Genomic DNA, 144179 nt, shown 5'->3' on the forward strand with positions numbered 1-144179 from the left:
CAAATTAAGAAGCTAAAATGATCCTTACTATAATCACATACATTCCAAATAAGTAATGATTTACAGTAACCTTTTCTTGCACTTACATAATAAGCGTTGAGATTCGAAGCATACTCATGCTAACTTCTTTTTTAAAACTCTTTAATTACAACTCCGACACTGTAAAAAAAAAAAATCGTAAAAAAACCATTAAATTAAAGTAAAATACTTTACTGAAATAAAGTGCAAAAGCAATTAATTTATGGGAATTCTCCTTAAAGATTTTACAGGAAAACACTGTAATTTTACAGATGTATCTGCTCTTTTTACAGTCAATAACCTTTAATAAAAGTACAGCACTAATACTTCTATGGGCAAAAAACTGTTTGAGTCCAGGGTGGGAGGGGTCGGCCACTATCTACCCGCCTCAGGGTCCTGGAGGCCTGCAGGTCGTGGAGGGATGGCAGATTGCAGCCGATCACCCTCTCTGCAGAGCGGATGACACGCTGCAGCCTGCCCTTATCCTTGGCTGTGGCTGCAGCGTACCAGATGGTGATGGAGGAGGTGAGGATGGACTCGATGATGGAGGTGTAGAAGTTCACCATCATCGTCTTTGGCAGGTTGAATTTCTTCAGCTGCCTCAGGAAGAAGGCGTTCTTCCTAAAGTCCACAACCATCTCCACTGTCTTGAGAGCGTTGAGCTCCAGGTGGTTGTCCCTGCACCAGGTCACCAGATGGTCCATCTCCCACCTGTAGGCAGACTCGTCCCCACCAGAGATGAGTCCGATGAGCGTGGTGTCGTCTGAACTTCAGGAGCTTGACAGACTGGTGACTGGAGGTGCAGCTGTTGGTGTACAGGGAGAAGAGCAGAGGGGAAAGAACGCAGCCTTGAGGGGAACCGGTGCTGATGGTCCGGGGGTCAGAGACGTGTTTCCCCAGCCTCACGTGCTGCTTCCTGTCAGACAGGAAGTCAGTGATCCACCTGCAGGTGGAGTCGGGCACGTGCAGCTGGGAGAGCTTGTCCTGCAGCAGAGCCGGGATGATTGTGTTGAAGGCAGAGCTGAAGTCCACAAACAGGATCCTGACATAGGTTCCTGCTGTGTCCAGGTGCTGGAGGAGGAAGTGAAGTGATAACTACACTGTACAAATATTCACAGTGAATTCACAATAAATACCTGGCAACTTTTTGCATGACTTTCACAGTAAGGTTCACAGCAATTTACTGTGAATGTCTTCACAGCAATGTATTGTAATTTCACATCCATGATATTACAATGCATTGTTGTAAAGGTAAAACTGTATACTGTAACTTCACAGCTTCAATGACTAAGGAATTACTGTGATATTACAGTATGTTACTGGGGAATTACATCATTTTGTTGTACATGCATTAAACAAGGGCCTGTACTTTTACATTTCTATTGTGAAAGCAATGCAGGAGTTGCCAGTAATTTACTGTGAATTTACAATGTGTACTGTGAAATTAATGCAAAAGAGTTGCCAGCAATTTACTGTGAATTTACAATGTGTACTGTGAAAGTAATGCAAAAGAGTTGCCAGAAATGTACTGTCAATTTACAATGTGTACTGTGACAGTAATGCAAAAGAGTTGCCAGCAATTTACTGTCAATTTACAATGTGTACTGTGACAGTAATGCAAAAGAGTTGCCAGCAATTTACTGTCAATTTACAATGATATACGTGCATAACTGTAGTCCCCAGCTCCGGTACTTCCTGGAGGAAGCTCATACAATGGTTTCCTGTCAAATACTATTATACACATACAGCAAGCAAAAATGCACAAAAAGCATCTCACCCGTGAGTCCAGTTGGGTCAAATCAAATAGGCTATCAAATATAAAACATCCAATCACCGAGCTGAGCTAAATTAACATGAACCCAAGCTGTTGCCTGGCAACGCAATCGCACAACGTCACGTCCGTTAATTCCACAACCACACACATGGATTAACATCGATTTAATACATTAATGTAGCCTTTGTTTCTGCTAAAAGAGGTGTCGACCAGCTAGGGCAACAAGAAAATCGGCGAAATCGAGTGTGACTATTAAAAAATAAATAATTATTTTATTAATATTGACAATAACAACCGACCGTCGTGGTAGAGCATTTGCTTGGCATTTCCGGGTATTTCTCCACTGGTTGGGCCATGTTAACAATACTGTGTAACTGTCACGTTTGAAGGGACGAAATTGTGACATCTTCACGTCTCCCAGCATGGTAAATCGTCACATGTTCACGTCTTGTCGTGATACCGGGTTGATCTAAACATGTCATTTGAATGGTAACCTCCTGTTTGCTCTACAAAATCTTGTAAAGTAGGCCATCACCAAATGGCGACAAAATAGGCTGATGTTTCTAGGTAAGGTAAATGTTAATTTTAAGCTAAGTTGGTAAACCAACAAGCCAAGTTAGCAACACTTAGCTAACATTAACATTAACCCTAACATTCAACAAACTTCAGAGTGAATTTAAAGTGTGAAGGTATGAACACTTTTCCTTAGACAAAGGAGAACGCAGGGGAGCTGATGAATGACGTCTAAAGGCCCTGACACACCAAGCAGTCACCAGAGAACTCGTCGACGCCGACGCCGACGCCGACTGTTGCGTTGCCGTGTTCTCCTGCGTCTTGGCCATGTGTCTCACTGGAACACACCGCAAAGACTTCAGCCGAGCACGTACGAACTGCGCATGCGTGAGTGGCAATAACTCTCCTTACCAGCAGGCGGCGGTAGTGTATATTCGTCATTCAAAAGAGGCAACAACCGGAAGACAGAGAAGAAGAACAGACTGCGTGATCTAAACAAACAACAAATAGCGTGTGCGTTCCATTTTCACTCTCATCCATCGAAAACATGTTTCGGGCGGTACTGGAGCTATCAGCCATTGGAGTGTTGCTTGTGGAAGACATTCTCAAGCAACCGTTTCGCTTCTCATGCACTGATTCGCTAGCTGAACAGCCAATCAGAGTGATTTCTTTGTCCGACTGCCTGTGGCCGACGCACGGCCGATTCAACATGTTGAATCGGCCGTGCGTCGGCCATTAAAGGCCAAATAAGGCGTGTCACGGCCGACGGTGCAGGACACACCAAATTGAGTTTGGGCGACAGGGCACGCTTCGTCATCCGACTAACGAAAACGGCCGATTTCGGCCTGGTGTGTCAGGGCCTTTATGCTCTCTTCCAATCCTGTAATCACTGCAAACTAGGGCTGTCAGTCGATTAAAATATTTAATCGCGATTAATCGCATGATTGTCCATAGTTAATCGCGATTAATCGCAAATTAATCGCACATTTTTTATCTGTTCTAAATGTACCTTAGAGGGATATTTTTCAAGTTTTTAATACTCTTATCAACATATGAGTGGACAAATATGCTTTATATGTTTGTTTATTATCATTTGAACAATGACAAATATTCTCATGAATATTAAACCCAACAACCTCTGAACATTACAAATATTCGCCTCAATTCAACCTGGAACCTCTCTCATACAATAATACAAAAAGTGTGTGTGTGTGTGTGTGTGTGTGTGTGTGTGTGTGTGTGTGTGTGTGTGTGTGTGTGTGTGTGTGTGTGTGTGTGTGAATGTGGAGACACTGTGATGGATCGTTGGAGCTATGTGCAGCTCAAGGCATATATGCTCGAACGGGAGCTGCCTGGACGCTGCAATCATGTTGCGCACACTATCCGTGCTGAGTGTGCTGACTTTTCGTCAAGTGCTCGGCGCAGTTGTCGGCGAAATGTCGCTCCTGTAGTGATCACTAATTAACTAGGTTACATAATTCACTCATGGAACTACAGGTTGGGGGTATTGTTTCCGCACGGACACACATGTTGACGGTACCTACTGTGTACCTACTGTGTGCCCTCCTTTCACTTATTGTCTTCTCTTCCTGGGTTGCGACCCGACAACATGTCCGTTTCTGCTGCTCAATAAAGCCAGATTTACACCTTCGATGCACCGCCTCCGACTCCTATCTCTCGACACTACATTGGTGACCCCGACATAAGTCTCGCTAAGTCTCCGAGACTGAACCGAACACGGCAAAAAGCGCAGCTTTTCTCGAAATGCCGGAGATTCTTGGAGACGTCCGTGGCTGCCACGTGCACACGGACTGAGGCTCGGTGCGCCCCACGGAATGGCTGAGGACGTCGCTCGCCATTCCCGCTTCGTCTCGGCACTGGAAGGCAGCAAGCCTTCCTACTACGAGGAGACGATGCACGACCTGCTAGGTATGGAGGAACCCGACTTCTACCTCGTGGAGCTGTTTCTTCGGGACATGCGGCTGCATGTCCAGGCTGCGCTAGCTAACACGGCTAGTGTTGAGCCCCGCGCTTTGGCCGAAGAAGCTAGCCGGTTCTTCCTGGCCGCCCGGCGATTTACCCCTGAGGTGCTTGCCACTTCACGCTGCAGCACCTTCCCTGGTGGGGGCACGCCGCCTAGCAGAGGCCGACGACAGCGACTACCGGCCGTCGAGAACGGCTAGCCACGACTGCTAACGACAGCTAGCCACGGCAGCTAACGGCTAGCAGCTACCAACGGCTAATGACGACAACTAGCAACGGCTGACGACGACAGCTGACGACTAGCAGCTGGCGGCTAACGACATCCATTGGCTATCGACATCCGACTGTTAGCCCCTTTTTTTTTTGTGGTGCCGGAGAGGGGGTTCGATAAAGTCTGGTCGGCCTCGTGTGGATCCTCTCACAATTTCGCCCACCTGTTTTTGATCGTGGACAGGACGACCCTTTTGAGTTTTTTCTGGTGCCTGAGAGGAGGTTCAACCATGTCTGGTCGGCCTCATGTGGACCCTCTCGCTTTTTCACCACCTCGACGGCGGCTTCGGACGTCGCCCATGCCTTCTTCGGCCCGTGGGTGGCGCGCTTCTGGACCCCGTCTCGCCTCGACTCTACGGTTTCGGACATCGCCCATGCCTTCATCGGCCCATGGGTGGCACGCTTCGGGACCCTGTCTGGCCTCTTCCTTCGCCTCGGCAGCGGCTTCGGGCGTCGCCCACGCCTTCATCGGCCCGTGGGTGGCGCACTCCCGGACCCTGCCTGGCCTCTCCTCTAACCGCGGCTCACGGTTCGCCTCGACGGCGGCTTCGGACGGCGCCCCGTCTGGCCTCTCCCCTGTCCACGGCTCCCTCCTCCCGGGGACACGGCTCCTTCCTCTCGAGGACTTCGTACCCGCCGCCGCTGTGCCTTCGCCTGCGGCCGGGCAGCGCTCCTCCCTGCTGTGGACCACCGGGTTTTTCACGCCCGTCCCCGCGTCGCAACACGGCGACCCTGCTTTCTGCGGCCCCCTGACGACGGCCCATTCCGGCCCGCCCCCCACCCCCCGGTGGGGATGCCCTCGCCCTCGTTGGGGCCCCTACCCTCTCCTGCGGCCCCCTTCCGACGGCCCGTTCCATGGCCCGGCCCTCGCCTGCGGCGCCACCCTTCTCGGCCCCTGTGGTGCTTCCTCCCGGACGAGAGGATTGTGTCCATGGTTGAATTCTGGGGGGGCTTGTGTAGTGATCACTAATTAACTAGGTTACATAATTCACTCATGGAACTACAGGTTGGGGGTATTGTTTCCGCATGGACACACATGTTGACGGTACCTACTGTGTACCTACTGTGTGCCCTCCTTTCACTTCTTGTCTTCTCTTCCTGGGCTGCGACCCGACAACATGTCCGTTTGTGCTGCTCAATAAAGCCAGATTTGCACCTTCGATGCACCGCCTCCGACTCCTATCTCTCGGCACTACACTCCTCTGTTTTCATTGAAACAGCTCCTTATATCCGTTAGCGCAGCTAGGTAGCACCAGATGCTAACAACAACAACAACAACACGTAAGGTGTGCCTCGCTCGCCCCACACATACACCCTCCCGGTCCTCCCGATGGCCAGTCCGGGCCTGCCGGTGAGCGTGGAAGTGTGGTCTGCCACAAGCGGGCGGCAGGAGCGGGGCTGTCAGCATCAGCTTGTAGATGGTATTTTAAACTCGATGCGCTCTGAAACTACGGGGCGGGGCGGCCGAGGACAAAAAATACACATGCGTTAATTGCGTTAAAATAATTAGTGGCGTTAATATTTGTTTGCGTTAACGCGTTATTAACGCGTTAACTTGACAGCCCTACTGTAAACACATCCAAACAAGGATCATTTCCATTGTGGGCACCTAGATATCGTCACAGCCAAATAAAGCAAACACAAACTAGAACCATTATTCTTCTCCTGACATTTTTCAATCAATGGGATTTGTTTGTGAGCTTCGAGGGAGTATACACATCTAAGGAAGTATGCACATCTAAGGAAGTAAGGAAGTACTGTAAGTAATTCGTCCTGTTGCAGAAATAGCCCGGGGTGGATGTGCGTGTTAGGGACCAACCCAGGGAACCACAGTTAGTGTGCTTTCTGAACTGAGTGGATAAACAGAGGATTAATGGGGACATGCGTTGCCACAATAATAACCAAGAAAACGGTTCTGTTTTCATTTAAGTCCCAAAAGGAACATCCTTCTCAAACATCAAACTACACTGTTGGCTAGGCTCCCCTGTGAGCTCTTCTCTTTACTTTTGATGCTGTTTTTTGTAAAACCTGGGCAATGACCATAACCCCTTGATTCCACCGGGTCCGTCTGCGCCGCGTCACGGCTGCGCCGCGGTTTTGGTCCGGAGCGTCTTGCGTGCTGGTTCGCAGTTTTTGTTGATTTGGGCATATTTCCTGGACAGGCTACTTTGTACAGACAAAGTTAATAATAATTGTAATATTCCAGTTATAAACGACATGAATCAAAGATGTGTTGCTGTATTTTAGTGGTAAAAAAATGCATTCATTATCATAATTATTCTATATATATAATTTACACAGTGCCTGTAAACCGGAGGAGAACGCTGGCATTTCTCCTCCTACTTGAAAGACTGTCTGCCATCAAGAGAGTCACAAACAGGATGTCCAATTCTCTTCGAGAGCTTAAAAAGGACAACATGATCAGTGGTGTTAGAATTTAAAGAACCTGCTCTGGGCTGTAGATGTATCAGTGACTGTAAGGAAATCAGATGCTGTTCATGTGATAATATCTTGGGCTTTAGTAAGTCTATAATGCACATACTGTTCTACCGAGGCATTGCATGTGTTTGCTGTACATAATTGACTTTGTGCAACTGTCATAACTAATTATACAGAGCTCTTCACAGCTTACAGCACAATTTTCTCTGCAGACGCCCAAAAGATTTAAACAACACCATGCACAGAAAGTTGGAGTTAAGGCCGGGAGCCAAGGTCTGCAGGTGCAATGAATGATACAAACTCAGAACATTAAGAACCCTGCAAGTGCATTGGATTTCAGAACGCCACACTATTTCAACCAGGAAATTAGACGTTTTATATTTTATTGAATTGGCCGTGGCGGAAACCAATGGGTTTTGAGTTTGAGAGGGAATGGATAGTTGGATTACGCTGCAACAAGCTGCCTTAAATAAAGTTGTCATTTATCAAACTGGCTCACATAAGACAGAGTTACTTGATACATTTTTATTTAAAAGGTATTGATAAGAGAGGCTTTAATAGTCATAGTTTTCTAGGTGCCACCTCCTATCCAATTTCAAAATGGACACATTATGGTAATTTTCTGGTTTATATTTGTATTTTGAGTGCTTTACAATTTTTCTCATAATGTATATCTTACAATACCTGTATTCACCCTCTGCCTGAAGCCAACCCTTGAAAAAGCTCAGTTTGGTCTGAATGGCTTGCGAGAAAAAATATGAAGGTAAGGTCTTAAGCCACTTTCCAAATAAGCACAAGCATTTAAAAAAGTGTTTTAATGCTCTGCGCCTTAAAAAAAAGGCAGAATAAGCATAAACTTTGGCTTCACTAGTCATCCATGGTGGTTACCATTTGACAGCCATAAGCAGTGACCCCTCATAGACTTTTTACTAACGTCAGCTCAAAGTAATTTCTGTGTTAACTAAAGTGAGGGACATTGTGTTTTACATAAAGTTAAATCAAATATTGTGTTTGTTATTAAATCAAGTACATTAGAAGATCCTATTGTCATTTAAAACCATTGAACATTGTTTAAATTGAAGCACAACTGTACAGTGATTGCTTCGAGCCAAGTACATGTAAGTCTAAACTTGTTCTTGTGTGTCTATTTTCAACCGGCTCTGGATTTCCCCCTTTTTTCAATGTGACTATGCTTTGAATTGCGGGCAATGCAGTAAATCAAGGTCTGCTGGATTGTAGGAAGAAGCCCTCAAGCACTTACTGGTTTTTACAGTGGGGTAAAACCTGATCAGAGCGCGTCAAAGCCTGCAGTGGGAATGGACCACTGTCTGCATTGACATCAGTTGACCCTGCCTTGTGTGAAGAGGATGAATCTGGGATGGGTTCTGGTAAAAGGCTCAGTGGAGACTCTGGCTTTCGCCCAAGCAATGTCCCGATCGCATTCCTCAGGGGCAAGCTGTCCAATATTATCTCTGCTCGCTCCGACAGAGGCCTCTGGAGCCACAAAGGACTTGCTGTGTCGGCCTCTCCTCACCCTGGCCTCATCACATTTGCTTCAGAGGAGGCGCCGGCTTCAGAGGTGCCTAATTATGCTGACGCCAAAGGATGCACCTGCAGACAACAGGTGTTTAAGTCCTCAGTCTGTGGGAAACTTATTTTATTCTGTAGGAGGCGTCTCAGGCCTTGATATGTACTATGTGGCACGTTTGAATTACGTCTCACGTCGAGCAAGATAATTTCTGCTGGAGTGCATCAGAAGTATTCATTATTTCCATTCTTTGAACACACTTGAAATAACTGAATGCATGCAAGCAGGAACATGCATGCACGCACGCAAGTACAGTACACAGGATAGCTTGCTTCAGCTGAATGAATGATCTCTCTTGGCAGATGTAAATGTAACGGGGAGTGTCATGACTAAACAGCGGGCGTCAGTCTTCAAAGGAAAGTCCAGAGTGCCACGTCAGGGAAATCTGCAGGTGTGTAATCTGAAAATCTTTGGAAAAAAAGTGGAAGGAGTGCCTGTGTGGGGGCTCCAGGGGGACGCGGCATGCTCTGCAGTGTAACATTTCTGTGGTGGGGGGATTAAGGTTGTTTGAGGGGAGATAAGACACCGCGGGATCACAGCCCTGTTAAATGTATCTGCCAGGGCCAGCCGCGGAGCAGCAGCAATGCAGGGACCCTGCCAACATTCCTGGGCATCAACACCAGCTGAAACCCCCCACTCACTCACCCACTCACCCCCCACCTCACCCCCTCACCCCTCTGCTGCCAAATCTTAGAGAACACCTGATAAGCGAGCTGCACTGCAGCCTCTCACACCATTAAACCTTTGAAAGAGCACTTTTTTCTCCGGAGTGCGTTCGGATTTTGTGGAAGATAAAAGCGGCATTTTTGAAGCAGTTTTGAAAACGATTCAATCAAGATATATTAAAGGTGGGGTATGTAATTTTGGAGAAACCAGCTCGAGTGCGCTAGAATTTGAAAATACACAACCGGAAGAAATCTGCCACTTCCTTACAGAGCCCCTCCTCCAACACACACGAACGCGCACATGACCAATGAGGGCACGAGATAAGTTTGTGCACAGATGGAAGGCTGACAGGCAGGTAGGCCATCCAATCAGTGCTTTTTACAGTACTACGGCTTCCACAGATTTTTTTTTTTTATGTATTTATTGTCAAAGCATTTCATATATTCATTGCTATCGGGATGTTAAGAGCATTCCATGGAATATAACAAAAAGTGTTTCTGAAATAAATTACATACCCCACCTTTAAGTGAAATATCTAATTTGTTCCCAAAGATTGAAATTATAATGATATTAAAACATAATATTTAATCTGATTCGTCTAATATCTTGATATCTGGTAAAGACATACTATAGGCTGGTATCTAATAATACAACTTTGATATTTGTAAATCACATGAAAGACACTTTTATCAGTTGTCAAGATTACATTGGCTTGATCTGCTGCTCTGTCTGGGCAATGACTGAGTGGCGTTTGTAAAATTACGAGGACATCTAGTGGTCAATTTTGAGAGTTTTGGCTGCTTTTCTTCCAAAACTTTCAGACTAGTCGAAAGAAATAATTTAAATCACACATTTAAGTATTTATTTGACTAACTTTGTCTGTAGGTTCCTCCTCAATTCACCAAAAGTTAGGAATAGATAACATGTCATTTTCATATTGAAACATAACATTTTCGAGAACTTGTACACAAATATTTGTAATTAACTGGAACAATTTGTATCATTTAGTTCATATTTTTGAACGTTTTCATCTGTATTGTCTTGCAAATGTTTAAAGGTTGTTTTTCCAAAATACGTTTTTTCTTATCATACTCTTAATCAAAAATCTCTTGCAGTTGCACTTACAACAAATCTTTCTGTTTCATTTAGTCTGAAGATTTTTTTTCACAGAGGGGGTTGTTTGTATTTTTGCGGAAGGGAATTAGGGCTTTAGGATTTTACCAAGAGTGAACAAAAAAAAAGGAAATCAATTTTGGTAAGACCCCCCCAAAAATCAGATGTGGCCCTAATCCTCAATCATATCATCAAGAGCCATAAGAGAACATTTAGATTCTTAAGACATGGTGAAAATCTGTTTCTAATGGCCGTTTTCTTTATTATTATTATTATTACAAGAGATATCCAAAATTCCATCTGTAAAAACCCTTGACTCAATATTTCAAAAAAAACGAAACAAAACCTTTTTTTAACCTGGCCTCAGATTTCTGTATGGAAAATGTGCACATTTGCTCATATTTAAAAAGATAATGGCAAATTTGCATATTTGAACACAATGTGTCAAAGAACATGCAATACAAAACATATGACTCCTAATACAAGTACTCAACTGGGGACGTTTTGTCCTGATATCTATAAATGAAGACCTTCACCCTGATCATCTGCAGTGTCAGGTGCACCAATGAAAAGATGGGTGCAGGTGCTGACCAGAGGGCATGATATCAGCTGCAGATGACAAGCTCCTCTCCACACCTGAGCCAACACACAATTCATTGCCCTTTTAAATTAAAATGTATCGACTAGAATTCAGTAGAGAACAAACACTCGTGTCCCCCAGCTATGAGGAATCCTTGTCTAATCCATTATCACAGCATCTCTTTGAGACACGTGGACAGTAAAATGATTGTGCCACGGTGAGTCCTCTAATCTCAGGACATAATAAACCTCCTGTTTCTCACTATTTGTGTGTGTCTTCCTCCAGGCGGGCTTTGGTATACAGAATGTGTTTGATCTTCTGCTGCACAGGAGAGGTAATATTAAAGGTCGAGGAGAGACGGAGATAGCACTGAAGGTCGCAACATGGGGGATTGATCAGGCGGATGAAGAAATTGCAGGAAACATGAAGTCAGTGTCAGACAGTGGCCTTACCTGACACTAAAGTAACAACAGGTGCATGAATTACTCCAACAATGCATATTCAAATGTCTTTTCATGTGTCAGTGAAGGCACTAAGATCAAATTGAAATACAATCTTTATTCAAGGTCATAGACATCTCCCAAAGGTATAATCCAGTAAACAGCAACACAGGCATTTACAATTCAAGGACAAATAATTCACTTGTACGATAACAAATTGAAGGCTTCTCAAAGATACGTTTCACCAGCTGCTGCCGGCAGACAACAAACCAAATACTCAATTCAACAAATATTTCTATATTAGTATCTTAAATAAAATAGGTCGATGACAGCACTAGCGCTCATGAAACTAAATTGTGATAGTATTCTGTTCATTCACAGTCTGATATCCTTTGCCTTTTTCTTTCTCTAAAACTCTCTGCAAAACAAGTCTTTTATGAAATGCATGTTATAGGAAATAAATACAATGGTAATACAACTGACTTCACTGGACATTTGAAGACTTCTGACCAGAATAAATCCCTTAACTCATCTAATACTGACCAAGTTGCCTGTTTAAGGGCGACATAAGGACGTTTACAATAATGTGACTGAACATTGACAATTGTATTTATTGGGAAAAGACACTGCTTTCCTCACAAATAATCTGGAAAAATTGAAAACTGTGCCAGTTAGAAATATCTATATTACCTTTTAAAGTTTATTCAGACCCTATTATAAAGTTTATTATATATTTTAAGCTTTATCTGACAATATCATTGCTGTTTAGACTCAAAGTGAGGTTGAATTTTGTGTAAACATTTTGCCAGAATATCTGGTTTTAAAGGAATTCAGAGAAAATACACACACAATTAAGAATATTTCAGTCAATAGAGCCAATAACTATTTATATACTGAAGTCCTTCTGTGTTTGTGTAGAATAACAATACAGTATGTTGTTAACAAAACAAGATGGCAGGTGATATTAATATACTAACAATCGAAAATAACAATTAGGGCTGGGCAATATATCAATATTATCTCGGTATCGTGATATGAGATTAGATTTCTTCATATAGTTTTAAATATTGTAATATCGCATATGTGTCTTTCAAGGTTTTAAAGGCTACATTATAGCAAGTCATTTTCTGAATTTACCAGAAAACTCCAGCTGTTCTATTAATTGGATGTATCCATATTACTGATGATTATTCATCCAAAAATGTCATTGTGTATATATTTTGTGGAAGCACCAATTGAAAACCCAAAAATACAGTCGCAGTCACATGATTTCATTGATTTTTGAGACAGTATATCGCCCAGCCCTAGTTATGATTGCCAATACAAATTCTGCCTGCGACATCTTTAAAACCCAAAAATATAATAGAAAGGCTAGTGCTGTTCAGATGTAGTGAAAGGATTCCTCGCTCCCGTAAAGTAAGGCAGGCTTCTGGATCACCTGAACAGTCCCTCCCTGTAATGCAGCACACTCTCCAGGCATAGATATGTTTTTTTTTTGCGTGCTTCATCCTCACAACTCCACAGAGTAACGACAAAGCACTACACAAGCAGCTACTGGTAAGTTACATCACTAAGAAAACGCTGTCGGTGTGAAAGTCTGGGTTTTTGTGTTCTTGCTACAAGTGTATTTCAGTGTTTCCTCACATCTGTTAATATATTGTGATTCTGTTGTTGTGTTATTAAAAGTGCCACATTTAAACTGGCAACATTCATTAACAACTCTCAAAGGCCGATTTGTGTATACTACTAACATATTTTATAACAGAAGCTCAACATCATGATACCTGTTTCATTTGTTGGGTGTTTTGAGTAGGGTAAAGCAGTCTGCATTTTTCAAAATGCCAAGAACTGACTTTTCTTGTTATATGTTAACACTTGTGAACTTTAAGCTACATTTGTGACATTAAGGACCAGTTTCCTGGACAGGATTCAAACCTAAATTATGTCCCAAATAGATTCACTTTTAGTAGTTCTACAATTAACTGCATTGATTTCCTCAAGGAAGATTAAAGTTCCTCTAGGAGTAAAAGGCTTAAATTAAACCTTTTAGTTTAAAAGGTCAGACTCATTTTCAATCAGCAGAGACACTTCAAAATTCGGCGCCTATCTACCTTTGCCAGTGAGATTCGGTTCAGTCTGTTGTCAGATGGACTACAGAAAAACGAATTTCATAAAGCTTGGCGGAGGGGCTTAGCAATAATTAACTATTTTGGAGCAGTTTTGAAATCACATGGCAGATACATGCATTATTTTTTCACTAATGGAAACTACTCTTGCTCAGATCCAATCTTTTTTTTTGCTTCCGATTCCTCCTCATTATGGGATTTTTGTAACCAGTTCCAGCTATCATGTGGCAGCACAGGTGATTAATATTTACCTCGTTAGTGAGAGCTGAGTGCCCTTCACCAGAGGACTAACACAGCTGAGTCAAATTAAGCTCGTTAGTCCAGGAATTCTTTTAAAAAAGATTCTTTTGGGCCACCAGTGCCTTCATTATAGAGACAGATTTGAAAGAGGGAGACATGTTGGAATTTGATTATAGTAGTCTTTGCATTCAAGAAGTAAAACTCTTTATTTGACTTATTCATCTGTTATCTAGCCAGTAGGGTGCCATTGAGATTAAAGATGTCCTTCTTCCAGGGAATAACCATTCTAGATTTAGATCTAATACTGGTTTAGCTCCAACCCTGTCCAGGAAACTGGGCCTTTAGACCTATCATTTTAGCTTGCTAGGTCACACCGCTACTTGAGCAAAATCTAGGCTACTCTATATCAAGCTAAATTTGTGCTCGTTTTCGAGTGGTTTAGTAATGTTTCAATTGCATAACTATTTCCTCTTTTCCAAAATATGAGATTCGGATTCAGGTTGTCCATAATGTTTTTCTGCACAAATATTAAGACCCTAACCTTTCAGACACAGACTGGACACATAGCTTTGGAGGACTGGCGAGAGCTGGTGTTGAATTATATCTATCAGGCCAATAAGAGCTACTGTAGGCAGCAAAATATTGCCTTGCCCCTTAGGTATAATTAAGCCACTGCACAGGCTCATTACAGTATGTGTCCACCTTCTCATTACCTCAAGAGATTAATCCCAACACTGAGACTCACATTTTGGTCATTGTGTAAAGCCTGTAATGAGCCTTCATCCATTTGAAATGATCCTTACAAAAGGCTTTACCATGTTTAATGGCTGTTCTTGAAACTTTCTGAACACTACATTAGCTGTAATTAACTACCATCTGGTCACACACTGTTCAACACACTGTGTACTCTTTCAACACAGTCTCACGGCATTTCGTGTTATAGTCACGAAATTAATCTATTGATTCGTGTTCATCAACACGATTTCGCCATTTTTTTCGTGTCATACAGAACGATTTTAAAAGCAATGTAAATAATAATAAATTATAAGGAAAAACTGATAAAAAAAAAATACAGATTTCAGTATTCTGACACAGAACGATTTTAGAAGCAATGTATTTCTATTGGTAGTATGTTTCGTGCCTGCACCAAATAACAACAAATTAGAAGGAAAAAAAGATGACAAAAAATACAGATTTCAGTATTCTGAGGCTCTGAGCCATTTATTTTCCTCGCGGACGGCAACAAAACTCCGACATTATACAATTTAAAATAAAAGGGATAGGGTTAGGCTTAGGGTAAGATATTGAGTAAGAAAATGTTTTTATGAACCACACAGCTTCCGGTCTTCCAAGACCCGACCGGACAAAAAGACGTGGTGCAGGCACGAAACACACTACCAATAGAAATACATTGCTTTTAAAATCGTTCTTTGTGACACGAAAAAAATGTGAAAATCGTGTTGGTGAACACGAATCAATAGATTCAATTAATTTCGTGACTATAACAGGAAATGACGTGAGACTGGGTTGACTCTTTGGGGACGCCACGGTGACTCCCCATAAATATGACACTTTGAATTGTTCTGAATATAGCTACTGCTCCCTGAAGGAGAACATAATACAGATAATTCAAACTTGAAACCTTAAATACAACTATGTAATGATTTTAAAGTAGCTAGCTGTAGACTTTTTTTGGAAGAAAAATGCTGCTTCATTTTCTTGCTAGGAGTTTAAGCTAAACAAACACTGAATTATAAATGAACAAAGATTGGTTTTATGGAGGTTATGTGCAGCATTATACTTGACTTGGTTTTGTCACTGAGTCTGCGGTCTAGCTCCCAAATTGCAACTTTTCAATACCATTCTGGGCGGCTAAGCTAGGTTCTGGCTAAAAGGCTCTCTGTGTCAGTCCTTTTGCTAAACTAAGCTAATCAGAATCTGGCGATCGCTTCAATTAAACTGTACACACATGACTCGAGGGTGGACGACTCCCAAACAAGTTCAGTACTTCATGGTGAACCTGCAACACTTAATTAAGGTTCAGCCTCTTTCATATGGATTTGTAGTACATAAACTGCAAATTAGAAAACAAAGACTCAGATTGAATGAGGGTGTACAAGGCCCAGACACTAGGGTTTTTTAAATCCTCACTAAAAACACACTTTTTCTCTCTGACCTTCTAGTCAGAGCGGAGCATGACACCTGACTATTCCCTGTGTTTTTGTTTTTTTATATTTCTGTTGTAAATTATTGTCTTTTATTGTGATTGTAGTAATGTGTTTTTATTACATGTACAGCACTTTGGCTCGACCAAAAATCGCTTTTAAATGTGCTATATAAATAAAACTTGATTTGATTTGATTTGATAAGTGACTTCCTCATTGGGATACCAATTCTTTTAATGAACCTGATCATTGTTCAAATGACAGATGAATTGGTTTCTGTCAATGTGCTGATTTGTACAACTTAGATTAGCGCAGTGTTGCGATCACACACATCACATAACTTAATCCAGGTACGTTATCTCACTGGTGAAAGACAGCAAGACAAATCTAAGTTAAGATAATTGTTTTTTGGCCTCTTCACATACGACAATTCGTTTTGTCAAGAGCAATCTGAAAAGTGGAATAAACTTGAGTGCCTGAGGGGACAGTTATGCCCCATGCTGCTGGACCTTACAACACCAACTCTCACAAAGGGCAATCCCCCAAAGCTTTCATGTGTCGTCATGATTTCCCTCATGACAGAGATATCTTTATTCATAGCTGTTTCTTAGTAAGCCACAGTTTGATCAGGAAAATTGATGTGGCTTCAAGCTTTCACATCCTAAATAGGCTTTTATGCCATTGATCTTCACAATTTCCATGGAGGATTAAAAGTCTCTATTAAACTCCCCTGCAACTAATGTGCATATCTGAGGTATAGATTTAGACTTTAAATACTATAGGATACATAAGCTACTCCCACAAAATAGTTCTGAAATGTTAAATCTATCATATCAAAGATCCTACGACAAGATAACGATTACCTCAATACAAAAAAATATAGACTAGTAACGTTTAGTATCAACTATCCATTGAATTCTAAGTGAGACAGCATAAGGTTGCACAGTGACAGGATGTTCATCTCCCAGTGAGAAACACAGCGATAGGCTTCACTGATTTCCCTTTTTTTCTCTTTTCATTTTGGTATAATTACTGAACAAACGATAACATTGGAAAAAATGGTAAATATCGTAAACATCGTACCAGTACAAAAGCACATTGTCGCAAGACGTGGTCAGAAAACACCAACACAGGCAGCACTGGCTGACAGCTCTTACTCCTCCTCCATTGACTTCTCAATCTCCTTCAGCCTGCGGACAAACTCCTGAGCCTCCCTGTCTCCGATGCGAGCGTCCAGCATCCTCATGATTGGCTTTTCTGGAGGGGTAGAGCAAACAGATGAGAGTAATTCCGACAGCTGACACAAATATCTCTAGATTGAATGGCTTTTCATTTTGTATTGGAGAAGTAATTGGAAACCCATGGCCTACACCCTCTGGTCTCCCAAGTAGCCAATATAATGTTAGTGTAAAACAAAGAGCTTGATACATCCTGGAGCTATATGTACCGCTGGGTTTACTGCGAGACAGATGGAGAATGGCAGGCTGGACGCTCTTGCCGGCGGCTGAAGCGTTTGGTCTCCCCGGCCAGCAGAAGTCGCTGAGAGGAGCCACGGCTTCTCCGGCGAAATCGTTGGTGGAAAGCCAGTCGTAGTCCATCACGGTGAACGTCAAACAGGCAAACCTGTGTCTGTACTGTTCCGGACTGACGTGACTGGAAGAGAAAACTCAAGTTAGGCTCAGGGCCAGTTAACCAATAGGGAGATAAAGAAAGGGAAACTCACAAGTAAAACAGTTCGTCGAATACTGGGTGCAGGGTCTTCAGTTTCACTTGCGTGCGCTGACTCTTGGCCATAGGGAACAGGTGGTGAGGACAGACCTCCACTATGACAAATGGGTCACTCAGACCTGAGGAAGATGAGAAAAAAGTTAATGAAAACTACATTTTTAAGCAGCAACCTGTATTTTTATCTGTATATTTGACATTTTACCGTTAGCATCTAGTGCAATAATATCCGCAGCGTGCAGCATCTCCACCGTCAGTCTCTGCTCCGGAGCGTCATAGTAACACTTCACACTGATCCGACCAAAACGGGTATGTTTAAGTGTTTTCTGAAAGATTTTTTAACAAAGAGGATTATTAGAATCAGCACGCAAAGCTGAAGTGAAATTAACTTATATTAAAATATGTTGTGAACACATTTTAAGTTGCCAAAAGCAGAAATAAGCAGAAAGAACTATTCAAAGCACATCAGTGTACTTGTTGCACCGCCTGACAGCATCTTGTTTTTCGACAGTCCAGGAGAAGGGAGACTTTCAATCAGAGGTAAAACAACAGAAGACAGAGGGGTTTTCTGTCCAATCAATACGCCCCTGTGCACCTTAGGGCTAAAGTGTCAGTCTGGAAAGTGGAAACACACCTGTAGGGAAATCTTCTCCAGATAGTACTGTTCAATCAGCTCAAAGGAGGAACATTTATTCATCTTAAGCTCCTCATCCAGGGCCTAAAACCGCATGATAAAAACGGTAAAAGGATTAATAAACATTTAAGTTAGGGTATAAATGTTTAAAAAAATAGAGCCTACCTTGTATTCTCCACTCTTCATGTCGTCCAGTGTAAGACCCTCTCCCTTGACATGCATGAACTGCAACAGGGTCTAAATCATTCAATTGAAGAGAAATAAAACGTGTGAGCCAGGACTTATTGCGCATATATCTCTCTGATGTTTGATAGACATAGTTGCTCACACACACACAGCATAACACACAATAAAACTCTAGCCCTGTCGTGTAGCAAGCCATGAATTTTAATGCAAATCTGCCACTGACAGCTGCTTAATTTTGGCATTAGAATATACAATAGCTTCCACGTTGTCATTCATGAGGGAACTCACTTTACTGCTTAACAACAGACTTCATAAATATCTTATTTACATGTATGCTAATATTGGTACGATACAAAGCATAGAGAGCTTATTAAAAGATGGTGGTAACAGTAGTGATGTCTGTTAAAAAAGAGCTTTGTGTATCACTGACCTCCACTGTGTACTGGAAGCGGTTGTAGAACTCCACCTGAATGCCTCTGTTTTCTGCCACCGCGTCCAGGATCATCCTCAGGAGGAGTTCCCACAGGCTTTGGAGAACTCTGAGGGGCATCAGACACAATGACTCTTATACACATGAGCGTTACTCAATACCACTCTAGAACTCTCATATAGCCTTATGTATATGTTCACAATTATTTATCGCAGCGTCTTATTTGCTGAGCTGTCACAGTTTTCACTCTGGTTCTATTAAAAAAAACGCAATCTTATTACAGAAGAGCACGGTTATTCATCTAGACATTAATAAAACATCTGTCTGAAGTTCCAAAAGTGCCAGTGTAGGGCATGCTGGCATTTGTCCTAGTTTGCAAGTCAAATTGATGTTGATGACGCAGTGTTTTATTTATATGCAAAATGCATGTTGAAGTGGTGCACATTTGATGCTGGCTCTTTAAATCATGCTTCAATCATTAAGTAAAAAATGGCTACCTGTGGTGCAATAGTGGCCCTGACAGTTTTTTTGCAGACCTGCTTTATATGTAACTGCTTTTTTTGAGTTTCAAAATGGTGTACTGAATGTTTTCTTGTGATTGTTTTATCAATAGCTGCGCATACACACATGATGCAAATGAGCTGGTAGGCAAAATGTGGCACAATTATAAGTCTAAGTCTCTCGAATGTATCTGCATTGCCCCTGTCAAACTGAAACATAAGTGAAGTCATATTCATAGTGAGGGAGCGAGAATATGAAAATCATTACCTAGTCAGATTCTCCTTTACAAGGTTTTCAGTGAGGATGACCATAGTGTCTTGTAAGTACTTCATAAGAGGGGACACAGCCTGAAAGAATGGCAGATGAACATACATTACATTTGTGATTGGCCTGCAATAATCACTGATACAAGAATGGATGCTGAAAAGAAGCAGTGCTAGCCCTTACGTCGTCATTGTTGATGGAGTCTGGTGATAGGCTGATGTGCTGGATGTACCTCCGCAGCTCAGGCAGCATCTGCACACAAATATCCTCTCATACATGTGCATGCAGATGCATAGAGTATATAAAGATGCAAAAAATATATAAAGCAGGATATTATATATACATGTATATATATAAGTGTGTAAGGAATGGAATATTAAATATTAAATTGAATATAATGAGTCACTGCTGGTAGAAATCTCCCCGTTTTGAGTGGATTTACACGGTTTTCATTTGCGTTGCTGTTTATATTTTAACACTGTATTTGGTGCATGTGTGATACTATGGAGTAGTATTTGAAAGCAGTTGTACAGGTTTTGAGCTGCGCACCTTGTCTGTGAGCAGCGTGATGAGACGCTTGGCCTCCCTCTGCAGGTCCAGGTCCATGTTGAACAGCTGCCCATTGAGAGCCTTGTAGACCTGCTCCTTCCCCTCCACCCCACAGGACTCCTCCATGGCCCGCTCCACCCCCTGCCAGTCCAGGTCCCGGGGCAGGTGAGCCAGGAAGACCCGCACGTGCTCCGTGTTGTTCAGCGCCACGCAGAGCTAGCAGGAAGCGAGGAGGAGCAGAAGAGGAGAAACAAAGGGTGGAGCCAGAGAAACAAAGTAGGAAAAGGAGCAGGGCTACAGAGAAGTGGAGGAATGGGGTGCGAGTGTAAATCATTGATGACGATAAGAAGCAACTGAGTCTGAGTGTAAACACATCGGATCTCTGGATGAGCCTTTTGTGTTGCCAGGGAGAACACTCGCTGACATTTACCTCCCACGTCACTGTGTGCCCTCCCCCCTCTTCTGTCTTATTAGAGGCGTTACCTGCACGGTGAAGCTCTTATAGTCTCGGCCCTGCTGGTTCCTCTCCACCTTGCGTGTCATCATCTCGGAGTAGCACACAGCCTCGCTGCAGAAATTCTTTGACGATAGAATACCAGTCGTGTTAATACAGTGAAATTCACAGTTCCCTGTTTGACTGCTTCATTAATCCTGTGAGTACGTTTGCGAGTCTGCTCAGTCATGTTTCTGTGTGTGCAGGATGAGCGTTGACACTGGAAGCTGTACTCACATCTGTCAAACGCGTGACGAAGATGAAGGCCCCCGCAGAGTCTGGCCAGGCCAGCTGGAGCCAGATCTGTCGTACCTGGCTGAAGCATGTGGTCACCTCCACTGCTGAGGAGCTGTGTTTGGCCTGCAGCAGCGGCTCGAGCTGCTCACACAACACACAAAGCACATCATTCATAGTGTGTGAATAGCACTTTGTGGACCACATCTCAAGATGATTCATGTATGCAACAAATTGTCTCACTAACACATTACTAAAAGCAGCTCTAAAAACTTTTTTATTTCATTATTTTATGAATATATTTGCAAGCAGTTAGTTGTAATCTCATACATTATGATATATCTGTAGTAAGTATTAAACACATTTGAACCAGGGTATGATTTGAACACATGTACAAACTGTTAAAGGGGCCCTATTGTGCTTTTTGGGGTTATCCCTTTCCTGTAATGTGTTATATCGTTTTTTGCACATGTACAGTAAAAGGTCTTCAAAGGGTACAATCCCAAATTCCCTCCAGAGGGAGTTTCTCTTCCACACACAAAATGAGCATAAGAGGGCCCCTTTAATAAATACTTAAAATGCTTTGGTGTTTTGAAGAATTTGTTAGTAGTTTATTCCCCTGTATGAATTGTAAATAAAGGACTAGGATTGGTAGTATCTACTCAATAGCTTGCACAAGGACACTTTGACATGATACTGCAGGGGCTGGGATCGAACCACTCTACTTCTGAACGACAGATGACCATTTAAGCCACAGCCACCTCCATAGATATCCATTACAACACACTTTGGGATTGCTTTAGTCACAACATCAAAAATATTTAGAAACTATGGTAATCTATGCATTTCTTAAAAACAAACAAACCAAAACAATACAAATTACTCATTATATAACCATATTAAGTATGAATAAGGATATATATTTTAGATTCTGTATGCTCTATTAGATATATTTATAAATAATTAAATACAATAACCTTAGAATGTGCCCTCATATCAGCTTACAACTAAATGATAGTGTATTTGGATGGTCTCTCACCTTGTCCATTTCCACTGCTTTACGAATTCTGTCACAAGATCGGTCATGGATGATCTGCAGCCACTTATGAATGGAGGACTTGAACCAGTTATGAAAGCCTGTCAAGGCCAACATTTTAGCATCCCTGTAAGAAAAGAAAGTTATTTGTAATAAATACAAAGCAGAAGGAAGTGGGAGAATTCTCATCTTCTTGCTGACATTTAAATCGAATAACCACCGCTGAGAGCTTTAAGCGCTGCTATATTTATTGTCATGAGAGTCTAACTTACTTGAGAGGCAGAAACTCCCGAAAGCCTTTGAGGATTTTCAAGGACATGAAGAGCTCAAAGATGGTCTCTCCCATTGTCTGCGTCAGTCTGGAGCTCTCCTGCTCCAGAGTACCACAGACACGCTCCATCGCTACGTTCACATCATCGGCAACCTGAAGGATCAAATCATTTGTTCAAGCACCTGTTTAAACCCCAACAACAACAACAACGCTGCATGACTCGCCCAGGTTGTGTAAAACTACTACCACAAGGACTTCTTAATGACAAACCTGTTTCTCCAGCTGCCTGTATGAAATGCTGAAGAAATCTACTTTCACCGCACTGCAAGGACAAAGAATAAATGGAATCAGTACAACAAATACTTAATCAAATGTCTGTTTCTGTGCCAGATAGCATTACATTTCTGCATTATCCTTAAGTGGATAAGGTGTAGACCAGGGGTGAACAAACGACGGCCCGCGGACCATTTTGAATCGGCCCTCGGCAAATTAAAAAAGTATAATGGAATATGGCCCACAAATTAAACTTGTGCTTGTATTATATTGTACTTCTTGAATATAAATGTACAAATATATTACACAGTAGTATTCATGTGTTGATAAGGCCACTTTTCAAATACATTCAGTCAATTAAAGTTGGAAACATTTTCTAACATATCGTAGTTGATAAGAAAAAGCCCAATGACTTATTTACATAACAAGCTTGAAATACACCCTTCCTATTTCTCCTTATCATAATCAATCTGAGGCTTCTGTTTTAAGGGATGATCTGCCAACACTCACAAGCATCATTTACCTACATTTGATTGATTTTGCTAACTTACAGTATGACTGAACTTATGAGGCAATATACCTCGTGAGTAGCCCAGACCTTTGTATATTATTCTGTATGTGGCCCTCGGTGAAAAAAGTCAGACACCCCTGATGTAAAGTGTTGACATTGACCTGGAGAACAGTGTGTTGTAAATGTTCTGGCTCCTCTGCACGTCCGCACACGCGGCATCGACCACCTGCACCAGCTTCTTCAGCTGCTCCTCCAGAGTCTGCGTTTCCAAAACAAAATGAACAACATCATGGATATTCATTCTCAAGACAAGTCACCGTTAGAAGTGATTTCGGTCATCAGGAGTTGTGTTCATCAGAACAAACGTACCCCATCCTCTGGCTTATATCGCGCAATTATGCTCTCGTACCACTCCACGGTCCCTTTCTGTTGGAACAATTGCACAAATTAAAAGAGAATCATTGAGTTAATTAAAAGGTGCCCTGCAGTTGGTAGAAATGTGCATCATAACCATCTATTTGTCTTCATGTGCATACTGCTTTGGTGGAATACAAACATATACAGTGGAGGAAATAAGTATTTGATCCATTTCTGGACATTTCTTTTTGATATTCTTACTCTCACTGTTCAAATAAACCTACCATTAAAATCATAGACTGTTAATTTCTTTGTAAGTGGGCAAACTTACAAAATCTGCAAGGGATCACATACTTATTTCACATGGACCTCTAATTCAAGCCATTCATTTACAGCACAGCCCGAGTGGTCATCACCTCCACCTCTGAGTGAGCCTGCTGTAAATGTGTTGTGTTTTTATTATTATGCCTGTTACCTTGGCAGCGGTGGTGATGTCCAATTGCAGATCATTACGAAGAGGACACACAGTTTTAAACGCCTGCATGTTCTGCATGTAGCCAATCCCCCTGGCATTCACAGACAGAAAAAAGACTATTACAACACAAGACTGATTTCAGGTGCTGGTTTCAAATCATATTATTCATAGGATATAAAATATCAAACAAGGACGAAAGCTTCCACTCTATTTTTATGCGGGATCCTGCGTTGTCTCTGCAGGAGAGGAGAGATTCAGCCATAACTTTTAGATGAGTCACTCTGTGTGTGTGTGTGTGTGTGTGTGTGTGTGTGTGTCTGAGAGGTGTAGAAAAATACGTCCCTTGAGGTGTTGATAACTAGGCAGAGCTGGACTTCTTACTGTCTCCTTAAAATAAGTCTGACATCGCAACATGAACTCAGAATAATTAGCTGACAGTAATGCATGTTGAACAGAGGTCCTAGTTTGGAGAATTTCTCTGCTTCAGTCGGTCTGTCTAAGACTTATAATATTTCTGCTATATCAATCATGCTAATACATTTAGCACAGATACCCATGGTCTTCCATAGATAGTTTATCATGATTTAATGGATATGTGAGCTCTCTGGTTAATATTTCTTGATGGCCAACACATTGGGAGCTTACAATGTGTCTAAAATAGAAGCCAGGGTTTCCATGAAACTCACTGTGGGTATTCATGTTCTCCAAAGCATGGATGGTTATGATTATGTGATTTGATCAAGCATAAAGTTCCACAAGCCCCAACAAAATCTCTCTACATATAAAAACAATCATCTCTTACACGACAGATTCAATTTTTATTTAAATACAAATACAAATATGTACCTTTTGTAACTCAGACTTTGAAACACTAACATATTTTCTTTTCCTGTTATATAATTAAAATATTTTGGGATTCTTTCTAGTATTTGCTAAACTATAATGACATAACATATGCTAATATAAAACTTGGCCTTCAATTGGGAAACAGTAATAATTTCATTATTTTAGCTAAGTTTTTCATTCACAAATGTTGCTTCCTCACAATTTCTCCAGTGTTAAATGGTTTTCCTGATCAAATGAAACTATACAAAATATCAATTACATGTTGCAAAACAAGAAAAGCCTGACAACTTTACAGATTTTTAAGCACGTTAATTCCTGACCACTTTTGTTCTTTTCCTATTTTTTTTGTAACTATGTTGTTCAATAAAGTTATAAATACATATTATATATCAATAAATGATCTTCAATTTGCTGGACATATTCATGCTCTGAAAGGTATTGCTTTCATATTTCATGGCTGTACATGGCTTGTCTTTACCAGTCAAATGCAAGCATCATATTATAAAGAGAATAATACAGTATGTGTCATGTAAAGTAAACATATTGAGGTTGTTGCTTATGACAAGAAGTTGCTACAAAATATTACTATTTTGTATGTTATATACAATAACATTTAGAAATGTGTAATGAGCAATGATTAAGATATTTCTGTTTGAGTAGGAAGCCCAACGCAGAGTGTGAGTGCCAGGTGGAAGTGTGTGTGAAGGCGGGTGTTGGACGCGATGTGATGGCAGTGTGACTTTACCTCAGCATGAGCTCGTAGCGTGTGATGGCAGCGGCGCTGGTGCAGGGGAAAACCTGCCGCATGTTCTTCATCAGGCACAGGCAGTGCTCAGTGTACAGCCTGAAGCTGTCTGACAGCTGCCGCTCCTGGACACAGGAAGGCCCTCAGTTAGAGGCCCTCAGTTAGAGGCCCTCAGTTAGAGGCCCTCAGTTAGAGAGGCCCTCAATTAGCCACTCAATTAGAGCGGCACACCGGCTGTCACACATTTTTGGCTGGACCAAAAACCCTGATGCATGTCAGTGAAGAGCTAATGAGGTGACTGTTTCCAGATGATGATAGGTGATGGGCTGTATGTTCTGTGTGCACAGCTTTATTGGCACTAAGCTTTCTGTATGCTACTCTTTCTTTAGGAAGAGACACTACACATGAAAAGTGTTCATTAAAAGAAATCTCCATGAATTCCTCAGTTGATTACTTACATCAAGAAGACAATCCTTTGTATGTTTAAAATATTCAAATGTGGCATTATCTGAAGCTAACTTTTCAGATGGAATCTAAAGAAATATACATTAGCATTGAAAAAGTCAGAAAAATAAAGAGCCAATTGTGAATATTGGATGTTTTCTCTCCACCAGTCTGAAAGAAGATATGTTATTGAAGCAAAATAGCCCACAGAAAAACTGCACATGAAAAGAAGGATGTTTGGTAAGCCGCTTTAGGTCAAAGAACATACCAAGGTTATTTATTATAACGTTAGTCTTAATTCAAATGTCCAGTAGAGGGTGAGTTCCACATGGGAACATTTTTTGAAAAGTGAAGTTTATCTAGACTTTTATCTCAGGATTCAGTCTGTTTCCAGGTGATGAAAGGCTTAGTTTTCTCCCCTGACTGACTGTGAACACCTACCAGGTCTCCCCTCACAGTGACGGGGTCCCACTCGGCATCGATGGTCCTCAGGAGGCGCAGCAGCAGGGAGTAGCACACCCTCTGCGTCCGATGGTGGCTGCTGTAGCACTGCCAGCGACTGCCACCACAAAAAACATGCACTTTTACCTGATGCTTAAGGGTTTTTATTTAATTTGATCAATATCTATTCCTTTATTACTCACATAATGGCCTGCTGCAGGGGGGAGAGATCAGTTTGCACAGCATGGTGAGTCAGCACGGTCCATGCTGGAGGACAGACATGCCCGTTCCAATTGTACGGCTCTCTCTGGAAATATATGAGGACGATTATCATGACAGTTCAAGACAAATCTGTTTCTACTCAACAAGAAAAAAGAGAAGTATTGTTGTGGAAGCTGGATGCTGAAAGCTGAAGCACAGTTGGAACAGTGGCAATGGGTTTGATTTGGGAGGCGTGTGGTGCAGTGGATAGAGCCTTGGTATGGGGATCAGATGGTCACAGGTTCAAACCCCACTGCAGTCAGCATGTCGTTGTGTCCCTGGGCAAGACACTTCACCCCAAATTGCTCCTGTGGGGATTGCCCACAGTATTGAGTATGTAAGTCGCTTTGGATAAAAGTGTCTAACAAGTGACATGTAATGTAATGTAATTTGATGAATTTGAATACAAATGTGTATATTACCTGTGGAATATTTTATATTTAAAAAAAAGATGCTACATTGAATTGCTGGCTTTAAAAGTTGAATTATACCATTAATGTCTAAAATATGTGGAGCTGTTGTGCACCGACAGAAATGTTAAGGGAGTTTCATTTTCATGTTGGCTTATGGTTGTTTTTGTCACTCACCATTTACCTGTCATTCCAGGTTGCCTGATTGTCTACTTGTTGTGTGTCTCCCGCGCTCATCAGCACCCTGATTGTTTCCACCTGTGTCTTGTTATCCTGTGTTTAAATTCCCCTGTCTCCCATGTGTTCTTCGTCAGTTCGTCTTGTCTCATGCCTAGGTCAGATCTATGCTCTTCTTGTTGTCAAGATATTTTGTTCCTCACTACGTGAGCGATTTTCTTTTGTTCTCTTTTTGTCATCTCATCCAGAGATTTGATCGTGTTTATTTTGTTCATCTATCTGAAAATAAAGTATCTTACAAATACTTTACCTCTGTCTCCTGGGTCGTGCAATTGGGTCCTATACCCTGAGTTCCTAAGTATGTAACAGGAGCATTGTAGGGTTTGAATGGTAATAAGTGTGCAAATATTTTAATACTGAATATTTCACAAATTTGAATGAGGAAATGATCCCTTGAAAATGTTGCATACTTCTGAGAGTTTAAAAAGGTAGACATTCTAAAAGTTGTGAGCAGAATTGATGATAAAACTATGAAAGAAGTCAGAAAAACATGGAGGAATAATAATAAAAACATGTTGCTGAAGAAGAACATAGCTTCCAGATTGAAACAAAACTAATACACTATTAATAAAGTAAGTAAATGTTAAAAGAATGTTAAATTGTTAGTTTTGCCTTTATTATAGAGGTTGCTCTGAATGAATACCTGCATTGAAACCCACCTTAACATGTGCATGCTCATACTCCACGATCTGACTCAGCAGTTTCTTGTGAATGGAGACATTTGAGTCTTTCTTAGACAAAGCTGTGTCCCTCTGAAAGAAAAAACAAATATTAAACGTTGCAATTCTTATCCTTCACATGCAAGTACAGAAGTATACAGTAGTCTGAATGCACCAACCTGACTGGTGAACAGCTTCAGAATCAGGTGACATTCTCCCTGAACTTTAGACGTGCTCGATCGAGGCTCCAGCTTAAACCAGGTGTCATAGCCCACGATTGGGATCTCCTGCAAGAAGGAGACCGGACAAATAAACAACACCGAAATGTGAAAGTACTGGTTCACGTTTAAATTGTAAACACTTCTCTACCATGCTATGTTTAGGCATATATTATGGGTCTCATATATATACAAATATATAAAAAACATGTCTATGATGTGTTTTGCTCAAAATACCAAACAGATCATGCATTTTAGACATCCCTCATATCCCTCTATTTCAGCCCTGTTGCTAAAGTGCTGATTCTGGGTCCTTAGCTTTAAAAAAAAAAAAATAGATTTATTTATTTCCTGCTTTTTTACACATACTCTCTCCAGTACAGGTTAGCTCTGAGTGTTAGCGATGCTTGCTAATGTAAACAAAGACCATATTACGTCCAAAACATGTCGTGCATTGTTTCTGATAGCAACATTTCTGATAGGGCCGTGGGTGTAAAGCCAGACCACATCTGGATCACCTCCGTTGTACCCCCGTTTTTAGAGATTTGGGTACGGAGGAAAAGAGAGAGGGTTTTGTTTTCTGACACTTTGTGAGTTCACACCGGGGACACATATGTATGTATAAACATCAAAAAGTGCATTTTGCATGATAGGAGACCTTTAAGGAATATCCTTTACATACTTCAGATAATTTGTGGGTGTTTTTGTTTTGATTTGTCCTAGTATCCACAAATGTTTAAAGTCTGAACACTTACATTCAGAGGGATGTTGATGCATCCGAGGAAGTCATCGGCGTTGTCCTCGGAGCCTGAAGATGCAGATCCATTGGAGCGCACTGACTTTGCTATCTGCTTAAAATACCTGAGAGAGAAAGTGCAAGGAAAATCTCATTTGTTAAAGGATGAATGCTAACAATTATCATTATGAAGGCATTATGCTAATGCCTTTATCCACTGTGACTCACAATTAGAGCATCGGCAGAGATAGTTTAATTTCAAAATAAAAGTTGTCTTTATTACCATGGTTTTTGTTCTAATTAAAATGGCAAACTTTCTGCCACATGACCCTTTGTCTTTTGGTTTTAATTGACATTCCCAAGTTTCATTAGATTTGTCTGCCATTCATGAGTCTCCCCAAAGCCCCCGCTGAACTCTGGGTGATCTCTGTGTGCACAGCTTTATTGGCACCGAGATTTCTGTATGTCACTCTTTCTTTAAGAGGAGACACCACACATGAAAAGGGCAAAACGTTAATTAAAAGATATCGCCTTGAAACGTACTTATTAGAACTATTCTTTGTATGTTATTTACATGTGGTATTTTCTTAAGCTAAAGGTTAAGATGCAATCTACATACAATATACAGACACAAAAGGACTCAGTCAGAAAAATAAAGACCTAAACATTGGGAGTTTTTCTCTTCAGTCGGAAACAAGACATTTTATGGACGCAAAACAGCACACACTGAGCATGAAAGAGGATGTTTTGGTGTCTCGCCTAAAGGTCAAAGAACAAATACAGAGACATATTAATTTAAACTTCTGTCGGAAAAGTATTAGGGATCTGACCAAAAAGGAATTTGTCACCTGACTTTAAAGGCCACATTTTGAGATTAAGTAAGAGTTCAGAGAACAAAAGAACAACAAAAAAAGGACAACATTTCTCCACATGTAGCTCTCTTTCGTACAATTGGAAAGTACCCTTTGATAGATGAGTCATCTATTCACTACCACAATGCCAACTTGAACTACAACTGTGTAAAAACTCCTAAATTGTGATTCAGTTGCACTTCAGTTTAAGCACTGGGTGGGGACCCCCCCAACGTAATTTACAGTTTTTTACTATGTTCAATCTGAATTTTCTTTAAAATATAAAAACATCTATATTGATTCTGACTTTTCTACATCCAACTCACAGGTTTATCATTACTTTGAGAACAAAGATTATTCATTTAACCCTTTTAGAAGGGAAGATATGGTCATTTGTTCTGGGAATGTCATTTTCGAGCCTGAGACCTGAAAAACAGGCTCAGTGCTTAACAGGTTAAAGAAAAAACACTCTGCTTAAAGAAGATTCATCATTTCTAACAAAAGAAGCATTTAAGACAATTTCATGATAACAGTCCTTTATATTTATGGTAAATGAGTTTCTCCTACCTGCCCATTCCTCGAAGTCCACTGACTTCATTGAGCTTTTTGCAGGCCTCAGCAACAGACACATCATCGTCGTGATCCCTGCAGGAGAGAAGAGGATTCAGAGGTTATTACAGCCTCATCTCCTGGAAGAACATGCGTCATTATCTTTGCACGGCAGTGAACAGAGCTGAGAAGCGAGATCTACAATGCAGTCCTATTACAGAGTCTGAGCCATTACCCAGACGAGAGAATAGTACTCAATACAGCTGAATAATGACTCTTCAATCTTCTTTTATGCAACATGACTCACCGTTCATATCATTTTGTAACACATTTGAAAAGTTTCAATTTGACAGTTTAGAGATGAGGTCAAAAAGCAACTTCATTGTCTAGTATAAGAAAGTATTTTTTATTGTGCATGGAGAAAGGAAAAATGTGATTGGAAAAATAGAAAATGAAAGTGTATGTGGGGTGGCTGTGGCTCAGTGGGTTGTGCGCTGGACTTCGAATCAGGGGATAGCAAGTTTGAGTCCCACTGCAGTCAGCATGTCGTTGTGTCCCTGGGCAAGACACTTCACCCCAAAGTGCTCCTGTGGGGATTGTCCACAGTATTGAATGTATGTAAATCGCTTTGGATAAAAGCGTCTAACAAGTGACATGTAATGTAATGTAATAAAATGAAATCCTTAAAATCATTCTTTGTCCCTCTGGCATGGTGCCATTTAAGGAATTCAAGGTGTTCCCACATAGCAATCTTACCATATGTCAAGATGTAAGAGGTCATTGTGGACATCATCTATTTCACTGTGAGAAATGGAAAAAAAAAGGGGTTATCATCTCTGTGTTACTGATATTAACACGTCAATCAGAGATGAATCAGTGCAGCACTGGTCACTGGTCAACAACTTCAAGTGTGAAACTAATGAAACTGTGAATCCTGCATGCCTCACATATCACCACCAGCGCTCTGCTAAAGGTTAAACGTCTGTACTCACAACAGGAAGTGCTCGTCCCACACCGGGTTCAGAGTCTCCGCTTTGACCTCCGTCACCTGGATGCAGGCGGTCGGTAACACCTCCTTGGTGCTGGAGCGTTTCTCCAGCTTGTCCTTTTTCTTCCTGAAGCTGAACTTCCTCTCCTTCTTCTCCTCCGTCTCCCTCGGGCTCTGGCCCAGCAGGATTCCCAGCATGCAGTAGGGGTCGCTGTACCCTGGCAGGCCGTGGCGTGACACAGAAAAGGTTATCGCACTCACATTAAAACTGTTGATATCACGCTGAGGGTGTTGGTACGGCAGCGTGAGGAGAGAAGCCTCATTTGGGATTACAATCAGAGACTGGTTTTGGTTCAGTGGCTGTCAGTGTTCCACTTGTTGACCTAGAGCTTGTTTGAGATACATTTGACCTCACAAAAGGTAGACGTCAGTGGTGGGGGAGAATAATAAAAACCTGCAGCCATTTTTGTCAAAAGGTACAAAACAAGAAGTCCCCTATTTAACGGAACAGATCGAAAATCTATCCTATATTGATCTAATTACACAGCTTGGTTGAATACTCAATTCTGATTGGTCAATTTGGAAATTTCGAGGTTGTTAATACTCGATAACACACGGCTGCTAAGCTAAATATTGACCGTTGCTAAGGAGGATCAATGTAGAATGCGCTGGCATTATGTAGGACTTGTTAGTGGAAAGGAAAATTAAAGGATGTGAAATTATTATTATTTAAAAAAAAAAAAAAAATTGTTCTGAGACTTTTTTCTCAGAATTCAGACTTTTTTTTCACATCCCCACATTTTTTTCTACCAATATAATCAACACATAACTTATTATATATTATTATAAGTTAATTAACTTTATTCAGCCCTTGTTGAATTGACCTGGCAATATATATAGTAAAAAAATTAATAAAGTTAAAATGAAAAATACATAGATGCATTAATAATCATGGTCCAATTATATATTTACTGAAATCGGCTGAATTAGTACTTTTATTGTATTACTACTCAAAGTACATTTTGGTGCTAATAGATTCATACTAAGGACACATTGTTGAATGCAGGACTTTTAGTTGTTTCTACACTGTGGTATTACAGCTTTTATGATTTTGATATTTATACAGTTCATGCTAATATATATAGCTAAATTAAATATGCATTTCTTCATAGAAATGTCATGTAAATAGCATGTCCAACCTAGCCTTTTTGGCATCTCACATTGAATAAAAACATGTGATGGAAAGTATGCGTCAATGATGTCTGTTATGTTAGACTCATTTAAAATGCAGGGATCAACATTTTCCATGCAGATTTTATTATAACTGTTTCTTTAATGTTATGCTTTACTTTAATGTATTAAGCTTCTGAGATTCTTTTATAAACACGCAACAATAATCGTGTCAGTGCCAGATAAATCAGTCAGGATTCCACCTTATTACATTGTATCAGCACTGCCCGTTCAACCAGCATAGATAAATAACATTTCCCAGAAATATTTCATTTTCAATAGGGAGAGTAAAGGTTCATTTGATGCTTGAGATGTCTCACCATTTGCGTCCTTGGCCATCAGACTCTTTGCCTTCACAACAGACACTCTCAAAGAAAAACTGGCTCGCTGTGGACAAAAGAAATTCACTCTCTGTAAATAAGTAAATGTACACACAAGGCCATGCATTGAGTACATTACAAGGTATTTCTTTAACTTAACTCATACATCTCCATTTGTATACATATCAGCAGGCATTGTAGAGTGAACTGTTTCCTACCATAATATGGTAGATAAACTCAATGTCCCAGAGAATACATAAGTGGGGAAACATGTTTACTTTGCCTTTCACATGGACTCACAGTTTTAGAGATATTTAAAAGGTCCTTGGCAGTCAATAAAAGACACAGAATGTTACAGAATTGGGCTTTTAGGCGTACCAGGTCTTACATCTCTCAACTCTCCGAGGGCAGCAGTGCTCTCCAACTGTTTCTTTTCAGAGCCGTGCTTTCACATTAGAACTACTGCACTGTGCCAACATTGAGCATGAAAACAGGAACGTGTTCAGGACATGCACTAAAACACCACCTGTGGCTGCACAACGGAGCATTTAGTGCTGCCTTTAAATCTGCACTTTGTGACCACTGAGGAGTTTATTCTGTTTTCTGTTTCATTACCTTAACGACCCAAAGGATCTGTACCCGAGGCTTTGTACGTTTTAGCATGCTTCCAACGAGAGACTAACGTTTGCAAACATGTTCTGGTATGCTAGAAATTGTATTGTTGACCCAGGAGCACGGGTAAACACCATTTAGTTTCAATTTACCTTTGTATTAACCAATAAGGCAAAGTATTAGACTCTTTTTCAAGTCAAGCTTAATTTTACACTCATGCTAGCATGCGCCAATGTTTGTCGTGTAATATTTCTTAAATATAGTAGAAATTCATGATGCTTCCACTCGGTTTTACATTTGTGCGAAATCTACTAGATACATAATAGGACATTTTACATTGCAAGAACTTGAACTCGCAAATACATATATACAGTAATATGTTGTATACAGACAACAATGTAATAATAATAATAATAATGATTTGTCAGCACTAATCAAATAAATGTAAAGAGGCGCATATTACATTTCCGCACTATATTTCCATATCCCCCTATATACTGTACTCATCATACTCTCATTTGAAATCCGTAGCTAGACTGAGTTTTATGAACTAAAAGATTACATATCAAACAGATGAAATACAAAAACATTTAATCATTTAAATGTTCTTAATATTTCAAGATGTTTTTGAATGAAGTAAAACCTAGTTTGTTGAATCAATGCGTCTTTGCAAAGAGAATGGGCATTTGTATCTCATAAAAGGACCCGAATTTGAGTTGAAGAAACTCAACTGATTCACAGACAATGGTCATGGTGTTTATTATAATAACAAGCACATTTGGGTAGAAATTCATCTAAAGGAACATTTGAACAGATTTAGATTTGTGTACAACATGTCTCACCTTGGCTTCTTGAACTTTTTGGAGAATAATATCATGTTCTTCTTCGCCCATATCAAACACCTTGGATCAGACAGTGAATAAAAGCTTTTTTTAAATGCAACAAAACACCTGAATGAGCATCCTACAGACAACATTGTTACAGTTCAAAATGCATTCTTACTCACTACAATACAACTGAGTTTCCTTTCTAAAAAAGATGCCCACTCCAAACATAAAAGAGGCTACAATCTATTTTATCTGAATAGATGTTGTGTATCAGAGATGAATAAAAGCACACAGTGTGACTGGAGTGTGTTATTTAATATGGTTGAATGGGGGCATCTGCTTATATGAGCTTGCTTACAACAATACTCTCTGGCATGATCTCAGAAGGAAGGAAGGAAGGAAGGAGGGTACCTTCATCAGGTAAGCAAACAGCTCCTCATCAGTGATCACGTGTTCAGGCGATGGCACTCCCACCCTGTTGACCACCGTGTAAACAGCTTCCTCATAAAGCAGGTCCAGCTACACGAAAACACAATCCACTTAATAAGAACCTTTCAAAAATAACAAATAAAAGATTCTTTGCCTTCATGCTTTCTGCTCCGCTGCACATCAGAGGCAGGGAGCGTACAGTTATTGTGACTTTTAAGATGTAATCCCTGCTGAAAGAGGATGAAAACAGAGCTGACGCACCTCCGTTCTCCTGATTCTGTCGGGGATAAAGGCCTGGTCCACATGCTCCTGCGGGGGGGGCACGGTGCAGGCCCCTTTCTGACCCTGAGGGGTGAGAAGCAGTTCAGCCAAAACAAAACCAGACTCTCAAAAGGCTGTGTCGATCAATAACCAGACAGAGGAAGAGCTAAGGTCACTGTTTGGTATTTCTGACTCTCAATCATCTGTTGGACGTATGGTGGGTTAGTCCTGTTAGACGTATGGTGGGTTAGTCCTGTTGGACGTATGGTGGTTTAGTACTGTTGGACGTATGGTGGGTTAGTCCTGTTGGACGTATGGTGGGTTAGTACCGTTGGACGTATGGTGGGTTAGTCCTGTTGGACGTATGGTGGTTTAGTACTGTTGGACGTATGGTGGGTTAGTCCTGTTGGACGTATGGTGGGTTAGTACTGTTGGACGTATGGTGGGTTAGTCCTGTTGGACATATGGTGGGTTAGTCCTGTTGGACGTATGGTGGTTTAGTACCGTTGGACGTATGGTGGGTTAGTACCGTTGGACGTATGGTGGGTTAGTACCGTTGGACGTATGGTGGGTTAGTCCTGTTGGACGTATGGTGGGTTAGTCCTGTTGGACGTATGGTGGGTTAGTCCTGTTGGACGTATGGTGGGTTAGTCCTGTTGGACGTATGGTGGGTTAGTCCTGTTGGACGTATGGGGGGTTAGTCCTGTTGGACGTATGGGGGGTTAGTCCTGTTGGACGTATGGTGGGTTAGTACTGTTGGACGTATGGTGGGTTAGTCCTGTTGGACGTATGGTGGGTTAGTACTGTTGGACGTATAGTGGGTTAGTCCTGTTGGACGTATGGTGGGTTAGTCCTGTTGGACGTATGGTGTTTTGTTTAAATGGCACAAAACCCCGGATTTTAACTTTTTAGATATCTTTTCGGCTTCATATAATAGCAAACTAAATACCAAAGGGGAGGACCTCACCTTTAACATATGAGAAACTGGGATGGACTATGTTTTGACATTTATGGGTTTATGGTTAATTAAAACTCAGAAAATAATCAGCAGATTTCTTAGATAATGAAAAATAAAGATAAATGGCTGCCAAATACGAAAGAAAACATTTTGTTTACCTACATTTTTTACATTATTTCCTAATCTCTGCTTTTTGTGAAAGGTTTTTCTCAAATTTGTACTGAAATGATTGTAGTTTAAATTAGAATTTGAGTAGACCTATCGGAGATGCAAGGGTCACAAATTGTCCTGCCAAACAGGAACCAACCACTGGTGTCAAGCTTTGGCAATGTATTCGTATGTATGCTTTTAAAAACCTTTTATATGACTTTATATATAATATTAATCCGAAAAGCAGATTGTAACTAAACCTGTCAAATAAAAATATAGTACAGTAAAATAAGAAGTAGATCTTTGCAGCACTACTGCCTTCATAGTCACCTTATTGATTGCACCAACCAACACAGAAGACTAAATAGAGACCAAAATCAAAGTCCTCTTAGGATTGTTTTATGTTTTTCAAAATATGACATGAAGTCTGGATATTCCTTATGTTTTTAATGATGACTTTTCCTGATTCGCCTGTTTTTTTTTTACTCTTCTGTCTTACAGCAATTTGCAAATGAAGACATCAATAGCTCTCATAAAGATGTTAGCACAGCATCATGGCCATTGGCAGCTGAACATGGCGGCGGACAGCAGCTCGTCACAGCTGAGCTGCACTCTTCTGAGCACTAACCCAACCCCGGCCCTTCTGTCTGCACACGTCACAGGGCCTCCGCGCTACACAAACCTGTTTCAAGGGTGTAACAGATGGAAAGGTGGAAGTTAGGCGGAGGTTACCTCAGCCTGGGCGGCCCGCAGCATGTTCTCCTGCTTCTGAAGGATGGCATTCACACGCTCAAAGAATTCCACGCTCTCCTCGGAAATCCTGCCAAGAAGAGACGGCAGATTGACAAATCAACGCCCAAGATGGAAGATGAAATACTTGGGGAAAAAGATGTTAATTTATGAGAAAAAATGTGATGACATGTTGTGAGTCTAATATAATATTTCTGGATTGTAAATAAACAAATGGGATTCAGTGACATTGGTGAGATCGCACCGCATCCTGTTTACAGACACTTTGGAGAAGCGTCTGTCAATAAAGACTTTTATGTTTAACGACTCATTCGCCTGCATTTCAGCTCATTACATATCCAACACCTTCTTATCTCATGCACTATGAAGCAAAGCAGGTCTGGACCAAAGCTCTCAGCACTTCGACATGTCTGCACTCTGCGTGAACCATGCTAATCTTCTGTGATGAGCAGGGTGGTGTGCAAAAATGCAAATGATGTTTTCAATTTCCTCAAGGTGCGAGTGAATCCCCGGTCTCCCACTGGCCCCAGTTGTCATGGAGATGCGGGCACTCTCAGGGAGGGAAGAGCTGGCTGAACACCTTGGGAATCTCCCCCCGTTATTACCTTCACCCCCATGTCTCACCCCTCCCAAATTTCACAGCGGCCTGTATGGAGACAGTGGGATGATGGGAGCTGCAGCAGACGGGGGTTCAGCCGTCCACCCCCACAGCTCCCACACCTCCCAGCATCCATCCTCGTCTCTCATCCAACCCGTCATCCATGCTCCTTTATTAGCATCATCACATCCCAGCAGGTGTGTGGCAGCCCATCCCAGCACACACTGACGCTCGCCGTGGTGGGTGAGCGGAAGGCAAACCCCCGAGGTATTGATGAGGGCTAATGGCAGTCACGCTGAGAGTTGTTCAGGTTTCCACTGGCAGCAATCCCAGGAAAACTTGAGAGATGGATGGATTCGGCTGAAACCCTTAATCAAAGCAAGGCTCACTATAAAATACAGTATATGTTTCATAAATAAAAACTAGAGGGTTTCTTTGTAGGAGGGCTGCAACTACCAATTATGTTAATTAACCTTGTATGTGTCTTTTCATTTTGATTAATCATTTGGTTCATAAAATAGCAAATGATAAAAAAAAATACATTTATAAATTAGCAGAGACCAAGTCGACAGCATTTGTATCGCTTGTTTTGTCTGAGCAACAGACCAAAACTTAAAGGGGCCCTATTCTGCTCATTTTCAGGTTCATATTTGTATTTAGTGCGTCTACTGGGACATGTCTCCATGCTTTAATGTTCAAAAAGGTCTTTATTTTTCTCATACTGCCTGTGCTGCAGCACCTCTTTTCACCCTCTGTCTGAAACCAGAGCCCAGTCTGCTCTGATTGGTTAGCTGGCAGGCTCTGATGTGATTGGTCAAACGCTTAGAGATGTCTCACCCCTCAGCCTATTACATACAATGTGTTGGAGCACTAGCCAATAGAAGCCTGAGTGTTACATAGTGATTTCACTATGTTGCACAAGTCACCAAAGGAGTCCAAAGGAGAGAAACTCAATCTGGAAGGAACATTGGGATTTTAGTCTTTGCTGACCATTTCACATGCACTATAGGACATTACATTAAAACAGATAACATCATACTAAACTAAGAAAATCAGCAAACTTTCCTATTTTAGAAGATCCTAGCCCACCAAAAAGATTCAGGCAATTTCATCCCCTCTATCTCCGACCTTTCAACACTGTTTCTCCAATAAAGGCACATCTGGCCCCAAAAATAGCGATAAGGTGCCAAAACAGTAAGCAGTCATCAAAAAGGAAGCTACGGAAATGTTAGGAAGAGTGCGGACAAGCTTGTTCGCAAAACAAGAGTAAATCTGTGGTTGGCCTTCACCCACAAAAGAGTACCCATGTTTAGCTCCAGAAGAGGGGCCAACTTTAAAAAATAAATAAAACATCTTACTAATTGTGCTTTTCAGCAACTATTTGATAATTGCTGATACATATTTTGTTGATCAGTTAATGTGTAAATACTGGAGCTCTACTCTGCAGTCCCTGCATTTCTACAAAAGGATCTAGTCTAACCTTTGTGAGAATTAAAACCATTTTGCTAACAAAAGACGGACATTTATTTTTCAGCCTCTCAAAAACTGAGTTGTTATTCTGATCTGATCCCCTCAGTCAGTCTCTGAAAGCTCAAAGCCTCAAGCTGAGTCTCCAATCTGTGAACGACTGCCTAAACACAGCTTGTTCCGCCGACAAGAGACGAGAGGCTTTGTTTTTTGGAGCTTGCAGTTTTCATTTGCACACACAGAACATATAAGCTTCATTTGATTGTAATACTTTTGTTGTGAGACACTCAATTCTCTCTGCATCCCCCGTCAATTCTCCAAGGATCCCTGTTATCCAGAAATCTGTCCTGTCTTCTGTCAGTCAGCGTGAGGATTTGTCTAGACAGTCTGAGATTTTCTGTTTCAAGCTTTGGAACTACATTTTTTCATGAGCAGAATGAATGCCCAAATGATGCAATTTCAGTCAATCCTGAGTTGATAATTTTTTTTAAAAAGAAGCTGATATCTTTCAACCATTTTTCTCCCCCTCTGCCTCACACACATGCTCACACACATGCCACCAGCATAACAAACTGATTTGATGTTGCTAGGAAACAGGTCCTTATTTTTAATGTCATTTTATTGTCATTTATTTTCAGAAATAGTTGTCTTGCTGTCCAAAAGAGTACATCAAAATGAAAAAAGTGAAATAAATCATGATCACTGAACTTCTTATACTGTATCTGCCAGAAAATGTGTAAGCAACTCATCACTTCAATATAATAAGGCAGCGCACACATAGTAATTAATAGTGCAGACATCACTGTTGTTTGCAGCATGAAAGACAATGTGACGTCTGGATGCTTTCTAATAAAATAGGCAGATTTTAATCCGATTCATCACGGTTGTCAGTGTATAATATCAACCTGCTACTGCTATCATAACAGAGAATCTCACTCTCTATACTGAACACAAGACTGTTTGTTTTACTCTAATTAAACCTTTGATTAAGCAACGAAACATCACAGGTGAAAATAATCTAATGTTGTGATATGATCAAAATCTCTCCATTCAATAACTCGTGGAAGAAACAGCAGTTTTCAAGCTAGAACTACTGGCAGACAGAACAGAAGCCTTGTGTGAAATTATTTTCAACTTGGGTCATCTCGGGTGCTTCACAGTTTTTACTTCTCACTGTGCGGGTCAATAGCAGACTGTGGATTGGCAGCACTTTAAAATAGGCAGAGGGCAACTCTAATGTAAAGCTCTTACATGATTCCTGACTACAAGAATGCCTGTACAGTACACTTTTTATTCATTTTCCCTTATTTTTTATCCATCAGACAATAAATGACTATAAAGTAGCATATGTATGCAGTATGCTACTGTATAGCTGAAGCATTGCTGAGCTAAAGAAAAATCACTCCTGACCACAGTATATGTTATTTCATATATTGTAAAATCCTCAGGGATTAAATGTATAGTATGTCCCTAACTGAGTTATTCAAAAGGGGCTTATTATGCAAATGTTCAGGTTTCATAACTGTAGTTTGTGTCTCTACTGTGACATGTTTACATGCTTCAATGTTCAAAAATGTCTTTATTTTTCTCATACTGCCTGTGCTGCAGCACCTCTTTTCACCCTCTGTCTGAAACCAGAGTTAGTCTGCTCTGATTGGTTAGCTGGCCAGCTCTGTTGGGATTGGTCAATAACTTTGAGATGTTCCCCCCCTTAGCCTATGACGTACAATGTGTTCGAGCGTTTGCTCATGTTGTATGAGCCATCAGAAATATACATTTAATTTGATCAGTTTTGATTTGTAACACTAAAAACTAATGCTCCGATACAATGGAGCTGCATTATCAGTTACTCTTCCTTTAAATGTATTGGATGTCCATTATTAATGAATGTAAATATGTATTCATCAGGGGTTATCATTTAATGTAATTTTAAAATTGAGTTTGTTATCCTGAATTAATTCAAAAAGAGAGCCTCAGCACAGTGTCACTGAAGGGTCAAGTCCATTAATGACTGCAGCTACTGTTAAAAACAACGTGAATTTGAATGAGAAACATGAAGTCCGACACTATGAAGGAGATGTTGATGAACAGCGAAATAAGCAAAACAAATGAAAATACATACATTTAAATATAAATCCCTGCAGTCTTTATTCATTTTAATGCCAGGTCATGCTCATCTTGGACAGTTTCCGGAGCATTTAACAACCTACTCACATAATCCTTATTTGCTGGACTGAATTCAAAAGTTCACCTCCAACCTGCCGTCTCTGCTCGCAGCGCTCGGCTCTGACAGCCCATCGTGCTCCTGGGTCAACAACTGTGGACGGAGCAGCCCAAATATAACGGCCTCATTTGCAAATTCTCAATCAAAGTGAGAGTGTGGGCAGGCCAGCAGCAGACTGAACGGATAACAAAGATCACCAGGCTGCCTCTAATGAACCGCGCTCAGTGTGTGTGCACGGCGGGGAGGATGTAGCAGCGGGGGGCTGAGAAAAGGTGAGATACTGACAGCTCACATCACTCTTAATGAAGAACACAAATAGGGTCCTATCGGAGCAGATTACACGTTCAATTGTAAAAGGGACATCATTATAATGGATAAACCATACCGAGAGAGTATTATAAAGACGTGATAAATAACACACATTCATGAAGAATCAGTGTTCAACAACACGTCTGAGGATATCTTCCATGTTAAAAATAGACACGGTTGTCAGTACAAATATAAGTTCACATGGTGCCAGAAGCCTGTGTTAAGGTTGCTATAGAAACCTCAGGTTCATGATTATTTTTGTCTTTAGATGAAGCCAAAACAAGACTGAAAAAGATCATAGTAATGAATTGACCTGTTTCACTTCAAGAGCTGCTATGAAGCAGGAAGCTCTAAAAGTTATACAAGGAATACACTTGGACAAAATAAAAACCAGGGTAAAATATATCCCAAGATCACATTGCTGTCAAAAATGTCTTGCTGTATTTTTGACGTTTGACATGCATACAAAAACTCTATAATGCAGCGAGATGTCTCTAAAAACATTAGTATGCAGTAATATGATGGAGTCATATGTTGAAGGAGACATCAGAAGCATGTGGTAAACCACTACACTAGAAAGCAGCGCCTGTGAGCCTGACTGCATGTAATGTCAGCTTTTGTGTGGTCTGCTCACAGCAAGTCACAACTCTGTAATAAATGCCAAACACATTAAAACATTCGGTTGACAAGAAATAATGACCTGTGGCTTCCGCCGGACAGCCAGCGGAAAACAACAACAGACATGAATTATTTCGTATGAGCTAGACCCCCGTCTTTGACAGGCTGTCATCTTTCTGAGCTACGCTGAACGCAATTTAATTTCCCCTTAAAATAAATCTCATTATGGAAGCTATTATGTCCTAAGCGGCAACAATCAGGCAACTATTAACTATAGCTAGAAAACAGCAGGGCCGCTGTCGGGGGGGGGGGACATTTTAAAGATGAACCCAGCCCAAGGCCCGGGGGGGGCATGCAATGGTATATATGGTTATAATGCGACGCTGTGAACAACAGAACAACAAATCCGAGTTCAAAACAGCAGGAAAAGAGATTAAACTTAGGTGTTAGCCATTAGCGGTTAGCTGTTAGTTATTGAACAGTAGTACTGTGCTGCCTAACGCTTACTGAGGTTGTTTTTGCTTTATAATGTGTTCAAGAGTATTAGGCAAAAGCTATTTATAATGTTTTCATTATGTGTTCAAATGTAATCTTGTAAAATGTAAATTCAAGGAGGTGTTTTAACAGGATTAACATAAATATGCTATTGGAGGGAATTAAGACATGCTCTATGCTGCTTATAATACATAATAAAAATTACTAAGATTTGTGGTAAATCGAAGCAAATTCAACAAAATACAATCCTTTATTTCCCAAATCATTTGAATAGTGTTTTTAATGCAAATAACGACTACAGATGAGAGTAACATAGTGAAAGAAAGTAATTAAGATAGCATTAGAGATGTGGACGTTTTCTTTGGATAAAAAAAAAGAAAGAAAGAAATTGGGACGTTGGTGAAAAACCTTAGTCTGGAGCCTTGAATTTAAAAAAATGTCCCCCGTCCTTCATTTCTAGCGGTTCTGAGAAAGAGTAATACATCAGTAAACATCCTGGCTCCTGCTTATTGCTAAAACTCAAGCAAGGCTTCATTTGTGTCCAACAGCAACACATTACAATCTAAATGCATGAGAGCAGAGAGGGCATCACCACTTCACTCATAAAATCATAAATCCAGTCAACTGCTCCTGCGACAAAGTGTGCCTGGAAGGATTCTAATAAATCTCTTAATGTACATCGGCTAAAATCTAAATGACAAAAAAGTGAAAAACATAAAACCCCAATGTATGTAATATGTTGAACGAAACAGCAACAAAGTTCCACGAATCTCACATCCACGAAAAGTCATGTTAATAACCTGGAAACCAGCAACATTACTAGCAGTAGGTTGTTTGTTTGCACAGCAGTGACTCACCTGCGGGGCAATGGGTCGGGGCAGTGTGTGAGGGGGCTGCTGGGGGTGGGGGTCGGCTCCCTGCGGCCCCTCAGAGACTGGCTCCTCTGCACCTGCCTCAGCACACTGCTCTTCAGGTCCAGCAGCGTCGTCATGGTCTCTCACTGCCAGAACACACACACAAACACACACCAACTGTCAATTCAATTCCATATGCTTTATTGGCATACATGTCACAATATTGCAACAGCGTTATAATGAGATTGTAAAGAAAAAGAAGGTTAAATTCATAAAAATCAAGAACATGGCATTAACCCACGCTCTGTTTGTGTGAAACTGGGAAAAAGTGTGTATGGTGTGTGTGTGTGTGTGTGTGTACCTGGACAGTGAATCTGGTTGCTTTGTACTTTAACATTACATCTCAGTTTTTCTAAGAGCAAGACATTATTCAAGAGTAAAACATTTACTAAAACATTTGTAGAGTTATAACAAAATCGTATTTGAAGCAATCTTGTTACTTGACATTTTATTTCCAAGAGCCGGATATTTAGGGCATAATGAAGTGTCACTCTGGTGCGGCTCATAATTGGCACTGTCTGTATTCCACAACCTCTATGCTAATTTCTTGCTTTGGGGTCATATTTATTTTTCAAAGCGTTTGTTTCTGGAAATACAGTTGGCTCAGGGGATCCTTTTAGTCTAATAAGCTGCATAATCACCCCCTTTGCTCTTTAAACATAATTATAGTCTTCCTCAGCAGAAGGTGTGTTCTATTTCTGTCAGAGCCTGGCTGATGCTAGGCAGTGTGAAATGTATCTTTCACCTTTAGGTCTGGTCAGTTAATCAATTTGTATTATTGTGATCACACTTTGTACAAAATATGCAAATCAAGGATACTCACAGAGCTGAGAGCCAGAAGAGCACCATAACAGCAATATCATAAAACCACTGTATTACTAAAAATTAAATGGCAAGGAAATAGAGCCAAGTAAAAGCCTCGTTGCTCTGAATTTGTTGGCAAAAACCATAATTTATAAAAAGAAGACTTGGAAGATGTTGCGAACAGATGAAATAAAAACAGAGAATATTACAATTTTTAGGGTCAACAAAAGAAGAGCTTGCAGAGATAGTGTACTGTACTAATGTGGGCTTTGAAGCACAACGTGTAAAGGGGAAGCACATCCAGTAATACTTTCTGTACCTACCTGTACAGAAAAAGCAACATCTATAACTAAATAATTATGTATCAACCGTTACACTTTAAGCACTTGCACTGCTTTGCAATGAATTTAAGGTGTATTTTTTGTAAAAAGTATCAATTTTGTGATTTTGTGAGTGTTTGGACCCATTGGCCAATCATTACATTTAAAGTCAAATCATTTATCACAATAAATTACCTTAATCAAATCCTTTCCAAGTTGAAGGAATGTTAACTTTTTCAAAAAGTTATTTTCATTAATCCACCTGCGCCTTTAGAGGGAATTAGTCTACAGGCATATTTATTAAAACACATTTGATATGAAATCATGACATTCTAAGACATTTTATAATATCCAAGCACTTGAAGAGAAAGGTTTACTTGGTTGTCGTGACTGTAAAATATAAATGTAGACAAATGGCGACCTCACAGAGATTGGAACTGTGTTGCTAAGCAATTCTCTGGGACTGAGTGGCTCTTCCTCAGAGCCATATAGTGAACTCTCATTTTGGCTTCATGGCGTCTTTAAAGTATAACCGAATTTCCTGGTCTCATGATAATACTGTGCACCGTCAATGCTCTTTGCAATTGAAGAGCTGAAGAATAAAGTACAGTGTTCTGTTTGGGATATTTAATGAAACTGACTGCATTTCAAAGTTAAAACGAAGGGAAAGTTACAGTTTATTTGAAATGTCAACATCAATTGCTTTTTATCCTCTTAATATTCTTTCCTCAAAAGTCAGACATTGGACTTCATCATGTGTCTGAGGAGTATACACTGAAAAAACTGATTCTGACCCCTTTTAGATGTTACATGTTTTAATCTAGCCTTTTTTAATAGATTTGAATGTGTTATAGCATCCTTCTTATCTTTTTTAATTAATCTTAACATATTTTGTCACTGTTTAAAACAAGTTCATTTCATTCATTTAAAAATAATTAGAAAAAATTATGTACCATTTAATTACCACATAATACTGTCCTGTCTGCGCATGTGCATACACAAGCAGACCGCCACTTTTCCCTCCATTTTCCATTCGGAATCGGAAGGACAGGACTGCCTGTGTATAGCTCCGCTGTCGTGAGGTGAACATTCTCCACGGCTCTCCGTTTTAAGTAAGTAGGCTAGCTAATTTATAGCATTGGGTGTATTATATTATACTTAAATAGGTAGCTTTTTGATAGATTAACATTAGCAAACGTTAACGTAGGCCTACAGCAGCTAGCTAACTGTTAGCCTAGCTTAGTTGTGTAGTAATGTTTAAGTAATTTAAATGAAGTGTAACATGCATCATTAACATTATAAGATAACTTAATACTGCTCTCAAGTTAAATACGTGTTCAATTCAATCTTTGTCTTGTTAGACTTTATTATTAGTTGTTGGCTAATACAAGTTGAATGTTAAACTGCCTGTTCCTATGGCTTTTTTTTTTTGTAGCTTCAACTTCCCCGCTGCCCGGCTTGTATACTGGCCATGCTGTCTTCCTGACCGACTGTAAGTATGTTTTATTTTATTCTTATCACTGTGGTAATATTAGGACACAACTAAACATATGAAATCACGTTGGTAAGGGTGCTTTTGGTAACGTTACTCTCTGGCGGCAAGGGGTTAATGTTACCGCGGCTAACGTTCATATCTTGGTCTTATAAGCGCTTTCACACCGGACCGGAGTACTTTCCCCCCCGAACTAGGGGGGAGGGGGGGTAGTCTTAGTTTCGCCAACACCGTATATAATATGCTATAAGACAAAATGCGTCTATGATGTATTTTCGATCTTTCCAATCCAGACGAGAGATCTTTCTCTCCCCCGTGCCCCGTCTGTGTGCGAGGGGGCGGGGCAGTTTACACACAGGCGGCTGCTACATGCATTCAACACACGGCGGAGAGAGAACTAACCGCTCCGAGGTGTGTTTAAATGTTACCCGTCTTGAGGTGGACTCTTTGCCAAAAGTGAGAAATAATTGATTGGTTTTGGCTATGGAATAGAATATTGTAACGACCCGGTATAGGGTGCTGTGTGGGTCACTCAAGCATCCCCCGGCTCTCTGCCAATCACAGAGCGGCACAGTAATGCTGGTCGGCGTGCGGGCCTGTGGTTGGGGGAGCAAAGGTGTGTGTGTGTGTGTGTGTGTGTGTGTGTGTGTGTGTGTGTGTGTGTGTGTGTGTGTGTGTGTGTGTGTGTGTGTGTGTGTGTGTGTGTGTGTGTGTGTGTGTGTGTGTGTGTGTGTGTGTGTGTGTGTGTGTGTGTGTGTGTGTGTGTGTGTGTGGGTGTGTGGGTGTGTGGGTGTGTGGGTGTGTGTGTGTGTGTGGCTGGCCGGCCGGCCGGTTTCCGACTCCTATTGTGGAACGTTACAATATCATCATTTAATGTCATTATACATGTACAATGAAAGAAAAGCTTCTCCCTTTTTAAAAGGTGCCATCAAGTGCAATAACAGTTTAGCATGTAAGGGTGGTAACACAGGCAATTTGTCTAAACATTTAGCAAAAGTGCACCACATCCAGTAATATTTAGGCTCTATTTAAAAAGAAAAACGTAACATTGTTTGTCACAAAGAATTTTGTAGGATTTTGAGTCATTGGCCTAACACAAGTTAGTAATCATTAGCAATCAATTACCTTTTTTCATTTACCATTATTATTTTTCATTTCTGCTCATCTTTATTTTTATTGCAGGTTTTTCTATCTGATGTTGGTGTGATGTAGAACAGAACCTTACTCTTTGGGGACCTCATGTTGTTTTGGTAAGTCAATTTATCAAACAAATTCCTTACTCTTCAAGTTTTGAGCAAACTATTAGGATTTTCGTTTAGTTCACTCTGCTTAGAGATCCAAATTATTTGTAGATCACCATGACCCAAAGGTGACTGTGAAACACCATCACTAATGTTTGATTCCCCCCCCCCCCCCTTTTCTCTCTTTGGTGTTTGTCTAGTTTATGTGGCAGTGTAAAGACTGTGGCGCTGAAGTGTCTAAGCGATCACAAATTCTCAAACATTACAGACTAAAACATAGTCATTTTGGGCGTGGCCATCATATTAAGTGTATATATCCTGATTGTCCATGCATTTTTAAGGCTTGGAATACTCTTTTGGTACACTTGTCAAGGAATCACACCAATACCTCAAAGCCCTCTGCTGACATATTTACTACATTTTCCTGTCATCTATGTGGCTGTAGTGAACTCGGAACAGAACGTGATTATTTTGTGCACATAAGCCATCATCTGAGAAACAATGAGACAGTCACTTGTATGTTTAAAGGCTGTGCATACAAATCCAACATATACAGCACCTTCAAGTCACACAAAAGACGGAAGCACAGCTTGCATTCATTGGTAGATTTTAAGGACGGTGTTGTACAAGGAACTTGTGTAGGTGAAACTGGAGAGCCTGGTGTTTCAAACAATGAGGACATTTGCGATGAAAGTCAGTTTGATGATGTTGATTTAGATACGTCGAAGGATCAGCCAGAAATAGAGCAAAAAATTGCGGCAGTGTTATTAAAGCTGGAAAATATTTTTCATGTGCCAAGTGCTGCAGTTGATGAATTGCTGGAAGAATTTCAATATTTGTTGAGCACAGCATCTTTGTGTAGTACAAGAAATGTGATCCATGACACACTAAATAGTTACAATCTACAAGTTGACCAGTCGGTCATTGAAGAACTTGCATCTGCTCTGTGTACATCTAATCCTGTGTACAAGGCTATTGGTAAAGGTTGTCCTTTGGCAACATCCTTTAAACGCAAGCAATACTATAAACACAATTTTAAAGTTGTGGAACCCATAGAATATATCTTGGATGAGAAAGATAAAAGAACGCTACAGTATGTTCCACTATTAAAGTTTTTGCAGCAGCTTTTCACTGATGGTCACATTCTTAACAAAGCATTAGACAGTCAACTCATATCAGAGGATAGAGGAGAAGAAGTGGTATACAAGTCTTTTCGAGATGGTTTGTTTTTCAAGGATAACCATTTTTTGTCAGGAGGTGAATTGCGAGTGTTACTGAATTTGTATGTCGATGACTTTGAGATTTGTAATCCGCTTGGCACATCTCGTAAAAAGCACAAGATCTGTGGCGTTTATTGGACTCTCAGCAATTTACCACCAGGTTGCCATTCTTCGTTATCTTCTATTTATTTGGCCTTACTCTGCAGGTCTGACGATGTGCGAACATATGGCTATGAAAGGGTCCTAGAGCCCTTGTTGAGGGATCTTGTCATTTTGGAAAGTCAAGGTATTTTTATTGCACAGCTTGGAGATTGTGTTAAGGGCACAATACAGTGTGTCATAGCTGACAATTTGGGAGCACATGGAGTAGCTGGATTTCTTGAGAGTTTTTCAGGTGGGTACATTTGCCGTTTTTGTGTGGCACAAAAGTCTGAAATTCAGGAGAGGGAAGTGAGTTCAGGTGCATTTACTCTCCGAAGCAAGGAGATGCATGAAACGCATGTCAGATCAGCACAGGAAAATCAAAAACATTGTTATGGTGTTAAAAGAAGTTGTGTTTTCTCTGCACATCTTTCTCATTTCAATGTCTGTACTGGCTACCCTCCAGATATTGCACATGACATCTTTGAAGGCATATTACCAGTCGAGTTGGCACACTGCCTCAATTTGTTCATTTCCAAAAGATATTTCACCCTTGAAAATCTCAATGAGTCCATTAAGAAATTCCCTTACAAGTGGACAGACAAGAGTAACCGTCCTCATGCTATTCCCAGGGCATTCACGGTGAAGAAAACTATTGGAGGAAATGCTCACGAAAATTGGAGTCTTTTGCGATTGCTTCCATTTTTGGTTGGACAGTTGGTGCCCCCAGATGAGCCAGCCTGGCAGGTCGTTTTGGACCTTAAAGATATCGTCGAACTAGTTGTTGCACCAGTGCACACGACACAATCCATTGCTTTCCTTGAAGCCAAGATTTGTGACCATAGACATAGGTTACAAGAGGTGTTTCCGGGTATAAAGATCTTGCCCAAACATCATTTTGTGGAACATTATCCACAGATGATCCGGTCTTTTGGCCCACTAGTTGGGATGTGGACAATGAGGTTTGAGGCGAAACACAGTTTTTTTTAAGCAGGTAGTCCGCCACACACGCTGCTTTAAAAACATACTCTTGTCCCTGGCGGTGAAGCATCAGTTCATGATGGCATATCATTTGGAGTCAGCCACAACCGAAAAGTCTAGCCTGACTGTCTCAGCTGTTTCAACGGTCTCTGTTGATATTTTGCATCAGGATGTACAGAAGGTCCTACAGCTGAGAGACCCTGATATTGCTCACATTCAGCTCACAAAGAATGCATCTGTTAATGGAGTGAACTACAGGGAGGGTATGGTTATTGCTCATGGCTCTGCTGGTGGCTTGCCAGAGTTTGCAGAAGTTATCCAGATGGTTGTTGTGGAACAGAGCTTGAGCTTTATTGTTAAAGAGCTGAGTGCTTGGTATAGGGAGCATTTTAGGGCATTTGAGTTATGTCCCACGTCACAAGTCTCTCTCATTCAACTTGGCGCCTTGGTAGACCAGTACCCCTTGGCAGATTACAGGATTGGAGGACGGCGAATGGTGACACTTAAACGATTCATACACATAAAAGGTTAGGACAGTCATTTGTGTTGTGTTCATGTGTTGCATGAGTTGACATTAAGACACTAAATATGGTAACAAGAGGGTTGCTTTACAGGAGGATTAATTTTGTTTTTAGTCAAATTGAAACTATAATCCTTGTGGGAATTTTTTTATGGAAGGTATCCAGTCCTCTGACGTCTTCCTTAGCTAAATTACCCTCATGTTGCCATGTATTATAGAAATGTGCATGTTAATTAAACTTACCTACTCTAACTTTGTTCATAATAAAAGTGTATACTTAAGTAACAACATTGTCAAATATTTATTTAACAACATGTTGTTTTGTGTCTTTTAACAATTAGATTGAAGAATGGCACGACATCTGAAGTTGAGGGTCATTGTGGACACGGATGACTGTAGAAGACTTGATCTCCATTCAGGAATGCCAAAAACTCTGACAGAGTTACACGATACAATTTGCCAAGCATTTGGAATTGAAAGAGACTTTCGTATTCAGTTCATGGATCCTGACTTCAATAATGATTTCATGAATGTTACATCAGTACAAGACATACAGGACCGAAGTACGATCAAGGTGGTGTACATACTTGATGATGTGGGTTCGAGTCCATCTTCTTCAGTGCAGAATGCTCCCAGCACTCCTGGATCATCTGGAGCACCAGTAAGCAGGCAAACATCTTCCAGTGTGTCGTCATTATCCTCAACAAACTCGGATAGCACCATTATTCTGCCACGTACAGACACTGAACTGAGAACACGTGCATGGCCACGCAAATTCCCCATTCCTCTCTTTCCATACAATGTAGAGGTGCAGCTTCGACGTGGAAATGAGAGCTTCAGAGAAACTGGCACTCGACTGCAGATCACACCAGGGCTGAAATCGGACATCTTGGAGAAGCTAGCCGAGGACATTTTCCAGTATACGGCATATCCACAAAATCTCCAAATAGAGGAGGTAGCAGGGGCACTCGTCCAAAAATGTCCCTGTTTGAAAGAACCATCTGCCACTGGTTACTATGGCTGGATGATTAGCCTAAAATATAAAATGGCTAATTACAGGACAAAGATGCGAAACCTTGGCTGTCCAGAAGTGACTGTAAATGCTTTGAAAAACAAATCAAGTGATGAATGCATCCCAGCCAAAAATGTAAAGAAACCTAAAAAGGCTGAAGTCAACTATTGTCCTTCACACCCTGCTGGCGAAACAGATGAAAGCCTAGAAAATCTGAGACTTGAACTATTGAATGATGTCAGACAAAGAAGCAATGCACCGTGTGTAAAACAGAAGATGTCCAAAACATTCTCCTACAGAAGAAAAGAGGTGGTGCAGGGAAATCTATCTGCTGGAGAGTTCAAAGCCAGGTGGCCTGCACTTTTCCATATTGATGAGGTAAGTTATATATTTCACATGGTGAATGTATGGTGAAATGTCTATTTATCGTACACATTGAGCTGATACAGAGCAACATGATCATACATTTGAAATGGTGTTTCTGTCCATCTGATAAGTCCAATATTCACTATCTTTTAGCTCTGTTTTTGCTCTCCACCAACTCCTTAGTAAAGTATTTGGCTCTTTAGCTGCTCAATGTTCCGCTTTCCTCACCAGCTATTCTCTAACTGTATCTGTCTGCTGTTTGATTGTCTGAAGAAAACAGCTGCTGCTGGAATTGGGGTTTTCACTTTATACCTCAACATTTTACCCATTGTCAATTAAAAAAAGTATTAGCAAGGTTTAAACAACCATACAGTTTACAGGTCTAGTTTTAATTCCTTGCAATTACCTTAGATTAATAGAAATACTTTGGTTAGAACACACTGTACACCAATACACATCTCATCAAGGACTTGGTTAAAGAGGTCAAAATGAGAATCTATCCTTTAATTATATAGTAGATACAAAATATCATTACACCAATGGCTGAATGTGCTCTTTGTCTTCTGTCGTTTTGTTTTTGCATAACAGATACATGCTGAATTCCAGCGCATATCAACTATCCCACTTGAAACGGCCTTCATGGCGCAGTTGGACAGCCATCTACCTCAGCTGACATCTGTCTTCCAGAAGAAGGGAGGAGTTGTTGGCCAGAAACTAGCCAAACATCTGGCGATTTTGCAAAAGGTAAATGTGTGTATACACTGTTTTATACAAATTGTCATATACTCTGTGGAGCAATTTTATGAAATGTACCTGTCTAGTACCGTATAGAGCCCCATTTGCCTAACAACAGCCTGGATTACTTGCCAGGTGCAAGAATGCAAGACACTTTTCTAAGGAAATCTGATCTTAATAATGCAATAGTGGCATACTGGTTAGAGAAGCAGGCTTGTGACTGTAAAGGTGCAAATTCAATCCCCAGGTGGGGAAAGTGAAAAAGCAGAACCTGCCTTGAGCAAGTCACTTAATCCTCAGTGGCCAACAGATCAGACTGTGTTTGTACTTGGCAGATTCCAGGTGTGAACTGTGAAGAACAGAGCATTGCTCTTGGTGAAAAGTCCCTGGATGAGTAGAATTAGTAAACAGTGCTATCGCCCTAACACATTCAGACCTCTGACATTGTAATACATTTAAGTCACAATTCTTTAACATACTTTAGGTCAGTCCATTTACATGTATAATGAAGTCATTGCAATATTGTTATTATTGATGTATTTAGAAATATTTTAATTGTAATTTTTTTACACAGGCAACAAGTGATGTTAACCTTAAAAGGGAAGCAATCCTCAAGGCACTTTGCATCCACCTTGGTGAGGATGATGGACATCTCATTCGGGAGTATATGGTGAGTCATTGTAATTGCATTTGCCAGTCACATGTAGTGTTTTAAGATCCTAGTGTCAGGCATCAATTTTAGATAATTATTTTTTACCTTATAAGAAGCATGAAGGTTGAGCATATTTATATGTATGAATGTTGATATTCATCAACAGACTAAAGCATTTCAAACCATCACCTTGTTTCTTTATACGATGAGGTTGGCTTTATTCATTGTTTTTCTTATTGTCCAATGGAAAGACCATAATCAACAATGTCTTAGTCCACCTGTCAATCCTCTCTGACTTCTGACACTCATCACCAAGCTTATTGGGTCGTACGTAAATCTTTAAAAACACCTCACACATATTTAGTTTGATTCAGAAATATATACAGTATGACCAGCTTTGTTTTAAGGGATTAATAGGTATGTGAGCAATATTACAAAAAATGTATAAGATAAAGTATGTCATTAAAATTACATATATTGAATGAATACATGTTTTTTCTTTAAATATACAGGACATCGGAGGAGATGACATCACCAGAGACCTGCAGAAATCTACCATGGGCGTATACGTCATCAACAAGGATGGTGGAGAACCTGGACATTATGACGACGTTGGGATTTTTGTTGAAGGACTAATCATTCTGGACAACATTGGATCTGTAGCCCGAGCTTGTGCCATCATGCTGGGAGTCATCTATACACTGAACATGGCTTACCCCAAAGAGCTAAGGTACTACTATGAATTCATTCAGAAAGTGCTCTTGCAAATGGATGGTGAAAGGCTTTCCCCCAAAGTCCTTGGACTGAAGAACAAGATACATGCTGGACTGTAGGATTTCTTCAGCCGCTCTTGTGAACCGATGCCACTAAAGCATTACAAAAACACCAGTCAAACCTCAAAGGTTGGGAGAAGAATGTGGAAATGTTGATGGACTTAGAAGACATGTATTACATGTATTAATGTGTAGGTTATATTCTCCTCAGCTGTGTAAGTCACATGCTTCATGTTACGTCAGGATTTATTCTCTGTCTGTTTCCACTGCACTTTGTTGCATTTCGTTTTTATCGAAACGGCAACTTTTTCTACCTTAGCCAAGCGTAAAACATTTTATTTTTTATATTGGCAATTTACATCTATAGTTCTGGAGAAGAATGTAAAAATATTACATGTATTAATGTGTAGGTTATATTCTCCTCAGCTGTGTAAGTCACATGCTTCATGTTACGTCAGGATTTATTCTCTGTCTGTTTCCACTGCACTTTGTTGCTGTCATGGCCTCCACCTCTGCCTAGTCTGTCTCTCCCCATGCGTGTGTGTGTCCACAATCCAATCACCTCTGCTATAAGACTCCGGCCCTGACTCCTCCACTTCGCCATATCGTAGACTCTGTAACCACAGTCAGTCACGTCTCCTGTGCCTGCAGCTTCAAGCCAGCCTGACTCCTATCCTGTCTCCAGACCACCTCCAACGTTGGACCCTGTCCCGCTCCTCCAGGCTCTTCTCCCTGCACTCTCCAACCTGGTCAGACCTCCGTTCCCTTGGACTCCGTCTAGCTTCCCTGGCTCAGACCCCCCTGCCCAGTAATATTCAATAAACGTTATTATTGTGTTTGAAACTCCTGCCTCCTGTCTCTGCTCAGCTCCTGGGTTCCCTGCTAGCCTTAACAGTGGCCAGATTGTACTGTTAAGGCTAACAGGGAACCCAGGAGCAGAGAGTTTCAAGCAAAATAATAACGTTTATTGAATATTACTGGGCAGTAGGCAGGGGGGTCTGGGCCAGGGAAGCTAGACTGAGTCCAAGGGAGAGGGGAACGGAGGTCTGACCAAGTTGGAGAGTGCAGGGAGAAGAGCCTGGAGGAGCGGGACAGGGTCCAACGTTAGAGGTGGTCTGGAGACAGGATAGGAGTCAGGCTGGCTTGAAGCTGTGGTTACAGAGTCTACGATATGGCGAAGTGGAGGAGTCAGGGCCGGAGTCTTATAGCAGAGGTGATTGGATTGTGGACACACTCACACACGGTGGAGGCCATGACAGTTGCATGTTTTATTCGAATCAGAAGATGTTTTGTGTAAGACACATGCTTCATGTTACGTCATTTTGTACAAGATAATAAAGTAAGAGTATGTATCAAATATGATGTTTGTTTTTTATTTTAATATATTGAAAATTAACATAGTAATAATGGCTGAAAATGTTTAATTAAATTCAACTTAATTTTTGTATGTAGAAATTAAACTATTGAATTGATCTGAATGTACAAAAAGAAAAAAGGTTACTGTTACATAATCCATTTTAGTATACTTAACATGGGTTTAGTGAGTACATTTTACTCGGAATAGTTGAGGTGAAAATTATCAGTATAATTAAATTGAAATTACTCAAAATAGTTTAACTGAAAATTATCAGTATAATTAAATTGAAATTACTCAAAAATAATAAGTACAGTGAACTTAAAAAATAAATCTGGATTTAGATAACTTTGTTTTGTGCATCCACTTACCTTAATAAAATTAAGTAAATTCAACATAACAATTTTTTCAGTGTACGCTTTATAGGAGTTAATCCTTTTAATCTCAAATGAAGGTTGTGCGTCTATAAATACCTGCAGTTCAATATGGTAGTCGGTCACTAAACCCCCACTGGAACAGAGATTAATTTATTGACTTCCACATTTTCAGAGAACGTTTGAAGCCAATGTTGCAGCAAGACTTTTAGCAGTGCAGGCTACGTTTCACATCACTATTCATTACAAGTCAAAAAGCACGAAAATGATCTGATTGCTAGGTCGTTAATGGCATAAATGTCAATAGTTCTTACAGCAAAACACTCGCACATCTGCCTAGCAACTGAGGTAGAGTGTCAAATCAAGACTCTCCTTAATCAGCATCCAATCGCAGGTTGACTGTGATGTGATCTTTGGATGCCTGAGAGTGTTTGTAGAGCTTCCAACAGGCAGCGTGCTGATGAACAGCAGTGCCGAAAGAAGAGACTCAAAGGAAGAGGAATGACGAGGACACAAGAGAGAGGCTTTGATTGATGGACAAGCTGTTTCAGAAGACAGTCAGACAGATTCAGACAGTCAGACACTCTTTTCAGTGTTTGACAGCGACGTCAACGTGAAAAAGAAGCAATGGAAACTTGTTCTGATTTTCCAGCCAACAAAAGACACAATAGTCCCTCAAACTGTAATAGATGCTGATCAAGTTGTGTATTTTTATAATTTATGGATATATCAAGAAAGAGACTGGAGACACAAGCATATGATTTTGGGTGTTTACTTACAGGTGAGGCATTAGACATCCAATACAATCTCTTTATATAGTCACAAACCTAACCTTGAAACATATTGATTCTTAATATTTTTTTTGGTCATCATGGTCTGGTGTCACCAAGTTCAAGCAGTGGTGATCAATGCAAGTTATAGACATACATTTATACTATAATCATTTTACAAGCAATGTTTTTTTTAATTATGACTTAACTAACACTAAATGGATCCAGAAAAGACACATATTTGCAAATATGACTGCATGACAGCGTGCAGTCTTTCCAGTTAGCAGTAGGCCAGAAATTCTTGGTACAAGTTGCTCCTATTGGCTGAGCTGATAGACAGTATGCTATCGATCCAGGAGGCTGCCACCTGTTACCCACTTGGAGATCCCACACTTTACTCTATTAGACTGAAGTGTCTCTGTCTGATACCATCAATGTGTTATTTCCAACTGAGAAACGCTGGGAATTTTCTCCATTTCCACTTCAGAAAGGAGTTTTCAAACTGACAGACTATGGGAACGTACTATTTTCAATCAAAAGGTTTTGGATGTTTTAAACATGCAGCTCTCTTGTCAACACAGCATCATGAAGCGACTGCAAAGCTGCTTCTTGTATGATGGATTTATATTTGGGAGTTCTTTTTATGTCACTGCCAAACGCCATGAGGAAGCTCCCGGTATTTGAATCTGACTGAGTCTCAGAGCTGTCAATCTCCATTGTTGCTGCACTTGAAATATTTCAGAAATATGATGGTAGAGTGGCTAAGACTGAATACTCAGATGTATCCACCATAAAAGGAAACAGCATGGTTAATGAGATTTGCCTCTAATAAAAGGAATATAAATGTTGTTAGTGGACAGATTTTAAAAAATAAAATTGTTCCTTATATATGCCTTGTTGTCAGGTTTGTGTTTATCACGTTCTTCAAATGTACAGGTCAAGTTTGAGGAAAATCAAAGTGATTAAATTCCTAAAGTCACTAAAGTTGGCGCCAGAGTGGGTTTCGCTCCCACAATCCCCCCACCCTGCCTGGAACGCCTGATTGTAGTCTTTTGTTTACTTCCGCAATATAGTGAGATCACCACGTAACACTCTCGCTTCTATTGGCCAGCGCTCCAACACATTTTATGTGATAGGCTTAGGGGCGGGACACAACAGAGCTGGCCGGCTAACCAATCAGAGCAAACTGGGCTCTTGTTGTCACAGTAGAGCAGGGGTCGCAACCCCTGGCACGCGTGCCATCATTGGCACGCGGCACCGTAATCAGTGGCACACTAGGAATAAGTGGAATAAGTGTGCAAAATATTTAAATTGTATTTTCGGATCCTGAACGAGACCGCCACCAGAGCGCATCTCCCCGTTACCTGCAGAAGGAAGCCATGCACGCAACGCAGCCCCGCTCTGTTTAACTCCAGGTGACTTTCTGCCGCTTTCCTCCGTGGTGTAGGGCTGATCGTTTCACCACGGAGGAAAGCACTTCACAAATTGCAGTACCCATAAGGAGCTGTACAAATACCGCAGTTTTTGCGTGGCTGTGTCTTTAGTTGAAAGCCCAGTGGCGATCTGCTCATCTCTCATTGAAATAATATGCTACAAAGGGGGGCGGACTGGCCATCTGTGTGTTGAACTTTCCTGTCGGCTCCCAGACCGTAGTCGAGGAGGGCAGAAGCAACAAGCTTCAGGTTCAATAACCCACTTTAGCTTAAATGACTGGAGAGAGGCGATCTCTTCTTGGGAGGCCGTTGCATTTATTTAGCTGTTCTTCTGTTTCACAAAATACATCACAGACCTCTGTTTTTCTGCTGCCTCGTTTCACTTCCAGAAACATACACACGCTCCCTCACTGTCGCTCTACCATCCACACACACACATGCACACGCCACACCCCTCTCTCTCTCTCTTAAAGGGACAGCGATCTCATCTCACTCTGCATGACCCTAATATCATAACATGTGTGTTCTGGAGAATCACAGAACGGACGATCGTCCTTATTATTATGCCGTTTAAACCAATTATTTAAATGGCATCATGTAAGTTGTGCTGACAGGTACACACACACTGCTTCCGCGCAGCGAGGCTCCCCCGCCCTCCTGTTGATAGTTCACCAGCGTCAAGTTCCTCAACCCCCCCGTTGATAATTCTCGATCGTTGGCTCGTTTTTTTTTTTAATGGCACTTCCTATCAAAAAGGTTGCCGACCCCTGCAGTAGAGGCACAACATTCAGTTATGAAACTGAAATCAAGCATAATAGGGCCCCTTTAATTTGGTGGTGATTTGAATTTGGTAGTTTTATTTCTTATCCATACTACATGTATGATGCAATATAAAAGTTCCCGACGTCTAGGTTCTTTTATGTGCATTTGGCCACTGACCATCAGAAGCAATGGCTTTGCAACAGGAGGAAGTATTACCAAAAAGTACTACTATTTAAGGGTGCAGCTGAAATACCTCAGGCATGTTTTCTCGCAGTGTCCAAACAAACCTGCTCAGGCATCACATCATATCCACTACATGCAGGCTGGTAAGCATGGCCTGCTGACAGCTAGCAGGCAGCGCAGAGCAGCTGTCTCCCTGGTGAACTCATTTCAATTACGGGAGTGGATCTCTCCCAACTGGATTTCACTCCGTCTCAGCCGACAGCCCACAGTGACAAAACAGGTCGGCGCGCCACCGCCGGGGGGGCACCGGCTGCCAAGGAAACACTGTCAAAGCCAAGCAAATGCCTTTCTCGCTACATTGGTGTCGAAGTCGTGCCAGGGAAACACTTGCTCACCAGCGTCTCTCTCCTGTGACAGCCAATGAGGCCGGCAGCCAAAGGCGCCTGGCTGATAGGGATGGAGTGTCTCTATGGTAACAGCAGAGGAAAGGGAGCTGGTAAATACAGGTGAATGGAATTCTACAGTCTGAACAAAAAAACCCTTGGTGTTATAATTAGGGCTGCACAATGTGTCTCTTCAGCAGCGACATCGCAATGTGCAAGTCACATCGCTGGACGCGTAATGTAAAGTCAGGGAAATTAACTCAAACGTGTCATGCTACAACTTTGCTGCTTGATAAAGAAGGAATTGATTTCCCCTGATTTACAAGATAATTATTTAGCCATTTACTCCAATTTGAGGCTTTAGCTACACAGTGTGTTACTAGTGAGCGGCACAAAGGCTCTGCATGCACACAAAACCACCTTCACACACATTATCGATTCATTTATCAAACCACCAGAAAGCATGCCTTGCTGACCACAGCCTGAAAATGTGTGAGGAACAGGAACAGATAAATAAATAATTGGTTGCAAAAAGATTCGAGTGTCAGTTGCATACAAATATTAAGGCTACTGAAAGGATGATGTTCACCTTAAAGGGGTTTGTTAATATGGTAAAAAAGAAAATCCTGTTAGTTTAAAAAAGCAAAGACAAAAACAATCACAATGTGCATGGAACAGGAGGAAAAAACTAAATAAAAATATGGTTGCAAAAAGAGTCCTGTGTCAGTTGCCTGAACATATTGTGGCTGCAGAAAGGATAATGTTGGACCAAAAATGGGTACATTGTTATGGAGAAATTCATTTAAAGTGGACCTATCATGCTATATTTGAATAATATATTGTAGGGCCATACCTATATAAGGTATATTTATACGTTTTCTTTTTCAAAATACCAAACAGATCATGCATTTTAGCCATGCCTCATTTCGCTCTATTTTGCTCTCCTCCACCCTGTCTTTGCATGCGCTGCAGCTGACCACGTCCCCCTGCAAAGGAGGGGGCAGAGTTACGAGCGTCATGTTACCATGCTGTTACCATGCTGTTACCATGCCACGGCAACCTCTCATTCCCCTGATAGGTGGAGAGTTGGCTATATAGGTGGAGCTCCTCCGTCCTGACGTCAGAGAAATGTTCAAATCTGTATCAGTCTGTATCAGATCCGTTGCAGCCCCTTTTTTAGAGATTTGGGTATGGAGGAAAATAGAGAGGGTTGTGTTTTCTGACACTTGGTGAGTTCCCTGGAACACCGGGGACACATATTCATGTATAAAAGACGTACAAAAGTGCATTTTGCATGATAGGTCCCCTTTAATTATTCAAATCCCAAGTAAAACCATCACAATGTCGTTTTTTTCCAATACCGTGCATCCTAAGATGTATGCCTGACAGAAGAAGATAGTGAACCCTAGTGTCAATCGGTCCAGAGGCATGGGTTATTTTTAAATGTGGCTCCTGACTACTGTCCTAACTTCACATACACCTCAGTGTGATGTTTCCAGCATACACCTCAGAAAAAACCAAGACACCCTATATCAAGTCTGTACAGGAGCCAGGTTCAATACGTGGTCTGACCATCATTAGCAGCTTCGAACAGACGCTTCAAGATTAGACCTTGTGCCGTTTTCACTAACGCACCTTTCTCGGTCATTAGTCTCTCGTTGATGAGCGCTTCTCCAAGTGTCTGTTCGAGTGTGAAAGCTTCATCCTTTGGAGTGTTATTGAGGTCAAATGGGGCGGGGGGGGGACAGAGACAGAGAGAAAGAGACCGAAAAAGACAGAGGGGGAAGGACTGGGGATTTTTTCAACAAAGTCTTTGTTTTATAATCAAGTAATTAAGAGCATCCATTTAATTCATTACATTCCTCCTGAGTCGCAATGATGAAAAGGGAAACATTAATTGTCTCGTTGAATACAAGCACATTCTGAACCACATCAGCCTGAGGTGGTACACATTCAAATCCTAACTGTAAGTAGATTATTCGGTAGCGCAGATGATGTTAAAAGGCAAGACTATTACAACCTTTACGACAGGAGCAAAGGGCCTCATCATTGGCCATCAGTGTTATTATGTAAGGGGGCCTTAGGGACAGTCGAGCTGAGTGGATCACGCTGCCAGTTCGGTGTCAAATCTTTATCAACCCTACTGTGATTGGATGAGGAAAAGTGTGGACAAGACTGATCTGTACCTGTATGCACGCACATAATCTATAACCAAGAGAAACACAGTGCATCCCCCCTGCAATTCCCCAAAGCTCACTGTCTAAATTGTCAAGGCACTTTGGCTTGGCCATCGATTGCCTGAGAAAACCCCAGGAACTGACGCTTGTGAGATAAAAAAAAGGGGAGAAATCACTGACAGCCACGCACAAAATTTAAGAAACTTAAACAATGACACAAATCATTGCTTATTGTACCACAGATAATGCGTCCTTTGTCTCCCTGGAAGACACTGACTCCAGCAATAACTGCTGTCAAAAATAGAAGCCATTGACTCTTTATGCAATCATTTCCAACCTCCAATTTTTACACAATAACATCAATCTGCATCTACAAGGCACTTTGCTACAACACAAGTGATGAAGACATGGAACGGCTCACACACTATAATTAACACGTACTTCAGAACACTACAAATGCAGCGTAACCTCTTCATGATGTCTCTTCAAATGTGTGGAAAAAGGAAACACTGGGGAAGCGAAGGCAGGTTTTTTTTAACGACTGCTGTTATATTAAGAGGAAAGGATTAATGAATGACTAATGGACTCATGATAATGAGTCTAAAGTGGAGTTATGACCTGCACCAGCTTCTTAAGAAAAGAGGAGAGTCACTTTTTTTCTGCACATGCCCAACACAGCATCTGTTCTATTAGAGTGAAGCTTCACGCAGTTGGTGAACAGTGAAATGCAATGCTTTTTATCACCCTTTTAATCTGCTGCACAGATAAATTACTGGCTCAGAATTGCTGTCATTGGGGGAAAATATAATTTGTGTGTGTGCGTTCATGTATTTTTGTGTGTGAGAGAGAAACAGCTCACTCCACAAAGCATCTCCAAAGCGCACAATTGATTTATACACAGTATGAAGCTCAGCGAGCATCATGTGTCAGCTGATGAAGGGTTTAACATCACATAGAGATCAAAAGGTCTAAATCAGCCTTTACAGTATGTGCATGACACCTTTTATTTAATGGAAATCCAGATACCAGAATGAAACACATCTTCTAACGCACTTTTTTGAAAAAAGTGCATTCAGTGATAAATAATATGTCTTCAATGCCAACTGCATGCTTTATCTGATGTGATGCTGCTCTGCTGCACCTTAATGTGTGAGTGTTTGTGTGTGTGTGTGTGTGTGTGTGTGTGTGTGTGTGTGTGTGTGTGTGTGTGTGTGTGTGTGTGTGTGTGTGTGTGTGTGTGTGTGTGTGTGTGTGTGGATCCTTGATGGGTGTACGTCATTAGCTCTTGCAGTGTAATAGAGAATGCCTACATTACAGGAAAGCATTTTTATAACAGCAAACAATGGCAAAACAATCACTAAATCAACTGTAATAAAAGCTTTTGCATTTGACACGTTTGGTAGCCAATAGAAAGCCTATATTGTGCAAAGTGTCACTGAAATGCACTTTCAGAATGAGGGTTAAGAAATAGTGTTAAACATCTGTATGATGAACAGAAAGGGGAACTTCTGGCCATAAGGCAAGACAAGGGGCAGCATTAATAATCTTTTTACAAAAAGTGAAGCAGATAAGAGCTCAGGAGCTTCATTACATGCCAAACATCATCCATGCACTGATATTATTTGGGTATAAACGGAACTTTTTCAAAAAAGGCAAATTTCAAATCTTTTTTAAACAACAGGGAATTCAGATCAACAGGTGTCAATAAACCAACATGCTATAAGTCCGTCAATCAGTTGCATGTTTTTTCTTTTATTATTTTTAAACCAAGACAGGTATTTTTCATGCCTCAAATAATAAAAATCCAGCTCACCTGTGTCTCCTGACAGTTTTCCAGTGTCAAATGTTTTTTTTTTGCGGCTGCGTGTGTCAGAGTTGCTGAGATCACTGCAGCTGGAAGCTGTTTTCTTCTGAGGAGAAATCAACTTCGGTGAAAACAACGTTTGGATATTTTTCTTGGAATAGACGACAGACAAAAGCCCATTTTAGTCCTTCGAAATGCTTCCTGAGCTCACGCTCCACCGATGCTCATCCAAATATGGCTAAAGGAAGTGCAGCGACACTTCAATGCGCTCGATTAGTGTCGGAAATATCGCAAGAATGAGTTGACCGCGCGACACACGGTGGAGGCTAAATGCCACAGGGGGAGATGTGATTTATAAAGATAATCCTTAGTTCTGACGTGAAGGGGAGGAGTTGTGAGGAAAAAGGATTGTTCAAGCCAGATTTTAGAATACTTGTAAAGTCTGATGCACACTTGTTGCTGTTCTTACACTTGTAAAAATGCACAGTTGGGGCTGTTTCTAAATTCTCCAAATGAAAAAAGCCTGTTTTAACTGAACTAATGTTACCTATGGCAATTATATGTTATAAAAAGTTTTAAAAAATGCAAAAAGAAAATGTATATCTTTTTGTAGAGATTGTCTTATTTTCATAATATAAAATGTAATGAAAATGTCATCCATTTTCTTCATAGGACTGAAATCAAACAAAAATCTGTTTTATTTTTTGCTTTTTGGTGGAGGGAAATGTTTTTTGTATTGTTCATAGGCTAAGCTAAACAATAATAATTCAACCAGATCACCAAACATAGATGAAACTTGCAATATTTGCTTCAATTTGTTCATATTTTTCCATATTGAAAGAGATGTGTTTGCATAAATTAAAAGATAGAAAACAACTTATGTATTGTTATAAGTTTGAATCAAATATCATCAACATAACACTAAAGCTTTTTCACTCTTCACGCTAGTTAGTGCCGTTGGTTATTACTTCTGACCAAAGAACCCTGAATGGAGTGAAAAGTGGGAGTTTACGAAGTGCACCTGAAGGCATCACTTGACTGTTGCTGAGGGATGTCTCCAAGAAAAATCCCCGGAGCGACGCAGGGAGCAGGTTCAGCTGTCACTCAGACTGAGAGCCGTGTACCTTTACTTTGTTCTGCCTAATGAGCTCATCCAGAGCTTTGATACGATCTAAATATGTTAATGTGCTACTCAGGAGACCAAGAGACTTCACACAATTCACACAAGGTCTCAGTTGCTGTCCTTAAAAGAAAAGGAACATCTAAATATGTCAACTTTGTGTCATGTTTAATCATGTAAATTGTAGATTTAGTGTATGGACTTGTTATTGACAAGGATTGAGAGCAGGAGCATTGGCTCTTTTTTTATTTTACTGTGCTTATAATTATTGTATTTATGTATATATATATATAAAGAAATAAAGTCTCACTTTTGTATGTGTCCAACATGAATGCAAAAGGAGCCAAAAAAGGGAAAAAGGCCCAAAATTGGATAGAAACATTTGACATTCAAAATCCTCCTCATGTTAGATTGGCCATTGAGATATGCATCACTACATTGAACCCTTGTCGTACTAACTATATCAATAACAGATATAAAACCTAATTTATTGCATCAAATTGACTCCAATATGTTCCGTGTCAGAGCTTCATTGAAAACCACTATTGCAGAAATATTTAGAGCACATGGCTGAGAAGACAATTAACATCTCTTGGAAGCCTATCGTAGCACACACGTCAGACATTTTCTCACTCCTCTGTTTGCACATAAGCACACATGATCTGAAGGGCACGTGCACATGATGCTTTACAGTAAATAGACACAGGAACATGAATTATATGCTTGTAGGGTAGGTGCCATTCTCTAAGCAGAGAAATCAATTCTTACATGGCCATTATCGCCGAAGCTGCAGTCAGGCAGTCATAGTCTTATAGTGTAGGAGCGATAATTCACAAGTGGAGCCCATCATCAGCACCAACACAGTCAAAGCATATAGCAACATCCTACAATTAGAGAGATTCATTATCACTGTTTACCAATAATCAACAATGGAGCCAATCCTGCACTGAAAAAACTGAGACGTTGACTGTAATTAAATGTAATATGTCAACAAATTTCACAGTATTAGGTTAGTTGCAATAATATAAAGTTGAACCTAATATTTATTATTGTTTTGCTTTCCATGAGTAATGTGGAACCAATTAAATCAGCCCAGGTAGCAAAATATAATATAGCCCAGGTAGCATACAATAACCTTTGGAAATAATGTGGTATGGCAAATCCCTGCTGCACTTTTTGTAGCTACTTCAAATTCCTGTGAACAATCACAACACTTTAGCTGTATGTTGGAAAACATATAGGCATTCGAGAAGATAATAGCTAGAGTTAAGCATTCTAAATTAATCTTACATATATTGTTTTTCAGCTCAAAGTTAATGATAATTATGACCCTACCCAACATGATTGGTTAATTACCAATGTTAAGGGCTTGAGTTCTTTGTTTTGCAACTCTATTTGGTGTTTCTCACCAATGCATATCGAGAGAGGGAATGTTCCCTTATGTCTGATTGTGAGTGCCTCCTGAGTCGTAAATGAGAGGGAAACAACAAAGCAAACAGACAGATGAGGAGACTAGCCCCACGTCTGGATCATCAGAGACCGTTTCTAATCCACTGATGAGAAACGACAAAATCTAGACCTCTGATTTTGATATGTTGTGACATATTTTTAATATCCCGGCAAAATTGAACAGAAGGCTTTTCCCGTGTTGAGTGATAAGACACATGTGACCCTCTCGCCTTGTTTCCATGGACACATCATTAGAGAACTTCCCCAGCTGGCTCCAAAAGCTTGTGTTGACGGCAAATAACAAGTGAAAGGTTTAAGAGGAAAGAAAAACTGACTTTCAAGTCCTTCACTCAATTGGATTTACAGTAAGTCTGTGATGTATAATTACAGTAGATCTATAGATATAAAATATGTTCATTTTTTGTTAATTTATTTTAGGTGTCTTCTACTACTTTGATGCACTTGATCCTCTAAAAGCAATGTCAAGTCACTGCACTTTCTTCCGTCAAATCACACACATCTTCAATTTTCAGCTGTTCAAAGATCATTCAGACACCACTCATTAGTCTTACTGCTGCGACTTGTGGAGATGAAAGTTAGTCTTTCTTATTTTATTTTCTTCTCTCCAAATGAGACGTTTGAAACCTTGCAGGGTAGAAATGAGGTGAGTACAGTAGATCGTTATTTTGCCTTTGTCAGGTGGAAAAACACTTACTGCTCATATTATAGATCAACACTGCTGATCCCAACTTTCAAATTGAAGCACGGCAACACGCTTGCAAATTACACAATACAGGCAGCAACAAATGTGCAGTGCGCACACTCAGATTTGACCCAGTTTGCAGTAAGGAACTCGTAAAAGCTGTTTACAAATCTTCAAAAGTAGAAGTGCCAGAAAGACATGAGTTTGAGATGCATGAAAATATATTTTCAAGATAACAATAACTTCTACTATTATAATAAGTTCTACTGCATAGCCCGAAGGAGAACATTTATTTGGTTTTATAGAAAGTATAAAGAAAGGATCAAATTCAAAATGTGAAAGTGTTTTGAAATATTAACAGATAAGACCAACCCGGTATCACGGCAAGACGTGAACATGTGACGATCCGGGTATTTCTCCACTGGTTGGGCCATGTTAACAATACCGTGTAACTGTCACGTTTGAAGGGACGAAACCGTGACATATTCACGTCTCCCAGCATGGTAGATCGTCACATGTTCACGTCTTGCGGTGATCAGTGATCAGACACATGCCAGCAAAAAATGTCAATGACGTCTACTTCCAAAAGTGTCAATTTGTTCACAGATCATACATTTAGCAAAAATGTCCCTGTTAAAAAACGATTTAACACATGTTCAAAGAAAACTACGGTGGCCGAGAGGGACAAACGTGTTACAATGGCCCAAAACACTTTCATTTGGAGAAACGCACTGCAAAATGATGCAAATATAAAAACACAATGCGTCAAAACACATGCATATGAAAAAACATCTTCACCAAATTGATGAAGCATGTGCTGGGTTTACTGAACACAGCATAAACAAAAAAGCTGCAAATACAAAATAGTGCAAATAAAAAAATAAATCACGGGAAGAACTCAAACACAACAGAAACGGGGAGACTCAAAAGTGATACACATAGCTGGGATCGGAGCGCTTGTTGACGTTCAGGGGTTAAGTTGGCCAACTGCGAATGTTTCGTCAAGTTGGTGAACATGTTTTTTTTATTTACATCGTTTTTGAAAGTGCAGCACGTTTCTCCTATGTTAGTCTTTGTGGCCTTGGAAGCGCATTTGCACGGTTCGATCACCTTAGAAAACGGCAACATTCTCCTTTTTTGCTCCCAAATTGCTAGTAGTTTCAGTAGTCGACAAAATAAAATGGTCAACTCCCAAATCACTCCCAACACTGCTGGTGAATAGTGTGTATACTGCACCCTCAATGTTTGGCACACACTAAACATAATATGTGAGCTCCAAATAAGGTGTATCCTAAATACACATGGATGGGTTTTTGGGGCAGACAAATCAGTGTCTTGCATAGATCCAATTTTCCTTGGACAATCTAATTTTCTTCTTCGATCTGTTTGTATGTGCCAGGATTGTTGGAGCGCTCCCACAATGACATCAGACAGATGTTCATTTCAATAATCCTGTGTGCCCATCAGTGTTACTTTGTGTTTACAGTATCACTCCATCGGGGAGAACAAGCGGCTAATCAGCACAACACAAAGCTACTGTCACTCCAAAATCAAATCTTATTATCTCCGGGAAATGTGCTGTGTATTGACATGACGAGCATAACAGCAGCACTTTAGTTTCTGCTAACACTCAGACTCCATTGACTTATCGCAAAGTCTTTAAACTAACAATCACTGTATGCAGTGTGTGCAGCACCATAGAGTGTTGAAGATGTTGACTTTGGAGTAGATTTACAATATGCTATATGACAATTTGCCAAGATGTTTTATTAACATTCACAATACAAATATATTTTCCTTTTTGGATTATCACTTATCACTTGTCTTCTAATATTTAGCTGTGCTCTAATTACAGGACAAAATAATAAACTGAAATGAGTTACCACTCATAATATCTGAACAGTACTGTGCCAATGGCGAGCTCTTCCTTGAGAGATTTCAATAGACAAGTGTTAATTCCATCACTTTTGAACATATATGCTTAATTTGGCAAAATTAAATTGTGTCGTGATCACTAATTTACTCATGTACATAATTCACTCATGGAACTACAGGTGGGGGGGTATTGTTTCCGCACGGACATATGTGTTGCCGATTGTATTTATTGTGTGCCCTCCTGGCTTCTTCCTCTTCTTCCCGGGCTGCGACCCGACAACATGTCCGTTTCTGCTGCTCATTAAAGCACCACTTTGTACCTTCAATGTACCGCTTCCGACTCCCATCTCTCTCGGCACTACAATCTTTAAGATAATTGTGGGTATTTCCTCTTCTGTTCAATCTTTATCCACCTTCTCCACCCAACTCAGTGGGAAATGTATAATTCTGTCTCCTCAAAAGATGATTTAGATTGCTTAAAAGGCTTACTAGACACTGACTCACAATGTTTCCGCACTCACACACTTAAATCCATTTTATTCAATTATTCACACCCTGCCATTAAGTAAGCGATGTTGTTTCCCACTTTAAATCCACTCAAACGTCATGGGAAAGTATTCATGCTTCATTGCCATGTAACTCTCTTAAGACATACAAATTAATACATATTGCACACACACATCTCTAGCATGGTGATACAAAAGCCACACACTTTCTATAATAACTGCAAGTACTCAATATTTAGACTCATTGTGCCTCCCTCAGGAAAAAGAGTGAACTGACAAAGAGCAGTGGGAAAAAATGTCTTAATTCTTACATTTTGTTGTTGTTTATAATACATAATATGACAATTTTTTATTTGTCTTTTGGAATTAAACAAATGTATGCATAAAAACTACGTTATTAACTACAGAACTTTCAAAGTTATATCTATAAGGTTTCAGCTTATTCACCTGTAGTTTTCAATTGTTATCATTTATCCTAATGTACAATTAAATTATTGGCAAATCAAATGGCTGATATGGTCTATTTACTGGACTAAAAATAATATAATGCCATGCTGCTGCTCTTACTCCAGTCCAGCAGGTGGCGGTGATACAGACGTGAACCAGCTCACTGTCTGCCAGTGCCAACACAAACAAGCAGAAGAAGAAAATCTAAAACGATTCTGCTTGAGGTTTTTGTATCTTAGCCTGCATGTGCCTCCAAATATGTGACAAATGTGAGGTTCACCAAATGTAGGACACTCTCCTTACTTCAGCTGCAGTTAACTGCAGAGTATGGCGGAATATCAGTTTATGTTGGACCTGAACATCTCGGCGGAAAAGGACCGTTGCCGTTTCTGCTGCTCTTGTTGTTATTGTAGCTAGCGTTAGCGTTAGCTAATTAGCTAAGCAATCGCTCACAGCATAACCGATGTTGATTCATTGCTGCGGGGCAGTGAACCGCAAAAACAAGGTAACTCTGGAGCAACTTTCAGACATCAACAACAGACCTTAGCAACGTTTATGAAACGCCTTTAAGTCATTGTGTAATTGACTTTAGCCAGTGTTTTAGGTGTTGTTACAGTGCAGGATATGCTAACGTTATTTGACAGATTGCACGGATAAATGACGGCTGCATGCTTTTGAAGAAAACATGGATTAAAATGATATTCCTAGCTAAGATCAGCTAACCCCTAACGCTGCCAGCAGCTAGTGCTGTCTGCACGTTTTGAGATGGAGCAGCAGATAGCAGCCAGTGACATGGCTCTAATCTTCCCCATCACATCTGTCTGAGTTGTAAAGCCTGTGAAAGAGAAATCATGTCTTGCAAAGCCGCAACCAAGGACAAGAAGTCGAGCTTCAGCAAGAAGCTGTTCCGGCGGGGCTCTGTGCGGTCTGTGGGCAGCTTCATGGGCAGATTCATCCGGACTCTGACCGCCTTATCACACTTTGGATCTGAAGTGCAAGCAGAAGATGAAAAAGATGACGGGGGGTTCTCCTCTTTTAAACCTGGGTGTAAGGATGTGCCCATGGAGGATGGGGACCTGGCGGGTTTGTTGTGTGGAGACAGGGTACCTGGAGTGTCAGGGCTGAAAAACCACGGGAACACCTGCTTCATGAATGCCATCCTGCAGTGTCTCAGCAACACGGAACTCTTCGCTGAGTACCTGGTTCTGGAGCATTACAAAGGCGATGAGCAGGAAGAGGACAAACCAAAGACAAATGGCTTACTTCTGCACAAGAAGGGTCCTCTGGCCAAAGGAGAGGTGACGGAGCAGCTGTCAGGACTCATGCGGGCTCTGTGGACCTTTGAGTACACCCCGCAGCATAGCAGGGATTTCAAGGTAAATGCAAGTACTTTGCCAATACATACTGCCAGAGTTGGAAGAAGTACTCCGATGCTCTGCTTCAGTAAAAGTAGAACTACCAGAGTGTAGGAATACTGTGTTACAAGTCAAAGTCCTGCATTCAAAATGTTTCTCAAGTAAAAGTACAAAAGTATTGACATCTAAATATTAGGGATGAGAATTTGAAAGCAAATGTATATTCGAATATTCGACCCCCCAAAACACGGTTAACCGATTAACCGAAATGTACATATAAAAAAAAAAAAATTGGGAATTTCTTTTACAAAAAATAAATTAATAATAATAATTTTGAAAAATAAATAAATACATGTTCAAATAAGTATAGAAACCAAGTCGAATTTGTCAAATGTATTGAACTGGTGATCACAGTTTGAACAGTTGACAGCTATAGGCCTACAGCTTTCATGCTTAAAACATAACTTGGTTTTTAAATGAAAGAGGGATCATACACGAACAACATAACGGGTTAGGGTAACGTAACCCTATTACAACAGAGATCAACAACCTATAACAGGGCCTATGCACAGAATGCAGCTACTCAACACTCATTCTTGTTTAAGAATATGAGCATGTCTACTCAGGGGAGAGGCGGGTGTGGAGACGATTCACAATCAGGCCAGCTGTAGAGGAAACCCTCTCAGCTGGAATTTGGGCATAAGATGAGGTTTGAGTCTGCGTGATCTGCGTGTAGGGAGGGGCAGCAGCCATATCATTAGCTAGAACTAGCTAGATCTGATGGATTTGGACATAAACGCGAGTGAAGTATAACCGGACGCGAGAGAGAGATCAGCACCTGCAGCTCTGCCCGCTGTGAGGGACCCGTGAGCGGAGCAAAACACACCTTTAGACCTAACACATTTAGCTATGGCACTGTCGTATACATTGAATTATTCCATTTGATAATATGTAATCAATTTAGGCACCCCTCCCAAAAAAAAAAAAGAACTGAATAATTTCTAATATTCGATTAATCGTTCCCATCCCTACTAAATATACATAAAGTACCAAAAGTAAAAGTACACGCGATGCAGATTGGCCCATTTCAGAATCATATATAATATATCTTGTCATTATAATCAATCATTGACATATTAATGTGTTTATCAAGCAATATCAATATAACTAAAGTCTTATTTAAGTGTTGATTACATATTATTTTATCATTAATCCATATCTGAAAAGTAAATAAAGGTACTACGTAAATGTGGTGGAGTAAAGGTACAATATTTACCTCTGAATTGTAGTGGAGTAGAATTACAAAGTAGCATAACATGGATATACTCAAGTAAAGTACAAGTACCTCAGAATTGTACTTAAATACAGTACTTGTGTAAATACTTATTGAAACCTCATAACCACCATATTTAAGTTTATTTAAGGATAAATAGTGCTTACGTTTTGACCTTGCACACATTGTAATCACCACGCTGTTTGTTACAGAATGCTGTGTCGAAAAATGCCATCCAGTTCAAGGGGAATTCTCAGCACGATGCTCAGGAGTTTCTGCTCTGGCTGCTGGACAGAGTTCACGAGGATCTGAACACAGGGAACCCTAACATCAGGCCTGCTATCAAGGTACGTTTAGAAGACTTGTGGCTTTTTTTTTACAGGCATAGTTTGGTGTTAAATTGAAAAACAGTGATTGCCTGTGGTACATTCCTCCTTATTTCTGAACCACACAGTCCTTGGGACCAGGAAGCTGATTATAGTTATTCAAGTTGTTATTGAAAATCTATTTTGCACGATATGTCACATGTGTTTATATTTTTTCTGGTCACACTAATGAGTTGCTTTCACAGTCCTGCTCAGCTAGACCTGCCTGGTCTTGTTTCCTCTGGATTTCCGATAGCTAGTTGATAACAACAGAATACATGAACTGCATTTGAACTAGCTTATGAAGTATTATGTATGACTGACTAGTAATACCTGTTTGTTTTTGTTGCCAGCCACCTATAGAAGAAGACGATCAAAGCTTGGAAGGGCCCTCTCCTCCCCTGTCTGCTGGGTCCTTTGTGCAAGAACTGTTTCAGGCTCAGTACAGGTAGACTTTACACCTAGTAAAACATGTTTTTTCCACCATCGCCACACTATCTTTCTGCTATATTTAGAGATGACGTTTTGTCCCAACAGATCATCTTTAACTTGCCCACATTGCCAAAAGCAGAGCAATACGTTTGATCCCTTCCTCTGCATCTCCTTACCGATCCCACTGCCCCACACACGGTGAGTTATCCGTCAACATCGCTCAGTTGAAAGGTCTTCTCTTGTTCATGACTACCTAATACTGGTTTATACAGTAATCCACATTACATAGCTGAAGTAAACATTTCTTTATAAGGTTTTCAAAAAAGACTTCAAAAGGGATCATACCATACAAGTTTACGAGAACCTGAAGCAAATATTAGTTTGTGTTGTTCCATAAAAGGAATGTAACTTGGTGAGTTAGGGCTGTATCGGGGGTTGAAGGTGCAGGCGGAGCAGCAAACAGGTGTGGGAGAAGTGTGCACTTTCAAAACAGCAGTGTGTTCATTTTAGATCACCCCAGCCACAAACTGTTCTCTCTGCAGCATCAGGACTAAAACCACCAGACTAAGGGACAATTTCATCCCACAGACCATAAGACTGTTAAACACCTGAACTTATGAAAGAATATCCATAAACATTCATCTGTCTGCATCTGGCAAAGTATTTATCCAATATCATATTCCATTTACTTGTATATAGACTCTTCTTGCACTATTTCTATTGCATTTGTATTTATTTACCACCTACACTGGTTGCCGGTCAAGTCCCGTATATCTTACAAAGTACTCCTCCTCACCTACAAGTCCCTCCATGCCCTTGCCCCCCAGTACCTATCGGACATCCTTCACCCACATGCCCCACCCCGGAACCTGCGGTCCTCAGACTCTGGCCTGCTCACCACCCCCCGCACCAAACTGCGAACCTTCGGGGACAGAGCCTACAGTGTGGCAGCCCCCACCCTCTGGAACGCTCTCCCTGCGGAGATTCGCAACATCCCCACACTCGACGCCTTCAAAAGGGCCCTCAAGTCCCATCTGTTTGCCAAGGCTTTCGGCCCCTAATCGATCTGTTGTTTTGTCTGTCTGGCTTTTGTTTTGTTATGTTTGTTTTTGCCCTATTACTGTACTGCGACCTTGGGTCCCTTGAAAGGCGCTATATAAATGCAAGCTATTATTATTATTATTATTATTACATGCACTATTTGATCTGTTTTATTTGTTCTATGTCCTATATATATGTTGCACTGTTGGAGGAGCCTGTGACTTAAGTTTCTACACTGTAGCTAATGTACAAATGACAATAAAGCCTTGAATCTTGAATCTTTAGGGGTGTATTCAGAACAGAAAAACAAATGGGGAAAATAAGCGAACGTTACGCTTGTCAAACATGGGTTGAAAGCAGAAGAAACCTTGCTACCATAGTACATTATAGAGTATAATATTTATTTGTGTTGTTTGCCAGGCCCCTGTATGTGACGGTGGTCTACCAGGGGAAGTACTCTCACTGCATGAGGATCGGAGTGGCTGTTCCCCTCAACAGCACGGTGTACCGCCTCAGAGATGCTGTGTCACGTGAGACCAAGATCCCCATGGACCAGGTGCTATTCCTGTCTCTTATCAGCTCAGGGTCTGACACACTGGGAATATATGTTACAGTCACACAATGGAAACTCACTGTTTCTAAAGCCAGCTCTTCCTCTGTTTGTTATAAACCCATTTTTCTTGTGAAGTGATCAATACACTGAGAGAGATATTCTTAAACACTGTTGTCCCTGAGGCTGTGAAACCTGAGTGCTAACATTGATTCAATCTGGCAGAATGAAAATGCTTCAGGAGTTCAAGTAAATAAGGGGCAAAGCAAGATAAGGAGGTATTTTCTGATGACTATTTTTGCATAATGGTAAAAAAAACACTAATTTTTTTTTTTTTTTTTTCTTCTCTTTCAGTTTGTTCTGACTGAAATGTACTACGACGGTTTTCATCGTTCATTTTGTGATGACGACGATGATCTCGAAATCATTCAGGAGAGTGATTCCATTTTTGCCTTTGAGACACCGGAGACCTTCAAACTGGAAAACATACGCACAAAAAGAGGTAAGTTACACTTCATATTTTTCCCATTATTCAGCTTTTTTTCTACTCTAACTTAATAGAAAGGAATTTACCGACACTTGTTTTTATGTTTCACAGGAAGTCTTCTGGCAAACCTGAATCATAACAACTTAAAGTATGGGACAGAATTGAGCAGGACTCCGTCGTTCATGCAAGGAGCCTTGACACCTTTAACTGCATCACCAAATAAAAACCTGGGGCCAGAGAAAGTTATCCTTCTGGTGTGCAACAGGGCATGTACCGGGCACCAAGGAAAGAGGTACAATCACAATACTCTATGTTCTCTGATGCTAATGTATTCGTACGTGTTGTTTTCATGTTCTTCTCAACTATGAAGCTCATAAAACAAATTCAGGGCTGCATGGTATGAGGAGTATATGCAAAAAGTTTGTTCAGTATCACAATAAAATATTACTTCTGCTAAAAAGATATTAAAGTATACTTGCTTCTACCTTTCTGCTGCTATCAGTATACCTCTAAAATACAACAAGTTAAGTTTTGAATAGAAAAAATGAAAAACAATACATTTTGCAGCCCTAAAACATGTCCAGTCTTTATTGGTATTTTCCAAGAATGGTAGCGATGGGTAAATGGTGTGTTAGTGTTGTGCAAAAGTTTGTGGAGGGATTTTTAACAGCAACGCACATTATTTTGTTTTAGGTTCGGACTTCCTTTTGTACTGTACATGGAGCGCACTGTGACCTGGGATGCTCTACAGAAAGAGATCCTGGAGAAAATGCGACATCTTCTGAGGCCGGGGGTATTCATCCAGGTAGGAACAGGAATAACATGTTTGTCTTTATATTGAATGTACTGCAAATTAATTGATGCTTCACACAGTAAGCTGGTGAATATGAAATATCAGCCTCCAAAAAGACTGTTATCAGTGAAATACTGAGACATAACTTTTCGGTATAAACGGAAATCCCTGATGCTGTCTGATTTACACCTGGTTAATAAGCCAGATGTATTAGGATTAGAGAAGTGCTGACAGTGGTGTGTGTGTGTGTGTGTGTATAGGTCGGACCTTTCAGTCTCCGGGTGGTTGGTGTTGTCGGCATCACTTACCTCCTTCCTCAAGATGAGCGACCACTGTGTCACCCCACTGTGGAAAGGTCAGTTCTGCTGCTTTATATTTCAACATCTGGGTAATGCCTGACAAGTTTGAAAAGCTGTGTATAGTGGTTAGTTTTCCTATTTGTGATTTAGTCGTTTGCCGTCTTTAAATGCCTACTAACATAATAATTACTTTCCCAGGCATTCATGCTGTAGAGGTAGATATTTGAATGTTACCAGGCAGACATGCACAGACTTGGCGATGTTGTTTTCTGCCTCTTAAAAATTGAGATTTTTTACTTTTCTCTTTTTTATATCATATTAACTGACATAATAAGACATTTCAAAACATCACCTTGGACTTTGAGAAACTGGGATGGGACTTATTATAAACTTGCTTTTGTGACAAGCCCTAACATGATTTTGACTGTTTGTTAAAATGCCGATTTATCATGTTTGACTTTTTACCTACATCAGTTTGCATCAATAAAACAAGTCACAGCTTCTTGCTCAATAGTGGTGCATGAATCAAAGTGAAAAGGTTGCTTCTGGTATTACTGCAATGGATCAATACCTTCTTTGATGACAACTAGGATTACTCTTTATATGTTATCATTTGCTGGTTTTGCTCACAATTCTATTATAACCGCAGAAATATATATCATATTTGAACTTTGATCTGCTCTTTGAGAGTAACTAAATCATGTAATTCACCAGATTGCAATAACCTATTCTCTAATGCAGGGGTTTTCAAAGTGTGGGAAGGTGAGCCTCCCCTCAGAGAACATAAGAACAGCCGCGCCCCCCCTCCAAATTATTATTGCTATTATTATTATCATTATTGTTGTTGTTGCTATAATGCAGGGGTATTCAATTGCATTTCAAAGAGGTCCAGTAAGAGAAAATGTCATTAAATGCTCTGTTTTCGCTGTCTACCTTCCGCCATTTGAAATTACTCCGACTGTTTCTCTCCTCTTGTCTCGTCTCTGTGTGTGTTTGAATCTATCGTGCTGACTCACTAACTGCACCGATTTGATTGGCTGAGTAGTGTCACCTCCTTAAAACATGAAACAATAACTTTTTTAAACCTTTTTATCTTTATGTTTTAAACATATTGTATAAAACTCCCCCACTACTTGGACTATTCCTTGCACCCCTCTAGAATAAGCCCGAATGGTCTCATTGCATATTGCATCAGTAACGTGCACTTGTTATAACAAGATCGCAAGGACACTGGTAGCGATAGGACAATTGAGTGTTGTTCAGTTTGTGTGTTGTGGAACATGCGTGTCCGTGCATGAAAATGGGTTATGTAACGCTGTAACCAGATGAGTGATTACAGCGCCCGGTATAATTTTACACACATTTGTATCATACAGATGCAGGACTTACACACGCCTGCTTTCTAACCGACAGGTCCGCACGCACTCTCCAGCCGAAACTCTAATAAACATTCATTCACAAACTAAATCAGGAGACCTTTAACGTTTTACGTCCGATTCCCTCCTTTCCCCCCGCTGTTCACAGCTCCAGTTTCGGCATTGGCCTGTCATCAGATTAAATGTTTAGTTGCTGCTGTAGCGGAAGTTTAGTACAATTATTTTTGATTAAATACTCCAAATCTCCACCCTCCATAAATGCACTTGCTTCAGTTGCTTGCTACTTTCTAACGGCGGTGAGAGTGCAGTGACGCTATCTATCTATCTATCTATCTATCTATCGATTAGATTTATGATTCGAAAATTATAAAAGTAGAGTAGACATGTGGATACTATCCGGCTGTACAAAACGTGCATTTATCTAACAGGTTCGTTTTCCACAGACCTTATTTCGAGCTATTTTCCAAAATCCTATGGAGAAATCCCATTGCTTTTTTGTCGAGGGAACGCGAGCGCAGCTTACTTCCGGGTTTTAGGACGCGTCACTGCACCACTAAATTGATGCGATTTGATTGGATTGTGATTGGCATGGCTCTGACTAATCACAGGTTGGCAGGGGCATGACGTGAGACTTGTCTGATTGGTCAATCCCTCCATTTCTTTTCACCAAGGGAAGCCAATTTCGGCTGGCCTCCTCTCGCAACACTGAGTGCAATCTACTGTTTTACCATAACATCTAGAGGGGCGCTGTTTCACTCTTTGTAAAATACTCAATGAGAATGGGGGAGAGACGGGCCGGCAGCAACACACAGCAAAGAAGAATTTCCGAAACTAAACGAAGTGTTTTTATTTATTTATTAAAATTATAACTACAATCCGAAAAAACAGGGGAAGCCTGGCTTCCCTTGGCCTCCAGGAGAAAACGCCACTGATCCTTATATGCTCCCGGCAACACACTGAACGTCAACTTTGCCTCCTTATTACACTCAGCCCTACTTTAGTGGGAACAATGAGTCTGCGTCTTTGATGCGCACAGGAATAAACGCAGATCTCTGGCTGCAGCCTTGACCGGCACTTGCTTTTGATCAAAGTCAATGCGGAAAACCCGCACTCACACAGGTAGGTGGAGGTGAAGGGAATGAGCACTTTTACAGCCTTTTTGGGGAGGTGGGGGAACTCGGTCTCTACAGACAGCCAAAAGTGTGCAAGTGTCACTTTACTCGTCTTTTTCTCGTTATTTTTGTTTCTCACGCTGCGCCTCCCCTGAAGCTCTCTGGCGCCCCCGAGGGGAGGCGCGCCTCACACTTTGAAAACCGCTGCTCTAATGCAATGTCCTTCTCAAAGACCCCATTTTAAAACAGCAAATGATGTAATGCATGTGGATTATATGGCATAAGACAGAAATGTTTCACACTAAATTACAGTGCAAAAAACTAAATCCCATTTGTAATGTCAACTTCCTAAATCACTTCAAGTGTTTTAACTCGTATTGTTTTCCCTGCAGAGCATACAAGTCCTGTGGACAAGGGGGACCTCCACATGTGAAGATCGTGGTAGAGTGGGACAAAGAGACCAAGGACTAGTGAGTGAAACATCTGAATATGTTCTGCGCTCGGTTGGTTTTCACCTACTGTATGTTTGTTCTGCACAGAATGAAAAGGAGCCAGGTGTTGACATTTGTTTGCTGTTGTCGTCATTGGGAACAAAATATTGGATTTCACAAAGCTAGACAGCATACATCAAATTAAATGAAACATATCTTAAACCATTCCTTTTAAGGACTTGCCTTGTGCCATTAGTTAAAGAGGCCCGTCTATGCTTGTTGGTGTTTTCCCTTTCCTGTAGTGTGTTATATAGGGTTTGGTGCATGTAAATGGTCTGCATAGGCTAAAATCCCCAAATTCCCTCACATCATGATGTAACGCTCGTGCTTCATTGTACGTGATAGGCTAAGAGGCAGGACATCTATAAGCGGTTGGACAATCACAACAGAGCCGGCCAGCTAACCAATCAGAGCAGACTGGGCTCTGGTTTCAGACAGAGGGTGAAAAGAGGTGCTGCAGCACAGGCAGTTTGAGAAAAATAAAGACCTTTTGAAGATTAAAGCATGTTAACATGTCACATTAGAGACACAACATATAATGATGGAACCGGAACATTTGAATAATAGGGCCCCTTTTAACAAGCAGAACAACAAGTTTGTCCTCGTAATGTATTATGTAGAATGCACAATTGAGATGTTACTAAATTAAAAAAATCAATAGTATTATCTATTTGACCACAGTTTATGACCTGTATGTATTTGAAGGCCCCAACTGAAATGCCACATTTTGACCCCTGTGTCTTCACTCAGATCATCCCTGCCTCATACCTTTCCTTCAACATAATGTAACTCATCTGCTTGTCACAGTACTATAAATAAGCATGCTCACACATCACTGACAACATGTGTCAGTAAAGAATACAGTTTTCAGTACATGTTAGCCAAAGATCTTAATAAGCCATATTTTATAGGACTTAACCTTTTTTAACTTTTGCTGTTCATCAAATCATTTGCATTTGAAAAATAAACTTGCTTAATCTACTAGAAAACGAGCTTAATTTGAAACGGTTGTGGTTTTAAACCACATATAAACACTAGAGACTAGTTCCGCCCACACAATCAACAACACGTCTGCTCTAGTTCCCTCACTTAAGCTAATTACAATGTGCGGTTAACACACACGCGCACACACCACACACCCTTTGCTGTTCAAATGAAAGCCGCATCTTGATCATTAGTCATGTAGATTATCATCTTTCAACATGTGGAGGAAAATCTCTGCAAGACGTTTAATTAATATTCTAAACCTGTGTGTGATTAATGTTCATGAAGCGGCTTATCAGACTGTTTTAATGCTGCTCCACCCGTCAAGATCCAATACTTTCAGAGATCTTGCAAAAACATTAGGAAAATGATTTTGTTATGTATGTAATGCCAGATATAAATATAAAAAAGACACACTTCATTACTGTAATGTGCCAATCAATTAGATCAGCTGTCTTGAGATATTTCACAACCTAACTGCAGTCCAGAATGTCGACACAGATCTTGTGATGCTCCTCTCATGACTCTGCTGAATGATTGGCCTGTGCTTCATGTCCCTGCAGTCTGTTCGGACACACTGAGGAGGAGTACATTCCTGATGCTGAGAGTGTGTATCTGCACCGGGAACAGCACCATCAGCCGCAGGCCTGCAGCCTCGCTCAGTGCTTACAGCTCTACACCAAGGAGGAGGAGGTAACATTTCAGCCTCACACACACATAGTTGATTGCTGCACTGTCAGTAGATTGACATTGGAAAAATAAATCCTGGATTTTCCCTGGCACATGTCAGTGGTGAGTATACTTTGAAGTATAGCCTCACATGTGTCTCCTCCCCGCTGCGTAAGTTCCGAAAGCCTTTCACTGTGTGGTTTTTCTGTGTATTTGACTTCTAATGCTACGTTTGGAATAAACTGAGCCCAGGCCTACATATACAGTGTGGTTTGACTTGCCTGCGATAGCTCTAGAGGAGAATAAGGGAAAACTCAGGGCTGTTATACCGCGTGAGACCTATTTTATAAGCATTGTGGTGGGAGCTTGTCCTTGATGGGTGTGTGTGTGTTTGTGTGTGTGCGTGTGTGTGCGTGTGTGTGTGTTTGTGTGTGTGTTTCAGCTGGCCCCAGATGATGCCTGGCGCTGTCCCCACTGCAAGCAGCTGCAGCAGGGCCGCATTAAGCTCAGCCTGTGGACGCTGCCTGATGTGCTCATACTGCATCTCAAGAGGTTCAGACAGGTATTACAGCTCGACACTTTTCATACAGAACATTGACATTTGAATCCAGATATACTTTCTGAGAATCAAGAATGGAATCACTCTTGATTATATTTTAAATCAAGTTGTTTTTTTTCTCAATTTGTGTTCGAATTTAGGGCTCGGTATCAAATCTCAATACTTTTTAGTAGCAGTGATTGTTGAGAAATGGTACCACCAGATATGTCCAAATAGTAGACGTATATCATTATTTGATCAGATAGTTCCTAAATTCAAATTGAATATTATGTCAGTTGTAAACAAATATAATAGGGCAAAGATGATGTAGTGTTGCTCTTGAAATGCCAATATCATGTTGGCACCATTTGAAACATTATTAAGTCTGGTGTGTTTCCAAAAATATTTCCTTTTTTTTCTGAAGCCTTCATCCATTGTAGGTTTTACTAAGTTAATCTTACATGTAAGGAAGGAGCTGGCTGATATTAAAAATACCTAATTGAGCAGTTAAAGTCCTAAGTACTTATTGTAGCTACAGAGTTTTCTTCAAGGTTCCTGTCAGAATAGATTTGTTCTATAACTGCAGATGTGTTTATGTTGCCTCTGCTTCAGGAGGGAGACCGGCGGATGAAGATGCAGAACATGGTGAAGTTCCCTCTGATGGGAATGGACATGGCACCTCACATGGTGAAGAGGAGCCAGAGCAGCTGGAGTTTACCTTCCCATTGGTCGCCATGGAGACGCCCATATGGCCTGGGCAGAAACCCCGATGACTACCTGTACGACCTGTACGCTGTGTGCAACCACCACGGGAACATGCATGGAGGACATTACACAGGTAACGCTATAAACACATGTTCTAGTTCAAAGGTTTTAATACTAGTTGAACATTACATTTTTACATTTGTATGTGTTTATTTTTATTTATTTATTTATTCTTTTTTTTATATGTTTCTAGTTATTGTGCTTTTTATCATGTTTTTAATTATTGTTTTATTAGTGTACTCCCATTGTGTTATTTAATATAGTAGTTATTGCCTGTACAGCACTTTGGTCAACTGAAGGTTGTTTTAAATGTGCGCTATAAATAAATAAAGATTGAGATTGAGATTGAAAGGTAATATTTGAGGGTTGGACTGCTTCACCCATTCTTTTATTTGCAATCACAGCGTACTGTAAGAACTCCATTGATGGTCAGTGGTACTGCTTTGATGACAGCGAGGTTTCCCCAGTACCTGACGAAGACGTGTGTCAGCAGACGGCCTACATACTGTTCTACCAGCGGAGGACTGTCATTCCCTCCTGGTCGGCCAACAGCTCTGTTGCTGGTCAGCTTTTATTTCCTACTTTCTGTCTGATATCTGCTGTGTAGTCAAATAATTCCCCAAATGGACAGGCAAAAATGGGTCAGTTTTTAGCTGATCAGTCTAAATCTTTTTGTGCAGCAGAAGGATTTCACGTCGCACACACCGCAGCAAAGAAATCACACACATGTTGTTGGTATATAATGTCTCCAGCTTGAGTGAAAAAGACACAGGGCTCACAGTTTTCTTACCCCTGCAAGTCCTAATTAAGCCGGGAAGGAGCAAACTTAAAAACAAGGGTTTGACGACGAGAAGTTCGAAACAGTTTTATTGCAATATTTGCATGAATATAGCCACAAAAGATTTACCACAGAAACACCATTTTGACAGAAGTTACCAATGAACCAATGTAAACAAATTTGAAATAAAGCCTTACTGATTATAAGCTGTTATGATTTGTATTTGCATTAATCTACTACACACGCTGTACAGTTAACTTTTTATTTTGGGAAAATAATACAAAAAAGATATGCCTTTTTGTGGCTCTGAAATGTTAAAGGTAACTCGAGTGTTCTTCTGCTGTTTGTGCAGGCTCCACCAGCTCCTCCCTGTGTGATCACTGGATCAACAGGTTGCCTGGCAGCCGGCCGGCCAGCCTGGCCTCCGGAGCCTCGTCCAGACGCACCTCTCTGGCCTCACTGGCTGAGTCTGTGGAGTTCCCCGTGGAACGCAATGAAGATGATGGTGAGACATTGCTTATATTGGGTTTTTAAATATATTTGACTTTGCAGGTGTCAGATATAACCTACACATGAAGTGCTGCTGTCTCCTGACACATATGTAACACTTCAAAGTTCTAACAAACACACAAGTTCAGTTAGTTTAGATTTTCATAGTTGTAGAAGCAACACCATGTCCATCCACCCAACAGATGAAACTGGACACCTTTTTGAATTCAGGAAACCAAGATTGCAGGAAAAAGCTAAAAGTGAATCCAAATGTGTCATAATTGACAGAAACATGCAAGAAAACATTTGACTGAGCTCGATACAGTGGAAAAATAAAGATGTTGGCTTTGCTGCTGTGTGTGGTTAATATAAATGTAGGCTCAGTTTAATCCTCCAGAATACAGGCTCAGCAAAGTCTCCAGAAACAGATGGCCAGGCAAACTGATATTTAACTACATCTTTCTCACGACACATTATGCATAATGTACTCGTATACAAATGGGGTTGTAATTTGGATTAATTGAGTGATTGAATTCGAGTTAAGCATTTCTAAACCCAAAAAACCCTGCTATTTTGATTTTAGGAGGATTCTCTATCCGCCCCTTTGTGCGGAGCATTCAGCGCCAGAGCCTGTCCTCCAGGTCTTCCATCGCCAGCCCTTTAGCCTTCAGCGACAGCGGGGTGAAGCCTTCCTGGTCTCTGGCTGCGAAGCTGCAAATGAGATCCAACTCGCCCTCCCGTTTCTCCCTCGACTCTCGATGTTCCCCTCCTCTAGAGAGGATCGGAGAGGCGTGTGATGACAAAGTCTCCACGTCCTGTTTTGGCAGCTACAGCAGACACGAGCGCTACTTTGGCAGCAGGTCTCCCCTCTCTATGATGGAGAGCAACTTCACCGACCAGGACAACAACAAGAGGTTCATCGACATGATGTACTGCAGGGCTCCCACTCCAGTGGACAAGAAGAGCACCAAAAATGAGGCAACTGAAAATAACAACCAGATTTCAGCTGTAGACCAAAACTTTCTTCCCGCCCAAGCTACTCCCTCCAAAGAACAGAAACGCAAGAGCAGTATCGGGGGATTCGCCTCAAAGGCGGAAGGCACAGGCTCAACGAAGTCTTCCAGCAAAGTGGAGCAAGAGAAAACCTCCAAAAAGCGTTTGTGCTCGATCCATAAGACCACCGCTGCTGAGACGTCTACCAGCACTCCTGTGAAAGGCAAAAAGCCAAGCAGTACTAAAGAAAAGACTGTAAGTGCCAAGAAAAGCATCTCCACGCCCTCTGGGACTCCCTCCAAAGCAAAGGTGGCGACTCAACCTCTCGACGCAACGCCACAGCGTAAGCCATCAGTCCGCTCCACTCCTCAGTCCTCCACTCCTCAGTCCTCCACTTCTCAGTCCTCCGCTTCTCCCTCGCCAACGGCAAAGAAGAATTCCAACCTCACAGAGAACAGCTGTAGCCGGAAGAGGCTTGTAGAGAGGAGCTTCAGCAGGGACTCGATGCACACCAGTCCTCTGGTGGACAGTCTCCGAGACAGCTTGGCCAGCCGCTCCTCCTTCTCCAAGAGTGGGGAAAGTAATAGGCCCGAGAGGAGATCCGTGCGGAGCTCCAGCAGCAGCTCCTCCGTCACCAGCCTACGCTCCCCCAGCGTATCCGCCAGAGACCTGCAGCGCAGCAGCAAGTCTGAGGAAAAGGGCCTGTCGTTCTTAAGGAGCGCCCTCCGACAAAGGGAAAGCCGCCGGTCGGCTGATCTGGGGAAAAGCACCCTGGTCGCTAAGAAGGCCTCAGAGAGGACGTGCAAGCAGAACGGACAAGCTAAGGACGCCGGTGGAGACGCAGGAAAGAAGGGCGTCGCCGTGTCTCCACAGACGCCTGCAGAGAAAAAGTCGGACACAAAGGAGTCTTCCAGGCCCCCCAGCTCTCTCAGTCGCTCTCTATTAAACGTCGGCAAGTCCAAGTCTTCCACTCCTGAAGTAAGTCTCAAGTCTCCCGCTAACGGGAAGAAACCTCTGGAAAGGATGGCATCTTCCCGCAAGCTGTCGTCGAGCACGCAATCTCCTGCACGTACAACAAAGAGGCCTCAATGATACATCCGTAGTTTGAAACGAACATGATGCAGCTATTTTCTTTGTGCCTGAGTTAAACTGAGCACCACGTGTATTTGTAAAGAGACACTTTTTTGATGTTATGCTTCTGCACTCTGACATCAGATACTAGCTTTGAGGTTTGAGTATTGGCAGTCAGCTGTAGTGAAACAAAAGAAAGTAGTGTAAATCATCTGCATATTCAGATGCCAAACAGTTGCTTGGCATGCCACCAGTTCTAGTTTTAAGTGCGTATCCTCATCAATTACACTTTTTAAGCATTAGGTAGGGTTTTCATGCGAGTTAGACAATCTGTCGACATGTAAGAGTTTTTTCTGGCAAGGCAGGTACATGAGCATGCAATACGCATTCAGCTGTGCAGCACTTCCTTTTTGGTTGTACTGGAGGCTTATATGACAGCTGTCAGAATTGCCTTTTGGAATCCAATTATATTCCCTTCAGACAAGAGGCGTGTTATCTCTTTGAAATGCGGCAAAACATTACGTTTAGTTTGCTTGCAAAATATCCTGCTGACGAAGTAAAAGGATTTAAAACGCAGCAGCTTGTGCATTAAGAGAAGTTAATGGAGTAAGAAGCTTTTTCACCTTGTATGCACCAACGATGCATATGTTGTCTTGTAGGATAACGTTCTTTAGATTCCGATGGAAATAAGATGGCTGCTGATGCTTAAACCTCACCGCTCTGATTTCTAAGCATTTAATACATAGAAGCATAACATCAGAAATCATCTCCGGACAAATTCTGAGTGATGCTCTCTCACACACACACACACACACACACACACACACACACACACACACGGTTTCATTCCCAAATAATAGTGAATAAGCATTTAGTATTTGTCATTAGATGTGTTACGCTGATGGAAGCATTAGCATGCTGTAGGTACTAATAAGTCATTTCATGATTTAAGACGGTTGAGAATAATTTAAAAAGTTTGACATTATGAACCATAAAAGAATATAGAAATACTGAGGTGATGGCAGGCCCCGGACCGAACAGAAAAAGCATTTGAGATGATGAAGAATTAGGAACGGTACACACTTTTAAACAAGTCTTCCAATATTTTAAAACTTTATTTTTCTTTAATACTTTTTTTGATAGAAATGTTTTTTATCAAACTTATCGGAGTTAACTCCTCAAAGGGACGTTGTGTTTGGAATGAAACCCTTTAAAAAGTATATCAATGTACAGATATTGACAAAGTATATAGTATATAATAACCCATTTCTTCCCTTTCCATGAGCAAGATGAATAAGCGCCTTTCAATACTGTACATGGACACAAATGTAGCCTTTGGAAACATAGTAGTCGACTACTGTATGCATCACTGAGTAGGAATGTTGTTTTATCGCACTTTGTATAGAAAGGTCGTTTTCCTTTACCTAATACAGTTCTATACACACACACACACACACACACACACTCTCACTTAATGTACTTATCTTAATATGTTCTTATCATTTGTAAGACATATCGTACAGTAGTGTTGAATGGTTAAGGTTCATTCATCTCGATGTTCAGGGGTCACTTTACTCCACCTGGTGCTCTGGATCTGATGTTTCTTAAAGAGCATCTTTTTAAAAAAAAAAAATGCTGATATTCAGAACTGTGACAACACACACTACAGTGAGCCAGAAACCTGTGGCAGCACTTATCATAACCTGTGGTACCTCATTGGAGAATGTCATATTTGTCTTCATCAGGCTGAACCAGAGTATTGAGCAATTTCATTTCTATTGGCGCTGAGCAGTTGTTCAAATATGGTTATGTAGGCGGAATCTTCTCAACTATCAGACACGGCATGGTACATTTATCTTGCAGTCAAATGATAGAAACAGCAGCTGCCATGACGTTTTGAACACTCGGCATTATCATAGTAGCATTACCCCACATGCAAATGCAATATTCATACATTAGACACCAGCATAGTGTATGTTCGAAACGAATGAATGTGGTTATGCCGTTAAAATCCAACCATTAGTAGGTTATACTTTAAATATGTAACATAAGCTTGTACTTATAGATCTACATATTTGTCTCAACTTTTTCTCTGTAGCACCTAAAAGGTTTACATTGGTTCTCAGATGGTTTCAGAGGAAATGCCACTCAGTTGAAATACGCATGTGTGTTATTTAAATGGCCTGTGCAAATCAGTAGCCTTGATGAGACTCCATCTGAAATGTTGTGACATTAATATTGGTTACGGGTAAGAGTTTGAGAGCAGTTTTTTATATTTGTTGATGTCTCATGATATCAAAATTAGCTGTAAAGTTAAATGCTACCAAACATAGCAACAATGGTTATGTGTAACTCAATTTACAAGATCTCCATCGAAGCACTTTTATCCTAACATTTCTCCATAGATATTTTCCATTTGATCTGTTAAGAATACTCTCTTGGTCATTTAAACACAGCAAAAAATGTCAAATTCAGATCCAGTGGAATAACATTCTGTATGATCATTTAAATGTCCAACCACAACAACACAAATGTATCCGTGGCTACTGTGTTCAAACAGTTCGGGCCATGGAGATAACACGGCTGTTTCACTGTGCTGGTTTTCCTGTAGCTGCTCTTTTTCTACTTCACATTGTAATCTATCAGGAACCTGTGCATGGCACTTTGGATCAAAGCAGGACACTTTACCGTCATTCTGGCTTTCACCGTTTTGTTTGCCTGTGTAAAAGTCTGTAATGAATTAGTGTGCATTTCAGAGCTGGATCATGCCGTTACACTTTGTTCTTCACTCGACATTCATACTGTATATTGCTTGTAATCTATATTTAGATAGGGGCCCCCAACTTTTATGTACACAACTCTTATTGCTGCACCCTGTTCCCTTGTTTTCCCACCTTTCTTTATTCAAGAGAACAATGTCCCTAGTTTCACTTCAGTTTTGTATTATGTCACAGGAATTATTTGTCATGAAGTGACAAACATGAAACTTTGTTATCAGTTGCTTCCAATCCAGAAAAAAAAAGCTTGTATTGCTGTTTTTTTATTTGACTCGTAGTAGTAGAGCAATAATCCGATAATCATCATTCAGACGAAGAAAGCCGACGTTTGATTTACCAAAAAATGCAACATGGCTGACTCGATAAAAGCCATTGAAAACTAGACAAGTACTGTACTTCATACGAGAAGTATATATATATATATATATATATCTCAAATCAATCTAAACACATACCTGCTGAAACAGGATAAAAATCAACATCTTTACAGAGAATATTTTCATCTCATTTTCCTCACTGCAGATATTGTCTGTTTTTTCAATTCCTTGTCTGTACAGAATTGCGAAAGATAAAGGAATGCAGTATTGCATGAAAACGCTAGTGCATGTATTTCATTAACTATGCAAGAGTCTGCAGCTGTTTAAAGCGCAGAGCATGGCCGGTATATTCCATTGCTTTATTTGCACACCATTCCAATATTTAGAAATTGTAAATGACAGAATATTTCATCTGTACAGTTAATAAGATTCAACAGCTATATCCTTTCTTCACCCATTCCACCATATTAATGTTTATATATTTTTACGTAGTATTTTATTTTGTAATTCTGCTGATCTGTGCTCTCTGGGTGCTCCTACCGAGCGGGTAGGTTACGGTCTTTTTTTATGTTGACAAGATGTTAAATAATTCCTGTTGTACACCAGCAGAGACAACGCTATGGATGCGATCATCTCTATGTGGTGACTAAATAGCCTCATGTATGTATGTATTGTGAAATAGCCTTCCATTGATTCAGCGATAACAGTGTATGAACCCCTGTTGAAATGTTCTCAGCTGCATCCAAGATGTGGCCAGTCTCTAATATAAATGCAACTCAAATATATATATAGCTAAATGCAATAAAGATAGTCCATTTGTAGTTTTATATTGCAGTATGTAATGAACAATGACATTAAAATGTTCGGTTAATACTTTTTATAGTATTATCACGTCAATCATTGCTATCATGATGTGATTTCTATTATTTTTTTGTATTTAAAACAGGCAGTTTATCAGCAAACAAACAGCATCCAAACATGCATTGAAGCAGCGCCACTATTTATTTCTGATGACTGGTTAAAATGCATAGAGCAGAAGTTAATTAAGATTACAGATTCCTGCATTGAGTATGTTGTGACACGGCTGTCATAAAAAGTTCCACTTAATGACATTTTCTGCATCATTTTTGTGTAATTTTACCACTGAATCAAAATCGCAATAACCACTGAAACTGAAATACCAACATCTTTCAATTGAGCCACAGACTTCAGATTCCGCAAATACTTTAGGACGACAGCAGTGGTGTGTCGTCCTAAATATTAAAGGGTATAAGAATAACTTGTATTGTGAGTTTGCGGTAAAAATGATGAGGTTATTTTTCAGATGTAAACTCTACAAACTGAACGTTTTCAGAAGCCTTAAGCAAAACAAATTGTAATGGACAGTTTGTATTTTTTTGAATGAAACCAAGGAGCTTTTCTTTTTATGAATTCCATTTTTTTTTGTAATGGTCAAACATTACACGAGAAACTCAGAACTCCACTGAGAAGACTTTTTCATAACAGTAGTGTTTCTTAGAAGCTCTCATAGTTTTAAATCATACTCACAGAACAAAAGCAAAGAAGTGCTTTAGAGAGCAGCTGCTTACTAACACTCCAGCACTACGTTCTGAACAACGTATTCTAAATAAATAGTAAATGTCTCATTTTAATGTGTTTTAAGCTAACAAAGAACGCTATAGTGCTGAAAGCAGCACATCGCCCCTTTGACAATTGTCTTTAATTGTGTTTTTAATTCATAAAACGTTACATTTTTTACGTTTATTCAGGTTTTTTTGCTGTATTTCTTGTTGTACCAGGATCACAAGACTCTTATGCAACTTAACATTAGCGTCTTTGTTCTAGCATTTGCCTCTGCATTTTCCTTCAGTTTCATTTCGATTTCTTAAAGAGAACTGTTCTGACATTCAGTCGTTCATTAGACTGTCTCCCATGTTAATTTATTTCTCTTTTGTTATCATATATGCACTTTTAATGTTTGTTTTTTTATTTCTCCAAAAGAACAAATGTGTACATACATTGTTGGTTTACCCATGCAAATACAAAATCTAAATAAAAATGTCAACAGTTATAGTGATGCCTTGTTATTGAGCAATGTGTGTGTAATCATTGCTACACTAGAGGGAGCTTTCCTCTAACAAATCATCCCTGACTCCACACAACATGAAGCTCTTAGGTTCCATTGGTTTATAGAGACTCACTGATGCAGCATTAACACATAACTCAAGTCAAATGAATATTTAAGTTAAAGAGCTTTTTGCATTACTATTTCTCAACTTCAGATTGATTTTTGTCAGAAAAATGTGTGATCATCTTGAGTAAGTAACGAGTGTATAACTACTCCACACTATAAAAAGCATGTATGTTCCCGCTGCTGTCAGAAATGGTTCTGAAGCAGCATGAAAGACATCTTGGAGGTGTTTTTAAATGTTTCATGTCCAAAGATCACCCTTTCATCCGGTTATCCAGAGTATCCACTGCTCATTGTCTCTGCTGCCGTGTATTATCTGAGACCTCAAGGCTTTGTAATACATGAGCGCCTCTACATTTCTGGGCAGGATTATTATTTCAAGCTTTTCCTGGCTGCAGAATATAGACGTGCAGAGGCAAGTAGCTCAGTCTTAACAGGTCATAATGCTTCAACACCTACTGTATCGCTACCAAAAAAAAAAAAAAAATGTACCTTTTGTATTCAAACGTGAATGTTTGATTAGTAATGTTTTTAGTAATAACGCCAGGGTCAGATATTAAAGAGGCCTTATTATGCTCCTTTTCAGGTTCATATTTCTATTTTGTTATTCTACTGTGACATGTTTACATGCTTTAATGTTCAAAAAGTGCTTTATTTTTCTCATACTGCCTCTTTTCACCCTCTGTCTGAAACCAGAGTTGGAGTGCTACCTAATACAAGCACGAATGTTATGTAGTGACATCACTATGTCGCAGAGGTAAACAAAGGAGTCCAATGGAGGCGTTTCAGGCAGGGGGGGGGGTGGGAGAGAAACTCCCTCTGGAGGGACAGGAACAGGAACAATCCCAAAAGCATAATAGGGTGGTTTTAAGTAATGTCCTCAGCTGCCACCAAAGTGGTACGAAATAGTCGAAATAGGGAATATATCAGAATCAGAAACAGAATACCTTTATTCGTCCCACAGAGGGGACATTAACAATTGTCACAACAAAGAGCCAAAGATAGCTCAAGATGCATGCATAAAAAAAATATGAAAGATAAACAACTAGAAATTAAACAATTTACAAAAATACAAATCCACTACCAATAACAGTTTAGTGATATAGCAGCCAGGTGAAAGTATAAAAGGTGGTTGTATAAATTGCACAGCTATTTACGGTAAATATATATTGCACATAAGTAGCACAACAAGGAGTGTTCTAGTCTTTGTTGTTACAGTAAATGTGTGTGTGGGGTCTACCATAACATCCTTAATCACTGAGTATTTCCAAAATAGGAAGTCCTGCCATGTTGACAGGTGACCTGAAATGTTTACCTGCCACAGTGAACACTTATACCCTGTACTTTTCAGGTGGCAGGTGCTAATTTAATTTGGTCGATCAGGCACAAAACTGCCCTGTAAAAAGCATAATCCTGGACTGCGATCAGCTTTAAGCCACTATGATAAATCCTCTGCTAAATCCTTAATTGATGATCATTATGCGTCACGATGTTGATAAAAAATTAAGTAATGCAGTGCCAGCACTTTATATCTTGTATCAGACTTCGGGAGCTGCAGTCAGCTATTTAAAAAAATAAATAAAACCTGACTTAAATGCCAATCAGCAGAGTTTTATGAAGCTGTTTCATCCTTTACTAACTAAGTAATAAACAATACTACAATCTTTAAAATCAGTGTTGGGGAGAGAGGAAATACTTATGAGTTAATATGTAAGTACATAATCAGGTAATCTTACAAACTCACAATATTTAGAAGAGGCTCCAATGTTGTAGCATCCTTCATGATCTTCCACCTACTGATTTCCAGTCAGTTGGTCATTCTAAAGAACCTTCACACCAACGTTTATTTGTATATATATATATAAGTATTTTATGTCTAAATTCTCTGTTTCTATCTCAACACGTTGGTTTATGCCACAACACAGTGAGCTCTTGGCTGAGATCCACCTCATGAAACATTTGAAATGTCCTGGTAAGCACAGGATGCCATTTACTCTGGTTCTCCAGTGCTTTTAAATGGAGTCAAACCAGCATCTGACTCCTCTCTCATGATAATATCAGTCCCCCACGGTACAGTGGAGTTACTTTAGCAATTCGCCTGTGGTTTTATCTCCTTTGTCCCTTCCTTTGACTCCACCCCAGAGAGTGCAGAAAAATCAATAATAATTGATTTCAGGGAGGCAGGAAAAAGCAGTTGGAATTCAAGGCAAGAGCCGGGGGAAGACAGAGACAGAGGGGTACGAGCAGAGAGGTGCAAGACACTGAGCATAATATGTGTGTGCTGGCACAGCTAAAGGTCACCAACATGGACCTGTCTGTAACAACAGATTATGGAGTGACTAGGCCTCACGGCAACGTAGGTCTCACATATACTAAGATAAGAATATCGGCAGCTGTGAACCTCTTAACTGTTAGTCATTTTAATCCATAAAGAGGATGGTGGGTTGTGTTTAACTTCAGCCAACTTTACAGGTTATTTGAAATCATTTTTTTGAACACTGACTTCTGACGTAGCCTTGCACATGATGTATCTCTGGAAGGCGTTATGGCCGGTGAGTGGCAGCGTTAGCTTTCAACTCGAATTTCACGGAAAGACTTGTCTGAAATGGGAAAGAGCTGTTGAGCTAAAATATTCAACAACAATTCAGAGCTATCTTTTTACACACCAACATGATTTTACAGCAACAATATTTAACAATTCGGCTTCTTTTTAACTCACAGACAAAACAAATGTTGCTTGCTAAGTTTCCACCATACGTACAACATGCTAACGTTATTAGCATAAGCCTAGTAGCATATGACCTTGCATAACGCCTAATGGCAGTAGACTTTTCCTCAATCTACTTGTAGTTTACCAGATGATTGTCTTACCGTTTTTATATTACTGATAGATACAGCATTTCTCAAAAGAACAGCTGACTTTTAGTCTATATGCATGTTTTTTTACCAGTTGGAACAATTATCCAGTTATCCTGGCCACACGTCACTCTCCATGAACCACTGGTATGTTGGTAAGTTGTGAGATCTCTGTCGATTCAAAGTTCCTTTGAGTTTGGTAAGATAATAGTTGTTTTTCTCTCGCAGTTTCCCACAGCAATGTTACAGAATGTTGTGTTGCCACTAAGTATACTGAAGCTGGGTGTCAGCATACCCTCTAAAGCAGGCAATTGTTGGTGATTTAGCCCAAAAATGCTACAAGTTTAAGTTGTTTTTGTTCAGTCTGAAGTGTAAAATAAAGTGCCCTTTCTAGAAAATGTTGTAAAATCAGCTGCCCTACTATCATCATTACTTCTCATGTTCTTAGATTGTAGCAGCCAATTAGCTGCTTGTTTTCTACTATCTGCTGCTGGGCTATAATTCACATCCACTTTCCCACTGCTTGTTTGTTATCCTTTTTTTTCCCTCGAACACTCAATCAACCTTCACAGGCTAATGTTCAAAGCAGGACAAGACGGCAGCAGACGTTCACTACAGAGAGGAAGCACTGTTTGATTTCTATTGCAGGATTCGTCCCGGGGTCCGGTGGGTCAGCGTGGCTGACAGCTTGGAGATTGATAGTTGAGATCTTTCCCAGGCGGAACAGTGTTGGACAACATGAGCAGTGATCCAAGGCATCAGCGGAGCGGGCGGAGGTGGGGCGCCTACAGATGTGATGTGTCCCTGAGTGAAGTGTTTGTGTGTGTGTGTGTGTGTGTGTGTGTGTGTGTGTGTGTGTGTGTGTGTGTGTGTGTGTGTGTGTGTGTGTGTGTGTGTGTGTGCGTGTGTGTGTGTGTGTGTGTGTGTGTGTGTGTGTGTGTGTGTGTGTGTGTGTGTGTGTGTGTGTGTGTGTGTGTGTGTGTGTGTGTGTGTGTGTGTGTGGTCTTTTGGCTGGAGGCCATGTCCCCTCTGTCATCAGGACTGCTGAATGGTACTCAACTAAGCACCTGGGGACCCATCAATGGTTAAGAACGTGTGAAATGTTAAAGAAAATGTTTGGTTTTTTTGTCCTTTTTTTTCCTTGTTTCTTTATTGAATTTTTATTATTCTCTGCTGTCATTTCCTTTCTTCTTTATCTAGTGTTTCAGACAAAACAAATACACCAAGATTAGCACGGAGAGAAATCGTCACTCTTCCTGATTTTGATCAGAGCCATCTGAACGGTGAGTTGATTTTAATATAGATGCGCACACACATGGACATCTAATCACAATGCTGTTACGGTGTTGAACAGATTTCTTTTTTTCTCCTATGAAAATAGCACGCTTATAAAACACAATTTGTTCAATATCACAATAGCGATTTTAGAAGTTGATATTGTGTGGTGGGGTCATGCTCAATTTTACAGTTTATGCCTGTGTGTGTGTGTGTGTGTGTGTGTGTGTGTGTGTGTGTGTGTGTGTGTGTGTGTGTGTGTGTGTGTGTGTGTGTGTGTGTGTGTGTGTGTGTGTGTGTGTGTGTGTGTGTGTGTGTGTGTGTGTGGTGAGGATCTACTACACTGTGTCATTTTTACCAGAAATATATCTTTTCATAAGATCTTGAATTATTTCAACAAGTTGGTTGAATTAATCACAGAAATATTATGTTCCCATGATGTGTAACATATTGTAATATATCAAAATATGAATGTCTAAATATCCAAGTATTAATAAATATATGACAATAACATAAATGCATTATAATAAGCAGAAGAAAACTATCTAATTATTTGTAGTCTTATTTTGTAAGCTCAACAGTGTAGATGCGTGCGTTGGCATGGCTGTAAATCCCAAAGTGTTTTACAGCCATAGCATGCAGTATGGATTAAATATCCCATTATCTGTTGTTATGGTAGCAGGATCAAAATCCGACAGGTTTTAATAACCCTTTACTCAGCAGATTTCTACTGACGGTACCTCCAGTGTGCTTTAAGATTCAGATGTCATGTGATGCTTTGTTTGACCATATTTCCATCAAAGTGGGATAAAACATGTCTGAACCCTGTCAGTGAGCAGGTCAATACCTGAGTTCTACATTTGCATGCAGTATGTACACGCATACATTTACTGAATACCAATGAAGATAAAGATTACGTTTGTGAAACATTTCTTCAGACCGGGGCATTTGTTTGTTTACATTGACAGATGCTGCTGTAGCAATAGTACCCAGAACACCCTGAAAGGATGCATTGAAACCAGATGGATTATCCTGGTGAAACAGAGCAAACTGAATAATGAGAAGAAGGGACCTTGTTTGTAAGATTCACACTTGCAACAACACTATCTTTTCAGGGCTTTTGGGAGCTTGGAAAATACATTTGAATACAAGTGTGTAAAGCACACACTGCATATTTAAAGGTATAAAGATAGTTCTGGGGCTTGCAACAAGCCAGTCAGGAAGTTAGCTATTGTTGTGAAGTGAAACACTGTGAAATGTGAAAGTGGCAACCTTTGAAGAAGTTCATTAAACCTGCATTCTTTCTAATAACCAAGCGGCTACTCCACTGGTGGCAAATAAAGTTGTATTGTATGTCCAGGAGAAAATATCAGGTTTGCTTCAACGTGTGGCTTCTTTAGGTTCTGTGGTTTTTGAAGCGCTCCATGTTTTCCCCCCTATAACTCCTTTATTTATATTTTGAAGCTCCACTCTTGTCACTTCTGGTTCCGAAATAACAAAACAGTGGCAGTCTCAATGCCAAACTCAATGCTTTGGAGCTGTAGTACACAAACCAATGAGTGGCATCACAGTGAGTCCACTTCTCATACAGTCTATTGTGATACCACATCATAGACTGAGTGGGGTACAGAGCACTCACATCTAAAAGCAACAAGTGCCACTGTTGGATAGAAATCTGGAAATGGACCCAGTGGACTGTAAACTGGGATAATGGGCCAACTCAGACAGAACTGGAAGTCACCGTCTTGCAATTTGAAGCCATTTAAGTTATGTGACCGCACCTGTTGTTTTATGAGAAGGACAATAGAGCTGAAACTGTCAAGGTAACACACGTATGCACACTGGCCTGTCATGAAGGATGACATTGTTTACAAATGAGTAGAAACACCTTTTTCCAACCTGAGAATATTGTAGGTCTGGTTCTGCATGTTAGTACTCTGACTAAGGAAGTTGTGGGTGCATATCTACAGTATTGCTTAGAGAAATACATATTATTGGATTAACAGGCAATAGTAGAAGAAACAATGCATAACCCTTTATGTAATGCTCTTCTAAAGGAACAAAGGGTTGGAAGGAGCCATATTTTAAATGGGACTCATGTGCTCATGAATCCTCTTTATCATGATTCATGGTTTCATGAGCACAGCAGCTAATACGAATATAAAGCCAGATGCCCCCATAAGCTGTTTCACCATCATTTATTTATGAATGAATATTCTCCAACTGCAATAATATGTCCCTGGGCCTAGGAAAATGGCCTAATGTATTTGTTAAGCTTGGCCTGGGATTCTTTATTACCTGTCAAATTTCTAAAAGTTATACTTTATCATGTGCTTTTATTTCTTTTTCTTTTCAACCCCTACAATAGAGAATCCTAGTGGATGACAGTTGCGCCTCTGGAAGCACCAAGATCCACATAAATGTATTTGTTATCATTATGACCTGCAGTTACAGCATTATAAAAGCCGGAATAAAAATGTGATGATACTTCTCAAGAGCTCAAATGTTATTTATTGCATATAAAGGCAGGTATGTGGAAGGATCATTTCAATATCAGGAAAAAGCGAGTTCATTCAATCATAATGTAGAACTAAAACATAAAAGCATGTGTGCATTATGCATTTTTTAACGACTTTGGTTTAAATGTTGTGTCTCCACCCACATATTCTCATCTTAAACATAATGGACTGAAAGGGAGTGAAATGGCACTTTGAAAGGAATTTTTCATTACTTTCCTGCAGCGTTATTTGTGTCTGCCTTAAGAAGACGATGTGGCTAAACTAAAATATATATGGCTTTACTTTAAATAACTATCTGGGGAATTCTGTTAATATGGATACAGGAACAAATTACGGTGGCCGACTTATTGGCTTATTTTAACAATGTGATCGTATGACTGTAAGCTAGCTAGCTAACGTAGCCTATAGTAATTTCAAATATAATGACAAAACACTTACAATTTTATTTTATTTTTATTTTATTTTGACCAACTTTATAATCCCGATCCCAGCGTCACTTTTTAGTGGCTTTGTTTCCGTTTTGTTTTGAGCTTCTTGCAATGTTTTTTTGCAGCGATATCAGTCCACGCTGCGCATGTTTCGTCAAGTTAGTGAATGTTTTCTAAATGCTGCTAGTTTTGTGAAGTTGATGAAACTTATTTAAACTGCATCGCGTTTCTCCAAATCGAAAGTATTTGCACTTGTGTTCTTGTCGGCCACTGTGATAAAGGGCCTCCCATGACCCATGTATGGATATTTGCTTATTTCTGCATTCATGATGTTTCCAATTAATGCTTGAAACCCCTCAATTAAACACAACTGTGAATACACAGCTGCTTAAACTCAGAGGGGTTTGAAGCGATGACTGCCCTGTTGTCTCTTTTTACCTCTATAAACCATTTTCCAAAGATAGCATTTAAAATATGATAAGTGAACTACGGATTGTATTTCAGCCACACTGCAAGGAGTCAAATGTCCCCAGTCACCGTAATAGCCTTGTGTCGTGTTCATGACACGTTTAAAAAAAAGCCATCCTCTCTGCTCCGTTAATTAACAGTAAGAAGAGGCTCTATCACAATCCCCAGACTCTCCTTTCCCTCAATGAGAATAACAATGAACTCAGTGGAATGAATTATAGATTGTCCTTTACTCTGAAGAATAATATGAGCACTTTAGTACACACTACATTTTGGTGACCATTTATAGGGCCTTTTAAGCTTTTTCCAGTGCCACAGAAACTGACTAATGAGAATTCTCCCAGCGTTGTAATGAGTCAGCCAAGTGTTGGTTTAAACTGGAGCGTGTGTGTGTGTGTGTGTGTGTGTGTGTGTGTGTGTGTGTGTGTGTGTGTGTGTGTGTTTGTGTGTGAGTTGTTGGTGTCAAGCTCTCTACTCAATTCCCAGCAGTCATTGGCTGGCCTTCCAAATAACCTTTCTTCAGTGATAAGCACTGCCTTTTTCTTTTTTATTATGGTATTTCAAATGCAAAACCCAGCTTCTATTTCACCAATGTTTAGTGTAACAAGATATTCTTCAGACACTACAAGATGAAAATGCATACTTAAACGATACATAGTTCAAAAGAAACATTTTCAGCAGATTCCCTAATGGATGACATGCAACAGAATTGAATACTGAAGACCTTTTTTTAAATATAGGCTGTGGAAGGTTTTTCCCCCGGCGAAAAGCAATGCATTACTTCTCATTCTACAGAGTCCTGACCTCAATATGACAGCTTTTATCTTCCATAGATCCGGGGTCTCCTAAAGAGTTCATTTAGCTGTTGCTCTGTGACGAGCCCTTAAGAGCTGGAGAACATTCACTGCAGTCCTCATAAAGTTACAAAAAATGTCAGCCATTATTTTCAGGCAAGATGTTTAAGTCTACCTCCATTATAATGACGTAAGGAAACACTTTAATGAATACAATATCAAACTGTGCCTTGTGTATGTGAACTTAAAAAACCCTGTGGCAAGTCATGAAGATCTTAAAACTCATATTTTCATGAATTTTTAATTGGTGGTAAAATCAAGGGGAGAGAAAAAGAAAACAGGGCAAAATGAACGCATGAAAAGTCTTTACATGCAGTGCGGAGGCAATTTACTGCAATTTAGTGTGACGGGAATCCAGCAGCCTCCTCGGGCTCCTCTTTTATTTTCATAGAAGATCCAGTGACAGTAATGAATCTTAGTTAAGAACATACTGCAGTGTAAGCGTGCCGTTTATTAAACAGTCAGCTGCTCATTGCTTTTGATTTTTGGAGAAGTTATTAATTACACAACAGGCCAATATGCTGAATCAGCAGCAGTAATTGTAATAGATTACAGTCCACCACGTTGATAGTTTTCAGACTTGTTCTTCGCCGGCATCCTTTCCCCTTTAACATTCAGAACTTCATATTTCCGTAGCTCAGTGGAAAAACAACAACAAGCGAACGGAAGCGAAGAGCCGTCCTTTGGAATGCGAATGCAATGACCTTGGCTCATGTTATCCTCCTGTGAGTGTTGAGTTTCTGTGGCTGAAGGCAGGAATTTAATCATTGCATTCTTTTGTCTGTGAAACCGGTTTACTCTGACATTCTGCTGAAGGACGGGACATGTTTGGAGAGAGTTATCAGGTCTCACACAGAAGCCTTCCATTTTCCCTTGAACTGCATTGTTTGGTATTAAATGATGGATACTTAAGTCTGGTGCTGACATGGGGCCATTGTTAATTCTCCACAACATTTGCCATTAACGCAGGAGCAGCAGGTCAGGTTGGGGTTATGTTGTTGATAAGTGTGCACCATTAGTATTGCTGAGATTTGTGATACTTGTGCCGTCATATCGATGCTGAAGGACGGAAACTCTTAGGAGTCCAGAGATTGTGATTATATGAATCTCAATGATGGTTGTCAACTCTTTGTGGTTCTCCCAAGCAAGTGCTTGTTTGAGCGATTGCAGCAACATGGCACTTGAATGGCTTTGTACCTCCTGTGTGCAATTTACCCAAACTATAGGCTTGTTCTGGGATGTTTCTTGTCCCAATTCCCCCCCAAAAAGCTCTTCAAACAGGAAAGGGTGTTTTAAGCTTCTGATTCTGTGATTAATATTATTATCTCTCTTTCTTTATTCCGCTCTATAATTAAACCTTATTGTGTCTATCATAAATGACTGTTTCTAAAAACCTAAACAGCTCTCAATTTGGACTGAACTCACAAAACCAAAAAGAAGCCAGAAACAGAATATTGAGAAACCTGGAAGAGAACTACTGCAGACTTGCAGATTATTGATCTGTAGGGCACTTGGCTGTCTGCACTGATTGTGAGCGACTACCATACAGTACATCTCTCAAAGAATATTGACAGTTAGTACAGTAGTAATGAGAAGATGGTGATTAAAACCAGGTGGTTCAAAACTGAAATCACAACAAAAAAACATGATTTCATGTTAATCAAATGTCTTTTAATAAATAAAGTCTGATTTTGATGTGCTTTCCGAGAAAGATATCTGAGGCAATTCAGCACTTCAAAGCATTCTCAAGAAGGCATAGCAATGACACCTCTGTGGGTGGAAACTGTTTGGTATTCAATTGAGTAACTAAGCTGAAAATCTTGCTAGTTTTTGAAAGTTAATCTGCATCAGGTTATGTGACCGTATTAAAGTGCAAACCAATGATCAAATGAGTAACCATCTTCAACTGGGGCCAAAGCTCCTCTGTTAGCCCTGTCTTTGCCTTAAACTTGCGTTATCTCTTAGGGTCGCATTGCAAAAAGAAGTCAATGAGAAAAAGACACCTACTTGTCATTTGATTTACAACCTCAGTAAACATTTTCCTGATAAGTTTATGGTCTCGATTGCTAGTCAAAGTCTTCTTCAATACAGCAATATCTTACTTTTTTTAAATGATGGTCCCATTTACAGTAAATTACCCCACAAAAAAGTGGGGTATGCATTATGGCGGGGGCACTTTTTGACCGATAGGTTGATGCCACTTGGTTGTCCAGTTGTGTTATCTTTTTTTGTTGAAGTTAATTGTAACATTCTGTGGCCTAAGAACATATTTTTCAGCGGTGAGTAATACACCATCCTCTCGTGTCACTTCTGGTTACAAAAACCAAAGATGTTGTTTAAATCATATCTAATTGTATATAGCAATAGGTGACATAACCATGACTACGTCCACTTCCTATATAGTCTATGATGTTGTGTCATTATAAAGTTTGTGATCTTTATTGATAACAAAAAAAAGTTCTAGACACACAACACACTATTTCTGATTGGTTGCAAGTTAGCAGAGGCATCTCCAACAGAATGCTTTAAAAATGTATCGGGTTCTGGCATGTGTGAAATAATTCAGAAGCATGTTGTCGCCACCAGCTGCCCATCATGCTTCCTCCAACACAAAGCAGGACATAATGCCTCCCAGTTTCAGAGCACAACACCCAGAGCTGCATGATGAACAAAGAGGTCTATACATTCAGCAACATACCAAGTGCTACTCCTTCCACTCTCTTGGCTCCCTCAGCATGAATTTTCCTCTGGTGATGTTCACAGCAGGGGATCGTGAGGCTGAGCCAGTCCATGCTGGTCAAAGCTGTTCCTCTAACACAGGGAGGGTCTTTGATGCTGATACTGTAAGGGCTGCAAAGAAAAAGAGTGCAGTCGGTAGCTGATGGTGATTTATAGAATGTGTGCAGCTGTGAGGGCACATAACTGGAGAAAAATAATATTTTTTGAGGCATTTTTGCCTTTATCTGACAGACAAAAATATGGGAATGGGATAGGGAGAGAATAGGGAGGGTTAGTATTGAGCCCAGGACGTTGGGCGTATATAGCATGCACTAAAACCACTCGCACAAACCAAGGTCTGTGGTTAACAAGATAAAGACATTTCATGTTCTGTACTACGACAAAAATATATAAGTTATAATGCAGCTCGTATCTTTCGAAGCTTTTACCTGTTAAAAACCTGGTTGCTTAAGAGAGGCGTTATAGGTAAACCGATGTTTGACGACATAAACTGTGATTATTTGCATTTCCAATAATATAAGCATCTATGTTGCATGTTTTTACAGATTTTATTTACTTTTTATTTAACATTACATTTGTTTACAACATCTGTCCAGTGACAACATTTGAAAAATAACCTCTTGGCTAGCTGGCGCATTTACAGAAATGTTTATCTATGTGCACTGTCCCTCGCAAAAATATAATCTGCTTTTAGCTTAGTGATGATATTAAGTTATTAAACCCTGATGTAGATCATTTAAGATAATCTTGCTTGACAACACTTGTTGAACAATAGAGTTAACATTTTTTTAATTATGTCGATCAATTCTGTTGGCTTTTTGTCGAAGTAACTGGGCGATACTATAGTTAACCTAGTCAACCTACATGCAGTGCATGTGCGTCATTCCAGCTAGAGCAAATACACATATTTGAGTGATTTACTGTACCAGACTCCAACAACAAATTATGAGAAAACAGTCATCCAGATCAATGCAATCTGTATTGCATTGGTCCTGTGAGACTTTCAGACACAGGTCACATCACACACAGGTGCGTTGTGTATTGTCTCACTGTATATAACCACTGATTAGAAAGATACAAAGAATCCAACCCCACCTGACGTGCACTGACAGTGGCTTAATCAGTGTCATCATGTCCTGAGACCCCTTTGCCAGGTGTTATCAAGCCCACAGAATACAGGGAGACAGCCAATCCCACGCCTGCTGTGCTCAGCATAAGGATATGTGAGCGCAATCTAAAAGCTGTTCCACTAACTGAGACAGAGCATCTATAGCTCCCCTGTTCCTGGGAGCATATCATTTCCCATTTCAGCATATTGGCCTGTTGTGTAATTAATCTTAATTTAGGGGCAGGAGGTGGCAAGGGAGGGTGTTATATGGAGGCTTCAGACTGCTGTCAGGTTGGACCTGTGCTCGGGTCCTTTAATAACGAAGAAAATTGTATTGAACACAATCGGTTGTCATCATTAAAAACCAAAGAGGTATGATTTACGTTGTCTGTTGGTATCCAAAATAGAAATAGGTTAGTTTAAGATATTATGCTTGCTGACTATACCTCCATAGCCAATGATTTTTAACCCTATTTAGTCTTTTTCAGTGTAGTTTATTGTGTCATAAATCACTGCTGGTTTTATTACATTCCTTCGCCAAAGAACATAGAGATATATATTTGAAACACTCTCACTTTTTTATGATTATTACCAGAACAAAAGCGGGGAAAAGCAATATTTTTGATTGAATACATAACTACAAAGACTGAAACGTTGCTATGCTTGTATCTATTGGTTGATGTCCCTTATTAGAAAAGCATTATTTTGTGTAATTTGTAATTAATACGTTTTTTTCTTCCTATTATTTCTTATATTTTTCCTCACACTGTAAATATATGAGCATACAGCTAGGTGTATTTAAAATATAAACCCTGTTATTTAGATGAAACAAAAGCACACGGAGGTCAGTGTGTGCTGCTGAGACCAATATGGCCTCACATGGTAATAAGGTATCTATTTTCTGTTCACACAGGAGCAAAATAAATGAATCTCGCATGAAATATCGTCTGCAGCTCGGGGGCTGAAGTCGAACTGGTGTTTATGTTTAATTGCGGCTATTCATTCATTTAAATCTGTTAAAGAACACCGTGTGCTTTAGGATTTAGAGTCAGGTATTTTTAATGACCCATAGCTAAAGGAGCGCTAAAGAATGCTAATAAGAACAGTACTGAAATCACTGAGTTTTCAAAACTGTTTTCACACATTAGGGAAGAATAGGGTTTATTTGTTGTAGGAATCAGTTGCTTAAAAGTATAATGGGCCTCTCTAAGACCACATCATTCTGCTCCGATACGTAGATAATGAATGCATATTTAATATTACAAAGATTATCAGGCTGATCCTTTAACAAGGCAGCAGCTGGTTATTCTCCAGCTTCTACAACAAGCTGAAACCCAGGTGACATGTTTAAAATATCAAGCAGTTCAACACTCGCAGTAATTGTGCATATTTGCATTGATGGGCTTGCTGTTATTTCACTTGGATGATATGCAGGGTATGCCTTGTCGGGGATATTGACTTTGCACAATACTCTATCTCTTCCTGTCTTTCCTCCAGTCCTCCCTCTGCATCTCTCCTTCCTCCTTTCATCTCTCATCTGCAGTTCTGGGCTGATCTGCCACCATCTTTAAAGTCGCTCTGGATCTCTGAGAATATTCTTTGCTCAGCAGCTATGGATGAACTGATCCTCACACCCTGCTGCTGTATGGAGGACACGGGATGTATCCACAGTTTTCACTATTCCCTTGGTGTATGGCGGATTTATAAAATACTACCTCAGCTCCTAAAAGAAGGACATCTGGAGGAAAAAAACTTTGTTTTCTGTAACAGAAAAAGCAGAGAGACTTTATTTCAGTTACTAACTGAGAGTCAACATGTCAGGTTTTATTTGACCAAACGTTGGTAACCTAGGGGCCTGAATACTCGCGAAAATCTGATGTAAGGCAATCCAAACAAGATAGGCCCTTTCGTCTAATCAGAGTCTTGATTGATATTGATCTTCTCTCCTTTCTGCAAACAGAGGTTCAGGAGTATTTTCATCATTTCAGAGTGAAGCAGTTTCTATCCACTAACTGTTGTGGTCCAGTAGAAGCCATTTGATTGTTTTCTTTAGGCATTAAGTACCTCTGGTTGGCGTGTACACAGTAAAAGCAGCAATAAATGAAAAGTTTACAAGCTACAGATTAATTTAAAACAGCACAGCAACTCATTGTAACTTGTGATAATGTTGTCAGCCTTACTGCGCTCTCACTTCCTGTAAATTTTGTGAGCAAACTACATTATATAAAATTATATAGTGGAGTCGTAATAATGAGATAGTAAGGATTATTTTGAGATGTTAAGACTTAATAATGAGAAAGTAAGTCATACAAATCTCTTCCAGGTTTTTTCATTGATTATCAATATCAGCTGTATTATATGTGGCTTAAATATTTTTAAGCAATGTAATCATAACATGTCATTTTCCCGCCGGCTGTGAATATACGAATTGCACTTAATCACAAAAGTACCAAATCCTACATTATGTCTCTTTAAGTAATGCTCATCATCATCATCATCATCATCATCATCTCATTAATGACTAAGAAGGACATCCAGTTTGGACAAGAGTGTGATGTGAACTAAGCTGCTATAAAATAATGCTTTATCCATGAAACAGGAGGGAGTTTGCTGTTCTATATTATGAGAAAAGTTTCAGGCCCATAGATTCTAAATACATCTTCCCATTGTTCAGAATGTGTCTTTGTTTGAGTTTGTTTCTTGCAGCAGTACATGAGCCAGACTGCAGCAGTAGACTCAGTAATGTGTTTTTAAATATTCTAAGGATATGTGCCTTGAAATCTTACATAGTCCAATAGGTCGTGCTTTGAAGGCCCTTTGTCCCTACAGTTGTGAAAATAAAGGACACTCATAAAAGCAGACATATTATGCCCATTTTCAGATTCATATTTCGTGCCTCGACTGTGACATGTTTACATGCTTCGAAAAAGGTTTTTATTGTTCTCATACTGCCTGTGCTGTACCACCTCTTTTCACCCTCTGTCTGGAACCAGAGTCCAGTCTGCTCTGATTGGTATGCTGGCTAGCTCTGTTGTGATTGGTCAACTGCTCAGAGAGGTCATGCCCCTTAACCTATCATGTGTAATGTGTTGAAGCGCCAACCAATGGAAGCGTGAGTGTTACATAGTGTTGTACCTGGACTCGGACTCGACTCGGACTCGCGCACTGATTGACGCGACTCGGACTTGGACTCGTGAATTCTCGCACACGATGACTTGGACTCGGACTCGGACTCGTGAATTATCGCGTACGCTGACTTGGACTCGGACTCGTGAATTTTCCCCCCCACGATGACTCGGACTCGACTTGTACATTGACGCTCCGACTTGGACTCGGACTCGAGCAAATTTTCTATGGAGTCTGATGTCCTCTATCCTGGCGTGTGCACCGGCTGCGAGGCGAGTTCACGTACTGGGCCCCGCTATTCCAGTCTAAAGATGTCTAGAGACACACCCCGCATCGTGCTGTATGCTTTCACACATTCTGCTTCCACATTGGAAAAGAGCAGCGCAAAATGCTCTATGTGGAAACAATATTGAAGAGAAGGCTCCGTAACACATTACTCTAAACATCGAGTTCAGACATATAGGCTGTCTTGAACACTATCATCAGAGTAACGTGATCTAATCAATACATAAAGATTCAGCCGATAACACGAAAGCATATGGCTACTTAACATGCAGAATGACGTCATTTTGCATGCTAAGTAGCCATGTGCTTTCTGGGGCTAAATCTTTATCAGTAAACCGATTTAACCGGTAAAAGTTCCTTCAAAATAAGAGTCCCGATCTTATTACTATCAAAATAAAAGTGCAAAACGAAAACTTTACCATAGGAAAATATTGGCAAACAAATATAATCACTTCTCTAAAAGGTAACTCATTTTAAACATAGTTTATTTATATATAATAATAATAATAATATTAATATTAGTAATAAGCTTTATATTTGTATAGTGTGGTGATTGACATTATCCACCCACAGATCTATGGGTTGGGGTATTGTTCCGCACGGACATTTTAGTGAACCGGACTTTCTGTTTCCGCCTCTTCTCTTCCCGGGCATGAAGTTGTTGACATGTGAGTTCAGATGCTAAATAAAAGTCTAGCTTGTTCTTTTGATACCCCGCCTCCGACACCCGTCTCTCGGCACCACAATAGCACCTATTACAAGAATTGTAGCCAAACTGGCTTCACAGCAGTTCAATAGACAGATTAGTATAACATGACAGGATAAAAGCAATGTAGAGGAGCAGCTACATTTCAACACATATATCCACGAAGATTAATACATGAAGACTTGTGACTCGGACTTGACTTGGACTCTTCTTAGGTGACTCGGACTTGGACTCGGACTCGAACACAGGTAATGATGACTCGGACTCGACTCGGACACTCCTTGGGTGACTCAGACTTGGACTCGGACTCGAACACAGGTAATGATGACTCGGACTCGGACTCGACTCGGACATTCCTTGGGTGACTCTGACTTGGACTCGGACTCGAACACAGGTAATGATGACTCGGACTCGGACTCGACTCGGACACTCCTTGGATGACTCGGACTTGGACTCGGACTCGAACACAGGTAATGATGACTCGGACTCGGACTCGACTCGGACATTCCTTGGGTGACTCTGACTTGGACTCGGACTCGACTACGACTCTCCCTTGGTGACTCGGACTTGGACTCGGACTCGAAGAGTGGTGACTCGAGAGTGACTTGGACTCGTGAATTGGTGACTTGACTACAACACTGGAATATATCAATTACCAACTAAAGTAATTAGCAGAATATATTCCATCCTTAAAACACGTTGGTGTTTCACAGGAACATAAATCCCTCTTCTTGCTATTCTGAACATCAAACTAGACGTTATATACCTCTTATAAATTATATAAGACATGATCCTTTTGGACATGGTAGCACAAACTAATCTTCTGTGCAATACCCCATCCCTTTATAATGAGACATGACCTCTTAATGAAAAATAAATAAAAAAGGCAGCCTACCTAAAATACTTATAGAAGACTGTTTGCCTCATTGTCTGGAGTCATGTTTGTTTTCAGTTTAAATCTGACAGGGCTGAGGTGAGGATTCACTTGAGTGTGTCTGAGGGCAGTATCCCACCGCCTTTGCTTTACGTCCTGCCAACGAACAGCGTGTCACTTTGACATGTTATTTACCAGACTGCTGCCGATCTTTAACGCTACACTAGAGAGACGTCCCATGGAAGAAAGAGGTGTTTTTTTATTCTCTCCCTTAAAAAAGAAACCTAATTCCTGTCAAGAGTCAGACCCAGTTTTAACAAAATTATTATACCACATAGTAAACAATATCTCCTTCTTTTGTTTCTTCTGTGAACCGTAATTTGAGATAATGAGATTTTATTTTCAAACTTACACTGGCTGACGCCATACAGGTTTATCTGTAATAATGACTGTAACATATATAAAAGCAAAACATTACATTCATAATTAGAATTGTAATAATTGTATTTGTGAAGTGCATGCTGTGCTTTTAATAACTCCAACAGCTAGTGTGAGTGGCAAGGGGTCTGCACATATGCCTGAAGCAGCAGTCAAAGTGTTTTAATTTAATTGATTTAAATGACGGTTCACAGCCCCTGGTGTTTTACTGTTTAAGTGTTTCTGCACCAGGAAACACTGGAGAATAAATGGTGCTCCATACCGTAATATTCATTTACAGGTTGAATTCTAAATAACTGTGATTCATCACATTATTCCTGTATTTTACAACCAATCCACTGATTACTTTGGTAACAAGAAGAATAGAGTGGTGCAGTGACAAGTCCTAAAACAAGTCCTAAAACCCGGAAGTGAGTTAGCATTTTACCACTACCGGTTCCCTCGTCTCAGAGTCAATGGGATTTCTCCATAGGATTTTGGAAAATAGCTCGAAATAAGGTCTGTGGAAAACGAACCTGTTTGATAAATGCACGTTTTGTTCAGCCGGATAATATCCACATGTCTACCCTACTTTTATAATTTTCAAATCATAAATCGAATCGCCAGAAGCAAAAGGCTAACGTTATGCTATAAATGAACTACAGCCGAGTACAGCAGGGTCGCACGACTTCAACGTCACGCCAACTTAAGATCGATATTCATAAATACAGATTCGAAATTGTACAAGTTGAAGCGTTTGTTTTAACAGTTTGCAAGAGCGCAGGCACTTGCTTTCAAGCAGAACAGGGGCAAACAAACTTAGCGGGAGTGTTTACGTGTTCGGCGTAATGGCGTATAACGTCCTCGACAACTTCTGTAGTCCTATTCAGCCACTTGTTTAACAACCATCGTTTTTCAGACACGTACTCTTCAAAAATCACCAGCGGGGTCACTGCTGATGTATTTAATGTCGTAGAACAAAACGTAATCCGTCTCTTAAATTTCTGTCAACCACAGACCTTATTTCGAGCTTTTTTCCAAAATCCTATGGAGAAATTCCATTGACTCTGAGACGAGGGAACCGGAAGTGGTAAAATGCTAACTCACTTCCGAGTTTTAGGACTCGTCACTGCACCACTCTAGATGTCTGAAAAAACTCTATAATATAATATTTTGAAAATATCAGAAAAAAAGGTAACTAATTTTTCTTTTTTTATTTCCTCTTTTTCTCATGATAAAAATTGATCATGTCACAATAAAGTTCAAGCTTTATTTAAAACTTTTTATTTACTGAAGGTTTATGGTTTATTCTTTGGTGTATGTATTTTATAAATAAAACATACACAAACATCTCTTACTCACAAGCATCTTTATTTGTATTTTGCTTGAGAACATATCTACTAATAAAGACACAACGGTTTCAAGGCCCATTTGCTGTATAGTAATTTGGAAAAAGGACTGAGGAAGCCGGAGGTTAATTTGGAAATGTAAAATGTTATTTGTATAAGATGCAACTAAGAAGGAATGCTTAAGTAATGCTTGTTTTGCTGGTCGATTAAGCTCAATCACGATCATTAGCCTCTGGAAATCGATGACTGTAGTTTGACAAGAAGCATAATAGCTGTAATGAGGAAATATTTATCATTATTATACACCAGTAGATTTGTTCTTTAGTGTTGGAAAAACAAGCTCAGATTACACTTCTTTGTATGAAGGTTATTCACTGGCTTCCCTTGTCCACTGAACCATATTTATGCTAGGTCATATGCTAGGCTAACCTAATGCGTTAGCTTGTTGTACATGTGTTGAAAAAGTTAATGGCAACCAACAATTGATTTGTCTGTGTACATGGGGAGTTTTAATGGAACCAAATGTTGTACTTTTGTAAAATGTTAGTGGTGTTAAGCCATTTTTATGTGTGTTAGTTGATCAACTTTAGTAAACTTAGCTGCACTTTATGAGTAGAAAATTGGCAACAGCAAATCTGCGTTCTTTCGGCAGTCTGAAGATCCAAATTATTGTTGTTCATTGTAAAGGTATTTCACAAAGCTTTTATATTGTCGCCATTTTTCCCCCCCGCGGTATTGAAGATGAATGCTAACACTGCCAGTACTGTAAGTGGGAGTAACCATAGCGACATCTACCTACAGTGACATCACATGCTTACCCTCTATGGAAACTGACCTTGGATCTCAAATGTACTTTCATGAGTGATAGATGTTGGATGTGGATGATTATCTTCTTCACTTATATAACATGTTTCTGATTGTGTCCCAATCAGTATCGTTTTGTCTTTTTCCACAGGTGTCCAATCAGAGCAAAAAGAATGTATCTCCTCGTTTCAGCTCAGAAGCTTTTTTAAATGTCTGCCCACCTTTCCTGGTATGGAGATTAGTATGTTAGCCGCAGGGGTAGTATCAGGAATTGACAGTCAGTATCAAGGCTACTTTTTGTGCTCTTCGACCCATGTGGGACCACATGGTGCATAACAAAGCGTACCCATGTACTTCACTCACATCCCTGCATGTCCTCTCAGCCTCTGGGTCCCTCTCCGTGAGAGTCGGTAGTCCCCTCCGCTCAGCAGGAAGGATGCCAGTGATTTTGCTTTTCACTGGTTGAAACACCCCTACCCCCAACCTAACACATACATTTATCTTGCACGCTACAAGTCACACCACTTGTGCAATCAGAAGTGTGAAGCGAGTGCAAATGAGCAGCATGTGTGCCTTGTGTGCAGTCAAGAGAGAGCTGCTTTATGATTCCCACAGCAGAGCCTCCTGATTGTTCCTTCAGGCCAGTTTGTGTTACACATAAATATTCAATTACCCTCAGATTATCATCGTGTGCACCCGATCTGCTTTTACCAGATACTTTTTTCAAATAAAGGATCAGTCCCCTCTTTATTTTCGATGTCTTCATCAGTGCTTTTGTGTGTATTCATGTGTCCAAAATCCAACACCTTCTCTTGATTATTGTTCAATTGCGTTATAGAGCTACACTGATAAGAAAGTGCCTGTGGTTTCTGAGTGGTTTGGCTCATTCAAACATTTTCATTCACACCAACTGGAGTGTTGGGTGCACAGAGAGTGGAGTGGATTTACAACTCCTCCAGCCTGTCCCATTTTTTTAACAAGTTGAATAGTGATGATAAAACTGTCAGGAAGTTTGCCAGAGGCTCTTTGTTCCTGGACACGAGGGAACTCGAGGTTCTGGCACAACAGAGCCAGCAAAGTTTTCAGGAATGACATCGACTCTGCTGCCTGTGCAGATCGACCTGACCTCAATGACCTCTGTGGAGGAATCGGAGGTCACGTCTAGTCGTAGTGAGGACTGACCCTGACTTGAAAGCCTTTATAAAACGTAGTTGTGCACCCCAGTCAAGGCCACTGTTTGAAAGAGGAGCCATCATCACTACTTTACATTATAACTGGCTAGGGCAATAAGTTAACTAAAAGAAACACTGAACTAGGGAAATTAGCTTATGAGACACATTCAACTTTAAATTAACATGAAGTCACTGTAGCTGTACGTCATAGTTGTGTCCACTGACACTCTTGAAGGACTCAAAAACACAACAAAACATGTTTCAAATGGTTATAAACAGGGATTTAAGGACTGGGGCTGTCCAGGGCCCAGCCAAATAGGGCAATGCTTCTAAATCATCAGCTTAGCACATCTTTTGCATTGCATAACATTTGACAAAATGCGTGCTCTACACAAAGAAATAGTGCTGCAAATCTAATCTAGCGCTTCCTAAATTAAAGGACAGCAGTCAGTGTTTGTTGACTTCACTTTTGGCAATTCATCACAATGGCTTTGTAACCGGCTATCGTTGGTTTGCTTATGGCGCAGTTCCACTGCAGCGCGGAGCTCGCTTTAAGCGTGCCGTGTCGTGCCGTCCCTTTTTTTGGTTGTGCTTCCACTAGGCCAATTACCGGCGAGGCACGGCGCGGGGCCACTTTTTCACCTCTTTTCTGGCCCTAGAAAATTGTGGTTCTATCGGGGCCAACAAACAGGGCTGAGTCGGGCTGAGTATGCTAAACTAGAGAGAGGAGCGCTGGCAAGAGGGCTAGAACTACAACAAGATGGACATATTTGACCGTGATTTAATTGTAATACACGTTTCAAAATGATGCCGAAGTAACAACATACTGATACCGGTTAGTAAAAACCATGAATTAATGCTTTGTCAAGTCTGCAGACAGACGGCAGGCGAAAAACCTTTTAAAATTCGTGTTTTTCTAGATGGAGATTGGCTAAGCTAACGCAGTATATGCCCCGACCGTCCACACTCACAACAACGGCCTATACAGACATAAATAAAGCAGCGACTGTATTCACCATGACACAGGCAGTCTGTGGTGTGTACTTGTTTAACTTTTGTCGAGTTTCTGAACATATATAAGGAGCTGTGAGCTCTGAGTGCTAACAGCTAACGGCTGTGTTGTGTTTCTGGATTTCTCATTGAAGATGACGTCACGGCTCCGCCTACACTGCGTTACTATAGTAACTACCCCAGTTCCTAAACTGTAATGGAAGCGCAGCATGAAGTGAGTCGGCCCTGTTAAGGCCCAACGCGGCCAAGCCGTACCGAGCCGTACCGAGTGTGGCCGAGGCCGACCGTGTAGTGGAAATGCGCCATTAGTATAGGTAGACCTCTGTATGTTAAAAGTAATGAAAAAAATGTATATTATAGTATGTTGAAAAATATGAAAAAAGCCAAAAAACCAACATGGTATAGTATGTACAAATAAATGCCATAGTAAAGCATGTACAAATAATAAATAAAACATTTTTAGTATGTTATTCGAAAAACTTCATAGTACAATATGTCAAAAAATATCAGGAAAAAGTTAACAGTAAATTATGCCCAAAAAACTGGAAAAACAATACAATAAAGTTTGTCGAAATACATAAAAATACCACAGTATTATTAGTACTGTATCTAAGTAAAGTAAGTAAAAGTAATGTTATATTATATTGGAATGATTCGAAAAATGTATAGTATGATGAAAAAGTCCGAAAAAACTATCGGGTATATTATATCAAAAACATCTGAAAAAACAACAAAGTATAGTATATTAAATAGTACAAAAAAAACCAACATAATATAGCATGTCCGAAATAATTCATAGTACAGTATGTACTTTTCAAAAATATCAGAAAAAAATATTAGTATAGTATGTCTAGTCATAGTAAGTTAAAAATATCAAAAGAAAATAGTAGTATGGTACAGTATGTCGCAAAAAGTCATAGTATAGTGTGTCGAAAATAACAGAGAAAACAGCACAGTATGTCAAACAATTGGAAAAAGGGTAACAGTAAATGATCCCAACAAATCAGAGAGCAATTTAGTATAATATGTTGAACATTTCCGAAAGAACAATAGTATCTTTAAAAGAAAGTAGTGGTATAGTATGTCAAACATACGAGAAAAAAACATACATACGACATACTGTAGTATAGCATATACGTAGTTTGTACGTCGAAAAAAAGTCAGTATGTCAAAAATATCAGTAAATTATGCCAAATAAATAGTATGTTGATAGAATCTGGAAAATTGACATAGTATGTATTATCACACCCAAATCTTTTGTCGATCAGGAACACCTATCTATATTGCAGGAGCAAAGCATAGTATTTCAAATATGTCTGTAGGAGGATTTGGAAACATAAACTTGACTTTATTCCTAGACTTTCATGTACAAATAAGGCTGTCACATAACAGTACTAACTTTACCTGCCACTGATTCCAATCCTTCATCCAACTGATTTAATGCACACTGGGCTCTCTGGTACTACTGTACAGTATATGTCTTAGTAATCGCAGGAAAACAGACACATCCCAGCACATACTGTACTGTCAGCGAGCCGAGGACATATTTGCATCTGTCTTGGCATTTATATTACAATCACACGCTTGGCAGGTTGTTAGAAATGTTTCCTAGGGAAGCCTGAAGCACACATATTCTTTGAACACAAAAGATCAATTGTCTCCAATGATCAAAAACTACAGTGCTGTGCTGATTCCCTTTGAAGTTTGAGGCCGTTCTGCTGAAGGCTACTGATTTTAAACATTGCTGATTCAGTGACATTTTGTAACCCGTGCGGTGAATAATCACGCTCTAATCTATTTTGAATAATGCAAAGAATCACCAGGATGACATCTCACAGACTGCTGTTCATTCTTGATAGTTCTGTTTTGATGCCACTGATAAATAACATTTTTATGGACAGTTTTAACCATCTTTAGAGAGTATTAGCTAAACCCCTCAACCCCTGCAGTCACTGTTAAAAAGTGAATATATGATATTAGTGTGAATATGCAAAGTGTTACAAGTGTTATTCCTCTCATTACGATTGTCAGCTCAATGCCAAAACATTACATGTTGTGTCATTCAAATGTTGCTTACTGATTCTGTCAATATTCAAGTTTTATTCACTTCTGTTCCTCATTTTAGATTGTGTTGGTGTGATGTTTGGAAATATGTAGAAATGTCAGTCTTCAGTGTCATCATTAACGCACACATTAGCATCTTTGCAACGAGCAAGTAGGCAGTTGAAGGACATGCTTTGGTGGAAAATAGCTTTTAATGAAACTGTTTATTTCATTATCAAGTCTGTGGATTGTCAGAATAAGCTTTGATATTTGAAAAGAATAAAAGGAATACAAAAGCTGAATTCCACCAGACAGATGTTGCAGAGGTCTCTACCTCAGAAAAAAAAAAAAAAAATGTATGATTAGAAACGGCATTATTGTAGATAACTCTGCAAAATGAATATTTTTGATGATCCTTGAAATGACACTTTTTGTCAAGGAAAGCTAATTATGTAGCCTTTTCATATTTGTGTGTGAATGCAAGTGGGGGCCCTATTATGCTCATTTTCAGGTTCGTTATTTTATTCTGTGCCTCCACTGTGACATGTTTCTATGCTTTAATGTTCAAAAACGTTTTTATTTTTCTCATACTGCCTGTGCTGCATCACCTATTTTCACCCTCTGTCTGAAACCAGAGCCCAGTCTGCTCTGATTGGTTAGCTTTGAGGGCTTGCAGCTCAAAATCACGGAACGGGAAATTAAACACAGGTTACAATTACACAAAAGTACAATCAGACAGTACATAACAGTGTGAAATACAGTGTGTTTTCATAATCTATACCGTCGCCCTGCTCTCTCTCTCTCTCTCTCTCTCTCTCTCTCTCTCTCTCTCTCTCTCTCTCTCTCTCTCTCTCTCTCTCTCTCTCTCTCTTTCTCTCTGGATGCTTCTCCGGCCCCCCATGCAGCAATATGTGTGACCTTTACATGATGAACCATGAGGGGCCATAATCCTGACGTGTCGTTTTATCTTGGGAGTCTTTGGCGAAGAGGCTCAACTCACTTCAGTGCAAGAATGCATGACATGCATACCTCGGCTTTCTTTTAAAGGACACTATCCATTTTCAGAAGACTTATCAAGCAGTACTGCATTCGCTCGGCCCCATTAATCATATCTGTTCACCAACATCATCTCCCTTCATTCGCTCTAATGTGGCCTCAGCTTGAGAAGAGGAGAGAACATATTTTATCCCTCCAGTATCTTTTGTCAGGCACATCTTTGTTACATGATTGTTCTCAGTTCTGTAAGGGCACTGCGAACCTCTCCTTGCTTATGCTTTTGATTTACTTGTATTGTTGGTTAATGTTAAACTGAGCCTTATTGACATGTTGCTGTACACTCTGGGCTGTGGAAAATAGCATTAATAAATGTCTAAAACTCAAATGTAATTTTAGTCACATTTTATATAAAGGGAGATTACATAAGAGAAGACCATAATAATGTAGTGTTTCTTGCAGATCAACCGCTTTATAAGGTACATACAGAGCACACATCTTAAGATCATACCTCACATCTGTTACATATTATTAATAGGAAGTAATAATGCAGTTTCAATGAAAAACTCTTGTTTAAAGACTTCATTTTTAATCATAACTCTATATCTTGCCCGTTTTGTAGAAAACCTTTCTTTTACTTTACATCACAATCAACATGAATTACAAATTAGACAAGTATGAAACAGTAAAACCAAACAACTGCTAGTAATAGCTTACTTCAAATTATTACATTTTGAAACTCCCAACCACAGGAGTACATTAATGCACCAAAACAGGAAGCTATCAATGCTTTTATATGCTTAACTAATACTGTATGTAACTTAGCAAAACTAATATCTAAAACACAAATGTTAACCTTCAAGCTTAAAATATTCTTTTAAAGTTTATTTCCACTTCCAAACTAAGACCACCTGCTGTCTGAAAAAGGAAAGAAAACTTTACGTACCATAAAATCTGAAAAATAGTTGACAGCAATACAAATAATAAAAAGAAAATAACAACAATAATGTCATTTGTACTTTAATGACCTGAAACTGACAAAAACTCCCATGTAGTCTTTGAATCTTGAAGTGCATAAAAACATTTTCTGTTGTGTTTCTTGCAGCACACACACCATTTATTTTGAGAGAGAAAAACACATTTAGAAACCTTCAGCTCCAGCTCCTTGAAGAAGTGCGGAAGCGTTGGCGTGTCTAAAAGAAAAATACATTCTCCTCAAAGTCGAGCAATGATCCCGGGCTGTGTCAAAGCGCCAGCACGACTTCGAGAAACAGGGGAAAAAATCAGCAGCAAACAGAATTGCACATACTTGTTCTTGACACTTTTGTGGTAAGTCATCACTCAACACTTACAGATAGCACAGAGAGTGGAAATGTATTCAAAATCCACACAAGTGTGATGTTGACATCGAAAATATTTTTCAGTCCCAGGAAACATTCAGTGCAAAGCTGCAGATCTATAGTAAAGGATGTTTCCTGTCTTGTTCTGTACAATATGTATTACTGAGGAGTTCAGAAAGGTCCGTAATTGCTCGGCTATTCACTGCAAAAGCACATTCCCTAAATAAATGATAACGGGGTCACTTTATGACATCCTTTGAAGAAAATGAACCAGTGACCAAATCTTATAAACAACCCTTCCTTTATGACACACTTCCAGTGTAAAAGTAGCAGTACTACAGTGTGAACATACTCTTTTACAAGTAAAAGTAGCAATAGGGAAAATACTCTTTTACGTCAAAGTCCTTCGATCAAATTGGTACCACTTTACAATAAGACTACCCTTATAAAGGATTCATAAAGGGTTTATAATTAGGTTATTAATTAGGTTGTACACACTTTATTAATCATTAAGAACCATGTATAAACCAGTTCTAACATCAACACAGGCTCACTAATTGGCAAGATGACTAAGCCTTATATTGGCTACCTAGCTTACTTCGTCTTCTTCATCAGCCATCATCCTTGGTATCTGTTGTTCACTGAGTTGATTCTCCCCCCATCCATCTTGATGTTTCTTGGCATCTCTTTATGACCATTTATTTACGAGTTACTAACATTTATAACTGCCAAAAGGGAGCCTTGTAAAGTGTAAAACACATTCCCATTTATTAATGAGTTACTACCATTTATAATTTGTTTAAGTTATATTAAGCTTTAAAGTTATGCATAAATTAGGGCGTGGTCACATTGAGTGTCAGGTCATTCCAGTGACTGCTGTTGTTAGCTTTCTGTCTCTCTGCTAGCAGCTCCGTGATGCTACAGGGGCTCTGCCTGCTCAGCTCATCCGGGGAACATAACTTGAACTCGGCCGTGTTTGTTGTGCTGGTGCCTTGTGGACTATTCTTCATGCTTATATCGCACTATTGTGACTCGCTTTGCGGTTAAAACAGACGGTGCATGAATGCAGTTTTGCGGTAAGTGAAATTTGAGTACTTTGTTTATGTGTTGCTTATGCTTTTAGCAGAGGTGGGAGTAAGTCCTACATGTGCAAGTCATGAGCAAGTCTCAAGTCTTGACCTACAAGTATCAAGCAAGTCCCAAGTCACTGTGGTGAGAGTCAAGCAAGTCAAGTCAAGTCATTGCTCAGGTCAAGTCAAGTCAAGTCAAGTCATACAAAATTCTGATGAATAAGCCCAGTTTCCGCATTTAAATCAGTTAAAAGACAGTGGTTATGAAAATGGATTTAACCCACACTATGATCTTCATTACATACACAGTTAATCATTTGAAATCTAATTTAGACCGATGACAATCATATTAGATTCATATTAACCCTAGAACTGCAGACAATATAGCTAGGACTCAGTCAAAAAGTCTGTTCAAAAAGGCAGAATTCCAGGTAAGAAAATCATATATGGCATTTGCCATTACACATATTTAATTTAAATGTCTGTTAACACTAGAACCGCCAACAGCGTCAGCACCTACATAGATATCATTTTCAAATCATTTAATTTGTTCCTCTTCATAATTTCCTTATAAACTAAGTAGGACGATTTAAAACTCAGTTAATTGGGTTAATTTAGAAATTGCTTCAGTTTATCATCATAACAGATCAAAAAGTTCATTCATTTTACAATAAATAAAGGAATGATGCACTTCTACAAACAAAAACAACATAATTAAAACATTTAAACAAACTACTAAAAGTAGATGAACTACATTATTCAACAGCTTACAGTAACTTCTGATAATAACACAGGGGAAATAAACGAGGCATCTCTTTCCCTCTCTCTCTCTCTCTCTCTCTCTCTCTCTCTCTCTCTCTCTCTCTCTCTCTCCCTCTCCTGACAGCCCGTCAGTATCAGGGTTAGTACAAATGAATCCCTTGGAGGTTCTAGTGTTAATTTACCGTTTTGTCTTCTCTTTGCAATGCTTAATCGATTTGAAACCAAGTCTAATGTAGCTTAAACTTAACGTTAGCTTTCTAGCTAACACAACACATTCACGCACCTTTCTCTGTGGGTTTTTGTGTAGTGACGAATGAAGTTGGATGTTTTGGTGGTCGTGTCACTGATCTTTATGCTGCAGACCCTGCATACCGCTGTTCTCTTCTTATTAGCGTCATCGACAACATAATCCTTGAATCCAAACTTCACTATTTTTGGAGTAACGCTAGCCGCTGCCATGTTAACTGACACTCCTGCCATCTAGTGGGTTGCCAGGTTTGCGCGCATGGTGCTATAATCACCCAATCACGTTTTTCGAAAAAACTAAACGTAATATCTCACTACAAAAACAAACGCAAATATTTAATTTTAAACAGTCAAGTCCTTTCAAGTCATCTTTCTCAAGCTTAAGTCAAGTCTCAAGTCATGAATACCAAGTCAAAGTCAAGTCAAGTCTTTTATCAATATTAGTCAAGCAAGTCTCAAGTCAAAAAATATGCGACTCGAGTCTGACTCGAGTCAAGTCATGTGACTCGAGTCCCCACCTCTGGCTTTTAGTCAGCTAACGTTAATTAATGTTATGGCTTGGGTTAGAATGTAGTAAGCAAGTGGTAGCTACATCTGTGCTAATGATGCTAATCGTAGCCTCCAAGTTAAAACGTAATAGAGAAGTGTTAAGCATTAAGTGGGATAATACTGTAGAACAAACGGCTTCTGTTTGAGGTTGGTAAAATAAGGTAATCCTTAGGCGCTTTCACACCAAGTACTTTTCCCAGGAATCGTTACCGGAACTTTTATTTCCTGGAACTATCTAGTAAATCACGTTCACACCGGAATAAGTCCCTGAGGGAGCCGCTGACGTCACTTCTTCTTCTTCTGCTTTGGGTTTACTGGCAGGCCGCAAACAACTTCACGGCGTATACTGCCATCCGAGTCCCCGGCCGGAAGTCCCCGAGTAAATCGCTAGAAGCGCCGACACCTCCTCATCACTCCACCGCTCCCATGTTTTCTTTTGTGTTGCCATAAGTTAGTCTCTCTCTGTTGGTGCGCTGGGCTGATGCTAATGCTAATAATGCTAATGCCAGCAAATACAATGGCGGCTTCACAAAAACTTTTCTGAGTTTTACGGGGCGTGGTTTGCAATTCGCCCAGCCAATCAGAAATTGGAACCTTTTTCTCCCCAGGAAAGTCCCTGCTCTCTAGCAGGGACTAAAAAGGGGTGAAAAGGTTCGCAAAAAAAACGTCTAGTTCCAGATCTTTTTGTGGTGAACGCAAAATCCCAGGAACTATCGGAACTATTCCTGGGAAAAGTTCTCCGGTGTGAAAGCGCCTCTTGTAAGTTAGAGAGATATTTTATTAGGTAGGTAACTTTATGCATTGATAAGGTTAATTTAAATTTGCTATGATCGATTATGTAGACAAGCTAACGTCAAAGTAGTGTTGAAGAGCGGCCTAGTGTATGTGAAATTAACCTCACAATAAGATGTGTGTATATTACAAATATTAATGTCATATTTCAAGATGATTACTTAGATATTACAATATGGTTGATTGAGCTGGAGTTCATTATTGAGCTTACACATTAACGTCACAGTCATATCTGAAGAACGAACCCAAACCTTGTTCTTTTTATTAATTTTATTCCCAAATTGGTATCAAATAAATAGTAAGCATTGGTAATACCTATGCTGATAAAGTAAAATATTTTATTTTCAGTATTTGTGTCTGGGAGAAGGTACTGTACACAGTTCCTATGTTCGGCAGTTATAGACTGGGCTTTCTTGTACAAGAGAATTAAAAAAAATCATCAATATGGACCATTACTGTATAATTATCCTTAAATGATGTTATACAATGCACCTAATAAACAAGTATGGCATTTTGAAACATGATATGCAACAATTGTTACTGTAATTTGTGTGTATTTTGTTGTTAACTAAGATGATGTTATGATTTCTTTTTTGTTAGTATGCACGTGGACGCTTTGGACATACCTGGAGAAGGAAGAAATGGGTCTTCGGAATGATGGGAGTTAAAGACAAAAGGCGGAGACTAGTGTTGAAACTAGTGGAGAAACAATCAAGATGCCACCTTGTCCCTCTGATTAGACGGCATGTTAAGTCAGGAAGTAGCATTATTAGTGATGAGTGGAGGGCATTGCTGAGGAACATGGGGTAGAAACACTACACCATAAACCACAGCAAGTGGTTTGTGAACCCCCAGACAGCAGTCATACCCAACATAATGAAAGAGCTAGGTCGACCGTCAAAGGACATGTCCGTAGACTGAGAGGAGACCGTACAGAGAGTTTGTTGGAGGAACACCTCAAGGTTCTTGAATGGTCATCTTGGCTTGGCTCTGCTCTCCCTGATGGACTGCTTGGACGCTTGTTCAAGGATATACACAAAGCCTTTCCAGTCTGAGTACCATTATTTCTTACCAAGTCTTTCATTTATGTCTGAGAAAAGCTTTTATGTTTAAATATGTGTATCAGTCATACTAAACAGTCATTACTTTGAGTCCTGATTTTCTTCATGTGTGAATAAAATATTTTGCTTGGCTCTCTTACATCTTACTTTGCATTTCATGTGAAAAATGTGTATTAGGTCAGCGTGAATGTTATAACTCATTCATAAATGGACATGTGTATTACACTTTTAAAAAACGCACCCTTTCAGTAGTTATAAATGTTAGTGACTCATCAATAGATGGTGATGTGTTTCACACTTTACAATAAGGCTCCCTTTTACCAATTATAAATGGTAGTAACTCATTAATAAATGGTGATTTGTTTCACACTTTACAAGGCTCCCTTTTGGCAGTTATAAATGTTAGTAACTCATTCATAAATGGTCATAAGAGATGCCAAGAAACATCAAGATGGAAGGGGGGGAATCAATTCAGTGAGCAACAGATACCAAGGATGCTGGCTGATGAAGAAGATGAAGTAAGCTAAGTAGCCAATATAAGGCTTAGCAGTACAGATAAATGTGGGCTCACTATTTGGCAAGCAACCGGTCACAGTTGCCCTGTTTATCTCATGTCTAAAAGCTTATTAATGATTTATAAAGTGTTCACAACCTAATTAATAAATGAATTACAAACTATTCGTAAACACTTTATAAGGGTAGTCTTATTGTAAAGTGGTACCACTTTAAGTACCATAAGTAAAAGTACTCATTATGCAGAATGGCCCAAATTTAGCACCATATATTTCAAAATATTGTGTTTATAATTATTGATGCATTCATGTGTTCAATGTTGCACTTGTTAAAGTTGTGTTTATTAAAATATATATTTTGTATTCGTAATCTAAATCTGCAAAGTAGCTATTAACATAAAAATGTAAAATAAATGTAGTAAAAAGTATGAAAAAAGATAATAAAATAGCATGATATGGAAATACTCACTTGAAGCAAATGTACTTGAAATTTCTACTTAAATACATATACTTTGTTACATTCCACTTCTGCATACTTAATCAGGTTTTTCATGCTATTTCTGTATAAATCATGTCTCATTAAAATGAATTAGTGTTGACTGAATGTTGATATACCAGTTTAATAATTCAGTAGTCAAATAACTTTGATGCTGTAATACACAAAGGCTGACAATTCCAATGGAGCTCACTATAAGTCCTGGTTTTGTCAGCAGACATTAATAATCCTCTTACATTTTGAACCCGTAGTCAGGGCCGTTTTTTGGCATAGGCGACCGCCTATGTCGCCTATGCCAAAAACCGGCCTTGACTACGGGTTCAAAATGCAAGAGGATTATTAATAGGGCGCTAGATCTGGGGGGGCACTGCGCTGGTAGTTCTGGGAGGGGATTTTTGACTGTTTGGTTCATCCTAATTTTCAGCCTTGATGCAACAACATTCATAATTAAGTCAAGGTAACACCCTTTTCACCCCGGTTACACTTTTCATGTGCCCTGTACGATGGGCACTGTACGTGATGAAAGTGGGGGATGTTGACTTATCAGGCGACCACGGCTCACAACCAAAGTGCGAGCGAGCCTCCGAGCGAGCAAGAGAGAGAGAGAGAGGGCGTGCATCGGTACCGCGGATTGTTGTTGGATTGAGGCTGATAACTACAGCTCAGCGAGGTAAAGGACTCTGAGTGTTTAGATAGTTCACTTTAGAGTTTAGACTAAGTTATCTCAGTGGGTCTCAAACGGTTTGGTCACAATTTATGTAAACAAATATTTCCAAGGCACACCTTTATAATTATTAGGATAAATAAAAACAGGTTTGAAATCATTCCAATGTATACTATAGGACCAAGTAAACCAAAAATATCGTTTAAAACTGGAGATATAAAAAAAAATACACGAATAAATAAATGTTAACTAGGTAAAATAAGATATAAATGAACAACAAAAATAAAATACGTTACATTTATTTGTTATTGGCTATGGTAGGTTATTGGTTATGTTCACATACTTATTTGATTATTAAAATGTAAACCGATCTTTTTCATATGGGTGTTTAAAGTTGTACCCCCGGCCTAGATAGTCTCAAGTAATTGTGTGCTCAAAGTGCATCAGATTGAAGCATTTTACTTTAAAATGTAAAAAAAAAAAATCTTTGCGGGGGGGCATACCCCCGGACCCCCCTAGAGGATGTGACGTCCACCCCCCAATTAAAACATGTTCATATAATAATGAATACATTTGAAACCTTCTTTATGTATATAACCAACATGTCAATACGTTTCAGTTTTTGTAGTGTATGGTCTTTTGTAGAGATTTTTCATTTATTCTTTATATATTCTATTGTGTATTCCTTGGGGGGGGGGGGGGGGGGGGGGCGGCACCAAATCATAATCATAATCTCTCCTAGGGCACCAAAATGTCTAAAACCGGCCATGCCCGTAGTGAAACTTGTCATGCATTTCAATTTGATTCTTTTGTTGCCTTCATGTAGCTTGAGAGCGCCCCTTCCAACTTCAAGCCATTAAGCTGTGGCCATTTTACAGGCGGACAGAACAGAACAGCCTTGTAACGTCTTCTACCTTTTTCTCAGATGTCGAGGGTGCATGTGAAGCCATTCAGACATAAATGACTCCCACAAGAATATAAGTGTTCAAATCTGCCGTAGTGGTTCAGCTGGTGATTTCCTTAGATTTGCCTAGAAGATGAGGCTGGCAGATTGATGTTTTATAAGTACATTAATTCATCTTTTCCAGCTATTTTCCCCCTGATCATATTGTTTGGAAGGATGCTAATTTATGAGCAGTCTGTCAATGATGATGGACAGGACGGATTACCCATCTTTCCTAGGGTGGGTATCATTTCCTGACAACAGAAATGTTTGATATACATTTTTTCCCATACAACTCAATGTGTCTGTTGTGACCTGAAATGACCCTTATTAACATTGGGTATTGAATAAATAATAATAATAATAACTTTAATTGATATAGCGCCTTCCAGGCACGTGCACACATAGACATCAAAGTGGGCTTGAGCCCCTGCCCTTTTTCTTCCTCCAGAGAAAGTGCCCTTTTCCCCCACTTTTTAAATTTTTTATAAATGAATATATATCTACTGCTGTTTGCGCACAGTTTCCCTTTCCAAAAATATATTGATTGAATACAAAATTAAGATATCAGGTCGGGAGATTAGACTGTGAAGTTCCGTAGCCCTCCCTCCCTCCACGTCTCCTGCACAGCGGTGCGGACATCGGCAGTCCCTTCAGACAGACATGCACCTCCCACTTTACTGTCCCATGTTATACCGGCTTTTCTTGGCTTATTTTGAAGGTGACTGGTGATGAACAAATTACTAAACTGTCAGTGCCTCGAGTTTACAGCTAATTAGCTAAAAGACAATAACAAATAATAGTTAACTAAGGTAGGCTACTAGCTAATGGATAAGTTAGCTCAAGGTTTAGCTAAGGCAATTTATCATGGGCATACAGGCTAATGTACTGTACATGCAGTTACCAAGGCATTGCAGGTGAAAAGGATAAAACAAAAAAGCACATCACCTCACAACTTCCCCAGATAGTTGCTTACGTCAAGTCAGTATTTTCCCCTGAAATGTTATGTTTATATGCAGATTAGCTTTAAATCTATAGATTAATTCAGACATGGTAGTAAAACGAACACCATTTATATGTGTTTCTTGGAAGTTTTATTTCCATTAGAGTGAAAGAAAACATGGAAGCAAAATAGACCAAAACAACACATGAAAAAAGGATATTTTTGCCTGTAATGTCCTTAAACAGTAACTTCATCATTTTGATTGTTGGCTGCTCATTTAATAACTATTAATTTTACTAGTTTGTTGTCTGCTCTTGTGCTTAGTCAGGGCCGTCCCTCCCTACAGGCCGATCATGCAGACTGCTTATTTATGCGGCGCATTTAGTGTGGCGCGGCACGGTTTCGCCGCTGCGAGGCTCCACTAGTCCCCCCTCCGTCGACGCTCGCGAAACAGAGGGCCTCATCATATAACTTTGCGTGGGGCCTCATATTGGCCAGGGACGGCCCTGTGCTTAGTGAATACTAAAGAAGACCATTGTCTCTGTGTTAGCTGATTATTTTGTAGAATTCTGTTGAGTATTAAACAATTGCTTGAGTATTAAAATAAATTGGTTAGTAAGTCAGAGATGTGCAACTATATTTAACTTTTTTTTAAAACTTTTTTTTTTATAAATGATTATGGGAAGTGCCCTTTTTCTCACTTGAGCACCCGCCCCCCAAAATGTCTGTGCACATCCCTGGCACCTTCCATAAAGAATGGATGATGATCCCAAATCAGTCTCAACTTCTTCATTCACTTTAAATCTAAATGAAAAACTCCCTGTGTCTTGGATTGATTAATTTTCTCTGCTGCTATTTTCTTTATTAAGTTTGTCTTTTGTTCTACTTTGCTCAAACTGTATTATAATAATTAGTTATTTGAGTACTGTTGTTTTGTTAACTGTTCTATAGTTTTGCTTTAACACTAGAACCGCCAGGGGTCGCTGTAAACCTAAAACCGCCAACGGGTAAAATGTACCCGCTATTAGAATGCATTGATTTTCAAGGTACAATGTTATTTTATTTATCATACTAGAACACAGGGTTAACAGTGAGTTTTGATCGCACAGTGATGAAACTTATACCAACATAATCTGTGGACTCTCAGCTTTCATATGATATATAGTGTGCAGATAGCATGAAGTATAAAATATTGCTAAAAGTGTCTCTCTATCTCTCTCTCAATCTATCTATCTATAACTACACTGTAAAAATTGACCAGCATTTCACTACATTTAACAGTATTATTTTACAGTGACATATTGTAATCAAGGCCCCCTGTAATATCCCAACAAATACATGTAAAAAGGACTGTATCCTTGGATTTCACAGCATTTAACTATTATTTCACAATAAGATACTGCAATCAAAATCCTCTGTAATATCACAACAACATTGTAAACATTGCAAGGATTTCACAGCATTTAATAATCATATTACAGAGAAATATTGTAATAAAAAGCCCCTGTAATATCACAACAACATTGTAAACATTGCAAGGATTTCACAGCATTTAAGAGTATCATATTACAGAGAAATATTGTAATAAAAAGCCCCTGTAATATCACAACAACATTGTAAACATTGCAAGGATTTCACAGCATTTAAGAGTATCATATTACAGAGAAATATTGTAATAAAAAGCCCCTGTAATATCACAACAAAATATCTATAAAACTACAGTAAAATTGGATTTGACATTATTTAACTATTATTTCACAGTAAAGCACTGTACTCAAAATCATCTGTAATAGCACAACCCATTACTGTAAAATTTGAATTGTGCAGCATTGCACATGTGCAGAATAGACTATTCTAACCGGCGTGTGTCCTGCAGCATAGCCTACTTCTCAAACCGTCTGGAAGATTTGAACTGAGACATTCTATACACTGTAAAAAAATATCCTAATTTTACAGGAAATAATTATTTTTTTATAGTAATTATGTTTTTTTAAATAACTTGCAAAATCCCGTAAAATTACAGATATGAACTATAAATTAACAACCCAAAACATTATTTTAAGTATTTTGACAACAACAAATAACATTTATTTCATTTTTTTTTTAAAGTAAATTTACTATATCATATTTACAGTATTTTTGCACTTTCAGAAAATACATGCAGATGTATGTAAAATTTAAATTATTATCTGCAATTAAATATGTAACTCCTCGTAATATAAAAGTGTATTACTATTATAAGACTTTAAGATATTTCTTTGTAATTTTAAGGTACCTACACATGAAACTGTAAAAAAAAAGTGTCAAACATTTTTACATAAATAATTTTCTCAATATTCGATTGAATCCACCACAAACACAAAATATCCAATGTTGAAACAAAAGTAAAAATAAATATGTTTTCATGAAATTCCTAACTTACTATATTGTAAACATCTACAGTTGACAATATCATTAAAAAAAAAAAAAATCATAGAAAGTGGAGAAATCTCTGCAGGGAGGACCAAGGTTTAAAACACACTGTTATTTACTCAACAATAAGTCACAGTTATCCTTGTTTTATTTATGTGTTATGTTGCTGTGTTTTTTTTCCCATTGGTCAATATACAGTAATAAGGGTTAGTTATAGTCTTACATGCAGTATAATGTATGGTTTTCGGATTCTGGCCGACAGCCAGAACTACGGCACTTGAAATGGAATTCAGCCATAACACGGCAGACAAGTCAGGCATGTTTGGAATGAGTCCACAACACTCCTGATTGGTTAATATAAACGTCATCGAAGAAACCTGCCAATGAGAACTGTCTGCGCCTGTCGTTCACATTTGAAACATCCACGTCAGTTTGAGCGGGTCTCCTGTATTTCTGCTGCAGGAGTTTATGGATTAATATCGGGATCGTTTTACATCTACACGTTAAATATGAGCATCGGGACGTCGTCAACAAAGAACAGAAGACTTGAGATCTGGTGAGTCCTGCGACTGTAATGGAGTTAAACATGTATTTAGAATATCCTTAGTTTGTGAATGTTTTATTTTTTATTTAAGGTTATGTTTCTTCTTCTGGTTAGCTGAGTTTCTTCCCGTTATGATTAATAGGTTGTTAAATGTTAAGAAGCCCTGAGATGCTGTTTCTTGCAAGATGTTGCGCCCGGGCTTAACAGGTGGCAGCTAACATTAGTTTACAGCTTATTGCAATGCTGCTGCGCCACCCTCTCGTCTCCAATACGGGATAATTACACATAAACATGCAGCGGGGTGTCACAGTGTTGTCGCCAAGTTTATTGTAAAGTTTCACAGCTTTCTTACAGCGGAATCCAGTTAGTTAATGTTCAGTTATAGTTATAGTTATGTTCTAGTTACAGCTAGCATAGCATAAACGGCTAACCGCTAACGTTTAGCTAACTTGCTAGTTAGCTCTGCTCTATATATTACAAGCTAACATGACTAGCTAATGTCACACTGTGAACTAAAATAGTTTTTGTATTACTACATCATACATGCTTGGTCCAAATCACTGCTAAAATTATAGTATGTATTTTTTTACATGTAAAAAGGACTGTATCCTTGGATTTCACAGCATTTAACTATTATTTCACAATAAAATACTGCAATCAAAATCCTCTGTAATATCACAACAACATTGTAAACATTGCAAGGATTTCACAGCATTTAAGAGTATCATATTACAGAGAAATATTGTATATATATTACAAGCTAACATGACTAGCTAATGTCACACTGTAAACTAAAATAGTTTTTGTATTACTACATCATACATGCTTGGTCCAAATCACTGCTAAAATTATAGTATGTATTTTTTTACATGTAACAAATACATGTAAAAAGGACTGTATCCTTGGATTTCACAGCATTTAACTATTATTTCACAATAAAATACTGCAATCGAAATCCTCTGTAATATCACAACAACATTGTAAACATTGCAAGGATTTCACAGCAGTAGTGAACTACTACACACTGTGAACTAAAATAGTTTTTGTATTACTACATCATACATGCTTGGTCCAAATCACTGCTAAAATTATAGTATGTATTTTTTTTTGCATTTTTATCACACTTGGCCTAAACTATTTTAGTTCATCATTTAAGAACGGGAGAATGAAAATAATGATTTGTGGTAATCAAAAACAAGGCATTTAATTAATACTTTGAATATTAATGACTAAAGGAATAGATTTGAAAATGTATAGTAAAGAAACACTCAGCCATGCATGAAATAACATAGCAAAATAATACGGATCATTTTTTACCCATGTTGTGCCTTAGAAGTGTAGTGATACAAACATGATTTGTATTCAAAAAGTAAGAAAGGAAAAATTAAAATTTGGTGTTGATCCAAAACAGGTTAATTGAGGAATACCTGGAATCCTGAATGATTAAAGTAATTTATTGCAAAGATATTTACAATTAAAACTAATTCGGGTCACTTTTGACGCATGTTGGTTGTATGTTGTGTAACAAAGGGTTAACATGACAGCTGTGATGTTCACTCTTTTGACAGAGCACCAGTGGACAGTAAAGACTATGGAAGAGAAGATGTGATGGCTGTGTGGAAAGCTGCTGACGCCAGCCTGTGTTCCTCATCAGTTTCTCCAGGCAGCACCCAGCTATTCTTCCATCTTGCAGATGAAAAGACTTTGATATGTGAGTAATAACTTGTGTCTAACATAATATTATATGTGGTTTAGTAAAGTATTTAAAAATACCCCACATTGTACATGTACAGGACAATCAGACCTTTTTCAACAAAGATCATCAGACTACGGTGGCCCGGAAGTGCAAGACACCACAGCATTTCAGAAAACACCGCAGCATTTCAGAAAACGCTACAGCATTTCAGAAAACGCTACAGCATTTCAGAAAACACCACAGCATTTCAGAAAACACCGCAGCATTTCAGAAAACGCTACAGCATTTCAGAAAACGCAACAGCATTTCAGAAAAGACAACAGCATTTCAGAAAACACCACAGCATTTCAGAAAACGCCGCAGCATTTCAGAAAACACAACAGCATTTCACAAAACACAACAGCATTTCACAAAACGCCGCAGCATTTCACAAAACGCCGCAGCATTTCAGAAAACACAACAGCATTTCACAAAACACAACAGCATTTCACATTGGACGGAAAGGGTATTCCTTTAGGGAGAACACTTCTTGTTTGTGATTGGACAGAGCCAGCCAGAGAAGCACTGCTGTGATTGGTTGTTTTTGCTGCCAGTCAAGAAATGACACTTCGTGATTGGTCAGCACCCGACAGCGCAACATGTCCCAACACATCAGCCGTTAGCTATTTGCACACACTCAGAGCTCACAGCTCCTCATATCTGTTCAGAAACTGGACAAAAGTTAAACAAGTACAAACCACAGACTGTCTATGTCATGGCGAATACAGTCGCTGCTTTATTTATGTCTGTATGACGCTGTTGTGAGTGTGGACGGAGCAGCTACAGGTTAGTTTAGCCTGATCGATCCGATTCCATTCAGAAAACACGCATTTTAAAAGCTTTTCGCCTGCCGTCTTGTCTGCAGACTTGTCAAAGCATTAATTCATGGTTTTTACTAACCGGTATCAGTATGTAGTTACTTCGGCATCACTTTGAAACGTGTATTACAATTAAATCACGGTCAATATGTTCATTTTGTTGTAGTTGGTATCTCCCATAGGATTTAAATGGAGATACGCCCCGCCCCCTCTCCAGCGCGTCTTGTTTGAATGACAGGAGGAAACACAGCTGACAGCCGCGGTGAAACTCGAGCGATTAGAGCGATGCGAATATTGGGTAGTCTACCATAGTATTTACATGGAGATAAGCCCCTTAAAAACCATGAATTAATAAAGCATTAATTAATGTTTTTTTCGCATCGCTCTAATCGCTCGAGTTTCACCGCAGCTGTCAGTGTTTACTCCTGTCATTCAAACAAGAGGTGCTGGAGAGGGGGCGGATCGATCAGGCTAAACTAACCTGTAGCTGCTCCGTCCACACTCACAACATACAGACATAAATAAAGCAGCGACTGTATTCACCATGACATAGACAGTCTGTGGTTTGTACTTGTTTAACTTTTGTCCAGTTTCTGAACAGATATGAGGAGCTGTGAGCTCTGAGTGCTAACAGCTAACGGTTGATGTGTTGGGACATGTTGGCTGTCGGGTGCTGACCGATCACGAAGCGTCATTTCTTGACTGGCAGCAAAAACAACCAATCACAGCAGTGCTTCTCTGGCTGGCTCTGTCCAATCACAAACAAGAAGTGTTCTCCCTAAAGGAATACCCTTTCCGTCCAATGTGAAATGCTGTTGTGTTTTCTGAAATGCTGTTGTGTTTTCTGAAATGCTGTTGTGTTTTCTGAAATGCTGTTGTGTTTTCTGAAATGCTGTTGCGTTTTCTGAAATGCTGTTGCGTTTTCTGAAATGCTGTGGTGTTTTCTGAAATGCTGTGGTGTCTTGCACTTCCGGGCGTGCGTTTGATTGTTCCCACCCTTACCTCATTTATGGACTAGGTCATGTTAGACAAGCAATCCAGTGGTTAGTTTTAGGGTAAGGGTTTTTTTATTTATTCACTTTAAGAGAAAGGGATTTCAGAAACAAGTCTCACAAGTTTGCCTCGAGGTAACATTAACAAAAGCTAACTGTTGTTAGACTATGTTCCCCCCTTCTAAACTTATGAAATGAATGAGAAAAATATGAACAACTCTTCATAGAGCCACATCCACACAGCTTTAAAGTTGTAGGAAGCTGAAGCATTGCATTCGTGCCAGCGCCTAGTTGTAGTTTCTAAGGTATTAGAAAGTTGTTTTTTCTGGAAGGGGTTTAGCATTTGATCAATTCCCTTGGGATGCCATCAAGAACTGTTTTTACAATCAATAGTGTGTTTAAGTTTCCAACCCTGCTTCAAAGGTCCATCATACAAGATGGGGGATCTATTGGCAGCTGCTGATAATAACATTCATCATTATGGTTTACTAATTGTTGTCTTTTTGTCCTCTAGGTTGCAGTGCCACATCTACAGTAGCGCAGAATGGACAGAGGAAACATGATTGGGCCTCAAGTTTTTTGCAGCCAATATACATTCTCCTACAAACTTGGGATAGGAGGGTGAGTGAACAAGTTATCCATTGGTTGGAACCTACCATTGTTAGACGTACTAAATCCTGCACACTGCTCCTTCAAATGGACAATGTGAACATATGTCGCCATTTTGTAATTTCTGTTATTTTCAGTTGAGAATGTTTCAAAGTAATCTTAAAAAATTAAACTTACTTTTTGTTTATACTGTTTATAAGTAGATGTTTAAATATTAAATGCTGTATTCATTAATGGTTGTATAATTCTACAAATATTTTTATATTTTAAGTTTTAACATTTTTATAGTAATTGTTCCCTACAGAACATTTTGTGCTGTCTTTTTATTGAACGTCTTTGATTGGAAAATGTTAGAAAAAAGCTGTAAAATAACAGTATTCTACCTGTAGAACTTTAGGTTCTGCATTTACTTTTGTGTTTGATCATAAAAATCTAATAAAAAAAATGTAAAAAACAGTTTTTCTCATCAGAACTTTATTTAAGGTATTTGAATGTAACATTTTAAGACAATGGATTTTGAAAAGAGAGGAAACATCTGTAACACTACAATGTTTTCCTGTAAAATCTTTAAGGACAATTCCTGTTTATTAATTGCTTTAGCACTTTATTTCAGTGAAAGTATTTTACTTTAATTTAAGGGTTTTTGTTTGGCAGTTTTCTTTTTTACAGTGTAGCCTATTTGATTTGACCCAACTGGACTCACGGGTGAGATGCTTTTTGTGCATTTTTGCTTGCTGTATGTGGATGACGTGATTAGTCATGTCATCCAATAGTATTTGACAGGAAACCATTGTATGAGTTTCCTCCAGGAAGGACCGGAGCTGGGGAGTACAGTTGTGCACGTCTATCATTGTAAATTGATAGTAAATTGCTGGCTACTCATCTGCATTACTTTCACAGTACACATTGTACATTCACAGTAAATTACTGGCAACTCTTTTGCATTACTTTCACAGTACACATTGTACATTCACAGTAAATTACTGGCAACTCCTGCATTGCTTTCACAATAGAAATGTAAAAGTACAGGCCCTTGTTGTAATGCATGTACAACAAAATGATGTAATTCCCCAGTAACATACTGTAATATCACAGTAATTCCTTAGTCATTGAAGCTGTGAAGTTACAGTATACAGTTTTACCTTTACAATAATGCATTGTAATATCATGGGTGTGATATTACAATACATTGCTGTGAAGACATTCACAGTAAATTGCTGTGAATCTTACTGTGAAAGTCATGCAAAATTTGGCCAAGTATTTATTGTGAATTCACGGTGAATATTTTTACAGTGTATCTATCTATAACTATCTATCTATCTATCTATCTATCTATCTATCTATCTATCTATCTATCTATCTATCTATCTATCTATCTATCTATCTATAAGGAACCGCAGTAAACAACAGGCGTTGCTATAGCAACACGTCATGTTTATGTTTTGCGCGAGATCAATAGCGCGAAAATCACTGCATTTCCTATGAGGTAAATATTACCCGCTGGCTGATATAGGTATAAATGGCAATTTTTTGGGCCATTTTTTCAATCTGACTTCATATTGACCATTTTTAACAACAGAGGGTGCTACATAACACACTTTCAGGAAAAGTCAAGAGCCGCGTTCACACCAAGTACTTTCCTGTACTTAGTTCCGGCACTAAGAGCCCTGGCGCTTTTAACCCCAGGGTACTTAGTACAGATCGCGTTCACACCGGAGTACTTTTCCCTGAGGGAAGATTACAAGTACAGTAGGTGGCGGTAAGCACCTTAAAGTTGTTTGCAACCCGCTACAAAACAAGAGAAGAAGAAAAACTGATACAGGATCTGTTTAATCGCCATGTCGGTTTTCTTTATTGCACTCTCAAGACATAACATTAAATAGAAATATTTTAAATGTAACTAAAGTGTCAGTTGTACATGTCAGTAAACATTGTCAATATAAAATAAAGTGTCAGTTGTACTATATAATAACAGTAATAACAATATAAAATAAACTCCCAGCTGTAGGGAGTCTCAGCAGCAAACCCACCTTTATTATATATCTTCCTGAGACCCACTGCATCCGTCTGCCATAAACACTATGCAAACATACATGTTAGTTTTGGCCCATAGTGGACTCCATGTTGTGTTGTGTGAAATGGGGGGGAATTAAAAGTTTAGGTCAAATAATATTTAAAATGATATAAATTATCATATTTGTGTATGTGCCCCTGCCATTCCCCTACAAGGTTGCAACATTGATGATAAATAAATGACAAATAAAGCTTTGCCAGTTTATAACCGATGAAACATGATGGTATCAGAATAATCACTTACATGTGATGTATAGGATGCTACACAGGTCACAAAAGATAAAGTGTCAGGAGAAATAAGCTTAATCGCCATGTCGGTTTTCTTTATTGCACTCTCAAGACATAACATTAAATAGAACAATTTTAAATGTAAATAAAGTGTCAGTTGTACATGTCAGTAAACATTATATATAAAATAAAGTCATAACAGTAATAACAATATAAAATAAACTGTCCCAGGTGTAGGGATATTCTCAGCAGCATGCACACCTTAGTGCAACGTTGTGTGTCGTGTGTCAGTATTTACAAAAACTATACCAAATAAACTGTTATTAAATGCAGTTTGTCGCTCATCCTGCCGCTGCGCCGACGCTTCCTCATGGCGCAGCGCCCACACTTCATCCTGGTGCTGCTGGCGCTCCATCTGCTGCTTGAACACTTCTGCCTGGCGCTCCATCGAGGTGAGCATCTTGTCCTCCGTTTCCTGGGCCTTGGTGAACAGCACCATCTGATATCCACGCAGCGACTCATTCACCACGGCACGCCGGTCCTCCAACGCCTGGGCGGTGTCAAAGAAATTCGCATCCCGTGTCCGCTTTCCTAAGAGGGGAAAATAAGCAATATACAATATACAAGTTTAGTCGCCATGTAGTTTTACAACATACTAGGAATGTGTTTTTTGTATTTTCACAAATAGAATTAAGGTTTCACAAATCTGAAACTGTGTTATAAAGAATGTTTAGACCCTCTGGGATAATCCAGTCCAAATAAATCGGCTATGCAGCGATTTAAGAGGTTCAAACACGGAGGATTGTTCCTTTTTGAAGAGTGCTTCATGTATGCTTGAACTTTGTTTAATGTTGTTGAGGCAAGTTAAACATAAAATATGATGAATATTATGAAATAAACATGATTGTGAACATCAGTTCGATGCGTAACGTTCTTTCAAGACAAAGTTACAATGTGTGTGTACTGTGTGCTCGGGGCCGGTGTTAGCCTATTATGGCTAGCATGGCTAGCTTGATCTACTGAGCAAATAAAAGTACATCTGAGACCATTATTGTGCAGATTAAAACCCCAGTGCATGTAGTTGATTTTACCTTCGTCGTGGTCGTCATCGTTGGCCACTGAATCCGCCGTTTGTAGTCCTGCCCGAGTTTCTTTATTTTTAGCCGGTGTGCCGTGGGGCTGTGCACATTCCCAGGTCGAGTGAAAGCTACTGAACTGGCTTCAGTGCATTCCCTGGGTCGCGTCCTCTGCGTAGATCTCCAGAAGCGCCGACACCTCCTCATCATTTCTTGATGCTTGCCATAACTGCTTTCAAAAAACAAACACAACGCACGGAGCGTTGTGTTTTTGTAGCGAGGAAAAACAATGGCGGCTCTACACAACATTTTCAGAGTTGTACGGGCGTGGTTTGCAATTCGCCCAGCCAATCAGCACTGGGGCACTTTTGGAGAACTTTTCACCCACAGAAAAGTACGCTCTCTGAGTTGGCTCTAAAAATGGGGGTAAAAGTACCCGAGATTAACTACGATTTTTGGTGTGAACGCGACTCACGGAACTAAAACGCGAAAAGTACGGTGAAAGTACTCCGGTGTGAACGCGGCTAAGGACTGGGAGACTTGAATATTTTATTGAAAAAAAGTTACACACAATCAAAAAACAGCTGCGGGTAAAATGTACCCGTTGGTGGTTCTAGTGTTAAGTTTGTAATTTGTTTGTTTCTAAGTATTTATTTGGAGTGCATTGCTTCTTAAATAAATAGTTCAATATTTATTTGAAATGTGTTTAGCTTGCTGAGAGATGAGAAGATCAATACCAGTCTCATATCTGTTGGTTGGATATCGAGCTGCCAGCTACCAGCTGAGGCTGGTTAGCTTAGCTTAGCATAAAAACTGAAAAGCAGAGAAAAAAAGCTAGCTTTGGTCTATCCAATGGAACAAAAGATCACCTTCAAGCGAATGTGGAGCTCACAATTTAACTTGTTGTATGTCATTTATTTAAAAGCACAATGAAATTATAGGTTTATTGATTGCGGTAAACGTTTTAAGTTGGCCCTCCTCTAGACCCAGTTTAACTATCATTTTGAAACAAGCTTGGTCTTTTAGCATTTTCAGTGTCAGGTCTTTTCACAGCTTCCTCTTGGATTTGTGCTTATAATATGGCACCTGTGTGCTATGTTATTATAGAGGTAAGTGAAGATTTACAGGGATACTCTTTTGTAGAAAACTATATTTCTCAAAAGTGAGCTATTTCTTGAACATCTTATTACTTGGCCATGGAAGGCTAAACGTTTTTGTCCATTCTTCAAACCTTGGAGACTGCAAATAACCCAAAAATCTCTTTAAAAAACAACACTATATTTATTTGTGTTCGATGTATTCTTTAATTCAGTAGAATAACAGGCATGCACATTCTTCTTCACTTAACCCTCCTGTTATCCTTGGGGTCAATTTGACCCCATTCAATGTTTAACGTATCTAAAAAATGGTTCACATTATTTTCTTTGCTTAGTATTTCATGACTTTTCCTAATTTAGTGAGGACTAATGGGTAAACATAAAATGAACATGAAAATCTTTTTTAAATGTCCTGTACGCACTTTGTACGCATCGGTGTTCCTTGGGGTCAATTTGACCCCAGGCTGTTTTAGTAGTATAAAACATATACAAATGTCAATATTTTACACATATTTGTGTTGATTGTGTAGGATGATATTGAGGTGACTATTACATGCAAATGTGTCATTGTAAAAAAAAACTACCCTCTGCTTTAGTTATTGGTCCTTTAACAACATCAATAAGATCTTACTTTAACATTTTATTTCAGTCAGTGAGATTTTATGGCGATTTATATATTTTTCGATAGTCACATAATAGGAATTCTGGATGTATAAAGGGGTCTGTGGGGGGGAAGGTTGGGGTAATGTTTTATTTAAATGATTATTTAGGTAGTTGACTAAGATACCTAAAGCACCAGAGACATACATGTTGGTTAAAATGTGTAATATGATCATTGTCTTGAGTTTTAAACTACTGGGGTCAAATTGACCTCAGAGGATAAAGGGACTAAAGTAAATCTGAGGATAACAGGAGGGTTAAAGACATATATAATCAAACGGTAAGACTAGAGTGTTTGAGGAAGAGTGATCCGAGCAGAGAGCTGGAGTGAGCAGCCAGTGTCTTAAAATATTTAATAGGTGGGTGGGGGGGTTGAGGGCCGCTGTAAGGGGAGCCGCTAAGACACAAGAGAAGGAGTTAGACTGATGCTGACTGAATGAGCCCATTTTGTTCTGGAAGCATGAAAGTAATGACACAATGGAAATGCTTTGATAAGTCACATTACACTAAACCAGAGCCAAATTGATTGCAAAGAGCTCCACCACAATCTATGATAATTTCCCTCTGAGCATCTATCCTCGGCAGGAAGAAGCAATCTCACTGGCTTTGCATTTTCCTCTGATCATTGTCTCCTGGTTCTGCCAAGTAAGGCCATTAGTTCCACAATTACACAGAGCTATTTTCAAGAGTGATTCGACATTTTTTCTCCAGAATGCCTACACATTAAGGGTCAATGAGGCATTATATCAACAGAGCACGTTCTCCATCCATGTTTACGGCGCTGATGGCATTTTACTCACCCCTGAAAACAATGTTGACAGCTTTATGGCTCCATTTAATTAGAGATGCCTTCATAAATCTCAACCTCACGTTAATAATTACAACTGAAAAAGCAACACAAATGGCGGTATCGATCAACAAGCCAAACAGAAGCATTCGTCCCGTAATGCATAGCTGTAGCAAATAGACCATAAATACTGTACATATGCATTTATCTTATCATGTCCGCATTGGCTCATGTACCTGAAGTGGAAAAAAACACAACATAAACAACCATAAACAGCAAATACAATCATGTAAAAGGTGTCAGCTCAGAGACTCTTGGTAACGGCAACAGATTACCTGTTAACTTTTAATTTGCTTCCCTATAGTACTCTCACTCTTGTTGAGGAACTATTTATTTTCACCACCTTTAAAACTTTCACGGCCCCTGTGCGTGAGCTGCTTTAAGCTCTGCCCGCCGGGCTCTGAGATTTGGCAGAGGGACAGAAGAAGTGAAAGTTTGGTCATTTGGCAGAGCTCCTTATTGTGTCCTGCTCTCCTGAACATGCCGTCGGGCACATTCACTCAGTTGAATAAGGACTTAATTATCTGAGTTACAGACTCAGACTGACTGTTTGTTATCACTGTGAACCCCTTATTTTTCCTCTGGGGGACCCCTGGGCCGTCCGGTACACTGACTTGACTCCTCTGTGATTCCACATTTAAATGCACGGCAGCGGGCAGAGTGCAGTCGCCAAAACTGAAGAACTCTGCAGCCTCTCTAAGTTTATTTAACAATTGTGGTGCAATTTTATGTTAGCATTTATATTTATTGCTGTCTGTCTAGCATTCTTGGACATTTCATACTTCAGCATAGGAAGCTGGGTAACATATTGGCATACATTACAGATCACAAACAAAAATGTATTCACTGGCCAGCTAACACAGAGCAACTTGAAACTCTGAAAAATAGTAAAGCATTTCAAGAAAAAAAGCCTTTCAGTTGTTGCAGAGAGTGAGATATGACGATTGATACTATACTCTTGTTGCTGTGCAGTAAATTCGAAGCTACAGCAAGCCGCTAGCTAACTTAGCTTAGCATCAAGACTTGAGATTGTGGAAAAAGTTAGCATGACCTTATCTGAAGTCAACAACATCTGCATTTTCTCATCTTTCGAGGGTGGGTGTGAAGTCATTCAGATATAAATGATTCATCTTAAATGTAAATCGGCTGTGATCGTTCAGTAAGTGATTTCTCACATTAGTCTAAAAGATGAGGCTGGCAGAGTGATGTTTTAGAGGTGCATTAATACATCTTTCAGCAATTTTCTTTCTATGATGATGCGTTTGATAACGCCAAAGGTAAAGAAATATTCAGACAATTCAATTATTCCGTTGTGACCCGAAGTGTAACACAGTGGAACACAGTGGAACATTCCAGCCGCAGAGCCTTCAAGACTTCATTCAGGAGTAATAAACACTGGGATAAGGGTATGCCCTTTTAAGAGGCCGTGCAATAGATGTTGAATGTTCAAAAGTTCAAATGTACCTCCAAAGTGTTCTCTCTTATTATTATTGTGTACTTTATATCACTTCCTGATAATCCTGAATGACTGTCAACTTGTTTAGCCACTTTAAAATCTAAATTAAGAACTCTCCCTGTGTCTTGGATAGATTACTTTTCTCTACCGCAATTTTCTTTATTACATTTGGGTTTACTTCTACTTTGCTCAAACTGAATTATAATTATTAGTTCTTCATGTAATATTTTTTTTGTCTACTTTTCATTAGTATTTATTGACTTATTTTGTACATGAAATATAAAAAAAGTATTGATTTGGGTTGCATTGCTTCTTAAAGAAATAAATCAGCAGCACCTATAAAGTTCCCTACTACACCACTTTGTATCACGTTTAATCCGAATGAAAAACAAAGTGGAAAAACAACACTTTACCCTTTTTACATGGGTTTATGTACTTGACTATTTCTTATCCCATTGACTTTTGGCACAAGAGATATGTGAATGGCATAAAAAACTCCATTAAGATGCCAGCTGACAAAATTACAAAACATTTAGACCTCTACATATCCAACATTTTGCATTTCCATTCACTAGCCTCATTTCCTGTCCATGCTTACAGAATCAACTTGCAGAAAAGCTCAATTATACTACTCTCAATAACACTATTGTGATTTGTTTGCAAACAGGAATACTACACACATTAGTACAGTTTTAATTTGGCCTCTGCTTTCTTTCCTGCCATTGCGTGGAGCCCTTTTTGTATTTTGCATGTGAAACAATATGTTCATTATCCCGGAGGGTGGCAACCGACTGCTGCGCTCTCCCAGTAGCTCGTACGCATGTACACTGCTACTGCTTAATTAGTTGAGAGTGTGCCTGGAGACCCGCTCTGCACTTGACCTTTCTGAGGGTAAGGCAAGCAGCGCATGTTCATCAGACCGCAGGAAACGAGCAGAGGAGAAAGGTTTTCATATTTCGATATACCGATAGTCTTACATGTGTGGCTTTGGTTTGCAGAGAATGCATGGCTCCTTTAAGTCAATCTTTTAGTGGTACATTGAACCCGTCAGTTGTATTACATGAAGCATGACACAGTGTTCCACATCCTGAGAAAATACATGCACCTGCAGAGGAAGTCAATCCAATTTTTTGGGTATATCTTTTAATTTAGAGGAACAGCTTGAAGTATGATACTCGGAGATAGAACATGTTCCATGGAATACCTTGGGGAATAATGACATATTCTAAAGGTGCATTGATGCAGTTAGAGGTTAGCTTAATGAGATTTTCTTTGGAGGGGTTTCTGGCTGCCAAGTTTCAAATCATCTAAAGGGAAGTTGACTCTTCTCATTGTCCATTGGAGAAAAGGAACATCCTCATTATTGTCCATAGCTTTGGCTCATTGCAGGGGCCAAGGAGATATATCCATATAAATACTTTTTACTCTCCTCCAAAAGGAAGAAGTCTTCTTAGAGAAAGTGAACATTCCAGCTTGAATTACATCTGGAAATTCAGCTGACATCAATAGACAAGAAGCAGCAAACTTGGTACATTATGTACAAGAAGCCGATAAATATTGTAAGATATTCTCAGCCTGTGCTGTAGTGGAAATATTTTTATGCTGCAATTTTGAACCAGCCCATAGTTTCTGTGCTTTCTGGGACATTCACAGCAGTTTTTATATTAGATGTCGTCTCCACAATATAGAGATTACCGACACAAACTTGTAAAGTGTATGAAGTTTCAGGGTTGGAGCCTCAGTAGAATCTCAATTGGTTTTCAAGGCAGGAGTTATAAAAGAAAGCTTTAGAGTTCTTGAGAGGAAAACACATATATTAATGGAGCCTCATTATTTCTTGTCATTTAATAGGAGAGAAAAGAAGTGTTCCACAAGGTAATGGATTTTATTGTGTGTTGTTTCTGATGAGTGGCAGAGATGTATTTTACCTCAGAGTCTTGCAAAGTTCATGACATTTCCAACAGCATCTTTGGTATTTACTTTGAAGGTTAGAATGGTCAGACAGCTTTTAGTTACCTGGAGCAAACTTTTGTCCTTTCATAATGAGGAGTTAATACATTATAGTCAATGCGTATTCATTGCCAAGACTGTGTGTGTCCTTGCCTGTGTAGGATACATTGAATGCTGCAAGAAAGCATAAAAAATGAATGAGCACAAGCATTTCGGGGAAAATATTTGCAGACCTTTACCAATTTCCTCTCTGCAACATGTCTTGCATCCATGAATATTCCCCAAAAGGTTCACCTTATATTCCATATGCAGGACTGATAACACATCAAAGTGTTTATTGGGTATCATAAGGTAGCAGCCATGTGGGAGTTTCTTTTTTCAGTGCCATGCCATCAAGCCCAGAGCATTCTTTGGGATAAGTTATAATTATCTGAGCTGAGATAAAGTTGAGCTTATTGCTAAAATGCGGAGTCTGCTATTGGCTCACTAAGTAGCAGGCAGCTGCAGAACGCATTGGCAGGTTCATCAAAAATGTATGGAGAAAATCACAAAGGACAGTTTAAATACTGCTGATGGCTAATGTAATGTAATGTAGAGGAAGAGAACAGTTGGAATGCAAGGGAATATCTAATATTCTTAATAAGGAAGGTCACATTGTCACATTAGTCTAAGTGAGACCAGATATGGCTGCTCAATTCACAGCCCTGCAGCGGGGAATTACACAATGAAAGTAAGACACCTAGAGAAGGAGTCACACCATTTTTTCATACCTTAAATAATGAACGGCCCAAAACACTTCCATTAGGAGAAACGCGCTGCTGCTCCAGAATCAATCCAAAAATAAAAACACGTGCCAAAACACATGCAAATTAGGAAAGATCTTCACCAACTTCACAACACATGTGCAGCATTTAAAAAATATATTTAGCAACTTAAAGAAACATGTGCAGCGCTTACTAAACAAAACGCTGCAAACACAAAATGCTGCAATTAAAAAAATGCAGAAGAAGCAGAAAGAAGCTCAAAACAAGGGGAAACGGAAACGGGGACACTAAAAAGTGATGCACACAGCTGGGATCAGAGCGCTTGTTGACATCCGGGGATTATAATGTTGGCCAACTGTAAGTGTTATGTCAGTACATTTGAAATGACTAGGTTAATTACGTTAGCTAGCTCGCTTACAGCAGATCTACAATAATATCGGAAATAATCATGTGATTACATTTTAAATAAGCAAATAAAACGTATATTTTAGGTACTTTTCCAGTGACAGTCTGTCTACTTGATAATCCCCGGACGTCAACAAGCGCTCCGGTCCCAGCTCTGTGCATCACTTTTTATGCTGCGTTCACACCTGACGCGATGCGAATATTCGCTTCGCTCTAATCACTCTTATCGCATCGCTCTAAACGCTCGAGTTTCACCTCGGCTGTCAGCTGTGTTTACTCGCATCATTCAAACAAGACACGCTGGCTTGGGGGCTACAACTACAACAAAATGAACATATTTTACCGTGATTTAATTGTAATACACGTTTCAAAATGATGCCGAAGTAACAACATACTGATACCGGTTAGTAAAAAACATGAATTAATGCTTTGACAAGTCTGCAGACAGACGGCAGGCGAAAAACCTTTTAAAATGCGTGTTTTCTGAATGGAGATCGGATCGATCAGGCTAAGCTAACGTTGTATATGCTCCATCCACAATCACAACAACGTAATACAGACATAAATAAACCAGCGACTGTATTTGCCATGACACAGACAGTCTGTGGTTTGTACTTGTTTAACTTTTGTCTAGTTTCTGAACATATATGAGGAGCTGTGAGCTCTGAGTGCTAACAGCTAACGGCTGATGTTTTGGTTTTCTGGTTCAACGTCAGTGACGACAGGCTGAGATCCTCACCGCTGATTGGCTACAGTGAGAACACGTCACGCAAATTTGACGCTCGAGTTGAAAAAATTGAACTCAAGCTGTTTAGTTTGGAAATGTTTTGGGTGGTTTTGATGCGGCCTCCGTAGAATACTGTTTCATCATTACAATAGCAGCTTAACTTGGCTGTTTTGGAAACCATATGAAGCAAACAGTTATTAAAAATTTTCCCAATTCTATGCATTATTTTTGTAAATAATGCCCAGATTTAGACTATTTAAAAAAAGCGAAGATCTGCAATTTTCTTGCTTCAAACAAATACACTTGATATAAGGAGAATGCAACTTCTCTGACCAATTAGGCTCATTAATTGATTGTTAAACTTAAAAGCAACTTGCCAGCCCTTGCAGTTTCAGCAGGGTTGGAAGGTCAGCTCAAAGTTAAATCTAAAGCTGTTTTCACATGGGAAGTATAACCTGGAGACTTCATTTAAAATAATTGCAGAGGTCGTCAGTGTTCTTAAGCCTGTGCTAATCAGACATCTGTAGTCTGTAGAAAAACAACTCCACTGTGCATTCGCTGCCAAACATCACGTCAAACAGATCCAGCATACATTTACAAATAATTATTTAGTATTTATTCAATGTATTTCTATTAATTTTGCACTGACTGGAGCACTTTTCCTCCCCTTTTCAGAGGAGAATTGTTGAGGTCTTGTGTAAATTATTAATGACAACTGTGATTGGTTTCGGGGTGCAAATTCAGGAGGTTAATCTAGCTGCTAAGCATGGAGATACATTTAGAAAGAGCACGATCAAATCCATCAAAAGAGGAAATCCTGGAAGTTAATGAGATCAGTGACACGCATATCAGCAGCTGGTAAGGAACATTTTATCTTTCAACAGGCTCAGTAAAAACTTCTCTACTGATATGTTCTAAAAAATGTGGTGGATGTCACAACATAAACACATAAAGTGTGTTTGTAATACAGTCCTGTGTTAACTCGGCTTCACAGCTTTGATATAGATCACTTTTATATTTTATCAAGGTAGGAAATAGCTGCCTGAGGAGCATTAGCTTTGATATGTGTGTAACAAAACCATCTAAATGTGTGTGCTGCACTTGTTATCTTAGATCTGATCACCACATACACTATTGTTACATGGACTATGACTACACAATCAGAATAAAACGCTACTACTAACTTCTATCCATGTGTAGGCAAGAAAATATCTCAAATAGTACTTGATTTTAGACT

At 39.7% G+C, this 144179-nt stretch overlaps 3 protein-coding genes across 8 annotated transcripts; 2 read left to right on the forward strand and 1 right to left on the reverse strand.

Annotated features, from left to right (window-relative positions):
- Positions 1 to 16096: 16096 nt before the first annotated feature.
- On the reverse strand, positions 16097 to 63090 carry baiap3 (BAI1 associated protein 3). Its single transcript, XM_034143824.1, has 34 exons — positions 62908 to 63090; positions 43345 to 43487; positions 36759 to 36846; positions 34919 to 35002; positions 34640 to 34747; positions 34244 to 34303; positions 32790 to 32856; positions 31244 to 31457; positions 31008 to 31052; positions 30270 to 30347; positions 28871 to 28976; positions 28077 to 28184; positions 27898 to 27990; positions 26534 to 26637; positions 26331 to 26448; positions 25446 to 25570; positions 23855 to 23945; positions 23392 to 23448; positions 23184 to 23281; positions 22509 to 22560; positions 22240 to 22391; positions 21971 to 22094; positions 20935 to 21075; positions 20688 to 20783; positions 20205 to 20420; positions 19839 to 19907; positions 19659 to 19738; positions 18891 to 18999; positions 18440 to 18511; positions 18275 to 18358; positions 17846 to 17966; positions 17639 to 17762; positions 17363 to 17568; positions 16097 to 17172 (listed from the first exon to the last, which is right to left on the reverse strand). Exons 2-34 carry the CDS (start codon positions 43476 to 43478, stop codon positions 17069 to 17071), a joined length of 3528 nt encoding a protein of 1175 aa, XP_033999715.1. The 5' UTR covers positions 43479 to 43487; positions 62908 to 63090; the 3' UTR covers positions 16097 to 17068.
- On the forward strand, positions 45308 to 54027 carry LOC117493319. Of its 6 annotated transcripts, none has more exons than XM_034143826.1 (8): positions 45308 to 45637; positions 45961 to 46017; positions 47200 to 47267; positions 47459 to 50127; positions 50462 to 51510; positions 52087 to 52248; positions 52808 to 52903; positions 53398 to 54027. In XM_034143826.1, the coding sequence occupies exons 5-8, from the start codon at positions 50470 to 50472 to the stop codon at positions 53716 to 53718; spliced, it is 1620 nt and encodes a 539-aa protein (XP_033999717.1). In that variant the 5' UTR covers positions 45308 to 45637; positions 45961 to 46017; positions 47200 to 47267; positions 47459 to 50127; positions 50462 to 50469; the 3' UTR covers positions 53719 to 54027. The 6 variants fall into 5 exon arrangements, 3 of the variants coding, with proteins under 3 accessions (XP_033999717.1, XP_033999716.1, XP_033999718.1); XR_004556957.1 differs by having other exon boundaries at positions 52087 to 52242; XM_034143825.1 differs by lacking the exon at positions 47459 to 50127.
- Positions 63091 to 69211: 6121 nt separating the features above from the next.
- Positions 69212 to 88859, forward strand: usp31 (ubiquitin specific peptidase 31). Its single transcript, XM_034143056.1, has 16 exons — positions 69212 to 70374; positions 71839 to 71973; positions 72345 to 72439; positions 72529 to 72621; positions 73885 to 74020; positions 74369 to 74516; positions 74613 to 74793; positions 75195 to 75306; positions 75555 to 75649; positions 78474 to 78551; positions 80120 to 80249; positions 80668 to 80787; positions 81376 to 81601; positions 81933 to 82091; positions 82659 to 82811; positions 83379 to 88859. The coding sequence occupies exons 1-16, from the start codon at positions 69850 to 69852 to the stop codon at positions 84878 to 84880; spliced, it is 3888 nt and encodes a 1295-aa protein (XP_033998947.1). The 5' UTR covers positions 69212 to 69849; the 3' UTR covers positions 84881 to 88859.
- The last annotated feature ends 55320 nt before the right edge of the window (positions 88860 to 144179 follow it).

Source organism: Trematomus bernacchii, unplaced genomic scaffold, assembly GCF_902827165.1.
Source record: "Trematomus bernacchii unplaced genomic scaffold, fTreBer1.1, whole genome shotgun sequence".
Classification (NCBI taxonomy): Eukaryota; Metazoa; Chordata; class Actinopteri; order Perciformes; family Nototheniidae; genus Trematomus; species Trematomus bernacchii.

Coding starts and splice junctions, on each gene's coding strand:
- baiap3 (XM_034143824.1), bottom strand. CDS start 43,478: ATGACGACGCTGCTGGACCTGAAGAGCAGTGTGCTGAGGCAGGTGCAG. Junction 35,003..36,758: donor TGCGGGCCGCCCAGGCTGAG/GTAACCTCCGCC, acceptor CTCACCCCTCAG/GGTCAGAAAGGGGCCTGCAC. Junction 22,392..22,508: donor ACAGGCAGCTGGAGAAACAG/GTTTGTCATTAA, acceptor TTGATCCTTCAG/GTTGCCGATGATGTGAACGT.
- LOC117493319 (XM_034143826.1), top strand. CDS start 50,470: ATGGCACGACATCTGAAGTTGAGGGTCATTGTGGACACGGATGACTGT. Junction 51,511..52,086: donor CACTTTTCCATATTGATGAG/GTAAGTTATATA, acceptor TTTGCATAACAG/ATACATGCTGAATTCCAGCG. Junction 52,904..53,397: donor ATCTCATTCGGGAGTATATG/GTGAGTCATTGT, acceptor TTAAATATACAG/GACATCGGAGGAGATGACAT.
- usp31 (XM_034143056.1), top strand. CDS start 69,850: ATGTCTTGCAAAGCCGCAACCAAGGACAAGAAGTCGAGCTTCAGCAAG. Junction 74,517..74,612: donor AAACATACGCACAAAAAGAG/GTAAGTTACACT, acceptor TATGTTTCACAG/GAAGTCTTCTGGCAAACCTG. Junction 75,650..78,473: donor TGTCACCCCACTGTGGAAAG/GTCAGTTCTGCT, acceptor TTTTCCCTGCAG/AGCATACAAGTCCTGTGGAC.